This window comes from Chroicocephalus ridibundus, chromosome 2, assembly GCF_963924245.1.
Source record: "Chroicocephalus ridibundus chromosome 2, bChrRid1.1, whole genome shotgun sequence".
Taxonomy (NCBI): Eukaryota; Metazoa; Chordata; class Aves; order Charadriiformes; family Laridae; genus Chroicocephalus; species Chroicocephalus ridibundus.
The window spans coordinates 136,972,777-137,116,955 of record NC_086285.1 but is presented as its reverse complement, the minus strand read 5'-3'; the positions used below and the strand labels follow the sequence as shown (position 1 = coordinate 137,116,955).

Here is a 144,179-nt window from a genome sequence, read left to right as displayed (position 1 = left end):
TCCATTAAAATAGGTAATAACTCACGGAAAGATGTCTCAGGATCACAGGTAACAGTAAATCTCCACTGGATCTGGCAGTCATCCAGGTATTGTGGGAGAATATCTGGCTTGTCCTGGCTATGCAGGATATAAAATTATATTGGAGAACAGCCTTCATCTAACCATGATTCTCATACAATCTCTCACTGTAGTTTATAAAAATTATATATATAGGCAAACAACTATGCTACTGGCAGGTATCAACTTAAAAAAAAAAGGAGAGCAATTTTCTAGTAAAGTTCACAATAAATTGGCATTTTACTCTCCATTGTATTTGATTTTCTTGACCGGAGTATTGAAAACTCCACCACAGAGAAGGCATTTGTACTACTGGAACTGTTAAGAACCATCTCATACATATCCACGTTGTTCCCTTATTCTGGAAAAGTAAGATCTCATTGCTCCTCTCACTCCCCTGCTGAAGTAAAAAAAAAGCAAATTTGAGTGCAGTTAGAGTGCTATGACAGCTATTACAGCTGTTTCCCTCCATAACAGGACAAAGGGCTGTCAAAGACTCAAAGGCATACAAAACCTTCTCCAGTAGAACAGCTTGCCCATGTACCTTAGTTTATTTCCTAAGTTTACATACCTAAGTTTATTTCCCTCTGTGCAATGAAGAGCAAAGGAATTGAGGAAATGGATACTTCAGAGTTTCTCTGAAATAAACAGATCTTATAGGAAGCAGGTATTTAAATGTTTTGCTCAGTTCAGATTAGAGCTGATCAATCCTAGAGAAACAGAAGACTGTGGGTTTTATTACCGTCTCTTTAATGTAAGCTAAATCACTTGGGTTTGATGTTTTTAATCAGTGGTTTTACATGAAATCAATAGAAAAAATAGATTTGTGACCTAAACAAGGAAACACTAACACAACTATCACCTATGACCTCCTTTTTTATTGTCTCAGAAGATGAGCAAGAGCCATGCTATATAAAGCTATCTTTCTTTTTTACTACATGCTGTAGTGGCACAGCAACAGAAAGGTTACTAAGAAAGCGGTCCAAGTTTCTTAAGCCAAAAATATAACTGTATTTCAGCCTATCCTATGAATAGTGTTCTTTTAACTAAGGCAGTTTTTGAGGACTGTCAAATATTTGTATATGTAATTTTAAGAGTTTAAACCAATGTGATTTACAACAGTAAATCATGAAAAATATCTTGCAACTCCCTGTCCTTTCACAACATTTGAGATTAAGTTTCCAGCATCTCTGTCACAGTATTTTAATGGTCTGTTAGCACTGACCTTCCATTTTCAGAGCCAACGAGAGAAGTAAAAGTTAAGAACTGTAATATAAATAAATGCTAAAATGAGATTACCCAAGTCTTAAAAGCTGATGCAGTATGCTAAATTTTAAATGTCTCTCTCAAATCCACAGTGCAATGTAAATCCTACCTGCTTTTTATTGTATTGAATTCTTTGATCCTGAGAAAGTCTAGTTAGTGTTTTATATTCTTCAGTTAAGTGTGATGGAATACAAGGAAGAATACTTTCTTGAATGACAAAAATTAGAGTTACATAGTATCCAACTTTCTAAAAAAATGTGCAGCCATCATACTCTAGTAATCTTTCTGGTTTTGTCACTTGTATATATGGCAGATGGTAAGCATGGAGCCAGTCACTTGGCTCAGCAATTGAGTCAATTATACAAATTTTGACTTACAAGAGGTAGAATTCTCTTATGGGATTTCAGTCTTAAATGGCATCAGAGCATGGATGTTAGTCTTCACATCATTTATTTTCTAGACATTGAAAACTGAAATCTGTTACTGATTCAGGGAAGTGAGAGGAAGGAGTGGAGAACTGCATTTCAGGGTAATTTTTCTAAAATTGGTCCAAGACCTGGAAACTTTTGCAGTTCTGCAATCCGTCAGAAGACTTGATTTTCAGGACTAGGCATGTCCAGTATGAGCACAACAACTCATTTTGTCTGTGTGCCAGGAATGAATTGCTAGCAGCATCATTAGGATTTTAGTTACACAAACACCAATATGAACATATAAATGGAAATTTGGGTTTGAAACCCTCTGCGTCCCCTAAAATACCTCCAGCTACCACTAAGTATACCTATTTCTACCCAACAGGAATATCCAGGTAAATTGCTTAATTTTTATCTATATTCCTTCACAAAAGAAATAGTATTCTACTTTTTGAATCAGCTGTATTTTTCAGGTAGTCCTAGAAAGGGGAAGCACATGATTTTACAACTTCAGTAAAAATAGAAATATACATTTTGATTCATAAATTCATCGTGAAATTCACAGCTTTCCACTTATTCTGTAGTAGCCATGTGCTGGCTTACATTTCTTTCCTTTCAACAGCTGTAATGTGCTCCACCCAGTAACTCTCCTTCTTTGACCATGTGCGCAGGGGAGAAGAAACAGGAGCCCTTTGGATCTGTATAACTGAAGCCAAACAATTCATATTCCCCCATCAACTAGAAATCAAGAGGTTTTCATCTACACAGCCATGAGGAGATCATCCAGAGACACCCCTTCACAGAGCTGCCAGCCCCAAGAGCTGTAGGGCCTCTGCTTTGGGGAAGGAAGCCACAGAAAGTTCCCCCAGGGCATACCATAGCTTCAACAAAAATCTGCTCATTACAAGATATTTTCTCTGAATTATTCTCTGCTGAATGAATAAGCTTTCTCGAATTAATCATTTTTATCACTACTTGCACAACAACTGTAAGTGGAGTGCCCAGATCACTGTACTATGAAGAACCACACAATTAAGACCAGAAGGTTGAGGTATTCTAAACTTTTAATCCCAGGCTTTTGAAGCTGCATTTGAATTTATTTCTCTTGTGCTATCCCTACAGGGCAGAAGTTATCTAACAACGCACTTATACACTTCTAAATGTTTCATGCTGACAATTTACTCTGACTTGTAGAAGGGTACCAGCATTCTTAATACCACTTTAACCTTGAGCTGTCTAGGAATTTCTTTCTGTTTCTATTAAAATTTTGTAAAAATAATAAAATGATTAAGAAATCTAAGGACAATGTAGCCACATTATTTTTATTTTATTTTTGAATTGCACAATTCATCATAAATTAGGAGTAGTTAAATGCAACCAATTCAGGCTAGCAAGCAATACTAAGGTTCAACAAGCAGCTAGGTCATGCATCACTTTTATGTTCTGCAACAAGCATTGCCCTGAATACATTCCCTTTCCTTACCTTCCTGTTACACACTTACTATTGCCCACACGTATATTTGTTTAAACATGCGTGTAAATTATACCTGCACAACTGGAAAATAAATATCTAAGTGGAATAATCACTTTTGCTGCTGTTCTCAAAGCAACTACCTCACAGCAAAAGCTCACACCTCTTGAGGTGACGACCTGCCTAGTGAGAAGGTGCTGGATGGCAGCAGCGACCATCTTTGACAAAGGAAGCTTCTGGCTTCATTTGCATCAAGTGCAATGGGAGGTAGAAGCTGTTCTTATACAGGGACAGAGTCCTCTCAGAATTTTGTTGGACTTTGGCCAGGGATGGTGCTTGTTCTCCTGAAGAATATTCATTAGTGTCTTTCAGTTCTTTAAAATCCTTCCAAAGCAGCCTGCCCACAATGTGGAATCATAGAATCATGGAATTATTTTGGTTGGAAAAGACCTTTAAGATCGTCAACTCCAACCATTAACCTTACGCTTCCAAGTTACCACTAAACCATGTCCATAAGCACCACATCTACACATCTTTCAAATACCTCCCGGGATGGTGGCTCAACCACTTCCCTGGGCAGCCTGTTCCAATGCCTGATAACCCTCCCAGTGAAAAGATTTTTCCTAATATCCAATCTAAACCTTCCCTGGGACAAATGGAGGCCATTTCCTCTTGTCCTATCACCTCTTACTTGGGAGAAGAGACCAACACCCACCTCGCTACAACTTCCTCTCATGTAGTTTTAGACAGGTCTTCCCCCAGCCTCTTTTTCTCCAGACTAAACAACCCCAGTTCCTTCAGCTGCTCCTTATAAGACTTGTTCTCCAGACCCCTCACCAGCTTTGTTGCACTTTTCTGCCCACGGTCCAGCACCTCAATGTCTTTCTTTTAGTGAGGGGCCCAGAACTGAACACAGTATTTGTGTCCAGCCTCACCAGTGCCAAGTACAGAGGTACAATCACTCTCCTAGTCCTGCTGGCCACACTGTTTCTGATACAAGCCAAGATGCTGCTGGCCTTCTTGGCCACCTGGGCACACGGCTGGTTCATATTAAGTCAGATTTTGACCAACACACCCAGGTTCTTTTCTGCCAGGCACGTCTGCAGCCACTCTTCCCCAAGCCTGTAGCGTTGCATGGAATTATTGTGGTCCAAGTGCAGGACCCATCACTTGGACTTGTTGAATCTCATAGCATTGGCCTCAGCCCATTGATCCAGCCTGTCCAGATCCCTCTGTAGAACCTTCCTACCCTCATATTGACACTCCTGCCCAACTTGGTGTTGTCTGCAAACTTACTGAGGGTGCACTCGATCCCCTTGTCCAGATCATTGATAAAGATATTAAAGAGAATTGGCCCCAATATTGAGCCCTAGGAAACACCACTTGTGAATGGCCACCAACTGGATTCACCACAACTCTTTGGGCACAGCCATCCAGCCAGCTTTTTTACTCATCAAAGCGTACGTCCATCCAAGCCATGAGCAGACAGTTTCTCCAGGAGAATGCTGTGGGAAGTGGTGTCAAAAGCTTTTCTAAAGTTCAGGTAGGCAACATCCACAGCCTTTCCCTAATCCACTAAGCAGGACGAGATAAGGCAGCTACCCAGGTGCAAATCATGGTTTAATTGTACTGCCTGTAAACACGCAGTTGCATTGACTTCAGATGAGTCAGCTTGTATCAGAAAGAAGTGTAACCATCTTCGCAGGTCAGTACTCTCAGCTATTGAAGCTAACGTTGGCTTCCTTTTTTTGTTGGGTTTTTTTGTTTTTATTTTTTTTTCTTTTTTCTATGACAGCCTCATTGAGGGACTATATATCTTAGTTTAAATAGAGTCTGTGTTTATTCGTGCAATTCTTTTCACATGTTATTTCAACTAATTGACACTTGACTATATATGTGTTTCTGGAATATCTAAACACATTCTGTCACCCAGAGTTACATTTCTTGTGTGTTCAATTGTTAATTAAAGCTAGAAGCCAAGATTGCTGCTTTTTCCTTTTCTTTAAGCTTTAGGAATAAGAAGCAGAAACCAAGCGGGTTTTTTTAGGAAATGTTTCCTGGATAGGGACAGACTAGATAAACCAAAAATGTATTTGCTATAAATAATAGTTCACACTAACCAACACTAACCACAGGTTACCTATTCTTTTTTTCTTATATATTTCAGTGATAAATATTTATAGAACCATAGAATCATAGAATCTCCATGGTTAGAAAGGACCTTGGAGATCATTGAGTCCAACCATACATGCACGAAAAAAAACCCCTACAATCTCTGCCACTAGAGCATGCCCTGAAGTGCCAAATCTACACGTTTCTTAAACATCTCTAGGGATGGTGAGTCAACCACCTCCCTGGGCAGGCTGTTCCAGGGCCTGACCACTCTTTCATTAAAGTAATTCTTTTTAATATCTAATCTAAACCTCTCCTGCCGCAACTTCAGACCATTTCCTCTGGTCCTGTCATTATTCACCTGGGAAAAGAGGCCAACACCCATCCCTCTACAACCTCCTTTCAGGTAGTTGTAGAGGGCAATGAGGTCTCCCCTCAGCCTCCTCTTCTCCAAGCTAAACATGCCCAGCTCCCTCAGCCTCTCCTCATATCACTTGGTCTCCAGACCCCTCACCAGCCTGGTAGCTCTCCTCTGGACACGCTCCAGCGCTGCAATGTCCCTCTGGTACAGAGGGGCCCAGAACCGAACACAGTACTCGAGGTGAGGCCTCACCAGTGCCCAGTACAGAGGCACGATCACTTCCCTGCTCCTGCTGGCCACGCTATTCCTGATACGAGCCAGAATGCTGTTGGCCTTCTTGGCCACCTGGGCACACTGCTGGCTCATGTTAAGCTGGCCGTCCACCAGCACCCCCAGGTCCTTTTCCGCTGGGCAGCTTTCCAGCCACTCTTCCCCAAGCCTGTAGCGTTGTTTGGGGTTGTTGTGACCGAAATGCAGGACCTGGCACTTAGCCTTGTTAAACCTCATACAGTTGGCCTTGGCCCATCGATCCAGCCTGTCCAGGTCCCTCTGTAGAGCCTTCCTACCCTCAAGCAGATCAACACTCCCATCTAGCTTGGTGTCATCTGCAAACTTACTGAGGGTGCACTCAATCCCCTCATCCACATCATTGATAAAGGTATTAAACAAAACTGGCCCCAAAACTGAGCCCTGAGGGACACCACTGGTGACCGGCCGCCAAGAGGATTTCACCCCATTAATCACAACTCTCTGGGCACGGCCATCCAGCCAGTTTTTAACCCAGCAAAGAGTACACTTGCCTATGCCATGATTCGCCAGCTTCTCCAGGAGAATGCTGTGGGGGACGGTGTCAAAGGCCTTACCAAAGTCCAGATAGACAACGTCCACAGCCTTCCCCACATCCAGAAGGTGGGTCACATGGTCATAGAAAGAGATCAGGTTAGTTAAGCAGGACCATCCTTTCCTAAACCCATGCTGGCTGGCCCTGATCCCTTGGCTGCCCTGCGCTTGCCATGAGAGCTCACTCAAGATGATCCTCTCCATGATCTTTCCTGGTACCGAGGTCAGGCTGACAGGCCTGTAGTTCCCTGGATCCTCCTTCTGACCCTTCTTGTAGATGGGTGTCACATTAGCCACCCTCCAGTCATCTGGTGCCTCCCCTGTTGACCAAGATTGTTGATAAATGATGGAGAGAGGCTTGGTGAGCTCTCCCGCCAGCTCCTTGAGTACTCCTGGGTGATAGTCATGCCCCATTTTTATTCATATTAATGTTGAAGACAGCTTATAAATATCTTGATTTCTCAGGATTTTAACTGTACCAGCTAGACAAGCACTGTAAGTTTTGTTGGTAGTAACCACAAAAGGATTTTGGTGTTTTTACTCCTGTGGATTATGCTCTGATATATCTAGAAAGGAATCAGCCAGTCATATTCTAAATTAACTCTAAAATTTGGGATAGAATAGCAACAGCAAAGTAAATCATGCTGGTATAGCGACAGATTCCTGCCTTAAGATTTCCTCTTGATTCCTTCCTCATGCTTTTTATGAGTGCATTCAATTCACTTTATCTCTAGCTGTGGTCTAAATTCTGTTAGAGAGGATTTTTTTTTAAAATGTAGATAATTTGGTCTCAGAATGTGCCATGTCTCAAAAGATTGAGAACAGGATATTATCCCAAATGTGAAATCACCTGGCAGTACATTTCTCCCCTTTCACTTTAAATGGATAACTCTCAGGCTAATTTTCAAAGGACCTGAATGATGCAGCTCCTGAGAAAGTCAAGCCTATGTAAAAGCAGCTCCCAAGTTTTTTGTGAGATACATTTTATTCTTTGCTAAACAAATATAACTTTTAGTAAGTTTTAGTAATACTACTTTTATTGCCCATTCTACATTGGGAATGTTTATTGACAAATCCAATGTTTTCTCTGTGTTTCCCTGACATAACAACATCTGCTATGCTATTAGGTCACCTAGTCCTGCACCGACTTATTTAAAACAACATGCTTTTGGTTTATACAGTTGTCCTTTGTTGTAACTCTGTATTTAATAATAGTGCATATACTGAGTCTCTTCTGGCTACATCTTAGCTCTCAAAGCCATTCTAGTCATATTAACAATTTGCTTTGCTTGATAGTTCTGGTTGTTGTTTGAAATCGAGCCTAGCTGTGAATATATGCCCAATCTTTGGATGCTTTCAGAGTCAGAGTGTTTTCCATGGAAATATAAATCAAAGGTGTGTAGTTTTTCCAAATAACCATTCCCAGCTCCTATGTTTCAAAAAAATGACATCTGATGTGTCTTTCTCAGACTGAAATTCTCTTAATCTTTACAAATAACAAATGTTATCGTTATTCTTTCTCTCACTAGCACCCCAGTTCCCCTGCCACGCGTGCAGACTCTTGGATGAAAAATTCTGATACTTTTTTGTGTTGCACTTAGTCCACTGCCAGCAGAAGTTTTAGGGTGAGGGGAAGATATCAAGCTCTTTCAGGAAATCGGTACATTTCTGGTACTGCTTTTGTAGAAGCTTATGAATAAAAATTAGGAAAAGCACTTGACAATTCCATGCCATTTGTATTTCAGCCTGGACCCACAACAGACATTTTTCCATCCAAATCTGTATGGCAGAACTCCAGTTATAGTCTATCCTACAGAGCAAGTAGATGGAACTTCCTCCAGACAAGCTAGATGGAGAGATAATATTCAGCATTTTCAATTTCTCATATTAAAAAACTATATAAATATTCAAAAATGTTGTGATGAACATTAGTAATGGAGTAATACAAAGGGCAGAAACATTAGCCACCTGACTGTCTCTATTACGAGGAATAATGAGTGACTGCAAACAACAGAGGGCAAAGATTATAATCATAAATGAAGAATAGTTTTCTCAATATCACACTGTGATTGAAGGAAAGATTCTCCTGAGGACCTTGTTAGCTGCTGCTGCATCTTACTATTTTTTCAGGTTTTTTTCATTTATTTCTTTTTTAGAAAAGAAAACCCCAGGGAAGAAAAGAACACCAAATAGCAAGGCTGGCAAGAATGAGTTTTTTAATACAGATTTGACTGAATAACCCTCAGCTGCCATTCTGCTCTTGCTTTGGTTCTACTTTCAGGTTTTGATTTGCCTACATAAAATTTGAAAAAGTAAATAAATCTTGAAGAATGCATTCCCTTTGTATGCTCACTTACGCCTGTTTCTCAGAGTCAAGCCAGAATTTTATAGCCTGATCCAACTTTTTCTTTACTTCCACCCTTCCTGAATGGCAGCGGTATTTCTCTCTGGAGATTTTTGAATGTCCCATTGAAAAAAAGTGTATCAGAACAGTGTTCTTTGAACATATGTCTATCAGGTTACACAAATATCTGCTCTAAGCATAAGCAGTTGGACTGATGCTGACTGCTTATTAGGAGGGTTCCCTCAGCCCTTTTTGACAATGGGAGTGGAAATTGCCAGGACACTGCCCATCCTACATCTTCCAGAGTGCCAAGTTTCTGAACACAGGGTTGCCTTTTGTCCCCACGGACGGTAAATGCTCTTCACAACAGTCTGCTGCCCAGTTACTATGAAGCGTGGTTACAGTTTAGGCAGGAAAGGCTGTAGAATCACGTGTTCCTGCTATGCACAAATGGATTCATTCTGGATCCCACGCCAGAAGTCTGCCACAAATTTCACTTGGCAGAGCCTTCTGGCAAGCCATCCTAGTCTTTGGTATATTTGCAAAGAAGCCATCAAGATCAGACATGACAACAATAGTATGGAAGGTTGGTTTTGTAATGCTTTTCTGTCTTCATTTTGGAAATCAAGAAAAAACCCTGAAGGTTTTTCAGTTGGAAACTTTGTTTTTCACCTCACTGTTTAACCAGTTTAGTGTTTAACCAATTGCCACAATGATATATTACTCTATTGTAACCACGCTCCCACATTTTTAATAACAAGGGCAAACAACTGTTGTTTGTCTTGCTGCCTTCTCCTCCTTTTTTTTGCCAGTAATATGACTGGAGAGGAAATATAAAGAAAACAAATATAAAACACAGAATAAATAAAGGATAAAGATGTCATTACAGAAGGAAATGTTGATTTATGAATTACTCTGACAGTAACTATAAACATACAGCCTGGGTAGAACATTGTCCTGTTTTGGAAGGCTCAATTCAAGTCCTTACTAGTACAAAATATTGTTAGACTTACTAATGCATATATAATACATGTGGGAGCATTATACCTCTCACAAAGGACTAATGCCTTGTTTACATATTGTAGGTTATTTTCCCATGAAAAGACAACACAAATACGTATTCTGATAGTTTTAAAGAAGAGCACAAACAGTAGGAGAGAAGATCAAATGGTTTGGATTAGGGATTGCAAAATGGAATCTGTAAAAAAGCCCTTTTGTGTCCCTAATCCTCAGAGTTTATCCATGCAGCATCATTTGACATGTACAGGAAATACTGCAGATTGACAGTCAGAGCATCAGACGTTTAATGCAGCACCATTTCTTTACTGATAATTAAAAGACAAAACCAAAATAGTCATTTATCATATGGAAGTGTCACCCTACATACTTTTTACTACAGTCAGGTTCTAGTATAATTATGTCATACATGTCAGCATTTAGAACTTGAAAAGTAAAATGATGAAATAACTGAAAATTTAGTTTAGTCTATAAAACACATAACCCATAAAGAAAATAAAACTAAAACCAAAATAAAACAATTTCATTTACTTGCTCCGATTAGTAAGAATTGAAAAGACTGGGGCACCAAATAGGGATTGCTAAATCCCAGTGTTTAAATGTCAAGTTCCAAAATAAGTTAGAAAATATAACTGTTTAAAACATGAGTCATAAGATGTGCAACAGCATGCTTCCTTTTGCTCTAGTTAGATTCATTAAAGCTACATGGATCCTTCATCAAAAAGATACTACATAAGAGATGTAACTTCATTTAGGTTGTTCATAGTTCTATACAGATTAAATAGGAAATGTTTTTATTTGGGTTGAATAACATATTTTTTTTCTCCTATGTAAATTAGCATAATGCTATAGTACAAGACCTTAGACGGTAACCTATGTACTCAGAAAAGAAGTCACATGAGAGCCCTACTTACATGATCTATGTCACCTGAAGCTAATGGAATGCAGTAGAGATTTTGGGTTGCATGGAACTAAATGCAGAAGCAAGCTCTTCATATTGAATATTTTTGTACCACAACAGAAGATGTTCCAGGCTTGTTTACATATTCACTACAAAACGTGCTAAGCTAGACCATGTCACTGCTGCAAAAGTGAGTACAGCGGTAGAAATTCCCTGTCCCAGGATAGTTATTGGTACTGATGATTCTTGTTCTTCTTCCAGGAATCAACACAGATGTATGCTCAGCTTCACAACGCCAGCCCTGCCTTCATTCATGGCTTTCTCTGTGACAGAGGAAGATTAAGGTGCCCACGAGTCCTGTTCTTCATGGTAATTTTATTAGAGGCAAAACCCATCTGAGCGTTTCCCATTCTTTTAACCATTTACTCTTTCATACATAGAGCAACATAAGCATAACTGAAGAAAACTGAAATATGAATGAGTAAAGTGGAGAAGAATGACCAGCTGGAAGTAAGCAAAGATGAAATATCTTTTTAAATGGCATTACCACTCGTAAAATGTTAGCATTACACTGGAGCCTGAGCATGGTATCCACAAAGGTTAGCACACTGCATATGGATGCTCCTTGTAGGAGATGGGGGATTTGAAGAACCTTGCTTTCTCCAGGATTTGAATGCAAAGCTCTGTAAAGGAAGGAGACACCTTCTCCTGATGAGGATTTGAAGGCATGGACCTCCTCACTGAGGTAATCACTTCCTCCTTTTTGCCCAAAGCTCAAAAGATAAAAAGATGACAGTCTTTATACTAACAGTTCAACAACTCAAATGTTCGCTCACAAGCAGAGAAATTCAACTTTTCTCCTGCATTTCCTGAGAGAGCAGCAAACTAAGCCAAAATCTCCTATTTGTCAGAACAGGGCATTAAGCTCTGGGGTAAGGGGGTGTCCTATTCCAGATCACCCTCAGTTGCTCTTGTTAAAGCTCATCTATTTACTTCATATTTCCACTGGGACAAGGAATGGATCATGAGTCATATATACAACTGGCTAGCTACCAGGCTGCAAAAATTCTTGGCCCTCCATATTTTTGGCTCAATAGTTTTGACACATGATACTGCTGTAAAACATAAAAACTGAAGGACACGGCTTCCCACAGCTCCATAATACAGGATCCTATTACTTTCTACATTGCTTACCATTATTATTACAATTTTAGAGAAAAAAAAGAAGAACCAACAAAAGTACTATTTTTCCCTACAGTTTCCACCTGACGTAAGAAAAGCGATGCATCAGTCTTACAGAGCAGAGGCCTAAGAGGATTAAAAGGAATTTTATTTGTATCTGTAATTCAGAGTTTGACTCACAGTGCACCATTTTAAAGCCTTGTATGCTAGAGATCAGACTTTTCCTAGAAGATCCAGAGAAATGTCCAGTGGCTTCTCACATGCCTTCTGTTCTCAGGGTCCACTACGCAGGTGCTTGTGACAGTGAGTAACTGAACACAAAAATTCAGATGGCACCCTTGTGTTATACTCCTGAAGGCTTCACATTTTTTAAAAAGCATTTTATTGGAATATTTTCACAGCCTGTCGGAAAGTGAGAATCACTTTCGCTCAGAAAGGCAGAAAAAAAATGTCTGGCAGCATTGATGGATTTTATGCTGCTTGATCAAAAATTTATCTTGCTGTTTGCAGTTCTGGCTCTGCAAAGAGTTTGTATTAATTGCCTGAATTTCAGTGTCATTTACATTGTAAACAACAAATGAGATGCAGTTGCAAGATTATCCCTCAGAATATAATAATGCTCCCAAACGAGGAAAACAAAAAGGCACAGGCTTTATCATAGTATTTTCACTGAGGGTACCCTGTTGGGTTTAATGATCTTTATAACCTCTCAGCATTAAATAAAACATTGCCATAAGATCCATGGGTGGGTGAAAAATTAATCTCCAGTTATGACAACTATTGTGGTTAGACAACTTTTAGGGCTGTTTTCGTGACAATCAGCAATCTGCCAGGTTTTGATCGACTTCAGCTTCTGAATAGATTTAAGCTCCTCAATCTTTTATAATCTATATATCTTTCAGATCTTGTGGCAATTAAAATTCAAGGTGAGAGAGACATGAATAGCAGAAGCAATCTGAACAAATGGCTGCAGCCTTCTGATCAGTCAATGTTGAAATGTTACTTCCTGATGACTGTCCCTACCTGACTACCAAGTAAGTGGTGAACCAAAGCCACTTTTACCTGATTTCACCTAACAGAATGTAATTACAACTATAAGTTCCACAGGTTTAGACACAAAAAGGGATAAAAAACAAAGACACTGCATCCGCAGATAACCAGTTTCTAAAGTTCTAAGTACTGAGAACTCTTTATTGGCTGCCCTGAAATTAAAATATCATGCATCACAGGTGAGAGCCCATATGACTTATTTTTTAATTTTGTTCTAACTCTTCCTCTCAAAACTTCCTCTCAAACTTTTACTGTGAAGCTCTGAAGGAAAGATCCTCATCCTAAAATTTACTTTTCATCCACTTGAGAAGGTTTTTTCAACTTTTCTATCCATTTTATCAAGAGGCGCACTGTAGGATAATTTTAATCACGAATACTTCCTTCTCATCACTAGGAGGAGAAAAGCTTCACAGGGAAAAAGATGTGGAATAAAGACTGCCAGGGTTAGAAGCAAACCCTAAGAGCCCTACAAAGTTCGTCTTGCATTTTGTGGAGGTTTTTTTATTTTTTTCTTTCCTAAATCTGTCTATCAAGAAGGGAAAAGGAAACCGCAAAGTTGCCAAAGGAAACAAGAATCTCAACAAAGTAATGTTTGGTTTTTTTTATTATAACTCAAATTTTCACAGAAAGCAGAAAGTATTTAGGCAGATCAAGAAAAGTGCCACTTTCACAGTGGCTTAGTCTCAAAATTCTAGGGTCTTACATCACGTTTTCTAGTCCTATCTATTCATTGCCTTATACTTTAGTCTTTAATTATTATTGAGCACTGATGGAAGATTTTTATGTAAGTTTTGAGCTAATTATTACTTTTAGAAAAGGACTAGGTTTCACTTGGCTCAAAGGAGACAAAAGTTTATGCCAGATCTCATCTCACAGTGCTGGCATTTGCCTACCTGGAAAGGTAGTTAAAAGGAATGCATAAAGCAGATGCAGCACCAGAACTAAATGAAATACATACTGGGACCTTTTTTCTTAATATTAACAACAACGCAAATGTGCAGCCTTTGGCATCAATAGCTTTTTAATTGCTGTCAAGGACCAAGGAAATATCAAGGAAGCTGGAGAATTACTCAAAGGAAATAATGTACACTATTGCATATATATATATATATATTTATCATTCTGACTTTTGTGAAGGCAAAACAGGTGAATGTGTGTACAGGTAAAAGGAGCACACTCTTTAGAAATGTTCGGAATAACAGGCAAATATCAATTTCTGAAAAGCAAAGCAATGTATTGCCAGAGTTCTTTTTGCATTTATTGGAAATCAGGAGACAAAAGAGAGAACAAACCAAACATGTTTGAAGAAACACTCTGCCACGGAAAAAGATGGGTCTACTAAGGTGATAAGTAAGGTAGGAGAAGAGAGATACAGATATTATCTGGGAAACAGATTCCACAGGGAGAACAAAAAGCTGGATTAGGGGGTAGTGCTTCAGGGTTCGGGAAATCATTACCTTGTTATCGGGTACATAAGTGATACTTAAGAATCTATACTTTAGAAAAGTAAAATGCGCTGATGGTAACACACTGTAGCCAAGTATGAAGTAACATATTTATGAATCAAACGTGATAAAATCTTACATTTAAAAAAATGGCCATATACCAGCTCATAAAAGGTTGAACTAGTCTGAATTGTATTTCCCTGTAAAATTAGTTAGGAAGCTTTTTGACTTATTGAAGGATATTGCCTCTGAAAAAGTTGAAAATCAATGACCTGGCCGAGGGGATAGAGTGCACCCTCAGCAAGTTTGTCAATGACACAAAGCTGGGGAGGTTGGCTGACACACCGGAAGGCTATGCTGCCATACAGAGAGCCCTGGACAGGCTGGAGAGTTGGGCAAAGAGGAACCTTATGAAATTCAATAAGGGCTAGTGTAGGGTGCTGCACCTGGGGAGGAACAACCCCATGCACCAGTACAGGTTGGGGGCTGACCTGCTGGAGAGCAGCTTGGTGGAAAGAGACCTGGGAGTCCTGGTGGACAACAGGATGACCATGAGCCAGCAATGTGCCCTTGTGGCCAAGAAAGACAATGGCATCCTGGGGTGCATCAAGAAGAGTGTGGCCAGCAGGTTGAGGGAGGTCATCCTCCCCCTCTACTCTGCCTTGGCGAGGCCGCACCTGGAGTACTGTGTCCAGTTCTGGGCTCCCCGGTTCAAGAAGGACGGGGAACTGCTGGAGAGGGTGCAGCAAAGGGCTACCAAGATGATTAGGGGACTGGAACACCTCTCTTATGAAGAAAGACTGAGGGATTTGGGTCTCTTCAGTCTGGAAAAAAGACGACTGAGGGGGACCTTATCAACGCTTATAAATACTTAAAAGGTGGGTGTCAGGAGGATGAGGCCAGGCTCTTTTCAGTGGTGCCCAGCGACAGGACAAGAGGTAATGGGTACAAACTTGAGCATAGGAAGTTCCCCCTGAACATGAGGAGGAACTTCTTTACTTTGAGGGTGGCAGAGCACTGGAACAGGCTGCCCAGAGAGGTGGTGGAGTCTCCAACTCTGGAGACATTCCAAACCCGCCTGGAGGCATTCCTGTGCAACCTGCTGTAGGTGACCCTGCTCTGGCAGGGGGGTTGGACTAGATGATCTCCAGAGGTCCCTTCCAACCCTATGATTCTATGATTCTATGATTCTAAGTTAGAAAGCTTTCACCAAAAGAAAAATGCATGAACTAAACACCTACGGGTACATGGTTGTCACATATTGAAATAGACCAACATTATGCCAACACAGCAGAAATACTAACTGAATCGATAGCAATGGAAGTAATAGAATAAAATTAATGTATTATAATTTCCACTGCCACTAACATTCAGACGTCAAGTTTGAACAGTATCATAAATCATCTTCAGGTTAGAGAGCAAGATCGGACAGAAAAGGAATTTTTGACAGAGAGAACTCCAGATAAAACAATGACCAGGAGTTGAAGGCAGTGTAGGAAAATTTCTGAAAGTTTTATTCTTCATCTTTTCTGCTTCTTTTTAGGCAATGGTTTGTAATTACAGAGCAGAGATTCGTGCCTTAAGAATTTTTTTTCTTGTATTCGTAATAAAGCTATCCTTACAATCACTTAAGCTTTTATAGGCAAAACTGAAAGCTTTAAAACTACAGGGCACTGTAACCTCTTGTTCTTAAGGGCTAGTTTCAGTTTATCAGAAAATTAACAATGATAAACTGAGGTGGAGTAGATATGTGGAAAGGTCATGACATTTCGTCAGGAGGAAGATGTTGTTCTAAGGCAATGGGGCCTGTAAATACATGCCATTGTGGGAATTTCTGCTACTCCAGCTGCTGCCAGTTTGGGAAATGTTCTTAAATGCTGTTTATCCCTATTCTAGTAAACCTGTTTCTATAAAAAAAAAAAGATTCTAACCAAAATATAATTTCAAAGAAATTGATCAATTCAGATTAGCAACACTAGTCCAGAAATCTTGTGTTACTGTCAAAACTTTATTTATTTTGTTTATTCGGTTCCATGTTATTTCTGGAATGTCAGTTTACATTATTACAATTCATATGTATTTCAGCCCAGATAGGGCCTATAACAAATAGATAAACAACTTATGAGCCTGAGAAGCCACATACCTTGTAATCTAAGGAATATAATTTAGCAACAGCATATTTTAAGCTATTTTATTCTGATCCTCACAAGTTTTAATTTCTTCCTTTCATACTCTTCAGAAATATAGGAATGTGTAGAGAGGTAAGAAGGGAAAATTTAATAGCAATTAAGTGGGCTGCAGGCGGGCTAATCAATGGCATGAAATTTTGCAAGGCAATGAAGGCCACTTGTCATGAACACTGACACATGTTCGTGACGCGTCAAACCACGACAAGGTGTGTTGCACTGTGGGATACTCATGTTTCTTCCCATACAGGGGGAAAAAAAAAAGAAAAAACCCACGAAATCTCTGACTAAAAAACAATTCTTCATTCCTGCTGATGAATAGGATTCCATAAAGCTGCCCCTCTGTTTTTAATTTCTGTGCTTCCATGGATCAGTAAATGTAGCTATTTGGAGAAATCTATTCTTAGCTCTTCAAAGCAGAAGTCATGTTTCAGGGCTCAGGGAGAAATGCAGTCACCTTTAACAGAGGAAAAAAATGAACACATATACAAAAGGTACATTTGCTCCATTAATCATGCTCTTAGGGTGTCAGGAGTTCTCTGTTGTATCTAGTATTGGCAATGGGGAAGGAGAAGGAAAACGATATAGTATTGGCAGTGTGCAGTTCTAAACTCAGCTGGGCCTTGGGAGCCACTGCCTCACACCATGACAGGCTATCTTTGGTGGTCTTCTCTGGGCAGAGAAGTGGCTCTGGGCTCTGGTTTGAAGGTTACCATGGAGTACACATGGAGTGATGCCCTTGCCCGAGGTTCCGGCTCACACCAGTCTCCTCTGCGATGCCCATGGAAAGGAACTCAGCAGAGGTTGGAGTCCCTTTTCCCCTGGAGAGGCCATCTCTGACTCCATGAGCAGCAGCCATTCCCACTGACTTCCTACAGGCATGCAGAAAACAAACTATTGCCCCCCCAATCAAATGGCATTGTGGTAGTCTCCAAAATGAATCATAAGCTACCTCTAGAGTTATGAATCAGCATATGATATGATGGAGTTATGGGGGTAACAGGATATTTACCAATCTATCTGTCACAAAAATTCACCCATAGATTAAGCAGGCAGGAGAAAACAGTGATTATAAGTGATATTTTTTTTAGAGGAAAATATATCATGCCACATCCAACAGCTCAAGATAGGAGAGGGTACTGCAGCTCCATGTCCCCGGGTCCAACCAGTAGCGAGGCTGAAGATGTATTCCCAGATGGTGCATGCACACAGAGCACACTTATACGCCACATATATACATGGTTGGCCCCACAGATCACAGACAGACACTCAGAACACCCACACAAACACAGACAGCACCGACGGTGTCACCCTGCACCCCTCTCTGGCTCACCAGGGTGGAGGTCTACCAGTCAGAATATACATATACGCATATGTAAAAGGTGGATCCCTGCAGCAACTGGCCTCACTCAGTCTGCCCAGTAGCTGGGGGAAGCTACTCACACACACGCTCTCACTCCCTTACAGACTCACTCATCCCCTGATCTCCCAAGGCCACTTCACCCACTCACCAGTTCCATTTTCGCTGGTCACCACTCGCTCACCTCTACGCCCGCAAGCACCGCAGTCGCTGCCCCTCCAACTCACTGTCTGTTCCTGATGCTGCAGTCAGACCCTCATACACACACATGCACACAGAATAGAAACTCCCAGGAGAGTTAGAAAGGAATTTACTAAGACAGAACAGACTGCACTGATCAGGCACCGGGCAAAGGCAGACAAGCAACAATACTAACTGTGTAAGTGTAATAGCAAGAATTCAACCTACACACTTTGCAATTATTAGCAGTTCCAGTGATGGGCACAGTAACTCATAAATTTAATGTATCTTTCCTTAAATAATTGGCCTTCCATGACTGATTTATTGAGTGAGGCCAATACTATGGATTAACATAGCTGCCTACAGGCCAAGAATGGTATTCTCTGCCATATAAAACATCGCTTCCAAAAAAATGCCTACTGTTATCAGCTGAACTGGAGCACAGCTCTAATAGTGCAGAGTAGCTTTCCTAAAGGGAGAAAAACTAGTTCAGTAGCGGCAGGTGGAAATTTCAGAGAAAATAATCAGGTTCTGCCAGCTTCCTATCAACGGCACTGTGCTCTGTAATTACTTTCATTGATCTATGGGACTATTCATGCAGTAATGTTCTTTGTGTAATGGAACAAAACTGGTTCCATGTAAATTCAAACTCAACATGGTTAAGGTGTACAATCTGGCTCGTTTGTTTTGTAGCTACAACCCACTGGCTTTCCAAATTATTGTGGAAGTATCAACAGCTGTTCTCTCCACCCAGCAATTCAACACTGAGCTGGAATGCACGCTAATCCATCAGTAATGAGAATCAACCCCTTCACAGAATATCATTAAGCAAAGAAAATCTTACTGAAAAACTGGAAATGTAAAAAGACACTTATAGATAAAAATAAACTAACTGTGTTTTGGAGAAAATAATATATAGATGATTCACATGAACAAACACCCTTGTGAAATGGGGGAAAAAAAGAATGTTCTTTTCCTGCGCTCGGCGTTTGAAAATCTTTGTCAAATTTGTGAAGACAGATTCATCCATTCCCCTGGGTTAGAAAGGTATTAGCATTCACACACACAAAAAGACAGCTACTAATATCTGAAACTCATTATTTCCTTCTGATCCTTAGTTGTCAAGGGACTTACAGATAGTCCAAGACAGAAGGACATAACAAATGCAAGGAAAAATCCTGCACTGCAAAACATTTCACAGCAAAGACAGAATTCTCACAAAAATATTTTTACAGTATTTAAGGTGTGAAACACCACTGAAATACCTCAAAGGAATTTAGAGGTTTAGAGGTGTTCCTCTAAGAACGTGACAAGAGCAACAGCCCAGCTGAAGTGCCTTCACACCAATACGCGCAGCATGGGGAACAAACAGGGGGAGTTGGAAACGACCATGCTGCTAGAAAGTTATGACCTAGTCGCCATTACTGAAACTCGAAGAGACGAATTCCATCACTGGATTAGAGTTATTGATGGCTATAGACTCTTCAGAAGGAACAGGCAAGGAAGGAGGGGCGGAAACACTGCCCTCTACATCAAGAAACGGATAGATTGTGAAGCGCTGTCTCTGAAGAAATAGCCACGAGCGGATTGAAAGCTTATGGGTGAGAATTAGAAACTGAGGCAACAAAGGGAACCTTGTGGTTGGTGTCTACTACACGATGCCTGATCAAGGGGAGCCTACTGATGAAGCCTTCTTACTCCAGCTACAGGAGGCATTGCGCTCGCAGGCTCTCGTCCTGCTGAGGGACTTCAGCCACCCTGAATTCTGCTGGGAAAGCAGCACAGCGAGCTGTAGGCAATCCAAGAGGCTCATGGAGTGCATTGAGGATAACTTCTTAAGCCATGTAATAGACAGCCCTACCACAGGGGATGAGATACTGAACCTGTTGGTCACCAACACAAGTGAGCTAATTGGTGACATCAAGATTGGAGGCAGCCTGGACTCCAGTGATGACACACTGGTGGAGTCTGCAGTCCTGAGGGACATGGGTCAGGCAAAGAGTAAAGTCAGGACCCTGAATTTTAGGAAAGCTAAATTCCAGCTCTTCAAGCAGTTAGTCCATAGGAGACCCTGGGAAACTGCCCTCGGGGACAAGGGAGAAGACCAGAGCTGGCAGATCTTTAAGGACACTTTCCACAGAGTGCAAGAGCTCTTGATCCCCAGGTGTAAGAAATCAGGAAAGGAAGGCAAGAGACCAGCATGGCTGGGTCAAGACCTGCTGGTCAAACTAGAGGACAAAAAGGAAATGTACAGGCAGTGGAAGCAGGGACAGGCCTCCGGGGAAGAGTGTAGCGATGCTGCCCGGTTGTGTAGGGACGGGGTCAGGAAAGCCAAGGCGCAACTGGATCTGAACTTGGCAAGGGACTCAAAGAATAATAAGAAGGGCTTCTACAATTATGTCAGCCAGAAAAGGAAGGTCAAAGAAAGTGTACCCCCCTTGATGAGCAAGACCGGCAAACTAGTAACGACAGCCGAGGAGAAGGCTGAGGTACTCAACAATTTTTTTTTCCTTTGTCTTCACTGGCAACCTCTCCCCACACCTCTCAAGTGGACGGCAGGGCAGGCAAGGCAGGGAGTGGAGAAGCAAAGTCCCTCCCACTGTAAGAGAAAAGTGTCCAGGTTAACTCATATGTCTGATTTGTTTTGACTTTCTATGGAAAATATTGAATCATAGAATCATAGACTCATTTACATTGGAAAACATCTTTAAGATCATCAAGTCCAACTGTTAAAACTTGGCACGGCCTCTCTCGAGTCTTTGGTCGTGTTCAGTGAGAAAGCGAAATGACTAGTGCAGTTTATTTAAACAACAGATATACAGGTTCTTTAGGATTGCCAGTGATAAATACACTGTCTGCAAAGCACGTGCAAATAAAGATATTGTTAAGCATACAAAACGCGCGACAAAATTATAAACGATACAGCCTGGCTATAAATGTAGGGTAGAGATTCTCTAGAGAAATTTCTAAGTCCCTGAGAAAGCGCTCGGTGTAATTGAAGTCTTACCCAAAGGCGTCCCTATGTGGGGTAAGAAAGGCTCAGCCCGTCGACTGATCCCGGAAATCAGCGATGGAATTCTTCGCAATGGTGTCTTCCCTGGCATCCCGTCTCTCTTGGGCTATTTTTATACTATTTTTTTATCTTCAAAGTGGAGTTTGAGTGACTTTAGTCATACGTACTTTTATTATGATTAATGTACTCAAGGAGGAGTGTTCGCACCTCGGGGGGCGGATAGTCTCTGGGATGGAGGTGTGTTTTGGTACATTGTAGTGAGCAAAGTTCGCACAAAGGACAGCATTTCATCAACATTTGACAAAATGTTGGCTTGGGTAGCATGCAGGCCGCTTATCTGTTCCGTGGTACCATCTCGTCCCCATATCTGCTATTCGTCACAAGGGAAGGCCATGGAACAAGTGCGTTCCGTTCCATCCCTCATGTAGTTTCACAAACAACCTTGTACAGGGAATCGCAGATGTTGCATTCTTCGCATGCCAGCTGCGGCTGTATTCTACCTCAGAAGCCTCTTGATTTTATGACTTTCCTTAATGTGTGAACAATGCTGTATTTTTGTATTCTTGGCCAATTTAGTAATTATTCCACGATGACTCAACCATTTCCCTGGGAAGCCTGTTCCAATGCTTGATAACCCTCCCAGTGAAAAAAATCCTACTGGTCGCCTTGGCTGGCTCATATTCAGCTGCTGTCAAACAGCACTCCCAGGTCTTTTTCTGCCGGGCAGAAATTTTTATATTGAAAAGGATAATTTATAATAAACACAATCAAATCTAAAATTTAGTCATTAAGTTGCAAAATGTTGCATTAGTCTATGCCCAGAGTGATTTGCTGGCAGTAAAACAGGAGAGTCACAAGATACACAAGAGGATACCTGAGTGGACCTCCGGGGAAAAGGGTGGTAGCAACAGTCATTTTAAGAACAAGCTACAGCCAAGTTCGAACCAATTCCTCCTGAGACAACCCCAGAACTAGTGGTAGTGCAGAGGCACCCACGCCCAACACATGGAAATGCCCACAGACACGTGTTGTGAATGGCAGGACTAGTCAGCTCATGGGTACTGCAACGTCCGCGCAGCTACACTGGCTTGGATCTGAGCTGTTCACTCCACACAGTGCTACATTATCTGGACTCCAATGTTTGGGTGAGCTCCATATCCAAGCTTTTCACAGTAAGACAGCTTTGACTGAGATGTAGCTATTGTGATTTCTTAGAATTTTCGGAGAGTTATAGTTTTGCATTTACAAATAAATTATATTTAAAGAGAACCAGTTGTCAGAGAAAGATTGTTTAGATTTTGAATTAGTACACTGTTATGAGTTAACATAGACTTAGTGTAACAGCTATATTTTTCAGTGTTGTATTTAATGAAAAAACTTGTATTCTTAGTTGCTTTATATTTGTTATATTCTTGAAAAAAAATTCCTTTCCAATGAAAATGGGTCAAATTGTAACCAATTTTTGGCTAAAAATGCATTATTGCAATAAAACCTTCTATTTCAATTTGCTGTGGCTTCCAAAATGTTGCTGTTCATTATTCACAATTGATGTTTGTGCATTCTAATGAAAAAATATGCATACTAGCTACTCATTAACGCATCAGTAATCTCCTATAATACATATTGAGGCAAGGAACAGAAAAAGCATCACATGATTTATGGTTGTATTACTTACAAAAAGTTTTAGGTGTATATAAAATGCATCTGATAATTGTACTTAACACTTTTCTATACACTATCAGATGTTAACAGCCTTACGCTAACTTAACATTATCCTGCAGTAAATACCAGGATCACAGTTAATGCCCTTTTGCACTCTTTAAGCTTTAAGTTGCATTTCCAATCTGTTTGCAGGCCATAGAATAACAACTGAAGAGAATAGACTGCATATTGCCTGCCCGAATTAGGAGGATATCCTTGTACTGGATCAGGCATGACTACTTGATACTGGCAAGAGGCAAAGGTAGGAGGTAAACTAAAGATCTCTAGCAAGTACATCTAGGCTGTGATTTAAGCAATTGTCAACCTGTTCAAACATGTCTCTTGTTCTCCATCTTTACCTGATAATGGGAGATAACGAAGGAGAAAATGTGGATCCTTGCTACTCAATGCATACAGTTCAGGGGAATGAGAATGGCGTTACGCATCTCATCTGCCCTCGTTATGTTGTTGAGGATGGAGAGCCATTTGGTCATGTAAGCTTTTCCAGAATTGCCCAATCCTGCAAGCTGACAGAGTAATGGGATTTATGGCCAGTGCATGCTAAAGCTCTCTTTGAATAATATAAAGTCATAAGTGCTCAGCTACAGGCACCACAAAACTGTCAGTGCAAGTCCAAAGAGCTACATTAGCAAATAAACGGGCACTGTTTATCCAGTATAAAAAGATGGACATGCAGATGGGGTCCAAATGATAACTGCTTACTCTCCATCATTGCTACCAAAAGGAGGAGTGTCCCATATTCAGTAGTTAGAAGGGTAAAGAGCAGTGGATTACTAACTGTTCTTTGCTGCATCCAGCTGACACAGGGCAAGATGAAATTAATCCCTCAAGCTAAGCAAATTCATAAGAAAACTATTTCTGACTGCAAGCCATCTGTGGCTGTAACTGTTCTGTGAATAGCAGTTTTTACAAAACCTGTTTGAAATTACTGTGTAGGTTAGCAAGGCTATTTGGCCTAAGGTTTCAACAGAGGATTTTTAGCTGAACCGCTGAACTGGTCTGACAGTTCACTGACTCCATCCAGCATTTCAGTCCTCAATGCATTCATAGGTGATGAACACCAAATGCTCAGAGTGAGATCAGCAAAAACAACAGTAGGATGAAAACTGCAAAACACCAATCCCAATTAGAGAAGTAGTGACTATGTTCTATTCCTGGGAAAGGTAAGAGCTTCAAAAGTCCTAAGACACCCATCCTCATCACCTGAGCATTCCTGACGCTCTCAAAACTGTCTTTCTGTGGTCATCAGTGTGAAACTGAGGGAGATGCTCTGCTCATGCTGCCTCGTAGCTCCCTGCCTGCTCTGAATCTCATCCTGGAGTAGGATGAGTTAAGACGTCCCTTTTCCACACAAGGAAAAGTCCCATATTGCAAAACATGGTCTTGTGACGATGTGAAATGAAAAAAATTATCTTCAGCTTTCACTCATCCAAAAAATATTGGGGAAAAAGAGATTTTTTATAGAGCTCTGAACATTCATTTTGACTTTTCATATTATTTTTCCATTATTTGACAGCATGCCTCTCTTGTGCATATTAAGCACCTAATGCTATTGTAGCCTTTTTATTTAAGATAGTTAAAATGGTTATAACATTCTATGCTTTTGTTGTTTAAAAAAAATTAGAATCCTTAAGACAGCTTCTACCTAACAGTGATTGAAACATCTTCTTTTCTAGATCAAAGTGTCTTTGTGTCAATATTGAAATAATTTTCACAAGCAGGAAACACTTTAGTGGTAAAAAAACAATTACTAAAACCATTTTTAAGGGATAGATATTGCAACAACAACCAAAATGATGCATAAATTCTTTGAAGATCTGAGCCCAAATTCTTAGGTAATGAATAGCTCAACCAAAAGTAGTTTTTCTTAGCAGTCCAAGTGTTTCGTTTCATCTTCTGTTTACAAAAGAAAAACAAAGAAAAATATTTGGCTGTCAAAACTTCTCCTTCTATATGGCTAGATGCCAAATTAGCAGTTACATGATATATAGCTGTCCTGAGATAGATTAGGAATGTGGATTAAAGTGAAGTCTGTTGTTCGTCCCTTCATTCACTCTGATGTGTTGAATTGACTTGACTTACATTATAAAGTTCCACTTTATACGCTCAAAGTAATGACGGGCATTAGGAGAGATTCTGAAAGATATCCCACATTTCTGTACTTCATGGAAAGAGGGGCTGCTGTTAATACCACGCAATTAGATACGCTAAGACTGTTAGAAACCAAATGTCAGAGAAAAGGAGAAAACACATCAAAAATTAGTACATATTCATAAAATATTTGGTCCTTAATCCACTCACAACCTGTTTATTTAGTTCTTTGCGCAGTAGAAGATGTTGCAGGATTTACAACTTTCTCTCTCTCTGCATGCACACACGCACCCAACCACAGCCACACCCATGCACGGTTTATAAAACTCCTCTTATTGATCTTCAAATTAGTGCCCTTTAATTTAATATATTACTTTCACTAAAATATGGTACAATAAAAAGAAAAAAAAATATTTCTGAGCCCTTCATCATTTGCAGTGTCTCAGTCAAGTGCTCTCTAATTCTTCCGTGCTCCAGGCAGAATAATACTGGTGATCTATTTGCGGTTTCTCATTGTAATATGATGATATTTTCCCCTACAGAGACCTATAATTCTTCTATTGTTCATCTAGGCTATTATCCACAGGAGACTTCTTTTAAACCTGAGAAAGAGAAACTATTTTTGAGATAACTGATACTCAGCATTTGTGATTAGATGTAAACAAGATCAATGCAAAGACCATTAATGGTTACAAAGACACATTTTGAATCATAACAAAAGTTCACTAGAAATACATGGGAAAATTAATTAATTCCATATTTGTTTGCCTAACTTTGATAATAAGAAAAAAGTCACAGGAGCGCAGAGACTTGCGGATGAAATAAAGTCCAGATCTTTCCTCACTGCCTGTTTCGGTGATTTTTATGAAGGGATAATAGCATGATCTTGCATACAAATCCTCCAGACTTTCTGATCTAGATCCAATAGTACTACTTCCTTATGGCAGTCCTGTGAGTTTGGTTATTCATTATTTGTAAAGCCTTTTGTAGACATTTGCAATACCTAACCATGCTTGCTGTGTTTGGCTAACAGAAATGTCATGAGCAACACTGGGCAGCCAAATGAAGCACGACACCTCCACAAAGTGCGAATGCCTTTTTCCACCACACGCTGTGAGAAGAAGATGATAGATGCAAGCTTGTCTAATTTTCAAGCCTTATTGAGCTGAGAAGGAATCCTTCAGAAAATGTGGTCAAAACTGATATATCCAAGCCAACCAGAACAGGGGCTGGAGAGAGGTAACTCCATTTTTAAAGGTTTTTTCTGTCCTGAGAACTAGGGAAATGAACAATTTCTGTGTCAAAAGAACAAACCCTTCGTAGGGAGAGGTTGTGGAATAGATTAAAACACAGCTCATGAACGATATGTGTGGCTCATGGCTGTGATAAAATATTCTTTGATGTGAGTCATAACTGGCAACTCTGATGAATAACAAAGCAACAGCTAGAAAAGGTCATGAGAAAGGGAAAGAAATACATGCCCGGCTCTCGCAAAGTACTAATTCTGTCTCTCACTGCAACAGCCTCTACCTGCCTGTTCCTGGGGTTTTTCACCCCAGTGCAAACCTCTTTAAGGCAAGTAGACACTTACATCCTGAGTATTATTTTCTTCTAATAGCTCTGGTATATACTGAGAAGGTGGGGGGAACTGCTCATGACGCCCTGTCATGGTTTCAGCTGGGATAGAGTTGACTTTTTTACTAGCAGCTGGTATAGTGCTGTTTTGGATTTGGGATGAAAATAGTGTTGGTAACACACTGATGTTTTCAGTTGTTGCTAAGTTCTCAAGGTCTTTTCTGCTCCTCACACCGCCCCACCAGCGAGTAGTCTGGGAGTGCACAAAAAGTTGGGAGGAGACATGGCTGGGACAGCTGACCCCAACTGACCAAAGGGATATTCCATGCCATATGACATCATGCTCAGTATATAAAGCTGGGGGAAGAAGAAGGAAGGGGGGACGTTCAGAGTGATGGCATTTGTCTTCCCTAGTAACCATCACACATGATGGAGCCCTGCTTTCCTCGAGATGGCTGAACACCTGCCTACTGATGGGAAGCAGTGAATGAATTCCTTGTTTTGCTTTGCTTGCATGTGCAGCTTCTGCTCTACCTATTCGACTGTCTTGAGCAACCCATGAAGTTTTTTTCCTTTCCCCTCCTTTTCTCTCTCTTCTCCCTACCCTTTGGGGGAAGGAGGGTGCGAGCGAGAGGCTGCGTAGTCCTAGCTCTTGGCTGGGGTTAGACCACGACACAACCAAATGTCTACTTCTTGCAGTAAAGTCAAGCACTGTTATGGATGCTTTCCCTGGATATAAGCACTGATGAAGGGTAACTTGCAGCATGAGTTACAGAAATAACATCATGGACAAGACCCAGACTTGTCTGCTTGTTCTCTCCAGTGAACTTGTATAACAAAGGGGCATGAAGAGGAAAAGAAATATGAGAGGGAAAAAATGTTCTCATCTTATATAAATAAAAAAAGAAGTATGAGACTGTCCCTCAGTAAATCAAACAGAGGAAGCAAAGTGGTTGCTGCCAAAACACATGAAAGACAATCCTTGCAGAGCGTCAGGGCAATGATACCTTCATTCATCGTGTGTCTGGGGAGATCACAGCCAACAGCATATTCCAGATTGACGGATTGTCCAGATATAAGATAAGTGCTTCTGTTAACACAGGGCAACAGAAAAACTCGTGTATTATGTGTTCATCAAATTGTCACGTTTTTTTTTGTAAAAGAAAACCACAGAGGTTGAATGGTATATCACAGTTTACTTTTTAAAAAGCGCTATATAAAATATTAAAGTTTTTTTTTTAAAGATTATTTTCTTGCTCAGTTTCATAGTAATCTATCACATCTTTAAACCAAGGCCAAAACAGAGACTAATATATTCATGGATCAATAAAAATCACATGCCTTTATAAATCATTCCTCTTGCTGGAGAAAAATCACTGTCATAGGATTTTGAACATCTTTTCAGGCAATATTGTTTTTTTTCAAAAGCAGAATACAAATGCAGACACAGTTTTACATCTTACCAACTTCCCGAGGTCTACTTTCTTCTACCTACAGCTTATTTATAGAGAGGTCCAAGGGTGCAGATAGGGAATTTGTATGAAAACTGCAACATCTTAGTCCCAGATTATGATGCAGCTCAGAGATGATGGCCCTGAATCAATTTGTTCACAATATCCATTTTGCTTCTTTGAGAAAAATCCTTCGAGAAAATCACCAGTGGTGACTTACCGTCCCATCTTCTGGTTCAGCAACTCTCGCCAGTAACTTCTTGGGGATATTTATGAGGGATGAATATCTCCTCCATCAACTCCATAAAAGGAATGGAGGAATGGTGGGGTGGGGGAGATTGTTTTGCAAACCTGGACAAGCTTATGGAAGCTCACAGGGACTTTTGAAGCCATTCGTATTCCCACTGAAGCTGGCTGAAAGTCTATCCCAATGATTTCCAAGCACAGACACCAGCAGCCATGAAGATTTTCAGATGTTTTACAGAACCACTGAACAGGTTCTATTAAAATTTCTAGAGACAATTCACTGCAGTTTCTAGATTATGAACTTGAGTTTCTTGCCTGTAAGCAAGCAGAGCCTCTTAGCTTTGCCTATACCACTCATTCCTGCCCTCCTTGAACATTTTGGTGAAGCATTGTTCTGCCGTTACTTGCTTGTCAGTTCTCCTTATTGCCCTGTCATCTCCTTCTGTGGCTCAGTTAACCTTCCTAGTATTTCATCAAATGAAGCACAGTGTCTCAACAGAGCTGGCAGACTTAGGGCCACCTGCTACAATGACAGTTAATACTTTGTAGAACCTTTCATGCTTCACAAACCCAAATTAACATTTGAATTGTATATACGTGTGTATATATATATAAAAAAATGGGGATGTGTGTATTATCGCATAAATTACATATGACAACAATGCATGATATTTTGGGGCAGAACATGGGGAATGCGGTAGCTAATTGAGGCGTTACACAGAAATAAGGCAAGTTCAGGTTACTGCCTGATTTAGTGTTTGTCAATCACTAGTGCTCAGTATACCTGTCCAAATAAAACCTACTCTACAGCTACATCTGGCCCTAAAACATACTCTGCGCCTATGATAGTTTCCGCAAACTTGCTGGTCCTCAGACAACAAAAACAAGTAAGGCAGTACTTTGCTTTCCTTATAGGTCTGGGTAAGAAAATGCATCTGCAGAAAGCACAATACCACAGTTTCAGAAGCTGTAGGGCTCTCTGTTTTATAACACTGGCAATGAGCAGAAGTGGCTCTGCTTTACCTCTCCTTTAGTAAAGAATCTCTAGCAGCAACATTTCCCTTAGCATTGTGTTGAACTACAGGTCTACTCTAACCTTAGTTCTGATACTGAAATGACTTACATCAGTCAATGGGATTGCTTGTCAGCTGCTTACAATCACAAGTATCTGTGAGTCAGAGTAACAAGAATATGCAGGGATGACTACCGCTTTCCACTGCAGGAACTACTTAAGTAAGCTTTGAAGATGTTCTGTTCAGGACGCTGGTCCACTCCAAGCTCACTTCGTTTGGAAGATTTGACAAAAGTTGTTTCAAATCTCTATTGCTTCTATTTCTTTCAGGAGTTCTAATCCTATCAGAGCAAGACCATGCCCAACGTGACAAATCATGAGCCAGCACAGCAGATGTTCAGATGCTAAAGCCACTTTTGATCAAGCAGCGTGGGTATTGTCAGAGAGAGAGTAAGCCTTCCAAGAGGTCAAAGTTCATGTGTAACATCAGAGCTTCAGCCAAAAGAGCAATTTTGTTCTTGCCTCTACTTCTCAGCAAACTGATTTCCCTTAATAGTTATCACTGTTGTGCTGAACCTTAATTACAGGTCAAGTAGATTGCAACATCACTAAAAGAATACATATGGCTGATTAATTTCTCCATATAAAAGTTAATAGCTTACTCATTGCACAAGCTATTTTAGGATAGCTGAATGCATAGATTCAAACATTTTCAGGAACGAGGGCTTGGCTGCTACCCGTGGGATAATTTTTACTTGCAGTCATTGTGACAACAGCTCTTTGCAGGACAGTTTCTGAATCCTCAGCAGCTTCAGACAGCCTGTATAAATGCTCTTAAGTCTTAACTACAAACAAGTCTCTGTTACTGAGTTCTGCCCAAACCCCAAGAACCGCTAGTAGCAGAGTGTCATCAGCCTCGCCCTCCTTTGCTCCCAGCCGAGGAGCCAGGGCTGCCGCCTTGCCTCTTGCCAGCACTGCTGCGGCCCAGGGAGCGGAACGAGACCCAGGTTGCAATGCCAAATGGCAGAGTGAGAAAGGGACTGAGATACTCGTATGCACGTGTATCTATCGGTAGACACGCACATTGGATTTATTTGCCTCTAAAACAATCTTTAATGGTTTAGTACTTCCAAGTTACATACGCTTATCCTGGACTTGCGTCACTGAAAACAACTCCTGGAAGAGGGACAGAATTAGACCAGCATGAAAGCATATTCCTAGCACCGTTACGCTCATTGACACATGCAGTGTGTTCTCCACTTTCTACTATTGTTCCCACGACTTGTCAGGACCTGGTTTGCATTGAATGCAAGTTGCTCTGGGCAAAGTGTGTGTGTACGTGCCCATATCTGCAGCTCCCTGATCCTGGCTTGGGGCTTAATTATTTCTATTGTGAGTAATCCGTGATAAAATTACTCACATAACCCAAGAGAACAAATACCACTAGGCTGTTTCTAAACAACCTGCAGATGGGAATTATTCATACAAACGATTCTGCAAGCATTCAGGATGAAACATTTGACAAAAGTAAAAAGGCCTTATGTGTAGCTAACTATAGGCAAAACTGTCCATGGCAAACTTAAACAAAACTCTGGTTTGTGTGAAAAGGTTTTATTTCCAATTGCTTAGAATTTTTCTAAATGTTAACAATTTTAAATGAAAGTTTTCTATTATACCTGTTAATCAAATTGTATCTTTTTTCCCCCCTAACATTTCTGTCTGAATATTTCAACCATTTCTGAGAATGAGGGTGGGAGAAAAAAACAACCTGCTGTTTAGTCTTGTATGAGAATATTTTAAAACTATTCAGCATTTTTAAATTTGAAAGGGAACATCATGCTCTTTATCATGATCAAAAACACAAATCAAAAGCAGTTCTGTTAAGAAATATTTAGAAATATTTTTATGAAAACCATGTGCATTGTGAATAATTTTTTAATGTCTTTGTTCAATATATATTATTACTGTTAGAGAATATAACCAGCGAAAATAAGTTGTGTATCTTCTGGTTATTGACAAAAGGAGTACATATACCTTGCTAATTATCAAAAGTCAGGAGGATCCAAAGCATGTTGTTAGAGCTGGTATGTTAATGATTTGTATCTTAGTGACTACAGCGTATGTCAACAAGATCAAGCTAACCCACAGTCTTGTAATATAAAACAAATGATCTTTCTTTTTGCCTTTTCCACAGAAGCAATTCCATATTCACAAACTTATTGGAAATGAGGGCAAATCAATATGTCTAAAGAAAAAGGTAGTCAAGCTTTATACCGGTAGAGCTAGCATAGTCGCTTACCTAAAAGTATAGTACAATTATGAAAAAAAGATCAATATATTTGTCCTCTGGTCTCGTGTTCAAAATTGAAGGCATTTCCATTCCCCAGGAGGGCTCTGCTATGTATTTTCTTAATGCAACTAGCAGCAATTAATGGATTTTACAAGTTGCTATTTATGAACCTTGGTATCTCGTTTCTTGTATCTCCTTCCCAATCAAGTCTATGATTAAAAGCAATCATATCTGTCAACTCTTCATCATATCTGACTCCTCTTCTGTAGTACACAATACTCAGAGGGCTGAATGTAAAGTCTGGGGCTACACCTACACCAGTAAATACAATGAAGTGCAAGCAACACCGTGGTGTACATCCAAATGGCTGAAATCTTTTTTCCTTCCCATATCCTGTGTTATTCCTTTCCGTGCCTGAGCAGAGACCTTTTTGGCATGGATATGGGCTAACACTGTTCCTTGGAGCTTGTTAACAGTTTAAGACAATAAAAAATTCTGGGTAGCGCATAAGCCCAAGGGTGGGCCATGCTATGTGTCCTGATAGAGAGGTAGCCCTAGAGTCTAAATTCAGTTCCCTTTCCTGTCCAGACCGTGAGTGTACTCCAAACCACAGATCACCCTTGGGGAACAGTTTTTGACCTACACCACATTTCTCTGCAGGGATGCATGTAACATTTCCTCCACACAACATTTTTTTGTGTTGTGCTCAAGATTGTTGTTTATTTACAAGTCACAACCTTGCAAAGATGATTACTTGTATTAGAGTAAGATGTGTCTTCACTCCTAACGTTTGTAACAATTATGATAAAGTTGTCACAGAAACTGTCAATTCCTGGTGGCAGCTGAACCTGAAAGGAAGAAGCCTTCATGATTTAGACAGGACTGGCAAAAGAAAGGCACTAGGGCAGTATATATACACTAGGGCATTATATATACACCAGGGCATTATATATGTTTATATATCTTTTATTTTTATGTCTTTGTGTTATTTGCAACAAGATTTTACTTGCTTCTGGAAAAAAAAAAGCTCCTGATTCTGATCTTACTGAACATGCAGGTTCATGCATTCCAATGACATAAAATATTAAGATCATAATTTCTAAAGTTTATGTAAGATAATTTCTGAAAAGCTAAAGTAAATGGCAAGAGAATTGTAGAACTAAAATTAGCATCTCAAGAAGAACTATAGAATATACACAAGGAAATCTGAATTCTGTATTACATTCTTAATGATGAATGACAAAGATCAGCAGTGTTCCAGATAATAAGTTTCTAGACACAATTTACTTCATGTGAAGTATCACGAACAATCCAATTTATATCCTGTGTCATTTTGGAGAGGAGAGACAGTAGAGGTGGTTTGGTTTTATCTATGTTTGTTTGCTGTACAAATTACAGTTGAAAGTTTGAGAAAGACACAGTGAGTCTATGTTCAAGGCATGACAGAGCTGGATCAAGATCTAACAGTATCTTAAAGTCAAACTGGATTGTAGAAGGTCATCAAGGGTTGCATAGCCCTAAAAGGGACTTTAGGTGAAATCTCAGTGCCTCACCTCCTCTGTAAATCTAGCCCCAGGAACAATTTTATCAACCTTCTATAATCTGCATTTCTTTATGGGCATGAGACATTACTTCTCGGCATTTGGAGGACTCAGTAGAGGTATTATAATTGGATTAAATGTTAGTAAAACAGATCCAAAACACAAATGACACAGAACTGACAGAAAAGTAGTTCTTCAGAGGACACAGGCCACAGTAAAAGTAGAATATACTTTTTATTTCTTAACCTAGTCATTCCTGATCAACAGGTTGTATCACAGAAGACAACTACAAAGGCAGTGAGGCTTTACAGATTTTATTACATTTCCTTTAGTAAAGACAGATTCCTTCCTTTTCTAGTTGCCAAATCACTGTAGACTTTGAAATTCAAGTACTATCTGCCAAACATTCAGAATACACAGGGTCAGATACATATCTCAATAAAACTCACTTTCTATTTTATACTCTGATATTGATAGGGAACAAAATCATAACATTTTCAAGAACTTCTGTTTCTGCTATAGGGACCAACCACAGAAAAGATGAGAAACTCAACAACTATTCCCTTGGACATTGTCTGTTCTTTGCAAAGGTGAGCACTTAAAAAGATAGCTCATGAATGAGCCCAAATTTGTTATGTCTTCACAAGACTTTTTTTTTTGCTTTTTTGGCTGGATTTTCTTGTACTTCTAAGTCGTTTTGAAGATAAGAAAATATAATAATAATAACTCTGTGTGCCACTGATCGGTGTCTGGGTTTAAAAAAATACCAGGGAATTTAAAATGTTTTATGCTATTAATATTCACAGCATATTATATTAAATTATAATATTATTAACTTCCCACGCAATATTCAGTGCTGCAATAGAAAAGATACCGTGTCATTGGAGAGGTCTGTCATTACCATCAAAAAAGCACATGCAACGATATGCAGCAGTTCTGAACACCACAATTTATTGGCCTTGATTCAGGATAAGACTGAAGCATATACTTACTAGGACAAAGCTTGAATGCTTTGCTATTGGCACTTCATTAAATTTGAGGAAAAGTTTAGCCTGCCTTTTTTTTTTTTTAATTCAAGAACTGTGCTATGGAAATTATTATCTTTTCCTTTAGCTGAATGGAGGAAAAACCAGGTAGAAGCTAGGATTTTCCTGGTTCATGCATGAAAAAGTGAGATTAATTTACACTACATAATCTATTCTAAAAAATACAAAGAAGAACACCTATGAGTATTTTCTTCCCCCTTGCTTTCCCCTCCTTTTTGCTTCCAAATACGTTTCAGTTAGGAGTTCTTTAAAAACTACCAGAAGAAATCCTTTGGTATTGGTGATGATTTGGCAATGCCCTTAGTTCCCCATCTGGTTCAGCCTTTTTTTTCCTATCTCAGAGCAGAATCACTGAAGTAACTTTCAATGCTAGACTAATAATGCTCCCTGAGAGCACTCTGACAGTGCATATGTGAATAAATGACATATCTTACACTTTGCAAATTTCAAACTGTGAGAACTAAAGCAATTTAATACCTTTTATTGCCTATTTAGAATCCTCCTCTTCTGTTTGTTCCCTCTCTCTAACCTTCCTTTCAATCCATAAACCTATGCAGAATTGACGGATTGCACGATTTTGCTCAGGAGTATATCCATTGTTTTAGGAAAGGAAAAGTTATTTTTCAAAGCAGTCATTCAGAAACTTGGCTGCAAGGGGCCTGATCATAATGGTACTCTAGATCCCTTAGGATCCCTCCCTTTTGTTCTGGAAAAGAAAAGACATTAGAGAATATTTAATTACCAAAAAAAAATCAAACCAAAACACAAAAAACCCCTCAAACCCTACATACGGTAACGAAAAGCAAATAGACATTGGAATATTTTGCTTTTGTGAATAATTATGTTCCTGAATTGGGTACAACAAGTGTGCTGAAGAGAGCAATTGGATGCTTGACTAGGTCTGAGTGTCCTAAATTAATGCCTTTTTTCAGTTTGGGAGTGGGGTTCTGAGACAAATCTTCTGATTATCCCCACTTACCAGTTAGATTCACACAGGGAGCAGGCTCTGAGTGCTCAGCCTCGGTTCCTTTCAGACGAAACCAAGCCAGAACATGTGCTCTGAAAGCATGCTTCTCCAGACCCTAAAATATTTAGTCCACAGCCTGCTAAGTAAAGTAAACTTCCCTTAAAATGCATATAGTATGAATGTCAGACCCTTAGCACACGTTCATTTGCTCTCCAAATGCTTCTGTAGTGCTGTACTGATTGCCACTATGAACCCTGCCTCTAAGGCCACATTAGGATACAATTTGTGCATACGGTCATGAAACCCATTTGTGCAAATAAGAAAGAATTTTGCCTGCAGCCATTCTGGGAAATCAGGTTCAGTGAGCACTCTTTCTCTGAAACAGTTACTCTCCAAGTGCTGCAGGGCAGGATTTCAACACCTATGACAGAGAGACTATAGCCGAGACCAATAAAGGCAGAAACCTCGGGGGTTTTTTAATCTCTTAAAATGAAAATTTTAAGACATTTTTTTTTATTTGTATATCAGGATATGTCTAACAGAAATTACCGCGCTGAGATTTTCAAAAGATGTCATTTTTATCACAATTTTAGTTGTTGTTATATTTTCATGAGTAGCTGCATACTTATAACTACCTACAATTGCAAATTGATGAACTGACAACTCATTTGATTAAAAAGACTACTTGTAGATCCATGTTCACAGTGCTTCCATATGCCTATAAAGGGAAAATCACAGCAAATTACTGCAAAATCTGATCTAAATTTCCAGAAGCAGTAAAATTCTTGTTTGTTGCCAACCCTGACATAAGGTACCCCAAGAACAACATTTGGGACAAGTATATGTTTATGAACACATGAGAATGATCAGAGAAAGCTGGATGAATTACTCTATGAAAGCAGCAATGTCTTGTTATGTAAAGAAACCAGAGGCTGGCATAAACAAGCATTTCTGCATACCGAAGAAATGGAAGATGCATGTGTGAGTTGTTTCAAAAGCTGAGGTCACGATAGTTGTATGTTATATTCCAGACTTTTTTGTGAATATGAAAGTATAATTGCGCCAGTCTTTAAAAAAAAGAAGTAGGTAAAAAAAAAGAGTCCACATTTTCACTGTCTTTGGGAAGCACACGGGTAAGAGCTAAAAATAGTTACTAATGAGAAAAGTTTTGTAAAAAGACTATTGCTCCTTGTGAGAGGTGGAAGACAGAACGGTACGACAGCATATCAATGTGCACAGCTAATTAGGAAGAATTTTTAAGTCAGGAAATATCTTAAGAGTGGGAGGAAAAAGTGTTGCTCTGCTGTAGAGTTTTCTCAGAGACGTAAAGCCCTATATTTTTATGCAATACATTACAGAGCAAGCAGTTAGTGTACTGTAGAAATGAACTTGCATTTGTAGGACGTTGAACAGGAAAGAATGTAATAGGTCTTTTTCAATCCAAATATGGTGTACTTTCCCTTGCAGAAATTGATTTTGTTAAACAGGTCTATAAATAGTTCTCTACCATGCTAGTGTAGTGAAGTGTTGATCACAGTTCCAGAGCCAGAGCCGCAAAACTCAACAAAGATTATGCTGTTGAGTATAACCAGGGACCTAGGTTACAATAGAAGAAATACAGTTTAATGCAACTGGCTTCTCATCACTTTTTCAGAAGACATGGTAAAATTATTTCAGACAAACTATAAAATGCAAAGAAAGATCACAACACTCAAGTACACTTTTAAGGATTCTTTAATTATCTTGTTTCAGACATTTCAAACTCCTGATAAAGACTACTCCAAGATAGACGAGTCACATTAATATATTTTTCTTACAAGTACTGTAGTCTGAAGTGAGAGATTTAGTTAAACTAACCTATGTTAGTGTCTTTGGAATACTGTTGTCTTTTTCCTCAGTGATGCCATTGTACAGAAGCTGATCAAAGAATAAATACAGGGTGATTACTCAAACTGTTGTGGTTTCAATGTTAGACTGGAGCACAGTTTCAGTGGCAGATATTATATAAGAAACACTGTTGTATACAAACAGTGATTTTATCAAGATGGAGAAGACGACTCCAAAGGAGTCCCCAAAGGTCTTCAAAGAAGAAAAAATCTTCATATTTTCAAACATACCAGATTCATCTTTTTGATTACACTCTAAGGTTCATTTGATGTAGGCAGGTCCTACGTTTAGACCAGTAAATCAGTTATACAAGAGTCCAGTCAGACCCTTAAGCACCAGAAAGCAGATCAAGCCTGTTCCCTTAGCCTTTGCCCTCCACACCCTCAATTTATTTGTGCTTTGTTTACATGGAAATCTGTGATAGGGAGTGTGTTACTTTACTGAAGTGATATTTAATAGATTAAAATGATCAAACGGCATTTTGGTGAAGATGGCTTGGACTGGAATTCATATATTGGTGACTGATCAGGATCAGGGTTTGGGAACAGAACTGGTGAAATAACATGATTAAAAATGCTCCAACGTGACTGGAATTATTAATTAAGGACTCAATTAATTAAGCTTTCCCTAATGCTGAAAGGCATCAGTCTGGAGCTTTTTTGTTGGGCTTGCAGCTCATTTCTTGCAAGACTTTGTTGCTTTTAGGTTAAATACTTGCACTACAATCTCTTACATTTATAATGGCATTCTAGAAGGAGAGCTGTCAGAAAAGCTAGGACCACTTGCTAGTTCAATAACAAGAAGAGTTAGGGCAACTTGCTAGTTCAATATTTTGTTGAAAAGCCTTTTAAGGAGTCTGTGAAAAACAACATCACTTGTATCTGTTCTGCTAAGACCATCGTTGTCTTTGTCCCACAATATGGTACTTTGTCCTTCAATGCTCCAGCATGGTAAAACCTGGTGATACATTTCCCCTTAAAACACTGCAATAGTCCAACAGCGGAGAAAAAACCCCACTACTTTATGAAAAACATACTGAGAAACAAATATGACTTTTTGGAAATGCTGCAGAAGTTTTATGTGTAAAAATCAATTGAATCATAGTGATAAACCCCCATATTCTTTACATTACACATTAATGATGTGCCATTCAAAAAAAATTACCCTTGGTAATTCACCAGCTCTGATTCCATATTGGTGATTTATACTTTTATATAGGACTAACTGTTGCCATCTCACTTTTCATAAATATATGTAGAGTTAACCCTTCGTGACATAATTTTTCAAGTGATGCTTCAATTGGCCATGCAATGATATTATTACCCCTGGAGGTATTTAAAAGATGTGTAGATGTAGCACTTAGGGACATGGCTTAGTGGTGGACTGGCTGCGTTAGGTTAATAGTTGGGCTTGATGATCTTAAGGGTCTTTTCCAACCTAAATTATTTTATGATTCCATTGCCATAATGGCTTTGCAAAGGCAATTGTTCTGAATGCTCCTTTCTGGAATTTCACTCCGACCAGAGTCCACAGCTGGGATTATTTGGTTCAGGTAAAAAAAAAAAAAAGAAAAAAAAAAACCACACACACAAAAACCAACAAACATTTTTCTCTTTGGATTCGTACCATGTGGAACAATTTTTGCTCATGAGGTCAGAGCAGAAGGACAACTGCGGATCACAGGAGGATCACTTTGGGCACTGTGACACAGCAGTCCTGCTGATGGAGTGCAGAGGCAGGTTGGAGCTCCCTGATGAAATGGTGCACAGCTGAAGAAGCAGCATCAGAGACTTTGCGGATGGAGTATTAGAGATCACGGCATTAGCCACAGGAGTATTGCAGGAGCTGACTGCAATGCAGCTCCTCTACAGGCCATTTTACCCTACTTGCTGAAAATAACAAAAAAATCAGTCTTCATTCATATTGAATAAGATGGAGCCTTTTCATTTCTGATTCTCCAGATTTTCAATGTTCATTGTTTAAAATTGGTCACCTAGCACCAGCATATTTATAAAAACTGATTAATCACATCAACCTAGCAGTTGGCTTGTTTATGAGGTTTGTCTGTGATTTACAAAACAGGAAATTAAACTTGGCATAGGGAGTAAAATTTGATTGTTACTATTCCAATCATTAATTGTATTTCACTTGTAATTTTCATGCTGTCAAAAATATATTCCAGCTTGTAATTAGTTTAATAGCTTTTGTTTATTCCACCATATCAACTTTCCTCTTAAATTTAAAGAATGTTTACATTTCCTAATCTGAAGACTATAATTTCTGATAAAATTATGATTACAAGGCTGATAATCCTTTCCAAGGAAGTGTTTAATTATTTGGGATGGATTGAACTAAGTGTTCTGGAAGAAAAACTGAGGACAGAATACAGTATCATTTACTTGATATTTTGGCATCAATATGGACTTCAGTTACTTATTCTGACCTGGATTCTCAAACAGTCCTACAGATGCAAAACATGCCTGCTCACATACAGCCTGGATAGTCCATATGCAGAAAGAGAAATTTAAATGTATAACCAGTCCCACACACAAGTACACTTCTTATGTACATCTGTTGTTACTTATCTCTAATCATGTCAGTCTAAATCTACTTAGAAAATTACTTACCTTCTCGTGTTGTCTACGCAAGCATAGGAAAATGCAGCTATAAATGCAGACTCACCCCAGTAAGTAGAACTACTTACCCCAGTAGTTTGGACACATGATAGGCACTTCCCATCTATTTTCCCACATGTTTTTTTTCCATCTCAATATGAAGTACTCTGTTACTTTTAAGAGATAATATATTTTTCATACAAATATCATGCATTTTATGAAGATCAATCTTTAAAACATAAGTGAAATTGGTTAGATTACAAAAAAAGGTAAATAAAAATATTGACAAATATTTCAGTAAAAATTTATCCAGTGGAGCAGAGTAAATTAGGATAGGACCTTGATTAATATTGTCTGATAATTATTTATGAATGATACATAATCTGTTATGTATAGGTGCCCTTAATATTTTTTAAGTATTCCTCCAGCACTTAGAGCAGCTAGCATGTTTTATAAGGAAGGGCAATCCCAAAGATTAAGTATTTTTACAATGGTTTCATTCTGCTGAAAAAAATACAGTCTATGCTACTGTAAGTCAAGTGTTTGTACCCAGTTAGGGGCCTAGCACTGGGGACTTCTGAATTACCTGAGTCCTGGAAAGTTCATCCATTTCTTCCACTCCTGCTCTGTGAGCTGTTTCAATAAAAGATAGTGCTTCAACCTATAAACTCGCCTTCCCTTTTAGATAACATCTGGATGTTATTAATTTCCTTTTTATAACAGAAAAATATATAAGAAAAGCTTTGCAAATTTAGCTTTATCCTAGAATAAGCTGGTTAAAAACAATTTTCAAGTGGAAATTGGAAATTTCCATTGGAAATACGAAGCCTTATCACTTAGCTCACAAAGCAGCACAATCTTTCCTGAAAAAACATACAATCTTTTATATAAGAGTAGCATTCATATCACAGAACACAAATTATTTTAAATAAAGAGACAGACCAACATGTACAAAGGGACTCCTACCTTCTGCATATTTAACATATTTGTCATAAGCATCTCCTATGCAAAGTTAATGGGATCTCATGAGCTCACTTAAGCCCTGTTCTCTTGACGGTCCAGGAGCACAAATTCCACCAACTTTGAAGTCAAAGGATGTAAACCATCCAGCTTTTTGACATCCTACTTTGTGCCACACTCAGTCTTTAGGAACCTGCATACCTTTGAAATCAAGATTTTGAAAGTTATATTTTAGGATAGCTACACCCTCTCATAGTTACATTGGGAAAATAACAAGTGGATTTCTCTCACCTGATTTTAACTACTTCTAACTACCATTTAACTACCACTACTGCTACCAAACATGGAGTTAGCTCTCCAGTTGTGGAGTCAATGCAGAAGCCAAACACCTCCAAAGGAGTGATTTATCCCTGGCTGTTTCATACAGTTCTTCTGGGATGAGATGAATCAGCCTCTGGCGGTGGTGGATTTTAGACAACTGGTCTAAGTTAGATGCCTAAATTTCAGATATCTGAATTTAGGTAAATTGAGGAGAGTTTTAATTCTCTTTAACTTAATATTGCAAGATCTTCGTTGATAATCTCTAATGTAAGTCATCCCTTCCAGTTGTTGAGGTTTCTGAATGTAAACAGTCTGAATTTATTTTGACTTCAGCATCTTTCACTGTCACATATTATAGACCATTCAGATGAATGTGGTTCTGTTCTATTCTTAAAATATTTTTCAAAACCATTTCACCATAGGGATATATAAACAATGTGGAAATCATCTTGTTTCCCCTACTATTTCTCTTCCAGTACAAGCTAGCCCATTGTTTTCATTTAAACAAGGTTGATGATTGTTAACTGATGTGACTGTAATAACTCAATACTATATCACCACTTCATTTAGCACACTGTGCTTACATTAGCAACTACTGCTAAAAAGTATTCGTAACAACTATTTATACTGTTACCTACTCTGAAACACACCTTTCTTTAGATCATGTATCATATCTAAGCATTCGAAATCTCTGAAATAGTACTATGGAACTTGGAAAATGACCTAGCCATTATATCGTAAACACCTATACATTGATATTACATTTTAAAGTTTTTATCTCCATCACCTACAGTTCTGTGGAAGACATTCAGCGGGCACACTAACATTCATGCAGGTAGAATACGAATGTTTACTAGACAATTAGTGTAGTTTTCATTTTATACATAAGGTTAACCCCAACAGCATTTGCAAGGTGTAATGAATTACAGAGATTGAAATGGTTGCATAGTCGGGACAGTAAGAGCAGGAAACATTACAAAGAGAACAAAAGGTAACCATTACTGACATTTTAGCAGCTATTCCTTGTTTTGCTGTGACTGCACAAAGTGGCTAAGAACAGACAATTGCTGAAAGCATTATACTTTATAAATGTTACCCTATAGGCTTGTCCAAAGCCTCAATAAGAGCTAAGTGTTGTAACTGTATTGAGATAAGGCATCACAGGATGCACTTGTACAAGTAATTTAAAGCGACTGGGCATTTATGGACAGCGACCTGTCCAAGGCTGCAGCAGTAGCTACTGGAGAAACACTGGACAGACTCTCCGAAGCCTTTCAGTCTAACTTTTGTTACTGACTTCCCATACAACATTGGCCAAGTTACTTAATTTTTCTCTGTTTTGAGTCCTCCTCCTGCAAAGCAGAGCCAATTATACCTGTAACACGCTGTAAAGCATGCAAGCAAATGACATTCATCATGCCAGATGTGGACAAACTGGCTTTCCTGGGGAGAAAAATGTTACAGAGACACAACCTGGAATTCTTGGGGTAGGCACATTGTAAGTCACTTCCATGCTCTCAGCTTGCAAGAGAACACTTTGTTAAATCCAAATGGCATAATTTCCTTAAAGTTTCATGCAAATGTCTGGACTTCCTCTTTTTGTGTAATTTCTTAGTCAAAAAGCATCATGTTAAAGATGTTATTCACTTCTATGCTAGCCTTGGTGCATTGGAGTTCTGGTCTGGCTTTGCAATGAAGGCTTAAATCACATCTGTGTTCTTGGTGGTTGCAGGGGTTATTTGTGTATCTTTCTAGTTTAGGTTGGTACGTAGTTATAGGCTACCAAAGCAGAATGAATACAAGCACCTGAAGAGTTGGTTTCTTCTGGTCCCGCCAGAGCATGAAGAAAAGCATGTAATTCCTACATGAAAGGTAGAGCTGTCTTCCTAAAACTGAGAGACATGAAATTAAATGGAGATGTTTCTATAGATCTTAAGGCTGACTTGGAAACTTTAAGGCGTTTCAAAAGCCAATCAGAACATCAGAAATTGTTAAAATACTTCTAACATCCATAGAATTAATGTTACCATCAATTAACCTTTGCTGTATGCACTGATAAATTATTCAGTCACTTAATGGCATTTAAATTTAAGTACAATTGTATAGGTCCCTAGATTGTAGTTATAATTGGGTTTTAGATGCAGAGTCTGAAATGCACTTAAGTGGAGCACTGAAGGGCAGTGAAATTTGAAAGGCTAAAACCACGCAAGAGTGGCTACAGGTAGGATGGAGCAAGTGAGCAAAAGGGGTGCTCTCCTTTCATTCTTCTAGGCAAGAGATGAGCTCTTTACAGATTGGCTTCCCAGGCCCTTTCCACTCGAGGAAGGGTAATGAACACTTCTACAAGCAGAATTCTTCACCAAGAGTAGATACAGAGCTAAAGAAGGACTACTCTATTTTGTCTACCTCCAAAAGACATGAATGCCTCAACAGTGCAGAGAAAAGAAGTGGTGTGACCTGAAGATACAAACATACTATATAAGTACATTGTAAAAATGCGTTGAAATAATTTCATTCATCTGAATGAACCCAGTGCCTTGGAATTCAGTGTCCTGATCATTCTTTCCCTCCCACCTGGGAAGTGCTGGGGCACAACATAACAGAGTGGAACTCAATCAACCTTTTCCCTGTATATTTTCCTCCGATACAAACACTCTGCAAATTAAAGTCCCTATTTGCATTGCAGTTTAATGCTAGAATAGCAGATCCTGACTGAGACTCTGATGTTTATATACTATAATTATATCTCATTCAGCCACTTTTGCCTGTTTTACAAAGAATTTGTAAAATCTAATGTTAGTCACGCTACTAAAAATTGAATAGTTCAGAAGTATAATTTGGAAAACTAAGCTATGAGACTTCTGAATGGAGAGCTAGTCACTTAAGAATGTGTTTGTTTGTCGTTTGGCTAAATCAGACCCAGACAATGTAAGTATCACCAGCTGGAAAGTATTACTATAATAAAAATAAATTTAAAAAAAGAACTCCAGAGAGGTATACTTGAGTACGCACTGGCCTATATCGCTACTTAGATACTCACATGAAACTTGTGGAACTAAATATCCATGTAGGGTCATCCTGAAATTTGCAAGAGCATGGAGCAGCCTTCACTGAAGGAGTTCAATTTCTTTTGAAAGACAGTGTGGAAAACTCCAGCCAAGTTTTATAACGGCTGGGTGAAACAGTCACAGTAATTGAATCTTTCTCCAGCATAAAAACTAGATGGCTTGTAATCCAGTATTACTGCATCGGACCATATGTGCTGGATCATTAAAGGCAGTTAAATTAAACAGATAAGCAGGAAATCCAGGCTGGCTTTACAAATCTGAAGTGCAATCAGCTACTTCCACAAAGCTAGTATAAGTGTCCCAGAGCTCAGCAATCTGAACTATGAAAAACGTTCATGCATTTAACTCATAAATTGTCCTTCACAGAATGCTTGGGACATGGGAAAAAAATGTTAGGTTTGTGACCTTGAGAGAACAAGTATTCTTAGTCCATAATAAATATATATTTTCTAGTCCGCTCTTTAAAAAGCTAAATACATTAACAAGGAAATAGGGTCCGTTACTGAAACAAATAGGGCAGTATGGGCATGCAATACTGAAAACAATGGCAAAAGCGCTGACTGAGTGAGGTGAAAACTGAAGTCTCACTTGTTTGGATCTAAAATTCTTGTAAGGGGATCATGCAAAACCTGAGCTTGTCACTTCTGAAAATATAGTCATGCCTGTCCTACAAGAGAGTGGTCTGCAGCTTGAACTGCCAGAGCTGGGAACAGCCAGAATTTCCATGGCAGAGGAAGGAGATCCTCGCCACGTCCCAGTCCTCAGACAGTCAGGAGTTCTTTAAGGTTTCAACCGCTGATCCTGTATGGAAGGGCTTCTTAGGAGAGCTGAGGTACACAACAGCCTTTAGAGGCTGATGCTGGGAATCAGCCACAGAGCCACAGATAATCAACATGAAAAGCTGAAGTTAGAACTTCAGCGGTGAAAAAATGAAAAGTTTACAAAAAAAAATAAAATGTTTGCATCAACTTAAAATTCTGAAGCTGCCTCTTGGTGGAACAAACTCCCTCAATTTCATTTCAGGCCCCGTTCTCTTTCTCATTCGACTTTGGAAGAAATGTCTTGCTTTTTTTGCAGCCACCAAAAACATGCTCAGAACCTGGAATACTGTTCTTCCTATTTCATATCTGCCGTGACAGCCCATAAATATCTTTTACCAAATGGCTAAACAAAGGTTTATATTGCACTACAGCACAGGGTATTCATGGAAATCAAGAAATATGAGTATTCTATTTTTCAGTGATTTTTTTTAAGAATATTAATGAAAGAAAAATATTAATTAAGGGATTTTACCTAATGTAAGGTACATTCAGCCAGCTAGCATATCTAGGTGATAGTTATCCAGAACGCATGGCCTTCTTCAAATGGTCTGCTGAAAGTAGACCTCTGAAGATGAGCCAGAAATACACATTCTGAGGAAGAAACAGAAGAAACAGAAACCAGGCTGATTATTTAAAAGGCAGATGTTATATATTGGTATTTTTAACCCATCATTATTTATTTTGCCTGGAAGCCTGCCATTTTCATACCATTTGTTGGGGGTTTTTTAACAGTTTTATGCCACCGGGTAGTATCTACTGATGAAATGCGGTCAGAAGAGCTGTTTGTATAATTGCACTTTCAGTGAAACGGTTAAATCCTCTCCTTCATGACTCGCTTGCTCTCACACCCACATACTCTTATTCGTATGCAGTGTCTTATCTCTTGCTGTCTGGCCTGTGAATTATGTGTCTGCTTTTACGTTTTCTGCCACTGTTTGCTCATCACTGGTTGGTCATTTTTCACCTCCTGAGATACACAGTCATCACAGTTACCAGTTGTACTTCCATGATAGAAAATGACAAGTATGTCCCTTCACTTCAATATTTAACCCTGCTTGTGCTAAAAGCGGCTGAGGACTACTCGAGTAGTACATGCTTTTTTTTCTAATTGAGATCAATCTGAAGCTGAAAAATTAGGTAATAATTACTTAGTATTTTGCTACTAAAGTTACTAGTGTCAGCAGCAGCCTTGGTCTCTTGTTTATGAAATAGATAATAGATCACTGTGGGGTTAAGTCTGCTCTTCCATGTTACTGTACATAGCAGGCTGAGTGGGGGAGAAACAAATTAAATGGAGATGCACACCAAGTGTGTGCGAATCAGAGAGTGCTGCAGGGCAGCAAATGGTTTCCTAAAAGGAGCGAGAGGCACTTAATCAGAGGGACCATGTGAGCAGCAGGAATTACTTGCTCCCAAAGGCGGGAGATGCTAGAGCATCTGGCTCCAACACTGTCGTTAAGCCACCATAACTCCCCCCACATGCAGTGCAAAGAATCAGATACTGGTGGAGTGACTGTCTTCCTGCTACTGCTGCCAAAAATACTTCAAGGGCATGTGTGAATGGAGGAAAAAAAACCCAACAGGTGGCTTTTCAGCCTGAATTACTGGCACAAAAATGCATGCATTTTAATGAAAATTCTGTTCACGGAAGAGCGTTCAAGAAATTCGAATACCTATGGGATTTCCAATAGCATATCTTAAGGGGTTTCCTCTATTTACTGTGATTTTTATTAAGAAATTAATTGCAACAAATTTATCACACATTGCGTGCATAGATCTTCAGTCATCTTTAGCTGTGTGTTTCTTTACAGTGCTTTGTTCTTGACAACATCAGAAAAGTCTCTAGGGGTGCCAATAACAGCAATACTTATGCAAATTGCTTGGCCACAACTAGATGTCAACAGAAAAAAAGACAAGTTAACACTTTGCTAGTAAAACACCAGTATTGCTTACAAAGGAAAAAACAGCCTTAAATAATTATCCATTTATAAAAAGCTGAATCATGGACCCACATATGCCAGAAACCTTGCCAGGATATTTTTCCCATCCTGCCTGGGTTTTTTCAGTAGGCTTTAAGGGATTGATAGAAATGAATACTTTCTCCAAATCACCAAATCTTTGGAAGCAGCTATTAGGAAAACAAACCCATCTCCACCTAGGAAATTACAGTTTGCCAGCCCTCTCCCCGCTGCAAACCCCTCTCCCTCTGCAGTCTGACATGGGTTGGACTCCAACTTCAGAAGCGGGAGGCTGTCCAACCCCAAAATGTGTCCAGTCCAAAATGGGTTATCTGAGCAGAGAGGAGGTACTCACTGACCCCAACAGTACTGGTCATGGCTTCACCGCAATACCATTAATGCTTCAACCCAGTCAGACCCAAAAGTCAGCAACCCCACCAGGAGGTAGCTCTGGGGAAAAACCCCTCCTTGCCCACCCATGAGTCTAGCACCCTGCTAACACAGGCAAAGCTGAGCTGATCAGAAGCGTAATTAATGTGGTCAAACACCACAATGAAGCTGCCCATACCTTAGAGAGCTACAGGCTTTAGTAGCCGGAAATTGTTGCTCTTGGTTTCTTGCAGGCACCCAAGGAAGAACAGCACCTGTGGCGAGGTCAGGGGAATGCCAGACAGGACAACACTTCTGAAACACCTCCAGTTAAAGTTTACTTTTATGGCACAAAAGAAAAGAAGTAAAAAGTTGCTTTTCTGCAGACTTGAGCTAAATCACAAGGCACTCAGCGGTTTGCTCCCCAGGAGGGTTCCAGGAACAATCAGTACATTTGCTGCTGGAAAGCATAAAAGGCAACATATTCCCAACTATGGTTAGAATTCCTGAAATGGCTGTGCTGCCAGCAGTGGTCTATAAAGTCTGTATATTCAGTGTTCAAAGTGCTCTTTCTTTCACGAGAGCTAGAATTAGTGTGAGAACATTAAGGCAAAGGCTGTCTGGTATGAATTAAAGCCATATGCAAACAAGACTGGAGAAATGAATATGCAAAAATCCATGTTCGTGTCTTCCTCTGCAGTGTGCAGCAGCGTAAGTATACATCTCCGACCTTGTAAGCCTGAAAATGTACTGGAAGCTCAGTTGAGTAAAACAGCTGTTGTAGAGCATGGGACTTCTACTGCTTCAAAATATAGTTGTATAGCTAAATAGTGCTGCTGGTGGGAGCCTTCTTTATAAGACCAAAACAAAAGAATGGGAGCAACCTCTGGACAAGACACCTCGGGTTTTGCCTGACTGAACTCTGCTGCCAACACTCTTCTGACAGGAGACTCATTTTCAAGTGTACAGAGAGAAGAGCATGCTAAACGAGGCATGCTACTGGCAAGCAGACCTAGCTCAAAACCTAGGAATCTTGGGGTTTACAGAGCAAAAGTCTAGGCAAAGCTGGGAATTTTAATACGGTTTGAAAGTTTCGGAGGGGAAAAATATATGCTTTCTCTCAGAACCTAAGAGCATCTCCCACAGTCACAGTAAAAGGCCTTATTTTTTTCACCCGTCCTGGCTTGAGGTAAAATGGAATGAAGTTTCTGTTCAGTAATTTTACTTTTCAGTTAAGTCTAACTAACTGCACTCTCTGAAATTAATGGCATATTTTTCAGACACTATCCACTTCTAGCAGAGATAAGGCCTGATGTTTGTAGTTAATACCAAGGAATTGTGCTCAGAGAGGCTCTTGTTTATACTTATTGCTATAATAACCAAGGTCAACTAACAGGTGGCCCAAACTGACCAACACGAGTATTCCATCCCATCTGCCCAATGCTCAGTGTAAGAGCTGAGGGATCACAGGGTCAGCCTCTTTTCTTCAACGGCCGTTGTCCAAGGAGGGCAGTCTGTTCATCTGCCTTTGATCCTGATCCATGTCTTCCTGAATCCAGTTCCTGAATTCAGCTCTGCTCCATCGCTGGGACTTCCCAGTGCCTGCCAGTGATGTGATCATCATGTCATCCTGGGAGCTCGGTACTGGTTTCGCATATATTGTACATATTTTATTATTTTCTTTTTTGATGTTATTATCTTTCTTTTTATTATTAATATTTCATTGAAGTAGTTTCGTTTCTTTTAAACTCATAAGTCTCTTTCTCTCTTACCCTTCTCTACCTCAACGGAGAGGTTTGGGAAGAGCACCTTTCATTCATTTCAGTGGCCAGTCTTGCCCAAACCACAACATCACCTTCTAGGTTTTTGGAGTACAGATAGGCCACTTTTTAGAAAATTCATATTTACATTTTGTGACATTCTGATGAAACAAGGCATTGCATTCTGGTCAGCTTTGTCAAACAGTCAAGATCAACATCCTAATATTTGAAAAGTTCTCATATGACACATGAATTTTCCTGAGGGCTGAAAGATTTTTAGGACATGCCTTTTAAATGAGTAATCCGTTGAGAACTATCATCTTCTGCCATCTGCAATTTTGGAGTATGTGACTGAGTTCTAGTGCCCTTGAAGAGAAGAAAAAAAGCTGTTTTTCTCTTGCTCTGGAGACTGAAACCACTGAAAGTACATGGTTTTCTAATGCAAGAGCCAATTTCTATACTGAACATCTGGAAAACAAAAACAACCTAAACTTTTCATCACTTTGAATATATTCTAGAATAAGCAAACCTATTTTATTTCACGCTTGTTATTTTGACTTCACAAACATCATGGGTTCAAAAAGTGGAGCAGATGGGAAAAGAAAAAAATAAGAAATACCAAAAAGAGAAGGAAAAAAGAAACCACAGAAAACAAAGATGATGGAATGTTCATTTGCATAAAAATCTGGAGAAAAGGGGAAATAACCTCTTCCCTACCCCAAAGGGCTGATTCATAGAGTCATAGAGTCATAGAATCATAGGGTTGGAAGGGACCTCTGGAGATCATCTAGTCCAACCCCCCTGCCAGAGCAGGGTCACCTAGAGCAGGTTACACAGGAACACGTCCAGGTGGGTTTTGAATGTCTCCAGAGTTGGAGACTCCACCACCTCTCTGGGCAGCCTGTTCCAGTGCTCTGCCACCCTCAAAGTAAAGAAGTTCCTCCTCATGTTTAGGTGGAACTTCCTATGTTCCAGTTTGTGCCCATTGCCTCTTGTCCTGTCCCCGGGCACCACTGAAAAGAGCCTGGCCCCATCGTCCTGACACCCACCCTTTAAGTATTTATAAGCGTTGATAAGGTCACCCCTCAGTCGTCTTTTTTCCAGACTGAAGAGACCCAAATCCCTCAGCCTTTCCTCATAAGAGAGGTGTTCCAGTCCCCTAATCATCTTTGTAGCCCTCCGCTGCACCCTTTCCAGCAGTTCCCTGTCCCTCTTGAACCGGGGAGCCCAGAACTGGACACAGTACTCCAGGTGCGGCCTCACCAAGGCAGAGTAGAGGGGGAGGATGACCTCCCTTGACCTGCTGGCCACGCTCCTCTTGATGCACCCCAGGATGCCATTGGCCTTCTTGGCCACAAGGGCACATTGCTGGCTCATGGTCATCCTGTTGTCCACCAGGACTCCCAGGTCTCTTTCCACAGAGCTGCTCTCCAGCAGGTCAGCACCCAACCTGTACTGGTGCATGGGGTTGTTCCTCCCCAGGTGCAGCACCCTACACTTGCCCTTGTTGAACTTCATAAGGTTTCTCTCTGCCCAGATCTCCAACCTGTCCAGGTCTCTCTGTATGGCGGCACAGCCTTCCAGTGTGTCAGCCACCCCACCCAGCTTGGTGTCATCAGCAAACTTGCTGAGGGTGCACTCTATCCCCTCGTCCAGGTCATTGATGAATATGTTGAACAGGACTGGACCCAGTACTGACCCCTGGGGAACACCACTCGTCACTGGTCTCCAACTAGACTCTGTGCCCCTAATCACAACCCTCTGAGCTCTATCTTTCAACCAGTTTTCTATCCACCCCACTGTCCATTCATCTAACCCACGCTTCCTAAGCTTCCCTATGAGGATGCTGTGGGAGACCGTGTCAAACGCCTTGCTTAAGTCAAGGTAGACCACATCTACCGCCCTCCCCTCATCTATCCATCTAGTCATGCCATCGTAGAAGGCTATCAGGTTAGTCAGACATGATTTCCCCTTGGTGAATCCATGTTGAGTACTTCTGATAGCTTTCCTTTCCTCCACGTGCCTTGAGATGACACCCAGAACGAGCTGTTCCATCATCTTTCCAGGGATGGAGGTGAGGCTGACCGGCCTGTAGTTCCCCGGCTCCTCCTTCTTGCCTTTCTTGAAGACTGGAGTGACATTGGCTTTCCTCCAGTCCGCAGGCACCTCGCCTGTTCTCCAGGACCTTTCAAAGATGATGGAGAGCGGCCCAGCAATGACTTCTGCCAGCTCCCTCAGCACTCTCGGGTGCATCCCATCAGGGCCCATGGACTTGTGAATATCTAGATGATCTAATTGGTCCCTCACTCGCTCCTCCTCAACCCAAGGGAAGTCTTCTTCTTTCCCTGTTACTTTATTCAATGCCTGGGACTCCTGAGGGCTGGGCCGAGCAGAAAAGACCGAAGCAAAGAAGGCATTCAGTAACTCTGCCTTCTCCACATCCTCCGTCACCATGACTCCTGCCTCATTCAGCAGTGGGCCTACAACTTCTCTGGTCTTCCTTTTGCTTCCAATATACTTGTAGAAGCTCTTTTTGTTGTGCTTGATGTCCCTAGCCAGGTCTAATTCCAAGGCGGCCTTGGCTTTCCTTGTTTCATCCCTGCACGCTCTGGTGGCATTCTTGTAATCCTCCCAAGGGGTCAGTCCCTTCTTCCACTTATTATAAACTTCCTTCTTCCACTTGAGCTTTTTCTGAAGCTCCCTGCTCAACCATGCAGGTCTCCTGCGTCCCTTGGCCGATTTCTTTCTCTTAGGGATGCACCGATCCTGAGCTTGGAGGAAGTGGTCTTTGAATATCAACCAGCTTTCTTGAGCCCCTTTGCCTTCCAGAGCCCTAGCCCACGGGATCTCTCCAAGCAGTTTCTTGAAGAGGTCGAAGTTAGCCCTCCTGAAATCCAAGGTTGTAATTTTACTTCTTGTTGTTGTTTTGTGGATAGTACCCATGATCCTGAACTCAATCATTTCATGATCACTACAACCTAGGGTGCCCCCAACCTTAATGTCCTCCACCAATCCCTCTGTGTTTGTCAGTACCGGGTCTAGAAGTGCTCCTCTCCTTGTTGGCTCCTGTACCACCTGTGTCAAAAAGTTGTCATCAATGCACTGGAGGAGCCTCCTGGACTGTGCATGCCTGGCTGTGTGGTCTTCCCAGCAGATATCGGGGTGATTGAAGTCCCCCATGAGAACCAGGGCCTGCGCTTGCGAGGCTACCTTCAGTTGTCTGTAGAAAGCCTCATCAGTCTCCCCATCCTGATCAGGTGGCCTGTAATAAACACCCACAACAGTGTCCCTCATATTTGCCTGTCCCTTAATCCTCACCCATAAGCTCTCAACCTGCTCTTCATCCGCCCCTAGTGAGTGCTCGATGCATTCCAAATGCTCTCTCACATAGAGTGCAATTCCACCACCTCGCCTCACTGGTCTGTCTTTCCTGAAAAGGACATAGCCATCCATGACAGCATTCCAGTCATGCGAGTTGTCCCACCACGTCTCAGTAATTGCAATGAGATCATGGCCCCGCAACCGCACACAGACCTCCAGCTCTTCCTGCTTATTCCCCATGCTGCGTGCATTGGTGTATAAGCATTTCAGAGAGGGAGTTGTGTGTGTAGTTTTGACCCTTGAGATGTGGTGTGCCTTCTGGCTTTCAGAAATACTGGCACACTGGCCCACGAGCACGATTCCTAGTGCCTGGGTTTCTGTACCAATGGTGACCTTTCCAGTTTTGCAAGGGATGCTAATGCAGCAAGCCCTTGCCTTCCTCTCTACTCCACAGCAGGGGTGACAGTCATGCCGGGGAGACAATAACACAGGTCGGGAGGCGGCCAGGCTGCCTTAGCTTTGGAAAGCCCTCATCTCCTCCCCAGGGGTGCCTCTCCCAGCTGGCACCCCCTGAAGGGTCCCACCATGCCTTCACATCAGTTCCCACCGCTGCTGGACGACTCTCAAATGCTTTGCTAGGGGTAGCTAGTAGGGTATCATCTCCAGGATGTGAGCAAGGGTTGGGGGAAGATATTCCACGTGAATAAGGCATAATTTCAGGTAAAGGCCTCTATGTGCTGCTGAGTAAGCTGTGCAATTGCTTCCCATCTCCCTGTGTGATAAGGACTGCGACAGCCCGTTGTGGCAGTGACCCAAGGTATTTTCCAAAGCACAACGGGTAAGAAGAACAAGAAATGGAAAGAGATTACATTTCATTCCCTAGCTGCTGCCACAAATTGTGATCCAAGGTAAAAGACTATGTGCGTGTGGCATGTGCATTGATATACACATACATACCCTCCATGCTATAGGGAGCAGCCAGTATCTAGTGTTGCCAGTAATTGCCGTTTCTGTTGCCTTTCAGAACAAAAGCAACAGAAAGGAGAAGGCACTGAAGCATAATTTTGGTCTGAGAGATGTAATTATATGCTTCCACTTTTTTTTTTTTCAAGTCGGTAGCTTTCTAGCAAGTTTTGGAAGCACTACAAGTTATGCCAAATCAACAGCATACGGTTGCGGACACGCTCCTCTGAAAAGTGAAAGCAGCTCTTATTCCTGATCCACTTGATGTGACCAAAATTCAAAAAGCAATTGTGAAAAAGGAATTGTGCAAACTCTGCTAAACCAGACTCATTGCTGTTGAGAACTTTTAAATCCCCTATTACTTTTCATTACCCGGAATTATAAGGTTAAAATCACATATTTAATAGGTTATTTTTCAGTAATTAGGCAAATCCTTTCCCAGGCAATCACAGAAGTTTTTGAAGAAATTATTACTGCGAATGCTGTGTGTATACTGTTCTGCATTTCTACTTCAATCTTTTTCATATAAATTGACTTTTATCATTTCCTTTTTTAAACAAGTACATCAGGAGTCATGAATATTCTGAAATAACATGAAACTATCTTTCATGTTTCAACCTTCATCCTTCAGCTACTCCTAAAAAAAGTAGAAAAAATGTCTTGCATAACATTTAATTAAAACGTGACGTTAACATTTAGAGACACAAACAGGAAAATACCCATATCAGATGAAAATCCACCAGGCTACTAAAACATTCTCTGATTCAACAGATATAAAATAGTGTAGTATAAAATTAACTGCATGCTGCCAGATAAATCAGCATGTGGCATACTCACATGTTACTACGTATTCTGTTACTACAGTTAAGCAAATGTTCACTTGAACCAAACATTATGAAAAAAAAAAAAGTATGTACAAATGCATGTATATACATTATGGTGGCATTAGTCGTAGTTCTATAATTAAAACTGAGCTGAATTTTGCATGAAAAGGAGGAATTCACCTCACCTTCAATACTCCACAAAAGTAATTTCAGCCTGCAAACATCAGCCCCACATTCAAGAACTCACAGGAGAACTTTGTATCAGGGAGGGATTCGGCTGACTTTTGCCTATTAGTCCTCTTTTATTCCTGAATATATTAAAGCAATATATTATTGTTTATATATTCCAGAACAGCTTGTATTCCCTTATCTGCTTTTGGATAAAAGCTTTTTTTTCCTTACTCTTTTCATAGTCAATGGAGATTTCCTTTTATTTTTAGGTTTACCTCAATTGTTCACTTCAAGTTGTCAGATGACTTGTATTCAGTGTTATTACCTGTATTCAGTTCTTATATACTTTTATGCCACAGAGTCAAACCCCAATAATTTTTGAGTTTCTGATTGTATCAACACCACCAGCAGGTATTGAAGTCCTGTTTGTTATCACTATGATAATTATTATTTTGTACTACTCCTGGGAAAATTCCCAGAAGAAGCCCAGATTCTTTTGTTCCTATTCACAGATTAAAGAGAGCGGCTTTTCTGCTATAGATCAAGCGTACTTTTTGAAGAGTTCACCAGTCTCAGTGTACAAACAAGATATTTCCTTCAGCTCCTTTTCAGCCTTACTGTCTGTGGTTCTGTGAGTTGGCATCTGATTTTATGTAGGTTTGTATATACATGTTCATAAATAATATATACAGACATTTCTTGGTATTTCATTATTACTGTCATGTAAAGAAGATAGATTATTTTACTGCAAATCCTGAATTTCTCTTATTTCATATAACCATACATCTCTGTACCACAACACAACTGTTTGTTAGTAGGTTTGTTTCCCTGGAAGGTAAACTGAGATAAATATTTTGTAATGATTCATCTGTTTTTATACAGTAATGATGTTTTCGCTGACAAATAATTTACTTGTGGTAAGCTAACCATACAGGTTTTGAACAGTCAGTTCCTAAATTCTAATTTCTATAAGTCATTGAATTTACACCACCCCCAGGCACAACCATGAAATCTATTTGCAATAGTATATATTTATTTTCTTTCAGAAATACAGAGCTTCAGCTACATATGCTCTTTGCAAATCCGTATTGCCACAGGTTTATGTACAGAAACACATCTTACTCTAGCAATGGGATACACCGGTGGCAAGGGTGGTAGAGCCCTGGAACAGGCTGCCCAGAGAGGTGGTGGAGTCTCCAGCTCTGGAGACATTCAAAACCCACCTGGACGCGTTCCTGTGCAACCTGCTCTAGGTGACCCTGCTCTGGCAGGGGGGTTGGACTAGATGATGTCCAGAGGTCCCTTCCAACCCCTACCATTCTGTGATTCTGCGATGATGTAAGGCTCCATACAGTAACACCATGAAGAGTTGGCTCAAAATTTACATTGCAGTTACACTCGCCTTCCACTAGATGCCAATATATTATAGCATAAATCACAATGGAGGTCAAATCATACTAACTCAAGAATAAGGAGAATAATACACTTTTTTTCATATATGATCTTGGCCTGATCTGGATTAAAACTTCTACAGTTAACACTCCATCAGATTTGTATGCACCACCACTCCTTGTCACAGTCTTAATTGGAGTCCATTATGACCAAGTGTAATTTAAAGGTTCTCTAAATTAAATAAGTAAATTCATTAGACACCTAACCAGACAGTGTTCTGGAGCCTTCTGAACTACCATCAACCTGCTTAGCGAGCTTGGGCAGAACTGGGGTAGGCAATCATGTTTCCATTTCGCCCAAACTTTAGGTACCATTTGATCTGGCGTGATCGCCGGTGTGCCGTGCAAATCATGATAAGCTATATCCATCATACAGGTAAGCAGCAAATCAATGTCTGCCCAACACTATCTGCATGCAGCACCACTGAGGTGGGCTTAGCACCACTAAGACATTTTATACTCACCATGAAATATATCGTGGCACTGATTACAGGCTTTGGTTCCACAATATTTCATTGCATTGGAAACTCCTAATTTAAGTACAACCCATAGCCTATACTGAGGAGCCTACAGACATGAAAGAGAGACTTATAAAAAAAAAAAAAAAGCAACTTGAAGCCTCCCATTTGTCTTACAAAACCATGGAGCTGCCCCATTCTACAAACTGGATTTTAGATCTGCTACACAACTGCTGCTAAACAGGTTGGGAACTGTGCTACCATTACAGTCCAGCTTCTGAAAGCTATGATACAACCTTTACATTGGCTATGCCTGAAGACTTTAAAGAGCATAGTGCGTGGCAAAGGCTCCAAAGGACTTGCTTGGTGATTGCCACCACTTGGGGAAGTTATGTTGATACAGTCTAACCACTAAGGCATTATCACTTCACAACACTCTGCAATATACAGCTGCCACATTCTGAGCCTCTGACTCCTGTTTGATTTCTGCCTAATTTGTTTTCTCTGGCTGTGACACTGGCTGGTGGTGCCCAGGCTCCTGCAGCAGCAGCTCCCCAGTTGCTGGTGGGTGACCAGGGTGACCAGGTCACCAGGTGACCACGGGTGACCAAGAGCAGCGTGGGGTTGGTAAGGAGAAGCACGCACTGGGGTCTCGCTTCGGGGGAAGGGACAACGCATCCCACCCACCTCATCCCCAACCTGACGGCAATGGAGAAGGCACAACACGTGAACCAGAGTGAGCTCCCAGTTACCAGACACATGGGATGCTCTACAGACATCAGAATGATCTGTACCAAAACACTTTTAACTTAAAAATAACTCCAGTTAAGCAATTTAACTCTTACACTTTAGTTTCACAGAATAAAGCGCTGTTTAGTTAGATTTTGAAGTCAGCATGGGAGAGCTAGGCTACCTTCCCTCTTTGTATTCTGCTCACTACTCACCGTGCTGGGTGTTTAGGCACTGCAATTTCATTTTTATATTGATTCAGCTATTTTATTGGGAGCTCGTATCTTCTTATGTAGCAAGATTCTTCTTCCCCCTTCAGTTTTACAAGTTTCATTTGAATTCCTTTGAATGAGAGCACTGCATAATCCGAATGAAGCCACGGTCTCATTAATACTTTTTTAAATAATAACTTTTTGCAACCATGGTGTTTTGACTGACTTTATAAGAGAAGTTTTAATGAACAAAAGAGAAAATCTATAGTCATGCAATCTACTGAAAGGAAAACCAAGGAAGAAACACAAGCTGCTAAAGCTGCTTTGGAAGTTTTCTATCTCATCATATAAAGTCAGGATGCCTTTTTTATATAATACGTATTTTCTTTTTCTTTATATAAATATGTACCCCAGTTTGGGGTTCCTAAATTTCATAGGTTAATCAGCTATCATACAGTACAATAATTTGTATTTACATACTGAGTTGCTATAATAGTATTGTCTGGACTGTGATTACTCCTATATCCATCAGAGATTCCTAATTTTCACTCTTTGCTTTAGCAAATACTGATTATCTATATCTATTTTTTTATATCCAGATATGCATTGGGAACCAGAAAAAACTTTTTGCATAAGCAGATAAAAAGCTTGCTTAAGATTTTTGAAATGTAACACAGTGATTAACAATACAATGTCTGCAATACAGAGCAGACATGGAGATTTATGTAGTATAATAATGAGAACACAAAATTTGGAATTATGTGCACAGTAAGAAGAATAAATATTGGAAGAAAAACAATAAATATTTTACACTAAAAGATTACTTTGAAACCCTAACAGATAGCTAGCTTATTGGATTAAACTAATTGTGGTAGAGTATTTTATAGTTTCTGTAAATTAGATGTTCTGTGTAAGTACGCCTTTAGCCTTAGAGAAACAACAGCCCTAAGGTTGCATTTCACTCACTGGGATAACAGATGACTTTAACATCCTCCTTCACTGCCCTTAACTGTTGAGTAGGATAGCTTCCCGTCTGGCAGAAAAAAACTTCTCTCCCCATGGATCTGTTCTTCCATAAAGGTCAGCACAGCCTCTGGTCTGCCTTTGTCACATAAAACAAAAAAGAAGTCAGTACGTATATCAGTATATTCTCTAACCCTTGAGTTCCTAGGGGTATTTTTCCCTTTTTTTTAAAAAGACGTATGCTGAATATATTGCTTGGTTGGTTTGGGGGTTTTTTTAGGAAAAAATGAGAGAAAGATATTTCTCATTGAAAATGTTTGCTTTATGATCTCGTAATATTTGTATAAAAGCAATATTCTAAAAAAACCCATATTGGTATTTGGCAAGTGTTTCTCCCCTTGCCAGACAGAAAGTTATTTTTACTTAACAAATGAGGCACTTGCTAAGATGCTTCCTCAAAGATATTTCTTCCCACACAACTATTTTGTCATACGACTGCTAACATCAAAAAGAGAATATTTGTACTGCACTAACTTTTAAGAGATGTTTTCAATAAAACAAGCTGGCTGAAGAAAAATCTGAGTACAGTTTCAATTGTTGGGCGCTTGATATTTTAAATGCATTTTGGTGCTATACAATGTTACAGTTGTTTGCATTAGCTGGTAATATTAGCCTTGATTATAAGTTTTAGCCACACATGACTTTGTGTCTGAGCTCTCTAGTGATGCACTTTGTATTTTTAAGAATCAGTCATAATTCATACAGCATGCAAAGCTAAAAAAGAAGCCTGAATTATAACCCTGCTCAGTGTAATTTGAAGTGGCACTGTGAGCCACATGCAAATGTCAATATTATTCTCTATATGCAAATATTCCCTTTGTTTGCATAATCCTCAAGAGTATCATGTTTCAATATTTGGCTGCTTCTATCAGACCAAAGGGCAAAGTGGTGGAGACACCAGCAGTAATGTGTATTAGGAGAAGCTTTCGAACACAAAAAGCTTTTTGGCCTTCGGAAAACCAAAGTTACAAACTCAGTCTCTGGTTACAAGTAGGTCAGTTTTACACATGTCAAGTGAAGTTTTCAGGAGTCAAACAGATGAGATACTGCCCAGCGCTTCACCCTCCTCCCACAGCCCCCATTGCCCTCAGCACAAGTAAGAGGAAGACACACCAAGAATTCCACCCTGGGGCGTGATACAGCAAGTGTTTGTACATCCACACACATACATACACACACACACACAAATAAATAAAAATAACACTTTACAATCCAGAACGTATCCCCTGCCTTAAGTCTTTTTTTTTTTTTTTTCATTCTTTTAACCAGTCTTTGCTGCCCCTCAACACTGGCCCTCGGGTGCATCAGACACCAGGCTCAGGCCACCAAGACGGACTTCACACATAGGCAAACCCACCGCAGATCACAGTAGCAAGGCAGCTTGCTCTGCACACTAGTCTAAGTAGCCACCAACCAGTTATTGTGTGCAGTGATTGAGATGTTTTGCCTCTTGAGTGAACTGCAAGTGTTGTACTACCTCTTTCACATGCGCTTAGATGCCAAAGCCTGAAATCTTTCCACCTCGTGCCCAAAGAAGTGGGGTTTTTTGGTTTGTAACTTCCAATGATGCAATAAACAATACTTTTCTCTGCAAAAATGAGAATGTTCTTACTTAATATTGTTGACTTGAGAACAGAAGTATTTCTACAGTTTGCCTATTTAAAACTTTTCCATAATTTCTCATTTTTGTTATGTACCTACAGGTTTTCATACTCGCAGGTCTCTGTCTTTGGTGTTGGACACTTCCCTGACCCAGGAATCTCCCTGGAAAGGCTTCTTCGCAGGCCTCCCTCAGCATACACCCTTGCTCAGTTAGCTCCACATTTCCAGCATAGGATTCAGCTTAAGCTTCATGTGTTCAACCAGCAGTTCCAGCTGACCTTCTTAACGGACACTTACTTGCCAGAGGAAGGTTTTTTTTTTAGCTGTAGTACTCTTCCTTCAAACCAGTTATTTTTTATTGCAGTTAATTTCAAAACTCTGTGTCATTCCGAAAGTCATTATCATCCACGATCCGATTTTATAAGTCTGGGGTTTTTTTCCCATGTAGCACATGTATTCCTAGAAGAAGGTTCCAGTTAGTGGTTTTGTTTAAGTCAATATTAAGTACGGCTTTACACAGCCAACTCAATGATCCAAAAACTATTCTTTTTGTTGCATAGTGAGGCGCTGCATGTTTTATTTCCAGCTTCACCCCCCAGTTCACCCCCCGCATTTATTGCCTCAGATATGCAGCACAATAAACTAACCTTGCAGATAAGGAACTGTTTTTTTTTTTTTTTTTTTTTTGTGCTAATTATCCAAACAGGGCTAATAGCAGTGAGACACTTGCATCTTTGCACAGCCGTAGCACAATTTCTTCGCACTGCTCGTAATTCCTTGGCACAGTACACATCATGATATAGGGGGATATATACCCTCTGACCCGAGGGTGGGCAAAGCCCGTGGAGGAGCAGCTCGTTGCGTACAGCCTTTCAGCTCAAACACTGGCTTTGTCAGAAAATAACGTAAGCGCTTCAAGTCGAGTTTAGGCGGTGCTATTTGCCAGGCTTTCCTGCTAACGTTTTAAAGACAGTTCTAGCTCCCTCTGGTGGAGGATTAGCCACAGGCAACGTTTTCCTTACGAACAGGACATACTGGTTACACATTTGTATATTCCTGGCCCTAAAGTTTATATACTAATAAGATAAACTCTTTTATTAAACAGATTAAAATTACCTCACACTCTAATTTCTAAATAAAAAGTTATTTCATCTGCACTATCTTCCTACGCTAAACCACCCTGTTCATTTCTTCATCAAACTTCAGCAAAGCTTTGCAAGGCTCCTTTTCTCTTCTCAGGGCTTCCCCATCTCTGTCTGTGTGATATCCACCTTGCCGGCTGACCTCTAGCTCCTGCTCGCACCCTAGCTGAAGGTGGAAGATGCTCTTCTTGCCGGAGCTCTCCCTCGGCACTCAGCATCGCGCCATCTAGGATAAACCAAACCAACCGAGCTCTTTTTGAAGACTATATTTATACTTTGTTCTTGTGGTTGTTTTCTGAGCTGTTTCTGTTTTTTTTTTTTTTACCTTTTTTTTTTTACAGTATCTCTTTCATAGCTGTGATTGACAGAAAAAATGACACTGCGATCCGGTAAGAGAATAGCTGATGCCACATACAGAAGTAATACACATTTCCCTGTTCTTCCTTCATATTTCCATTCAGCTCTCCATGGATGCATAAAATACGAAGATGACATCATCTTCCTAAGTGCTCATGTTTATTTGATGGTCCTTCATGATCTGAAGCCCTTTCTTTCCTTCATTAAACAGAAGAAAAAGCAAAGTGAAACAAGAACCAGGGGGGAGAAGAATCATCTAGACTTAAATCCTTAAAAGTGGCTCCTACACTGTGTCTGACTGGTGAGAAACTACTTTGCTGTTTCATTTTCACATGAAGTCTTCTATTTATGTAAGGTATTGATATTAGATATCAAAAAAAGCAATATTTTGTTAAGGTCAGAATTCCACCGTGTGTCATGTTCATCACTGCACTTAAAGTACAGACCACATGCAAGAAGTCCATTTTTTGTATGAAAACTATTTTTTAAAAAAGAAGTTGTACAGCCTTATAGATACAAAAAGGAAAATGATTGCATAACAGCAGTGTTTGCTGTTCATTAACACATTAAAACAAGTAATTTTTATATGATGTGTTTTGTTGTTGTCTATAGAGTGGTAATATATATTGCAACTGATAAGTAAAAAAAAAAAAAGAAAAATCACCCACAAGACTGTTGTAAGAAAGGTGGATGATTTTACACAGAAGCATCCCTCAGAAACATTTTCCCAGCCTCCACTGAGGAAGTGAAACGGTTCCAGCACAGCGAAATGTTGAAATTCACCTCCGTGGCTGCAAAGTGAGCAAATACAACAGCAGCTTCCTAGGAAAGTGCAGCTAAAATGAGTAATATGGGTGCTCCTGAAGAAATAGTGGACACCTCCTACACCTCCCACATGTACTCTAGACTTGAAAATATCTGTAGTCCCAATCCAGTCCACTGCAAGCTACTTGATTATCCCAGGTTCAACTATTTGGACAGCCTAATCTTTGTTACTGTGTGAACACTCATGCCAGCGATAAAGTAAATAATAATAGTAATGGTGAGTACAATCTCCCCTGAGAGAATTTAATAATTTTGATTTGAAACTTCTGTACTAGTGAAATCTGACAGAAACAATAAAAATATTTTGAAAATTCATGCTCCTCATAAACTAAGGATTTAATATGGTAATATATCTTCTCTTACATTTGCTATGTGCCTTATTTTCACTTTAATTTTCAGAAAAACAATTGTCCCTTGTAAAGAATCTAATTTGCAATAACATAATTCTGTGAAAGCACAAGTGAAGCTTAGTAAATAAGAACAACATAGTTTCATTATGGTTCTTGTGACTGGTCTTTGCAATGTCTTATTTCAGTATTTTGAGGCAGCTCACAATCAGCGAATTCACATCCACCAGGAATTTACCCTCCTACTCAGATGAACTGGAAGAAATAAGTGGCAAATACTGATTCTGCCAGTGTCAGTGCTGCTCGGCCATCCAGAGCTCCCAGCAAAGAAGACTTGCACAGAATAATTTAAATTTTTTTCTGGCAAAAATATTTTTTTAGATGATATTACAGGATTAAAAACAAAACAAAACCCCAAGTGTGCCCCCTTATTCTACCCTTGAACATAAACACAAAGTACATCCTACAAATTGTTCCATACATTAACTGAAATTTGCAAGGGGCTTACAGAAATGCCAAAAATGATGTACATGTCTTGTTAAAACCTCCAAAACTCTGATAAAATCATAACCTTTGCCTTGTTACCATCATTACAGGCCAAGGCAATATTTTATTTGTACAGAAGTAATCAAATTATATCTTAATTGCTTGTCACTTGGCAACCATTGATTTTAAGATGAGTGTTCAATTCTTGGGGACAAAGAATATTCTAAATATAACCAGGAGTTACCAGTTAGCCCTTTAAATAATCATTAAAACCAAAGAATCACTCTTTTATCTCCCCAGAAAACAACTCTTTTTAACTCACAGCTTCAAAGAATCAGAGAAGTTACATTTGTGTGGTTTTGCTAAATCAATCCCTGCTTTTAATTATGTATGGGATATAAAAAAATTTGTAAATTTTTTTGTAAATTTGTAATTCTTTTCTAAAAAGCAAATGAAAGTGAGTATGAGAGAAACAGGCTTTAGTGTATTGTAAATCTTTTCTAAAGCTCAAGACTGGAAGGTATTATTGGGTCATTTTATTGTGTCTCCTACAACCTCCTAGCAAGAGTATTTTCATATTGCCCCTCCACTTTTTTTGGGTCTCTTTTTCCCGCTGCCACAACATAGCCTAAATGCTTCTTTTAGTGGAAACTCCTCCAGAAATGCGTTTTCTCCCTTGGTTAGCAGTCATCTTCCAGTGTCTAGCCTGAAGTTATTTGTAACCTATTTACAGGCATTTGTTCTGGCATCAATCACCCATTAGTTTACCTAGCTCTTCCACATTGTGCTCAGTCTCTAGATTTACCTATGAGTAACAATCCCATTCTCTGGCTTTGGTAAGCAAAGAGCTGATGCCTTTTAGCTTCATTTTGCACAAGAGGATCTCTGCCCTCGTAATCTCAAGTGTCTGCATCAGTTCTTGTCAACTTTCATTTTTCTGCAATACACTCCCGTTCCCTTCTTCCAGATCTGTATTTCAATAGTGCCTTACCACTAATATTTCCTCTCTTCATGGGAAATGTCTTTCATGATGACCTGACAGTTATATCTGACTAGAAGTGAGAAAGACATCTAGCATGATTATTCCTTAAAATAAGTGATACGAGGTGGCAAGGAAACAAAACCAAACGGTCCTTTGACAGAACGCTTCAGACATCTGTACCAATGAAAGAAATGTAGGAAACTGAATAGAAGACCCTGAACGTGTTAAATATTAAGTCTGATTACCTTTGCCAATTAGCATAACTGAGAATGGATGGGGTAATTCATGCAGGCTGGATGTACAGCAGAGTGAGCCTGTTCAGGAAGACAGCTGGGGTGAGGGAAGAGACATGCCAGGGGAGCAAGGGGACCTTGTGCCGGGGGAGCACCTTGGCAAGGGGGGAGCGGAAGATGTTATGCTGAAAATGAGCAGAGAAAGGTGAGGAGAACCAGGACCCGCTCAGAAGAGTGACCCATATAGCTGTCCGAAAATCTGTCTCCTCGTGTTGGGAAAGAAAAGCAAATTCTATTAATGATTTCGGAGGGAAACACACACACACACACAACACACAGTTTGACAGAGAAGGTGAAGACAGGAATGAGAGGAGGAGACTCCCAATGGTCAGCAGCACTTCTAGAAGAATCAGCTGTGCATACATAGGCAGCTCAAGTAGCTGAAACATTACATACTAGTTTAGCATTTCTAGGAAAAAAAGAGGAAGAAGAAGAACAGTGGGCACCAAGATAAAAGACGCCAATTTCGAGGAATTGATTACATTTCGCTGGCAGAAAAGTAGTACACTTCCTCAGAGAAAAATTAAAGCAATTGCACCACCTGAAAAAAAGAACGAGGAAACTTGACAAGAGATCATCTTGACAAAGTCGTGGGTCCTCAATAATCTGAACTCACGAAAAAAGTATACAACAGGAAATGAATGCAGAGAAAAAAAGTTTTTGAAGCATGACGGTCAGAATGAGACTGTCCAAGGCACAAAAGCAGATCCAACACGTGTGGCTCGACACAACTTGTTGAATATAATTCATCTCATTTTGATCTTTCAACTACTTACGCATATTTGGAATTTTTATTCAATAATTTATCTGGAAATTGAAGTTAGTTGACTGGTCTACAACTGCCCATCCACCCTTTCTCTTCCTCCTTTCCTTCCTCCGCTTCCCAACTAAAAGTCAGTACCACGTGCATTTCCTCAGTGCTTTCCCTGTCTTCCAAGTGTGTAGTCAGTGCAAACAGATCTGATTTTCAAACAATTTCAAAGAATTTTAATTTGGGGGTGCCCAAAATGTTGGCTGACACAACATCCTGCCTCTTCATTGCTGCTATGAATTGTATTACTGGAGAAAAGCAATAGCTCTTAATGGTATAAATTACTGACATGCCTCCCTACAAAGATTATTTCCAAATAGCTCAAACTCAGAGGCAGAATCAGAGGCAAACAAACAAACCTCTGTGGAAATTAAGACTAGGTGTAGAAATTCCAGAAGTTTGCACTTCACAAACAGTAAAAAATTAACAGGAATATGTGAAAATAATCAGTAAATATTCTGTTTATCTTTTATGTAAGGGTCTATCAGATACCCTAGTTTAAAAAAAATGAAAAGAAAGAAGAGTGGGAACAGAAAGTGAAAAAGATTAATATATTACAGTACTGTGTTTACAATCATGAAGGTCATAAAAAAGGACATGGATACTATATAATTTACTTCACAGTATATTTTTTTTTTCTCTCCTCATTTCTAAATGAAAGTACTTGTATAGGCAAATACTTCTAATCACTACATTACCAAAGGCAGACCAGAGAAGCCTGGGAAAGAAGAGTCTTGGGTGAAATTGAGGACAAGAAAGAAATCCACATCTTGTAACAGATGTCTAGTCTTTGACATTTTAAATATTCTTTATTCATGCTTGCTGACTCATTCCTTGACTCTCTTTTTCCTGGAAGTCTTAGCTACTCACTGTCACATCCTTCACTCATGTATCTTTTGAACAAGAACTTAATTTTTACCCCATGCTGACAGCTTGTCCTCTTCCTCCCAAGTATTCATACTGACAGACTCTGATCTTGCGGTATATCCAGGATTGAAAGAATCTGCTTTTGGTTTTTGCTTACTAAGCTAAAATCAATAAACAACTCTGATACACGAGGTTGCACTGAAGTACTGAAATCCATTTTTATTCATGCCTCTTTCTTCTCGGTGCAATTCTTTATTTTTTAATCTCTTTATGTAAGCATCCCTTCATGGAACCCTGTTTTGCAAAGCTGGTGGAATACACAGAACTCGAACAGAGTTATGCTACTTCTTCTAGTTACTTGTAACAGCTGTGTTTGACCTCCTCTCAGGAGAAAGTCCCCTGGAGTCATTTTGCTGTTCCTCCTTCCTCATTCTTTCTCCAGTGACAGGTTCAGAAATGAAGGGCTAGCCTGCAGAAACTCTGGACTTACATTGTCAGCAGTTTTCAAGCCTGAAGAGCTGTTAAAAAATTCCACATCATTCAGACATGGCTATACCCAAAGTCATGTCAATAGAGGCAAAGACTCAGTATCTTGGAGATTTGCTTGTATAAAATAATCCTCACTAATTAGACTGGGGAAACATCTATGTAAAATACATCTCATGCATTAGACCACCATGATGTCATGTCATACCTCTGAACAAGATGAAGTTTAACCAATAAAAAAAAATATATATACATATATATATATGGAGAGTAGAGTGGATATACAAAAGAGCAAGTAAAATCATATAAAATTAATGGTTTGCTCAAGTTTGTTTAGTTGCTTTTTATTAAGAAGGAAGCCTTGGGTGGCTGTAATTTTATTGCATGGAGTGTCACCCTTATTTAATGTTAGAATGGAAGTTCACAAATGCTTTTATCATGGGGCTGTATCTCAACGGATATACGGAGATCACTACTTCCTTTTGCAGTCACACAAGATCCGTATCTGCCCTGCAGAACCGCATGAGATACCATTCTGTAAGCACTTAGTGTCTGGAGCGGCGCCTACGCAACATGATCAGACAGCTGTGCTAAGGCCACCAACAAGTGTTCTGCAGACCAGTAATTCCAAAACCCTTCAATGAACAAATATTTAGAGCATACATGTCCGCAAAAATGTTTTCTTACTATGTTTTTCAAACCCACATAACAACCTTCAAAGAGACATAAAGGCGGCAAAAGGGCTCCAGAAAGCACTATTGCAACAGCAGTATTCCTTTTAAGCTCTGCAAAACTCATACATGGATGCTCATACAAACTCATACATGCACATAAATGCAATCTATCGTAATTCGCCAAGGCAACAAAAAACTTGGGGCCAAAACTATGAGCACGCTATAGTGTCATTCACTTTTGACCTTTCCTGTTCAGAAAGGGGCAAACAACTTCTGGTTCTGCTCCATTAGGAAAAACCATCATGAAGAATCCTACAGCTCTGTTAGGACACTTCAGACATAGCCCTAAGCCCTGCTCCGCCACAGAGTGATGGTAGTACAGTGCCATGTACAGAAAAAAAACACCCACAAATGCACAACCACGCCTGGTTTTCTCTAGCTTTGCCTATCATGTTGGCTGCAAACTGCGAGGTTTCATAATTCTCTCTCTCATGTTGATTCTCTGATGTACAACAAATTGCAAGTTTATATTGAAGCCACTTCTTCAGTCAAGGCATTGGGTTTCTTCCACCCAGCTGCCAATTTTCACAAAACTTCAAGGAACTGCGTATCTTCGTGATTGCCGACTTGCTGCTCACATCAACTGACGAAAACAGCATTTTGGGATAACAAGGTACAAATCCAGTGAGAGCACAGCTGAAAAGGTAGCATTAGGCTAAGAAGAGGAGGCTGCAGTGACGATGTAGTGGGTGGGGATGGGCTCCTTGCAAAATATATGTGTTTATAAGCCAAATACTAACTGGCTCTAAATAAGCTCTCTTTAGAAAAGTACTGACAGCAATTCAACATTTCCAAAATTGGTTTAAGTTGATTATAGTTCTAAAGTTTGGAAATCTTGGTTCTAACAAACTTATTTATTCTATTGAGCCTTTGAAATTTTTTCTCCTGACCACAAGAACTAATTTCTCATTTATTTTTGGCAGAGAAAAGAGCTGATAATGGGGTTTGTCTAATTCTTATATAATCCTTTTACTAAAAAGGAAGAGGCTCTAAGGGAAAAAGTAAATACTGTAAATGTTTTATAGTCTGAGACTACACACAAAATATTACTAGTACTCTGACAAGTTTTGGTTGCATATTGGTAATTGGTTTAAAACCAACTGTAGAATAACTTAAAAATACATTATATATATAAAATCCATAGCAGGATTCTATCAAAAAAGAAAGTTAAACCTGTGCTTTTTAAAAGACACTGAAGGACACCTTTGTGATATTCAGATGGTAGGTATTGTTTATGCTCTAACTCTGAAAGAAGCTTACCAGACCTATGTCCAACAACTACTGCATTATGGCATGACCTAGTGCTACAGGGAAGTCAATTATTTAATAAATGTTTGAATCACTGAAATTTATAAGAGAAGATTTTGCATCCTTCACTGTCAGCAGTTCACACCCTCACATATAAAAAAAAAATTTAAAAAATCATTAGGGCACCACTTCTAGGTGTAGTAGCCTGAAAAGATTTGTAGACCAAAACTTTAAGATAAATTAGGAAGACAATAGGTATTCCAGAAACTGACCCACTTCTGCACAGGTTATTTTGTTAATTTTTTCTACATGCATTCTTTCCAAGAATGTAATATCTAGATCCAGAAGGAGACATCTGTAAAATATGGCAGATTAGGAAAGTCTGGTGTATTTGGAAGGAGTTAGTAAAAGTTAAATTACTATGAAAAGTCATCTAATACCTTTATAAAGCACATCATACAATTTCAGATAGCTACATACAACAGGAGGTCAGAGTATTATAATCTCAACTAAAGCAGCAGCTATAGAAATATATATTAAAACTCCTAGAAGTCCACGGCATATCTGACCTTATTAAACTGGCATCCATTAAGGATATGGCCTATGCCAGCGATGAGCTATGGAGAAAGTTCCATACCCACTGCGGTGTACAAATTCGATGCATAAAACATCAGCCACATCCATTTCCAAATTGGTGAGACTACAGCTCCTGTTATCAGAGCACAGTATTTGATGTAATCTCCCAAACATGTTTTGTAGCTAACAAAAAGGTAAACATGTCTACGCAGAATTTAACTTCGCAGCCTACCTAGACTGCCAAATTTCAGCTGGTATGTGTTGACCAAAATCTGTTACACTAAACAAGCATTGTGTAACACGTCTCTCCCAACCTCTGCGCTGGGATCCTCTCACCTAAATTAGGAGATGAAAGACAAGGACTCAGAATGACTGTCAGGCATCTGTGGCTTTGGAGACGAGACTGAGGTTGTATTCTCATTTTCGCAAGTTGCTGAATTTAGGCAACTTTCTTTGTTAAAGGATTCGCAAATGTGATTTCAGGTAAGACCAAAACTGCATTCATCTCTACCATAGAAGGGGGGTAATCAAAAGCAGAAAGCATATTTATTGAATAAATCTTTTTTATTGTGAGCTTAAACAGTTTTTGTTCTACAAAAGCATCTGAAATAACATGGCATCCTGCGATGCACAATTATGCTCTTCAATTAAAAAATATCGGGTGCTTTATGACCACCAGTATTAGTCAATACCTAAGCGGCAGAGTTCAGAAGTTTTTGGCATACTGACCTGTTTGACTTGAAGCTCCACCAGAGATAATATATGCATAACATAAATAATTCTTCTGGTTTCTAACAGGTCTTCATATCCCATTATTAGCTTCTGCTTTGTGAAACTGTAGAGCATTTCTTCTACCTAATGGGTTATTTTCTTCAGGGCAAGAGGCAAATGACCTATTAAGTAAAAAATAATTGTATCTGCATGCTGCTTTTTCCACGTCAAAGGAACGATCAGGAGGGCACTTAGTAGTGGTAGATCTGAGTGTAGCAGCCACCGCATTAATTATTAATGACAGTACTGAGCGACAGTGGTACTTAGCTGAAGCAGTAACCGGATAATAATCCCTGTGGTGCATGCCATTGGATTCATTTAGCGTTACACTTACCAGTTTATCAGTTTATCACTCTACAAATCAAATAAACTATCTTTCAGCCTTGGCACTTCTACTGATACTACTTTTTTTGTGTATCTTATTTAGAAGTATGTATCTCTGAAATCAGTCTGCATTCATGCTCTTACGAGGGCAAAAAATCGATTGTCTCGCAGATGGCACAGAAAGGGGAAAGCAAACAAAATCTTCATTGGTTATTGAAAAGGAGGAAGGGAAATCAGACTGCTTTTTGATAAAGGACAAACCAAATAATAAAGTACATGAGAAACAGCATGCAAATGTTTCCATCATACGCAACACCTTTTATTTTGGCCCTACCTATGTGAAGCAATGAACATCTTTCCACAAGCCTTTGCCATGTGCTTTCCATGTGGCTCTGGAGCAGAGGTCCTTCTTTCCCATCCCACTGCAAGCATCCTCGAACAGCCACGGAAGGGCACCCTTTAACATTTGCACTCCCAGGCAGAGCCAGCAAACACTGACAGATAACCTGCAAAAGCCAGCACAAACATTTGCTACAGCTGACAGATCACATCACGTTTTAACTGGAACATTAAAACTGCTTTGTGTGAGCCGTGCCAAATCTTCTCCCGATGTGGGCAGCTAGACTGAACGAGTTACACGCGTCTTAACAAGTATTTTTCTTCAATATTTGTCCTCCTTTCTAAAGTTAACCAGCCTGTTTTTACTTAACTTTTCCTAAATTAATCTATCAATAATATCGTCAGGCTGGGAACAGACATGCCTTTCTTCAGTTTAAAAGTAAAGGGATGCAAGACTAAAGCAGCAGCCAAGTTGTTGGATCATCAATTTTACATATAATTAATACTAAGCATTACAATCATCGTAGGGGCTTTCTCTAGCTTAAAAACTCTACTCTAGCCTATTTCCTTCCCTCCCAATAGCCTTGGAAGGGAAACAAAGACCTTCAACCTTTTTTTTTTGTGAAGATATTTTTAGTGAAGGATGATTTGCGAGTTATCCTGGTAATAATAGGAGCTAGAGATGTCTTTCTTAGTGAAGCATGCTTTATTCACTTTTCCCATACCTGTATTGTGTAAATTTGTGTAGTCTTCCATCTCTTCAGCACTTCTTACGGATACATTGAAAAATAAAAGCTATATGTGAATCCCAGTCCTCACTTCCAGGAGTACTTCCAAATTGTAAGAAATGGAGAATTTAATTTTGAAAAGCATGAACACTGTGGGGAGCAGCAGCAGCCAGATCTCCCCTAGTGAGCAAGGCATCATACAAGCAATTTCATTCTCTTGGGGCCAAAGTATCCTGCATTCCTGGCTGCACTTTTAGCTTTCGCAGACTGTCTAGCTTATAGCCTTGACCCGGAAATCTCCACGTGGTCCATAATGCAGCAAAAGCTGCACCTTCTCATGTCATACATGCTAGCAACCCCTTTCCAGCCTGCCCGCTTCTTCAGGTACACCTCACACCTGTCTTACCATTTTGTTTTGCTGCTAACTCTGTTGGATTGACATGCAGCACGTGGCAGTCATTTCACATGTGACAGTCATTTCACATATGGCACAACCAAAACCTGTCTCACCTCCAGAGCAACATCCAGAGAGCTGCCTGGGTGAAAGATGAGGGTGATTCCCAGCCTACCCACTTCTTCCCCTCCTCCTCCTCCCTTTTGTCTGGTGCCTCTGTTCAAACAGGACTTGTCAAATGTGATGATGTAATTTAACAAGAAAAAACCGACACGGGAGCTGGCTGCGGCTGACACCCACGGTGCCAGCTAGCCCTGCACACGTATGCAGGGTTTTGCCATTTTATTCCTAAACAACTACATTCCTTGTTTGCTCCGAGCGCAGTGATGCCAATACACCATAAGAGTTAAAAGGCCCTGAGCAGCGGCTAAGCCCCTGACAGGCACACGTAGCCCAGGACATGAGCAGAGCTTCATCCTGGCTCTTACCCCTGGGGTTCTCAGCAAGGGCAAGTCATGAATGGACCCCCCACCTCTGTCCCACTCAGCCATCAGCCCATCTCCTGCCACGATAGACAGGTTCTCGCCTATGTCTCAGGCTACCTCTGCAGGAGTTTACACCAGGCAGGCTTCTTAGGGACAGCTAAGAGAGCTGGCTAGGGGAAAAGAAACAGGCTAGCCCTTGAGTTTATTCAGAGGATCTCCAACATTTTCACAATTAGTGTTGTGTGGGAAAAGTCATGCCTACTTCGCCTTCTTGTTATTTTTTTTAAACACTATTTAAAAAGAATTATCGATCTGCCATATTTATGATCTTCAATTCCTGCCTGTGGTGAGGCAAGATAACCTCAAAATATTCTCACAAAGTGTTTCTGGAGTGAAAAGCAAAATGCTGTAGCCGTCTACTCCCCTGTGCCCATAGATCATGCAGACAACCTGGGAAGGGAAGGTTGTCACACCCCAGCTCCCTGTGAACACCAACCACCTTATCATCCATGTGGAGCCGGTTACTTCTCAGCGCTCTCACGCTGGCGCACCAGGGCGTGAATCCCCAGTGCACACCCTGGGTGCAGGGCTGAAACAGGAGGGATGGAATCTCTGAGTAATTAATAAGTCTGTTTACCATCTGGGCTGTCCTTGTCCTGCCTTTGCGTACTCCCTCTGGTTCATCCTACGGCACTCATCCAAGGAATGCTCCAGGGCTTAGTAGCAGGGACTCTGACCTTGACAATCCTGAGAACTTCTTACTTTTCTGGAACTGGAAGCTTTTTGAAATGCTTCTAGAAAAGGGGGAAGAATAGATTTAATTGGCACCAGAAAGACCTGGGAGGCAGGGATCCCACTGAATTCAGAGAGCCAAGGGATGGAAGAAGGCATCCCATTTGATTCTCTGCAGATGTACCTCAGGGAAAAAGCCTTGATCACTTTCCAAAGCTCCTGTTGGAAACACCTCCTGGGCAGGGACCAGAAGGATGACCTCCTGTTCCCCCTCCCTAACGGGCCTGCCCTGTCTTGTTCTGACAACAGCAATTTCTTGACTGCCTGGGTAGCAGATCCCCATCTGGGATTTAGACAAGCTTGGTAGGTCACTGTAGGATGTGGGTTTCCTTGGAGGGCTCCCCGGTAATTTGCCTACCAAAAGTACTGACAACGGAGGGCTTCTTTGCAGGCCAATGACTAAGGAGATATCTTTTTACAGACTCAATGAGAGGCAGGTTTCCAGCAACTTAAGCCTGATTCCAGCACCTGGTTTCAGATTATTTCAAGATACTTCCTCAGGTGGCTTCTAGATGAATAGAGGACACTTGTTACACGAGGAACGCAGCCTTGTGCTATGCACACACTCCAGCCAGTGTGAACAGGAAGGACAGAAGAGGAAGAGGCTTATAATCTTTCAATGAGCAAAACGGAAAAAACTGGTAATTGCTAGCACTTCCCATACTTCCCAACTGTTGGTAACTTATATGAACACTAATATCCATGCTGAAGTGCATCTAGAACCTAGCCCAAGAAAGATCAGTCCTTGGGAAATAGAGTCTAACTGGTGGTGATGACAGTGGTGCTCACACACCATTATATCTTCACGTTGTTCTTCATGCAGACCAGTTTCAAAGAAAAATACTCCTGATATTTCACTCCAAACTCTTTATAATGTTAGCTTTGCAGTTACATATGCACCGCTGTATCAACTAAAATACTGCTCGTGAGACAGACTTGGCTTTTTAACAATTTTGCAACCTGCTCACATAGCACAGGTTTATTTCTGCTGTTTTGCTCAGCTTTGGTGAGGCAGCAGAAGAGGCCGTCATGGTCACTGCTGCCATGGAGCCAAAGGAGTTCTCCATACCACACTGAGACCTTGAGTCCTACTTTTTATGGGTGCATTCTCTGTTTACCATCTACAACTACTAAGAGCCAAGGTGTCCTGGTTTATACAACAGTAAATATGTTTTTTCTTTTAACATAATTAGAACATTTGGTACTTTATTTGTATCTTGCCTCCTAGAGACTCACTTCCCTAGAACCTCTTTTCCTAAAAACACATAAACCCATGTCTTCCACTTGTGAAACTGAGTAACGGTGAGCTCTGATTATAGCCTACAGGCTGTTTCCAGTGAAGAGGAGAGGTTTAAATGCCAGGGAAATGGACGAAACAGCAGTTTTAGCTTGTGCCCCAGGATCTGTGGGTAGTGGAAGCTGGTCATACGGCTCCTGAATATCCCACTCCAAACCCACGGAAGAAAATGTGTAAGCTTTTGACCTGCTAGTACATACACCAATAAGCATTTGGGAAGACTTTTTGCACAGGCTCACAAGCTGTGTTATGAGCACCACTGGGTAATGTTTACATTCAAACAAGATCCTTATGAGCAGAGGACTAGGAATATTGAGTTAGGGCAGGATAAGTGCAAGAAGGATGCCACGTGGATTTGAGACTCATGTTTTGTCCAGGAGTACTCTGTGTATGGGTGCACCAGCAGTACCAGAAGTGCCTTAAGGTATCTTAACAGAAATGTGAGAATGCTATGGCACAGGGATTCCTTTCTAGGGTGTTCCTCAGAAGCAAATGAAGACAGTGTATATGATGCCATGATGTCTGCAAGACTCTGCCTTCATGCAAGAAAACGTGGCAGTTCCACCACCTTATAAAACCACTCCTAATTCGGGAGACCAGGTTGCCAGTAATGGACTGGCACTCCCAAGGAGACCCATGGCTCCCTACTGCAACCCCCATTCATCTCCTTAAATGTCCCAGTCACACAGTCTTACCTAGACACATCTTTAGCTGCCTTGCTCACAGCCATGCCCTAATCTTAACCATACACAGAAAAAGGCACTACATTTTATCATCTGCGTCAGACAAGATAACAGACAACACTGGGTGTGACACACGGAAAATGCCACAGCTTCTCAGGACCCATATAAAAACACATCAAATAAAAGAGGTGGCAAAATGCAAGTCTGCCTGTGAAACGGCCTGTGAATTACTAGCAAGTTATTCTTCCTTCCAAAACTGTATGGCCCAGAAATCAAACAAATAAGCCAGGGAAAAGAAATGAGAGGTGTACAGTATATTTCTTCAACACCTCTAGAGAGAAAGGGGCTAAAAACTGCTGACTTGAGAAATCTTTACTATCGATTTACTAACATTCATTAGCTGCTTCTGCTATTGCTGTTGTTCCTTCAAACTGAAATGCTTTTTTATAGGCATCTACCTTGAAAGGGACTCAAATCTTCAATGCAATGTAGGGCATTCTAGAACACGTTTCTGAAATCACAACAGCTTATTAAAGACCAATTAATTTTAGATGGTAGTAATTGCGGTGTGGGGGAAAGAGAGTCTGGGCAACCATGTTTAGCTTTGTCTTTCACCATCATTTTAAAAATGTGACTTGAATATTTTGAGAACAATTTCTGGATGTCATTTAAAACAAAAAAAGCTACTATTGATAGCTCACTCATTTCTTCCTCATAGAGTTTACACCATTATTTGATACATTTTTGTATGTTAAAACCATTTATAGCTCTTCATACATTTTCATTTCAGGTCACTTGCCACTCTTGAGAGACAATGTTGTTACCTCTGCTGAAGGAGAGAACACAGATCAAAGAAAAGTTGAAGTCTCAAATGCCACGGAACAAGCACACATGTATCCATTCACTGCTTCAAAGTCAGGCCTTTAAAACAGAATACACAGTACCTGAGCACTGTGCTTATGAAATACATTTGCTAGATTTTTATGTAATATTTAAGTGCACTTGCTCTGTTAAAAAAAAAAAAATAATTCAAGTCTCAGCTTGCACCAGCTCTTCTGATTTGCCTAGTGACGTTTATTGAATAAATTGCATCGGCACACTATATTTTGATTGTAATTTTGCTTCCTTCATAACTGCCCCCTCCCACTCTAACCACACATGGATCTTACGCTCGCAGCAAACAAGAAGAGAAAGGCACATTTGTAATGGGGATCTTCAAAGACAGAGACGTGTCTGCAATTATTTTAAGGTAACTCCAGACCGCTGCAAAATAAATGTCAGAAAGACGTCAAAGCTTCGAAGTGGAGATGCTCTATTTTCAGCTGAGCTTCAAATCTTCAAACTAATCTTTTGCTTAAAAATTAGCATGTAATCTAGGCATGCAGAAACCAGGGCTATGCAGGCACATGCTTGCAAGATTAGCTCCACAAAGTTCATGTTTATATTAAGTGATCTCTGTTTTAACCAATTTCTTTGTATCAATTGATTTTTTTAAAAATTAGTTTTAAAAACAGACTTCCTCTTCAAGCTATTTTATTACCATGCAATAAAAGCAGCTCCTTGATAGTAAAGAGTGCGTTTCCTAAGATTTTTTAAGTGCTTGGATTTAAACATGTTGGTCGACTAAATAAGTCAAGTAAAAGTTGTCAAGACTGGGAAGGCATGGTTAGCAAAAGAAAAATCCCTGAAGTTCACATAAGTCTTCACATTAAAGTTTGTTTTCACACTTGGAGAAACTAGTCAGCTTTTTTTTATGTATTAAAGGCACAGAATATCCTTTCCTAAAATAACCATTTATTCAGAGAAGGGATTTTACAAAAAAAAATAAAAATCCCTATGATGGAAAAAAAAAAGTCTTTCAATTAATTTAGTAACACACCTAAATCCTTCGTCAGAATAGTTGTAATGGGATACATACATTATTAATATACATCCAAAGCAAAAAGAAAATAACCATTAGCACCCTGAAACATATTTCCAAGATTTAAGACCTGAAACGTATTCCTTGGGTAGACTCTGGTTGTACAAAATTGCAGATATTTAATTTTACTCCCTGGCACTGTGGCTCCACTGAAGTTGTTGTCACTTTCCAGGGTGACCCTCTGCCTGCTTCTGAAATTGAGAGGAAGACTCACAGTTCTCAAAAAAAAAAAAAAAAAAAAAAAAAAGAGGAAAAGAAAGAAAGTAATATTTTAGGGACAGTTTGCCATGGGTATTACTCACCAGCCACATTTTATCAAGATAAATAATGGACAATGAAGAGGAGGAGAGGAGAGGAGAGGAGAGGAGAGGAGAGGAGAGGAGAGGAGAGGAGAGGAGAGGAGAGGAGAGGAGAGGAGAGGAGAGGAGAGGAGAGGAGAGGAGAGGAGAGGAGAGGAGAGGAGAGGAGAGGAGAGGAGAGGAGAGGAGAGGAGAGGAGAGGAGAGGAGAGGAGAGGAGAGGAGAGGAGAGGAGAGGAGAGGAGAGAATAAAAAAGGAAAAGTTCAATAAATGCCCTTTTGTATTTGTATATGTAACATTGTAAAAAAGAGCCACCACTAAAAGACACGTAAGTTCACACAAATCATAAACTACAATTGATTATAATTTTGGAAAAAAACTTTTAAAAGCACAACACCAAAACCAAATGAACCTCCAAGACCTTGAAATGCAACGAAATTTTTCATAACTTTAACATGGGAGAATATCTGCAAAGACGAAACCTCTGCTGCTACGAAACCTCCCACCCCCCGGCCCCTGAAACTGCACTTTTTAAAGTGGGAAAAGCAAGAGAAAATCCATGAACAGAAACTTATCTCCCCCAGCCCCTTCTTCATTCTGTGTCTCACTGAAGCAGAAGCAGGATTTTCATAATTTGTCCTGGATGAAATATTAATTTCTGCCACATTCAAGAGCCTCGTCCGAGGCACCAAAACAGACAACAACCGGCTCAAAAACCTCCACCCGCTGAAGACGACAACCCCACCAGAGCCCCTCATTGCCATGGAGTTGACATCAGCGGCTGATGTGAGCCCCAGGCACTGTAAGGGCTGGATCGCGGGCACACCCTGGGCACCGACAAATGGTGAAACTACCTTGGTGAACCGCACTAGCACCCCACTTTCTACCTGCAATCAAACCTCAATTACAGTAATTCAACAGCAAGGAGGAGAGCTTTAACAGGAGGGGCGGTGAGAACCCAGAAGGTGGTGGCAAGGGCTGTTTCTTTCTGCTGACCCACAGGTTGGGAGCCCAGTGAGGTACCAGCCCTCAGGCCATCGTACCGGCATGGGCAAATCCTGACTTACGCACCGGGCTCTGGGATGGATTCACAGCTGGGAATGTGGGTAGTACCCCCGGCAGCCAGGAGTGAGAAGCCTGACTCCCACTACTACTGCCTTACACCACACCACCTCCTCAATGTGGGTAGTGCTGCTCTTAGGAAACTCTCCCTTCCCAGTGGTGGTTTATCAAAATCCTTTTATTTGGCATGTTGTTCTTGATAAAATCTTTATTAGCATCTTCCTGTAGTGCAAGACAGGAAGATAAAATAATTGCCACTTTCTATTAAAGGAATAAGCTTTCCAACAGCTTGATAATAAAAATTTCCTGTGAGCTTCCCACGCTTCCACAATTCGTATCTTAATAGTTTTCCAGAAATATTTTTTTTTCTTTCCTAACCTCCATTGGGAAAATTGCCTTGAATTCCCCCCCCCAAAAAAAAAACAGAGACGTAAACATTACATTTGAGTGAATGTAAGATATAATTGTGCACTAAAAAAAAGTGTATCAGTTAGTTCATGTTTTTTTCAGCACACAGGAGAAATGATTTGCACAGAAAAAGTAGCAACAGTAATTCAGCAAAATGGGCGTTCTGGTGCGATGACAAAATTAGGTCCTTCGGTTTTGCTTAAATACGAGAGAAGATTAGAACTTCCCAGACCTGAGTATCAATGGGAGCTTTGGGCGCACAATAAACTTAACTCTGAATCTCAGTGAAGTATTTTACTCCAAAATAAGATAAAATAAAATAAAATAAAATAAAATAAAATAAAATAAAATAAAATAAAATAAAATAAAATAAAATAAAATAAAATAAATAAAAGTATAACTTTTCAACTATTTTTATCCAATAACACAATCATTCACTAATGGTACTGTGAGTTTGCCCGCAGCCTAAAGTCAAACCTAAAGTCACCAGCAAAAGATCTTGTCAAGCTGACAAGCAACAGCTGCAGAAGGACAGCAACATTCTCAGAAGCACTTAGGCTTTCGAGAACTGAATCTTAACAAGAAATCATGTGCTTTGCAATCACGTCGCTACGCAGGAATACTGGTATTCCCGAGGAGGTTAATATGTAATGCCAAAATAGCTGCTTTTCTAATAATAAATTTGACCAGGTCAGGAGACAATTGGATCTTTAAATTGAAACTTGTTCAGAGAAACTATCCTCGGAAAATGGACAGAATCACGGAATATGCTCATCCATGAAGAAATAAAATTACTGGTGCCTTTCGGTTGTTAGCTACGCAATTTGCAGCACTCCTTTTACATTTTTAAAAGTTATTTTTGAAAGCTGGGTGAAAGAGAAAACTGCACACATTTGCACTGATGCCCTGCATTAGACTGCATCTTTTCAGAAGTAACTTATTTGTAATTTTACTTAAACAAATTATTTACATAGTAAAGCTAATGCATCTCTTATTAAAACAGGCAGCCCTATAAATTGTCAAGGTATTAAAAAGAAGTGGGACAGCTAACACATGAGAAATTCTACAGAAATATTTCAGTTTTATTCGTTCCCCAAAGGTTTTACCCACAGCCACAGTGAAGCCGTAGCTTAAACCAGCTCCAGAGAGAGAGCGCTCCATTTACAGCTCCGCAGCAACTGCGTTTCGCACCATGGGCAAACTGGTGTCCGTCATTTAGACTGGGTAAGTCTCAGATGGGATAAACTTTTATACCAGTCCTTCAAGACTCCTTTCATGAGTTCTTGACTGAAATGGGCTATTAAGATGATATTCGTATAATCAATCTTAATTTTTTTCTTTTACTGTTTCAACTGGATGGTGTCTGTTCTTTCTTTAAAAAATTGGCAATTGCGTCTGCTGAACAGACAATCTTCTGAAGACTTGGATTTGATCTTTCTGCAGTAATTTTTTCAAAAAAAAATCATTGCTAAATCACTAAAAATACTTTGAAAACGAAGTGCACATAACGATTTGAAATATTTTAAAAAGCATGTAAAAGTTACAGTCACCGCTTGAATATTTAAGCATCTTCCACACACAGATACATCAAATAACATCTATATCGTAAGTGTATGCCACAGTCCAGGGTTAGGTCACATAACCGGGATTGATTGTCATCTAAATACACGATTAGGGTCACAGTAGGGTCACACAATCTATTCGTCACTTTGACTAAAGAAAAAGTTCCGCGTACGTTCAACAGACAGACTCTTCATCTGCTTAAAAAACAGAAGAGAAGACCCTGCCACTGCCAAAGAAAAGAGCAAAACTCCTATTAACACTCCAGCGTCACCTTTCAGAGTTGTGTTCCCCTTAATGCGTAAAGCTTCTACGCTGACTTGTTCCATCAATCACACTATTTTTAAAAAAGTCAAGTTGAAGCATTTATCAGTCTCTCTGATGTTTCAGCCAGAAAACTAGCATAACCAGCAGTTAACCAGCAGCTAAGGAAGCTTTTCTTTATATTTTACACCCTGACAATTTACTAGCATCTACACAAAGTACCTCATTTTGTGAGCACACATGTACTATCATATGAAATTGGAAGAACTACTTGCCTAGAAGAAAAGTTGATCTTGTGGATAAGGTTTTGCATGACTGGAGCTTTATAGTACAGCTTTTTCAAAACATTTGAGTTTTGAAAGTGATGGTCTCTACGTGCCAGACCCCGGAAACAGACAGTCATAAATTTGCTTGCATTACACCAGGTACTATTCCCCCCCCAGTAAAAAGAGTTCTGTGGCATTTTCTGACCAGCCCACACCAGCAAATTCAAACATTCACTGAGGGATGTTTTCAGACAATATTTGGCAGAAGAGGGAAAAGAAGACAATAAATTAAAAAAAGGAGAACAACTTAAGACACATTTTAAGAACTAGATCGTGTAGCTATTAGTGAGGCAAAATCCATGTCCAAATTCAAGATCTGAGCCATCCATCGCACCCAGGCTGGCACACATTAATGGAACAAGCAAGGACCGGTGCTTGCTCTCTGTATGGAGCTGTGTTGATATCGATCACTGTGTCCCTTGCACAATGCACAAACAGTACGGTAGTGATGTGAAATTATTACTAAAGTCAACCCGCGGCGAGCTGAAGGGGTGGAAAGCACCCTCACTCCTGAATCTTGTGAGCATACTTCTGAAGAAGGATTGATTAAATTTTTCCCAGAGAAAAAGTCATGAGAAATGTACACACAATCCAAAGCAGAGCATAGCCCAGAGACAAGTAAAGAGGGCTAAGTACCTCCTCGTACGTGAATGAAATGGCACGATTCCAGTACAAGAGAACGGGAGGAAATCATCCTGAGCATCTACACCTTAGCCAGCTCCATGTATTTGCTCCTTGATATTCACACTCCACTATCTATTTCCCCCTTGGATAAGCACCCTTATGAGAAGGGAGAGGGGTTATAGAATCAGCTCTCTGTGCTCATGCAGAGCAGGAAAAGTGGTGTGGGACTCAAAAAGTGTGTCAGGCGGGAGATGTGAAGGGGATGCTGCAAAGACATTTCATACACTATTTCATTCCAAGCCTTTTCACCTGCACCAAAGCATCAGTTTTTGCATTCTGAATTTACCTAGAAAAAACACACCTGGCTATAGCTCCGTCTTTTAGAACTTGAGTTTCTTCTACGCTAAAACACCTTCATAAGCCATTCACCGTCTCTTCTTAATCCTCTCAGATTTCTCAAGATCTGAGGGGGGGATGGGGGGGAAGCCTACAGAAAATCATCCACCTTGCGCTGTTGTCCCGCTGCCGGCAGCCTGGGGTAACCCTCGACCTGAGACGGAGCCCTCGGGGCAGTCCCGCCTCCCGCGACCCAGCCAGGGTCACAGCTGAGCGAGGGACAGGGCACTGCGGGAGCAGCTCGGAAACCAAGTCTCCCTCCTCCAAAAGAGCGACTCCACAACACGGTTGTTGGGTTTTTTTCACCCTCTTTTTTTTTTTTTCTTTTTAAGGATTTCCTCCCCGCGGATGAGCGGCTCTTTCCACGCGCACTGCCAAGGTCCATCCTTCCCTCCCTGGCCGCGCACCCGGCACTGGGCGTGTAACCGGGGCTCTATGTAACCACCGCCGGCGCGGCGCGGCCCCGCCACAGCCGCTGCGGGACGCCCGCGGGGACCCATCCCGCCGCTCTCGCCCTCCTCCGGCCCCGGCCCCGGACCGACGCCGGTCCCCTTCTCTCCACCCGGCCCGGGACTCTTTGTCGACCTCCCCGGTGGCGGAGCGGGGGGATGCCACCTCCCCTGGCGCCCGGCCAGCCGCCCGCGCCGGCCTCGCCGCGCTGAGGCCGGGGAGCCCGGCGGGCAGCACCGCGGCTGCCGGCGGAGCAGAAAGTGAAAGTACCTGCCGCCGGCGGAAGCCCCATGGGAAAAGCAAAGCCCGGCCGCCCGGCAGCTGCCTCCGACCGCGCCGGGTCCCCCCAAGGCAGGCGGGCGGCGGGGGGCTGCTGAGCCCCGCCCGGCTCCTTTCGCCCCCGGCTTGCGCGGCGCTCCGCGGGCACCATGGGCGAGACGGCGCCGCCACCATGACCGCGGAGCCGCCGGCGCAGCTCCCTGCCACTCTCCCCGCGGACCATGTTCCATGGTAAGGAGCGCGCACCGCACCGCACCGCACCGCACCGTACCGCACCGCACCGCTCCGCGCCCCTCCGCAGGCGGCGGCGGGCAGAGGCGCGCGGGGCGCCCCCGCTCCACCTGCGCCCGGGCTGCGCTGGGGTGGGCTGGGCTCCGCCATTCGCTCCGCTCCGCGCCGCTCCGCACCCCCGGCCGCGCTGGTTCCTCACCGGCTCCGCTGTCTCCGCGCTCCCGGCCCCGCCGCCTCGCCTGCTGCGGCGGCGGCGCGATGCCGCCCGGTGCCCTTTTAAACCGGCGGTGACGGCCGGGGAAATTCCCGGTTTTACTTTTCGGTTTTGGTTTGGTTTGTGGTGGTTTTTTTTTCATTTTCCCCGTGGAATGAAAGCAAAAGCGCCCGGTTCCCATCCCGCCCGCTGCCGGGAAGCGGGGCCCGGGGAGCGGCGGAGGCGGCGGGACGGTGTGAGGGGCGGGGGAGCTGCGGGGGACCCTCGCTCCGCGCCGCTCCGCGGGCACCTGCCGCCCCGCCGTCCACGCCCGGCGCAGGTGCCGCTCAGCACCGGGGACGCCCCGTCTCCGCGCCCGCGGAGCCGCGGCGCAGCCCGTCCGCACCTTTGCCACGGGTTCAGCGAGGCAGAAGGAGAAAAAGCGGCTGTTCCCGGCTGGCCGCGGGGGTTGCGGGCCGCGGAGCGGGGCTGGGCGGCCGGGGCGGGGGGCTGAGGGTGTCGCCCGCCGAGGTGCGGATGGTTTGCGGGGACACCGGGCAGTTTTGGGGCGGGGCAGGAGCCCGGTGGGGACCGGGGGGGAGCGCACGCCTCAGGCGCCAGCGTGCTTGGGGTGCCGCTTCCAAGCTGCGTGCACAGAAGGGGGTTTTTAATTAAAAACAAAACAAAACAAATAAATAAATAAATAAAAAACCCCCAAAAAGCCAAGAGGGGCTTTTTTACGTTTGGAAATACTGGAATGCTAACTCTTCCCGGCTTTTCTCTGAGAATTTTTTGGGGCTTTCCAGATATGACTTAGGAGGTTTTGTGAGTTTACTGAAAAGATGGGCTACTACCGGTAATACATGCTCCCTTTCTTTTGGAGGGCTGGTCGTATGGAGCACTATCAGTTCCACTTCTTTTGAAAATACTTCATTTTAAGAAAAATCCTTTCAATTCTCAGGCCAAAGGTCCAGAAACTTTTTATGACATTCGTCTAACGTGTTCCGGAGAACTCATTTAGGAATGGCTGAGAAGGTTTCATTGCGATCCTGCGATGGGTCAAGGGACTTCATAAGTGTGCAGCATCCCTTTCAGAATTATCTGCTTTGATTCTGTAATTTACTCATTTGAAAAAGATTCACAGTCTGTACAATACAGAGAAAGTAAAAATAAAGAAATAGAATTGACTTTGCAGTTTTCATCTATTATCTCCACTTGTTGCTGGACAAAGCAACTTTTAAGTGATGGAATCAGTTGTATTGATTTTAATTTAGAAGAATCTTATTTGTATCTTTTGAAGCGTATTTTTGACGTAGCATATCCATGTTGCTTGTATCACTGTTATTTGGAAACAAGCATTGCAGTTCTCTTTTTTTGCACTGGAATCACAGATGTTAGGCGGCTCAGTAAAGATTATTTCATTCCTTTCTTCTTAGTTATTCAAGATTTCTCTCTGAGGCTGGGATTTACTAGTGACACCCAAGTCCAGAGACGCCCATCTATGAGAGCTGGACAGGCTGTACCCAATGCTCCCACCCTCGTTGGAGAGGAAGGAAAGTAGCAGCTGGGGTCAGGGCACCCCTTTTGCCTTTCCTGGCTGCAACTCCACAGTTACTTTGTATGCTGCTGTTGCTCTTACTTGAGTAGCAGAGATGGGTAGAAACAGCTCATACTGGTCCAGGAAAGATGCTGTGATCTTTGCTAATCCTCCAACCTAAATTTCTAGCTTTGTGTTTTTCCAAAACCTTCCATTTAAGCATCATCCTAGCCAGTCTGGCTGTAGGCCGGAGTCCAACTATGAATTTGCTAATCTTGATAACGTCCTGTACCCAGTCTCCCTCATTCCCAGCAACAGGCCAGTCACCTGCAGCCTCCAGTTACCTTGCTAGTCCCTTCAGGGTCTTTTTATATTCTGGTCTTTTCTCTCTGTCCAACCTCACAAAACTTCTTTTTTTCTGGATGTCATGCAAGGACAGAAGACCAAAGATCTGGACAAATCAAGATGTTCCACTGAAGGAAGAAACAAAGTGAGGGGCAATGAGATTTGCTCCAAAAGATTGCAAAAGTCTTGCAGAGAAGGGTGTATTTGCTGCCTTATCTCATGTTATGGCCGCTCGTATGGAATTGTACATTTGGTCAGTCCAAAAACATGTCTAAACACACTTTTGATGTAAAGGCATGTTCGTGGGCATTTGTAGAATTTATTATATGAAAATTTGATAATTACAATGGGATTCTTCTGCAGATTAAGACACTTGAATGTCTACACCTATCTGACTAAGACACTTACTTGTCTACATATGTACTAGGTGGCTATGGTCCAATTATGGCCAATGGAGAGACCCTGTCAATGCTCACAGTGAAGCCTGGAGATGAATTCAGCCCAAGTAGACACCAAGTGCCTGCTCAGCAAAATAGCTGTAGGCTTTTAACCACGCTGGCTAAACCATGAGTAAGAGGGAATTTAGACACCCAAATAGTGTCTTAATCTGGATCTGAATCCTTTCCTCAGGGTACAAGTCATTTGGTTATACAAAGGTCCCTTTTAAACTGTGTAAACGGATTACAGAATGTATTTGTTAACACAGCATACACTCTATGACATTTAATAAGTACTTAATTGCTCTTGTTATCCAGCCTTTTTTAGATCTATCTTTCGGGTTCTGCCACTGCTCCTTGTTCTGTCTCCAGTGAATTCTTCTAGTTGTGCGATGGGAAATAAAACAACTGAAATCCGTGTGAAGTATGAGAATATACTAAGCCACGACATCGATGAGCTGGTAAGTAATAGCTCTTCGGCTTTCAAGAAGTGTTGATTGTTTTTAGATGATGGCAAATAATAGTAACAAAAAGCTCTAATTTTGACATACTTGGTAAAAGACCAATTTAAAATCACACTGGAATGGTGGCTTTATTTGAGGGAGTGCAAAAATTCAGTCTTTTTAAAATCTCTGAAATCTGTGGATGCTGCCAATTTGCATGTACAAATACTGTGATGCAGGTATTTGTGCCTGTGCACCATGTAGTTCAACACATGTACCATTTGGCCCTAGATAGAATATTATATTAAAAAGTACTCTTTTCTGAAGTAATTTCATTACTACTTCCATTTATATCTTCTTATCAAGAGCAGAAAGCATTAGATAACCTGTAATTTATTCTGCAAATTGTAGACTTCTTGACTGAAGCTTTATGTTGTCCATTGAATACAAATGCACAGAGGCACAAAATCCATACAACAATAAAAGTGTCTTTGTATTTTACCTGCTAATATATCTTGTTTAGCCAACAAAGAGTCAGCTTTTCTAGATGGCACCACAGAAAAACTTAACTTTCACAGTTGTAAATCTCCTCCTTTATGGCTTTATCAGCCAGATTTATTACAGCTTTGCAAGAAAGTATCATAACAGTTTACCGATCCATGCCCAAAACCTACCTTCCAACTCTTCATCATGAATTGTTAACAATTAAATTCATCTGTCAAGAACACTTTCATGGGAGAAAGCACTTTCCACGGTTGGATTAGCAGAGGCATTTCCACGAAAATGGGATTTTTCTGACAGTTTGTCACTAAACAAGAACCCACCAATCTGTTGCAGTGTTAAATCAAAATCTATTTGCATTAAATACAAGCAATACACAGTGCTTTTCCAAAGTTGTCTGATGTGTCCATATGCATGCTTAAGTAAGGACATCTAACACGATCATGGAATCATAGAATAGTTTGGGTTGAAATAGATCTTCAAAGGTCATCTAGTCCAACATCCCCTCTGCAATGAGCAGGGACATCTTCAACTAGATCAGGTTGCTCAGAGCCCCCTCCAATGTGACCTTGAATGTTTCCAGGCATGGCGCAGCTATCACCTCTCCAGGCAGCATATGCCAGTGTTTCACCACCCTCATTGTAAATAATTTTTTCTGAATATCTAGTCTAAATCTACCCTCTTTTAGTTTAAAGCCATTACCCTTTGTCCTATTGCAACAGGCTCTGCTAAAAAGTTTGTCCCCGTCTTTCCTGTAGGCCCCCTTTTAAGTACTGAAAGGCCACAATTTGGTCTCCCCAGAGCTGAACAACTGCAACTCTCTCAGCCTGTCTTCACAGGAGAAGTGCTCCAGCCCTCTGATCATTTTTGTGGCCCTCGTCTGGACTTGCTCCAACAGGTCCATGTCTTTCCTACGCTGAGGGCTCCAGAGTTGGACGCAGTACTCCAGGTGGGGTCTCACCAGAGCAGAGCAGAGGGGCAGAATCCCCTCCCTTGACCTGCTGGCCACGCTTCTTTTGATGCAGCCCAGGATATGGTTGGCTTTCTGGCTGTGAGTGCACATTGTCAGCTCACGTCCAGATTTTCATCCACCAGTACTCCTAAGTCCTTCTTGGCAGGGCTGCTCTCAATCCCTTCATCCCCCAGCCTGTATTGATTCTGGGGGTTGCCCTGACCCAGGAGCAGGACCTTGCACTTGGCCTTGTTGAACCTCTTGAAGTTCACATGGGCCGACTTCTCGAGACTGTACAGGTCCTTCTGGCTGGCATCCTGTCCCTCAGGCCTGTCAACCACATCACTCATCTTGGTGTCATCCACAAACTTGTTGAGGGTGCACTTGATCCCACTGTCTATGTCACTGATGAGGAAATATACTGAACAGTACTGGTCCCAATACAGACTCCTGAGGGACACCACTCGTCACTGATCTCCATCTGGACATTGAGATGTTGATCACTATCCTCTGGATGTGACCATTCAACCAATTCCTCATCCACTGAATAGTCCACCCATCAAATCCATATCTCTCCAATTTAAAGAGAAGGATGTTGTGGGGGACCGTGTCAAAGGCCTTAGAGAAGTCCAGATAGACAACATCCCTAGCTCTTCCCTTGTCCACTGAAGTAGTTGCTCCATCATAGCAGGCCACTAGATTGGTCAGGCACAATTTCCCCTCGGTGAAGCGATGCTGGCTGTCTCGAATCACCTCCCTGTCCTGCATGTGCCTTAGCATAGCTTCTAGGAGGATTTGTTCCATGATCTTCCCAGGCACAGAGGTGAGGCTGACAGGCTGGTAGTTCTCAGAATCCCCCTTTCTACGCTTCTTAAAAATGGGTGCAATGTTTCCCTTTTTCCAGTCACTGGGGACTTCACTTGACTGCCACGACTTTTCAAATATCATGGATAGTGCCCTGGCAACTATGTCAGCCAGTTCCCTCAGGACTTTGGGATGCATCTTGTCAGCTCCCATGGACTTCTGTACGTTCAGATTCTTCAAGTGGTCACGAACCTGATCTTCTCTTACAGTGGGAGGGACTTTGCTCCCTAGTCCCTGTCTTGTGGTCCATCCACTTGAGAGGTGTGGGGAGAGGTTGCCAGTGAAGACAAAGGCAAAAAGAAGTTGTTGAGTACCTCAGCCTTCTCCTTGGCTGTTGTTACTAGTTTGCTAGACTTGCTCATCAGGGAGGGCACACTTTCTTTGACCTTCCTTTTCTGGCTGACATAACTGTAGAAGCCCTTCTTATTATTCTTTCAGTCCCTTGCCAAGTTCAGCTCCAGTTGCGCCTTGGCTTTCCTTACCCCGTCCCTACACAACCGGGCAGCATCGCTACACTCTTCCCCGGAGGCCTGTCCCTGCTTCCACTGCCTGTACATTTCCTTTTTGTCCTCTAGTTTGACCAGCAGGTCTTGACCCAGCCATGCTGGTCTCTTGCCTTCCTTTCCTGATTTCTTACACCTGGGGATCAAGAGCTCTTGCACTCTGTGGAAAGTGTCCTTAAAGATCTGCCAGCTCTGGTCTTTTCCCTTGTCCCCGAGGGCAGTTTCCCAGGGTCTCCTACGGACTAACTGCTTGAAGAACTGGAATTTAGCTTTCCTAAAATTCAGGGTCCTGACTTTACTCTTTGCCTGACCCATGTCCCTCAGGACTGCAGACTCCACCAGTGTGTCATCACTGGAGTCCGGGCTGCCTCCAATCTTGATGTCACCAATTAGCTCACTTGTGTTGGTGACTAACAGGTTCAGTATCTCATCCCCTGTGGTAGGGCTGTCTATTACATGGCTTAAGAAGTTATCCTCAATGCACTCCACAAGCCTCTTGGATTGCCTACAGCTCGCTGTGCTGCTTTCAGCAGAATTCAGGGTGGCTGAAGTCCCTCAGCAGGACGAGAGCCTGCGAGTGCAATGCCTTCTGTAGCTGGAGTAAGAAGGCTTCATCAGTAGGCTCCCCTTGATCAAGTGACCTGTAGTAGACACCAACCACAAGGTTCCCTTTGTTGCCTCAGTCTCTAATTCTTACCCATAGGCTTTCAACAATAATATTTTCATGAGCTGCCTTTTTTAAAGCCTTGCTGGTTGTACTAGGTTAGCTGGATATAGGCTGAAGACGAAAGCGAAGGAATTCTTTTCAGTTGGGTTCAGTTGTCATCTCAATGACAAGTATGAGAGTAGAAGAGAAAATAACCCGGAGAATGAACCGTTGGTAAAAGATTGTGGTCATGCAAAGTGAGCAAGTGGTATTGCTTAGGACGACTTCTGTTAGTGCCTGTGCAAAGTGAGTGCTCCAATCTGTTTAGATGCCTGGGGCATGTATTTATTGAGGCAAACATTGACAAATATTGTATTTGATGTCTGCGTAAGTTTTAAATATTCCTGTATGTTTTAAAATGCCAAAGAACCAAGTAATTCGATTGAATGTGAAAGTTTAAAATGAATATATCTGTGTCCAGTTCTGGGCTCGCCCATACGAGAGAAATACGGAGCTATTAGAGAGAGTCCAGCAAAGGGCCATGAAGATGCAAGATGCTGAAGGGGCTGGAGCACCTCTCCTGTGAGGGAAGGTTGAGAGAGCTGGGACTGTTCAGCCTGGAGAAGAGAAGGCTCAGGGAGAATCTTATCAATGTCCATAAATAACTGAAGGGAGGGTGCAAAGAGGATAGAGCCAGGCTCTTTTCAGTGGTGCCCAGTGACAGGACAAGGGGCAATGGGTGCACACTGAAACACAGGAGGTTCTCTCTGAACATCAGGAAAGCGTTTTCCACTGTGAGGGTGACCAAGCACTGGCACAGGTTGCCCAGGGAGAAGGTGGAGTCTCCATCCTTGGAGATATTCAAAAGCCACCTGGACATGGTCCTGGGCAACCAGTTCTAGGCGGCCCTGTTTGAGCAGGGGGTAGGACCAGATGACCTCCAGAGGCCCCTTCCCACCTCAACCATTCTGTGATTCTGTGTGATTTTGTGAATACCTTTAGAAATTGTAGCTGGATTGGCATTTTCTTTGCCTGCTTGCCAAGGAAAAGATCCGAATTGTACACTGACCCTGCTACACCCCAGGAGATGCTACAGAACAATTTAGTGTCGACATCTCCATCTGTTTGTGAGAAACTTCTCAATTGATTAAAAGTACTTCCATGTTTAAACATATATGATATTTTACAGGTAAATATGTCTGCAGAGTATCGTCACAGGTGCTGCAAGAATAAAAAACATGAAAATAACAAAGTGTTTTTCTGCAATGATACTCAGGTAAAATTTAACTTCTCAGAATTTACTTTAGAGAATAAAAACTCAAATGCGCTCTTTGTACAGTCCAGTCTCTGAATAACATACTGTGATAGAGAGGAATATTACCTTTTAATAGTCAAATCATGATATTCAGCATTGTTCCTTTTTTGAATTTGGAATCAAACAACTTGTCAAATAAATTGGTATTTTAAAAATTAAAATAGTAAGCAATCTCATACCCGAGAAATGCTTTTTTTTTCCTACTGTAACGATTCTTTTATGTTTTTATTCAAAAATATACAGAAAACTTACTTTATTTTGCTAGTGGGAGTAAACATAAACATTTCCCAACATCTGTTTTCATTTTTCTTCAGAAAATCTTACGAGCTAAGCATTTCACTTCAAATCTGAAAGCTTTGAGTGTAATAGTTTGGGCAGATCTCAAATGACAGAAAGCACAATTGTCAGCTGTTGCTCCACATTTTATCATGACTTGATAAAAGGACTGACGCCAAAAATCATTCACTGTTTTCCTAACTGCATCAGCTGGTTTCATTACAGCTGTGATTTCTCCCTAACATCCTTACGCTGTTATTATTACTACTATAAATTGGTACTTTAAATATTTTGAAGAGATGGCGGGTAGGTCAGATTAGTCATGTGTTTTATTGGAAAAGATTGGCACTATGAAAGCAAAAGAAACTAATGGTGGATGATGGAGCATTTTTTAAAAGACAAACCAACATTATAAAGAATTAACGGTGCACAGACTTCTCAGGACGTATTTTTCTTGCTGTCTTTACAGGAAGTAGAATCACTACAGAGTATGGCGTGCAACATGCTCAGATTCTTTCATAAGCAAAAAATCAGCAGAGACTTTAGATGGAAAGCAGCATTAGTCTCATGTGGGACATTACAGGTTCTACAGTGCAAATGTGAAAGACTTAAAAAAGAAAAGGTGAGTGGTAGTGGTGGTCTACAGCTTATTGGAAGTATGTGACTTATTCCTTAGAGCTCTTCAGTGCAGCCTATCGTATCAACCTCTCAAAGGTACAATTATCATGCACATGTTACACGCATGATGAATTTTGCTCTGTATAGCGTACGACTTGTAATAGACATCAAGCCCAGTGCAAAGACTAAGACAATGATGTGGAAGTCTGTAGTGAAGATATATACTCTGGTTCAGTGCTGAAATACCTGAGTTAATTCTCCAGTAAAAGACAAAGACCACACTTGTGTGAAGAAGGCCTTTAATTTCTCTAATGTATAAAATCATAGTTGCTACTTCTCATCGGGGTTCTACCCTAAGATTAATGTTTAATTTGGTTTGTTTCAACAAACAGTGGGAGTTTCTCTCCTTTCCATAATCCCTTTGATCTTTATTTTAACCACAATATCTCAAACTCAACAAGAATGGTTAGATAGGAAAATATTTGGATTTTTAGTCATTGGCAAGATCTGCTCTTTGATGTCACTCAAATCTAGCGCAATGATCTACTGACTACCATAGCAAAGGAAGACCGTTCTTCTAAGCGTGGTTCAAAGCTATTTTTTGAACACAAAACTATTGATCAACATCAAAAAGCCTTCCCATAGGCACCAAAGGATATAATTCTTTATGACTGGCTTAAATAGTTGGATGGAAGGCTGCATTTAACTCATTCTTTTTCTCCTTGAAATGGAGAAGCTCTTATAATCTAGGACCAAGTCTTCAAAGTAATGTTGACACCTATATTTTGCTTAGCAACCTGTGGTGAATCCAACATTTGCCTTACCATAAAAGGTATCCCAGTGTTGTGGTTTAACTGCAGCCAGCAACTAGGACCGCGCATCTGTTTGCTTGCCCCCTTCCTTTTTCCCCCTCCAAAAAGAATCGGAGTAGGGGGGAAGAGGGGAAAAAAGGAGGGGAAATGGAGGAATAAAGACACTTCTGTGGGTTGGGATAGTTTAATAGAAAAAAATAACAGAAAAGTAATAATAACAATAATAATAACAATAACAAGAATAATAATGACATGGGTCACTCTCATCATCCTGAGCAGTGATTGCAGATCCCGCCCCCCAGCCAGCCCCTGTTTATATACTGAGCGTGACATCCATGGCGTAGAATATTTCATTGGCCATTCTATCATTCTGTCTATACTTCTACGGGAAGCTGGAAAAAGTCCTGGAACATTGTTGTGTTGTGTCCTAACAACAATAGGTATTATTGGCATTCCTCTCACAGAAAGAAAATTAATTCTTTCCCAGCCAAAACCAGGACACCCAGTTACGTCATAGAAGCCAAAGAGTGTCACCCTTGGAACTCCTGCCTAACCTTGTGGATGCCTGGTTTTATTTAAAGACCAATTAAAGTAATTTGGTAAAAGTCATCAACAGTCATTGAATGTGGACAAGAACCACGGTCATCTTGTCTCTGGGTGAGATCCTGAACGCTAGGCCATAGCACCAGCCCCAGGGAACAGGTCTGTCTTGTCCCACCAGGCTCAAGGTACCACACACGTAGTCATACCTTTTGAAGTTTGGGTCACAATTTAATTGGCTTCATTTTACCAGTCCTTCCAACAACAGAGGATAAATTTTAAACCACTGACAGAGGATGTACACGTTCCCAGTTGCATGCACACCGGTTTCAGCTGTCCACGTTAAAAGCCGCACTGTCCCAGTCCAGTGGGCAGGGGTGGCCACAGGGCTGTGCTCAGAGTGAGAACATCAGAGTGAGAACATCAGAGTGATGCAGGCCATGTACCGCCACGGCATGTTTTGTGAGTAGCCCAGCTTTCTGGCTTAATGACCATGGAAGGTACCTCCATTATTTATTGAGATGTAAGACTCAGATTGTTTTAAAATAGGTCTATATGAAAAGAAGAAGCACGTCTCAATTAACAATACGAACTATTCCTTTTCAGGTTTGCACGCAGGTAAATACACATAATGAAGATACAGAAACAGGTGAACAGTCCAGAAAGAAATGCAACCAAGAATTTTGTGAACTGAAAGAAAATATATCTAGCCTTCGATCCTGCTGGAATAAATTTGAAAAAATAATTTCCAGGTGATTCCAGGTGCATCCTGCTCTTTTCTTTCGAAGTGGCATTACTTGGTATCTTTGCATTTTATATGCATTCTTCAAGTAACTTTGTTCGCTTATATGAACACTTTATGCCAGAATACTGATGGAAAGCTACTGTACCTTGTTCCTGGAGACGGAATAAACAGAAACAGCTAAACCAAGCTGCTGAAGTCCAAGAAGTGGAAATAAAAGACCAGCATTCAAAGCAAAGAGCTCTGCAGAAGACTGTGTCCCATCTTCATGCTCTGGAAACTACTTTGAATTTTCTGATCTTTCGAGTAACTTTATAATACCGTCATATGAAAGCAATCTACTTACATGTCTACTGCAATTTATAAAACCACCTTAGAAGCTGCAGGTGAAGAAAACAGCATGGAAAAGTAGCTGGTGTCTTTATATCCATGTAAAACACATCAAGGACCAAAAGGAACAATTCACCAAACAAGCAGCTGATCTTGGGTCTATTCTGCTGATGCAATAATGTTATAATGTTTTCAGCGTGGGTACCTAATGGATCTGCAAACTGACTTAGGTTTGGAAAAATAGGGAAAAGATTAACTTTTTGAAAACCTTAGGAAGGGCACTGATTTTTGAGGGATGTAGCACTGTCTGAAGTAGAGGCAAGACAGCGAGACCTATGGAAGGCCAAAAAGGAGACGCCTGAATGTAAGTTTGTTCAGCTGACTGGAAGCAGCACCAGCCTTACGTATTTGGTTATTCTAGAGTTAGCTGCAGGAGGAGCTAGAATTTCTTACCTTCAGATTGTGATTTCTTATATGCCATTATTTTATATAACGCGTTTAACATGTTAGACAAACATGACTTAAAATGTGTGAATATTTTCAGAGAATAATATATTGGCATTTAACTAATAAAGCGTTCATATTTAATTTTGGATAAATAGAAGTATTTTTATAGTTGTTTGTAACTCTTTTGCAGTTTCTTACTTTGATATTATAACTCTTTTGGTAATAAAATATTTGCCTTCTATGGAATTGGGTTGTTGACTTTTTGGGTGTTATTACTCCTTTTTTAGCATTGTTTCACAGCTAGTTATTAAAAGCTAACCTCCAGCTGCTTGGGACTTCCCATTATAAAATACTTACTTCTTGGTTGCTTATAACCTGGCCAGTTTAGGTAGACACTTCCATCCCAGGTATCTCCCTTGGATTAAATATTTTGGGAAATCTTTAGTTAAGTCAGCCTGTTGTTTCCTGTTTCAGAGTGAAGTAACAAATATTGTTTTAGCTGGGCTAAAATAAATTTTCTGTGGAACTGCTCTGAAAAATTTTTGATACTCAGAACAAAGACCTGAAAAATTGGTGGGACATGCTTCAAAGAACTGTATAGAACTCCCTTGACTATAACAAGATCTGAAACCCAGTGTGCCCTGCTGCTAATGGTGAAGGAAGAGGGTAAGTGCAAAGCAAACACATTGTTATGCTTTCCTGAAATACGCTCCCCGCCAGCCCCCCCATCATATATGGTGAAGAGGTAGGAGTAGTATCTATGTAAAACTGTGATTGAGACTTTCACATATTCTCTTTAGCTCTTGATGTAAGAGATTGCAACTTTAACTCCAAATGGTGGAAAAAAACCCCACCAACCAACCCAGCCTATAACTCTTTTATGTAATAGGAAAGGGAAACAGATTTCCTAATATCATACTGCAAATCAGAGAACATAACCACTATTGTAAGGACTTCTCTGGAAATTCCTTCTGCTGAAAGAAATCCCAGGAGACTGAGAATTAAATTTGTCTGAAAATGAAGAACAGTTGCTTTTTTTTTTTGGAAATTCAGGAACAGTTTGAATGCCAGGATTTATTTCCTAATAACCACTTGGCAAGGAAAGGTCAGTGGGAAGTAAAAGAAAAACACACAGCTGCAATATTAGCTACTACAAAACTGTAAGTTCCGTCAGCTTAAAAGACTAAAACAGCAGTCCACAACTTAAATCTTGAGGCAAATCAAGCAGTTTCAGGCCTGTCCTGGGGAAAAGACCAAGGTTAGATCCAGAGCAGTATTTTAAACTGAGTGATTATGAAATTGTGGGTTTTTTTATGATGGCTTCTCTTAATAAATATCCTGCCCGCCTGATTCTTATTGCCAAATTTCCTGAGTCAACACTTATATGCAAAGACTAACTGCTAAACGCAATGACTTGTGCCCTTTGATTTTTTTCCTTCCATTTGAGAACCTTCTCTGGTTTCTCCTGAAATTACAAATGTGACGATGATAAACTGCTCTGCAGGAACGGGCGAAGGGATGAAAACCTTGCAAGGTGTCACCACCACGCCTACCTCCCTGCCACTTTTATTTGTTTATTTGGCCACAGCAAAGAAGGAATATGAGTAGGTCAAAACCATGACTTAGAAATACACGGAATTTAGGGGAAGGTAGCAAGGGAAAACAACGTGGGTGTTTAAATTACTAAAAAGGATTTTAGCACTGTTGTTGCAAGGGATTATGAGAAAGCAGAAATGGGTGACTAACGCCTGTCAGCAAGATAATGTGGCACATTTCTAACAGCAAGAATGAGTTAGGTGCTCTGTGGTTTATAAATGGAGGAAGAATTTCTGGTGTTTAGGAAGCCAGATCAAGGAAGGCAACTGGAAGAGAATGTTCAAATCTCACTTTATACCACCAAATTTACAGCTGTAGTTCTTTAGTTAAAGATGCAGGAGTAAACCTCTCATGGCTGATTATGTTTCCTACCAGTTCATCTCTTCAGCTTTGTGCTAAGCAAAAGATAATTTGGCTTTATGATAGGTTGCATTCAGCAGCTACTTAGGGTTTTGTTGGGGTTTTTTTTTGTTGTTTTTTTTCCCTCTTGCTATCTGATTGGAATGGCTCCTGGTGAACTAGAATAAAAAGGAAAGGATCACGATGAATATCATAGAATCTCAGCGGTGACAAGAGATTTTGCAGACTCTTGGCACATAAATGAGTTTCATCTAGAACAAAAGGGAAAACGTATCTGCCTTCCTCTGAAGAGGGTGTGGTGAACAAGAGAGTCCAGTAGAAGGAACTCTCCCCTAAAAAGAGGAAAGAAAGGAGGAATTGTTCTCTATTCATCCATATTTAGCAAAAAAACAAAAAAAAATAATCAGGAACCCAAACCCTTATTACGATTTCTGCTCACGTAAGTGAACTTCACAGGAAACACATAACTTCTGCTTTTTTTTCCTGCTTAATCATTTCATCAAGAAAACAGTGTTCTAACCTCACGAGGGAGAAGAAACTCAGATCAAGCTTAGGTTATATATTATGCCTTACAGCCTTATTAAAAAGAGAAAAAAAGAATTATTTACTACAGGTATCACAGTGATAGGCTCTATATAAACTAAACTCTCCATGTAGTTGTGAAAAAGAAGAGATACAGAGTTAAATTTATATAAATGGATCATGTTGATTTAAATATCTGGTATACAGTATTTTTCAAGGTGACTGAGGAATCCAAATCTCATCTTGCAAGTCAATTAAAACCCCCTGTCCTTTGAAAAGAATAACTAAGCATTTCTCTCCCATCCTCAAGGACAAGGCAGTGGATGGTCCTCACATCAGGTCTGCTGTACTTGAGACCAAAGACATCACAATATTCTTAAGGTTGAAATGATGCTACCGATCCCTATACTATTTTATTTAAGACAATTTCATATTTGGCTACAAAAATATGCGCATCACAAAGTTTTATTGGCATATTCGCTTTATTGTTAACAAGTGGCAAATTACCATTAGGTGGTGATTTACATTTATTTATTAAAACAGAACTGACACTTTAAAATAAACATAATATACCAAATAAGATGCAAACAAACCCAGGAATTCTGCAAAAAAACCCCACTGGATGATCACAAACACAAATATTCAATGTACTGAGAAGCAAGGCAAACATCATAAATGCAATGCTGACAAAATTAATAACCTCAAAGACATGAATGAACACTTCATTTGAAAACATGGAACGTCAATAAATAAAAACTTATGAAGATACAAATACTAAGTATCATATGAAGGATGAACAACAAGAGTTTAAGCAATCATACAAGGTAGGTGTGGTAACAGTTGTAGAATACTCAGCACTTTACAGACCAGACCGAAATCCATTCACGCTTCTGCCAGAAATCCAAATACAAATATAGGGCTCTGGTAAACCATGCACTATTATTTAGAACTTAAATTTGATATTCAGCTATATTAAACTGAATATTTGATTTGCTGACTCAACAGCTAATGTTCACATTGGAGAAACACAATTTCCCTATTGATTATTTTTGTAAAGAAGAAACACTAATTAAGAGAAAATCTGAATAAGCTGTTTTCTGGCAAAATGAAATGGAATGAGGCTAAGTAGGATCATCCAGAAATGTGTATTCTGGAATGACATAACAAAAAAAGAAAACCCAAACCACCAAAACAGTATGCAAGAGTAATCTCTTATAGTGTGAATATTGTAAAGAAAATACCAACCAAGTAACCGCTGAACACAGCTAGAGAATCTTTTACCTAACATTTCTTCCAACCAATTAGGTAACTCAAACCTTACTCAGCGAGCTGAAAAACAAAAAAAACAACCCAGCAACAAAACCATCACAAGTTGGAATAAGCTCTACTTGAAAGGCAACGAAACTCTTTTCACCAGAATTGCCAAAACCAATTTCACCAAAGATGAAAATTCTACTGTGTCATACAACCCAATAATTACTGACAGTTTAGTCAAACTGAAAAGAATTAAAGTTGCGCAAAGTGCTCTTACAAAACACAAATTTGTCAGCCAAAGTTAAAAAAAACACATAACAAGTTTGTTCTTTGCACATATACAAAGTCTATGTGATGGAAACTAACACTTCTTGAGAACTTTGCAATACATAGACAATACCATTTCATTTTATACTCAGACTAATTACATAGCCTACTTCAGTGTGCGCTGCTACATGCCTTGTTTATTAGCATTTAAACTACTGCAGTTGTACCTCCTTCCACTGATTTGATAAGCGTGCATCATGAAACTGTTCTCTTTGCATGCCGCATTTCAGACACCAACTCTCAGTTGCAATGGTGCATTAGGAGCTTGTCCCTCTCTCGGATGACAGAGAGCTTCCACGACGCTTGGGTAAGGTTTTCAGATACGTTTTGGAGTTACCAGCCTGTGAACCTCGCTACCTGCCGCACGCCTGCAAGAGCCTGAGCAGCCGCTGCCCGCGGCGCCGGCGGAGCGGGTTCCGCGCCCGGAGCAGCACGGAGACCATGGAGCACCATGGAGAGCTCCCCAGCGGCCACCGCCTCCTGCCCGGCCCCCGAGCCCCGGCCCCGGCGCCCTTCGGGGGGAGCCCGGTCCGAACCCCCCCGGCGGAGTTTAACGGCTCTCCCAGACGAGCTGAAAGGGTGGTAAAGCACCTCCCCATGCCTGCTTCCCGGGAGTGGTGTGTAAGACCGAGGGCATAATTATCCATATAACCACACACTTAAGTTGCTGTATGTTTAGAGATTCCAGTTCTGGAACTACTTAGGGAACGAGTATCAGACATAAATATAAACCCGTGTAAGATACATCATATAAAGATTAAGCCTTATGCTGTGTTGGTTTTACTATTGAAGCTGGTATTTTTCATAACACCATTGCACTTTTTATCAGAATAGTTCCAATGACCCTGCACTCCTTTCTGGCACAGAGATGGCCCTTGTGCAACAGATACTCACAAAAGCAGAATGGGAATGCAAAATACCGTCAGGCCAGACCTCAAAACCAGCCTTTGCCTTGTTTCTTTAGATGGAATTTTACCTATAACTTTTTTCTTTTTTTTTTTTTTAATTTAATGGAAGAACCTTAGTAAGCACATTAGGAATATACAGTGCCACATGGCAAAAGAAAGTCTGTCACAGGGTCACACATTGGTATAGAAATCATTAAAACAATCATATCAATAAATTTCACTTTAAATAGACAGTAACTACATTAGTCTACTGTGTGGGGCTTCAAAATCCTCCAGTACCATTTAGTCCTGTTTTATATCAACTCTGCTTTAGCGAAACAGCTTTTTACATTTGTATAACTTACAAGTTCTCACAAAATACATGTGTGTGCTCACGTGCACACCCTACATATACACACACAGAGAACTGGAAAGACAGATGCAAAACAGAGTGATCATATCATCCTAATTTTACACATGAACTCTTAGGAATTTAGGCTTTTAAGTTAAATACCTGTCAACAAGGCATCCAGAGGATAACACTAGCCAAATTTAGACTCATCAGTGAAGTGCATCAGCAGTACATAGTTCATTTAGGGATTTTATCTTCACAATTACCATTTTGATTCTTGAGACATTCTGGAACACTCCGCTTTCAGGATATGCATCCATGGTTTTTCCTCCCCTGAAATCCAAGGCATAAAGGCAGGAGGGAGTGCTAGGGCAAGAGGGTTTGGACCTAGGTCATTAATAAATTAAAACTATGTGTAATATAGCTAAAGATTAAAAAAACCCAAACATCTCCTTTAACAGTTTATTTTTTCTTTAAACGTAACAGATTTGTCTCCCATATTCAGTTCTACTGGGGCACTATGAAAACAAACTGCTATTTCCTAACAAACATTCCACTGAAATGTAATTACAGCAATCTGTGCTGATAACCTGTGTAATATAGCCTATGGTCTGTAACATCAGAGACTTTAGAAACCTATGTCATTCAGTAACAAAACCAGTTGATAAAGTAGAACCATACCAGGCCTCTCTGATAGTCTCACTATACAGTAGTAAACTGCATAGTCAATTATATTTTCATTGTCTGCTTACATTTATTGTAGATTCAAACACACATTATCCAATGTTACTATCAACAGTCACTTATGTTACAACAGAACTTCTTGTAAGGCCAAATTAAAAGTTCAGAAAATCTTTTTAAAATTTTTCTTTCAGTTCAGGTTAATCTCTTGTCTAGTCCTCACTATAAATCACAGAAGTGTAAATAAGGTAAATGATGCGTCACAAGTAATTTACTAAATGCTGCATTGGAAGCAAGGAGTTACACAAACAGCTCAAAAAGCAGATATTATGGTAACTGTATGTGGATGATTTGAAACTAGGAAACCTGCCACCTACAATTCAAAGGAGAAACAGACAATATGTTTTTTCTACAGTTACAGCAATCCTGGACCATATTTATTTCCTTACTAAACTTTCCCATTGTAAAAAGCATTTTCAATAAACGGTAAAACACATTTTTCCAGTTGAAACAAGTACAGGAAATTCATCAAGTCAGACAAAGGAACTGACTCCTCTGTAGATTCACTAATTGATCAAACCTATTCTGGACTTGTACCTTTGCTGACAGGCACTCAGCTTGCAATAATTCAGCCTGTAGACCTCCACGGCCAAATCCAGAGCAAATTTTCTAAAGCAGGCTTATCTGTGCAAAGGATGTAGAGCTCTGACTTTTCAACTAGAGATATGAATGTGCTAAAATATGGATCCTAGAACCTAACCTACCTAGAACATAATTTGGCTAAGATTTGTCAGTTCTATCATTACCAGTCATCCATCCTACCAAGCTCAGTAGCCAGCTTAGGCAAATTATAATAAGACTACACTGAATGAAGGCTAATTTCTAAAAACAATTTTGTATAAAAAGTGTAAGACAATTCCACACCATTGAACTAATTCTAAAAACATCAATAGTTTGTGGCCCACAACATGACTACATCAAGTCTCTTAAATCTCTTATCCTCCAAGACTGGTATCTGCTTTGGAGATGCTTTTCTTCAATCATGCTTTCTTCAAAATTGGCCCCATTGACAGTAATCACAAGTTTTGAGAATGCAAACAATGATCATAATCCTATCATGGAACACTACATTATATTTTGCATAAGCTACAACGAAATTATATGAATTGATACTAAATGGTGTTTGTGAGCAGAAAGTAACCTTTTCTGACAAAAAGAGTCTATTTATTGTGGGAAAGGCACAATTAAGTTCTTTCAGATTGTTCTTTCACGCATAACTAAGATGGTGCCAGAATTTCAAAGCAAAACTTCACAAAACAAATTACTACATTCAGATACAAGTTAAGTGATTCGGCTTGTGAATGGTTTCAATATACTGTGCAATTTATAAAAAAAAAACCCAAAACAACAACAGCTTCCAGGGCCTGACCCTTCTTCACAACGAATTAACGTGAAGTCTGTTACTAGTTTCAAGAGGCTGCTCTTCAGAGCCCAATACTACAAAAAATTGCAAAAAAAAAAACGTGTAAGGTTTTAACATATAAAGCTGTGGAGCACATTACTCCAGTAAGCCCTCCTACGTAAGCTGTGCTATTTGCACAGGAATAAGAATAAAAACCAGTCACTACTTACATCAAGTTCAACTGCTCTAATAACATACATTTTTATGGAACTCTTTTTTTTTTTTTTTTTTTATTGGATACATCAAGAAGGCTGTTTTCAAAATAAGAGTTCAATATTTAGGTAGGATAAGCATAGACTTTGTCTCTCCTTCAGGAAGTGAGGGAAGAGTAAAAAGAAGTGGGAAACCTTTGGAAACCTTTAAAGACAAAAAGCACAAAACTTTTAAATATGTAAGTCACGGTGGAGCACAGGTGGAAGATGACAAGTACGTCTGAACAAACGGAACTTAATAAAATGATGATACCATATTTGTCCTTATAAATACATAAAAAGATTAACACATTCTTATTGGAAAACAGAACATGGAAAGCCACAAACAAAAATCTTGCTTTTCTTCTTACACGTGAACAGAGTTCTCAGGTAGTTTTTCAAACCAATTCTTTAAAAAACTCCTAGGAAGTAACTGGAAAGTCCAACTAGGATACTACTGTTGAAGAGTTTAAGGGATCCAGACTTTTTGCACTTTTAACTAGGAATTTATAAGGAGTTGCTCATGTTGTTTTCACTTAGAACACAGCATCTAAGTTACTGTCACATACGAAGGAAACGCCTCCACAGAGAAACTTTTGAAGCCCGAGTTCTCCATGGCTATTTCCTTATGGGCAAGTATTATCCTGCTAAGTGATTTAAATAATCGATTATCTAGTAGGATTTACAAGAAAAATAACATTGAACCACTTCTGCTACCTAAGTTACTTAACACATTTTTACCTTAATTTTAAATATTTCCAGCAGAGATTAAAGAGTATTTCATTGAATGGCACGGTTTTAGATACCTGCCATTTTTATATACAGTATATATATTTGTTTATAAATAACTGTGTAACCAGAAGATTGCACTCAAAATTACATGATGTTTCGACATATTTGCAGCATGAAGTCTAACTGGAAGGAGTGCTCTAGCTTTCCATGCAGCAATACATAGCAGATGCTTCTGATTTCTCATTTTCTTTTTGCTTTTAAGAATGTGTTCACACGACCATTCTTCGAATTCCACACTCGCAGCAAAACTTTGCCCATTCCACTGGATACCTTGTTCCACATTCATGGCAGAACTTTGATAACTGTACAGTTGAATTTCCTTCGCTGCTTTTTGAATTTCCTCCATTGACTGAGGATGGGTAGTCTCCACTGTCATAACCAATTTTACCGTCAGATCTGAAAATCCCCAGATAAAGAACATTCTCTGTAACTCAGTTCAGTATAACTTGATGCAAAGTTATTTTAATGTATTTAATCCAGGACAGCAGTGGATTACTGCTATTGTTACTGACATTTTAATGCTTACAATTCCCATTTATTTACAATGGTATACCTTATAACTCTACCTAGACTCCCCTATTTATCTCCAGACACCCACCTTCCCTTCCCCGCAAGAAAGCAAAAAAAGCCAAAATTTTATGAGCAGGATCAAATATTTGATTCACCATTTAGATTAACTAGAGTGTTTGAAAATTTAAAACTTGTCAAAACAAGAAAGGCTAAAACAGCAATACTTTTTTTTTTTATCTCCTACCCCTCAAAAAGGCCATTTCTTTGTGTGCTTATCGTGCAAATTTCCTTCAATTTCAACTGAACCCCTCACTTCCCATTTGAAAGGCCATTCATTATTTTTTTTCAACAGCTTCTAAGGTTTTTCACATTTCTAACACTGTCTTCTGTGCACATCTGAGACAGCTGATAACAAAGGTGTTCTGTTAGGTGACAAATATGCAAAACATATTGAGTATCTTAAACATGCCACATAACATTGACCATTAACAGCAGAGAACATATTTTCCCCAACTTCTTCTGCAATAAATACTCCCCTTTAATGAAGGTTCTATTGCTGACAAAATCCACAAAGTTAAAAGCTACCTTGAGTAACTGTCTGAATTGCTAGTTTTTCTTTTGTTTGTTAGAGCACCCGTGCTCATGGTTCTTGACACACTAGGAGGGGTTGATGTCCGTGTTTTTGTTGCGCCTCTAAAACAGAATAAATATCTGATGAATTACATACACACAAAAATATATACAAGAATACGCATTTACAAGTGATACAAAAATATGAGTTCAACAACCTACACGTCAGTTAATTGTATGAAAAAATATAAATCATTTCCTACCAAGAGCAGGCAGAAGAGCTTTGGCATGAACTTGCCTGCTTTGGACTGAATGTGACTTGAATCTTACAGCGACAAGCTGAACAGAACAGCAAGTCCCCTCCTGTTCATGTGTTTCACTTGCTACCACACCAAAATACAGGTAGATTCTGCACTACTGGTTGTTTAGTATGTTCTGATGTCTACCTTGACAGACTACGAGTTACTTTTTAGGACTGGCAGGGATTTCAGAGAAATAGAGAGCAGCTGACCACAGGTCTTAACAGTTCAAAAAAAACGCAGAAAGGGTAACATATTCTCAATACTTCATAACCAATATGAAGTGAGTCACAAGACTTTTTTCTTCATAGCCACAGACTTAATTTAGGATGCATACTTCTAAGATAATGCTATAGATACTCTTTCTTCAAAGCATAAATATTATATTTATAATTATAAATAGAAGGAGGAGAGGAAATACAGCCGGGCATTAGGGCCTAGTTTTTTTCTAGCCTGCCACAGTGTTGTTAAAGTTGGTATTGATAGTTTGACGACATAGCTGTGAAAGCTGCTTTCCTCAAGACTCATGGGTTTTACAAGAAGACAGTATGCAATAAATAGCACATCCTAAACATATAGAACATCTCCCTTCTTGCTTTGATGAGAGGAGAAACATCAGAATCCCCTAAAAAAAAACTGAGTAGCACTAAGAAAAAGAGATAGGAAGGGGCATCCTTTTATCATCAGTGACCAAAGACAGAATTTTCCATCGTTGCTCAAAAGCATTAATATTCACTGGGATTTCTTCTTCTTTGGCAAGAGTTCAGTGACTATGACATCTTACACATAATCCACCAAGTTTTTCTGTTCTCATTCTTGAACACTGATGCAAAAATTAAATTTAAGATGAGACTGGCTCATGGACAGTAAAAAAAAAATTAAAACAGGACTCCATTAAAAAATTAGTCACTAAGAGGCCAAGCAGCAACAAAAACCCAAAAGTGATTTTTTTTCTTCCCTTCAGATGAACTTAACTGTTCCTTTCAGAACTATAAACAACTTAGTCTTGGTTTTGTTTTCAAAGTATATACAAGGAAATGCATTCAACTTCAGTAACTTCAAACGCAACACTGACACAACTGAGGAACAATGTAATAACTCCTGAATTTTAGACATGTTGCATGTCTAAAGGACTTCTTCCTTCATGTTATGAGTGCAGCTAAAGATGGCTTTTCAGCTCTCTCCATCACCTAAAACGTTTCAGTGGAAGAGTGATCAAATGACTAAGCACTAAAGTGGAAGTGAGGAACTAAATTTAAGACTAAAATTGAGCGAAGTTATATCTAACTAAAGTATTCAAGTTTAGAGTGGAACCACCAAAGATTCTGGCTCACTGGGCTGAACATCAACCTCCTCTATTAGTTTCCCTGTCTGTCCTCTTTTTTAGCAAGGAGATTCTAAAGTCAGTTTTATTTAAAAAAAATCTAAATCTACTGTCCAGAATGAAAAGCACTACATAAGTCACATCAAAATTAAAACCTATTAAAAGTTATGTCAGTCTTTCAAAAGTTACAGAATTCTAGGATAAAAGTTTTAAGTGTAATCTAAATTACACTGTTACAAGTATGCACAACAGTACAGATGCTAAATACTCCATCTTGTGTTATCTCCCCCATGTCATTTCACACTGAAGAGAGACCTTTCCTTACAATTGAGTAAAATTCATTAGAGCTCAATAGCGGAAAAAATATACTGGACTGTTACGTTATTTGTTATGGAAGCTAGAAAAGCACATAAAGACACAGAAGTGGTATGGATCATCACGGATGATCAGGCAATGATGCAAAGAACTGAATCGTGTCTCAATCCTGTTTAGATAACTCCAATTTAAAACAAAGCTTTCAAAAGCATTACTGATTTGGTTTTCTCTGGATTTTTAAGTTGGGACCAACATATTACTTCCTCAAAACTAACAGCATTGATTTCTCTTCAGGTTGTACTTTGAAGCAATCATTTTTGATCCAATGCTAGAAGTCCTAGATATTTGAAAGCAATTAACATGAAAAACTGTCCACTATTCTTTCCTGTATTTCAACTGTTCAGTTCTCTAAAATTCCTATAATATACCCTCATTCCACTAGGTACTTTGAAAATTCAACTGATGTTATAATACTAGGTGTATACTAGAGAAATTTTACAGAAATCAGTGTCTTAAAAACATGATTTGCATGGTGCCTAGTAGACATACAGGCCACTGATTGAACCAGCAATAAAAAAAAAAAATTTAAAAAACCAAAACACTGAAAAGGCACATTGGAAGTGCACTGTCCACTCTGTCTATGAATGGAGGCAGATTCCCATGAACAAATAAAACATAATTCATTAAAGGTTTAACAGGACATCTTAATTCTGAAATATTTAAACATAACTTTCTGCATTATGTCTGTAGATTTTTTTCCCCAATTAGTTTTCTAAAAATACAGAGAAAAAGAATATGTTTTCAGTCTAGAAACTTATATTAAAGTCTTAGAGTCTTATAAATTAACTGCAATGATTTCTGCTATTTTGATGAGTAAATCAACAGAAGTAGCAGGCTATCACTATCTATAACTCCATTCATCCCAGATCTAGGCACATAATTAGCATCAGCTTTCATGTACATTTGATGACAAATCTTGAAACTGCATCCTTAAGTTGCAATATGATCTCTAGAGACATATGTCTTCCAAAAAGTCAGACATTCGTGATTATCTCAGCTTCTGTCACCACATCTTGGTCTCTTCTTGGTCTCTGTCCATTCTCTGCCACTTTTATCTATTTGTCCACTTCTGTTGTTTTTCCTGTTTGGTTGGATTTGTTTGTTTGTTTTGTTCTTGCAAAGCCATATAAATCCCTGTTCTAAGTTGTATCATGTGAAGGATGTATCATGAATGGAGGCTGATGAGGTGGTGTACCAATGCCACCTTGAACTCTTGAAATCTGCACATGCCTTTAAATCCATTCTCAGTTTCAAAAGAAATAAGATTGAAGGGGACGTCCCTTCCTAAAACAGCTCCATGTTGTACATCTAGATGAATTACCACTGCCTGCAAAATAAAAAACTGGAAGAAATTTGTAAAAGAAACTTGCCTTTTTCTATTTACACATTCGCAATTTGGTTGGATTTCACCATAAAATACTGAAATACCAAGCTTGCTTCCTAGACAGGGCGTTTTCAGATATTCTTGACAGCTATCGCTGTCACCCACAACAGCTCATAGTTCAGTGCAAAATCATAAATAAGTACCTTATGACTAATGGCATGCATGCCAAAGTCCAGAAACCTTTGCCATAAACTGTAACCATCCACATTGCTGTGCTGAATTTAACAATGTCTAGTGGTTATTCACATTCGTCCAGTGCTGCTGACACATAACACATTGAATAACCTCCTGCAAGGGAGGCAGACTTAATTCACAAACCCAGTGGACATCTGAATAACAGTGAAGTTATGAAGAGCAGAGTGCCTATACTCCTAAAGAAGCTCTCAAGAAGAAAAATCAAATCACTGCTCTATGGATAGGGACTATTGTAAGCTCACTTAGTAACTCACTAAGACAAATTTTCAACATTTTATTAGTGTATTATAAAATGAAAAACTGACTTAATTTTGATGGTTCATAGGATTTACAGATGTAACTGAACATGCAGAGGAAAACCAAAAAAATTTCTGTTTGTCTAAAAAGAGTTTCACTCCTCTTGATTCCTTCCGCTTCTTCAAATAGAAACACAAGTTCAAATATTCTGTCCCTGTCTCAAAGATACTTCAGCTTTGGTTACAACACTAAAACAGCATTAAGAGATTTAGACGCATTTCTACTATTTAAAGCATTACATTCCATGTATGTGACATAATTCACTACTATTTTCTCTTTTGCAATATGCTTTAAGGTATTGTTTACCGGAAGAATCAGCCCATTTGAATTTGGCATCTTCCAAATGACATCAAAGCAATATAGCATATGTTCTGTTTTTAAAAGATTGGAATACCCTATCTTCCAAACTTCAATCTGAAATCTGCTCAATATCCAGAAGTCTTTATATGAGGTAAGTTGGACTTAATAAAAGACTTTACAAAGCCTGACTTACGTTCCTGGACCACCACAGCTATCTTACAGAAGTAGGAGATAGATAAATATTTGACTTTAAGGGAATAAAATTACGTTGTCATAGAACACCTGCCTATGAGGCAGATATTCCTATAGTTATCAGGCTTAAATGCTTACTTCAGCTTTATATCATGCAAATTCAGTTTTATCTCAGTTTTACAAAGATAAAAGTTAAATTATTCTTAGCCTATAATCAGTCACTGACAGAAGAAAGCAAATCCAAGAAAAGTCTTCATCCTTCCTGTCCTAGTATGAAGCTGTTTATCTGTTTCATGCCAGCTACTTACGCTAATTATATTATATACTCTTCTCTCATAGCATTTATATTGAAGACATACTGGGCAGCAGACATCTGTCAAGGTCACACTTTTACTATTCCAATGCTTTGGAGGAACATTTGTGCAAAACAGGTAAACGACGCTGCTTTGTAATACTTACTTCTTTATAGGCAACAACTCATTTGGTCTTTTGATGGTACTGTCTGTTTTTGTATCAGTGTCATAAAACCTTTGCACATCTCTTCCAGTTCGCAGTGGTGGGCCTAACTTGTCCATCTTACTACTAAAATATATAAAGGGGTACTCATAAGGAGATTGCTAGATTGCTATTAAGTTATCACAAAAAAAAAAATATAAAGTACTCAAATTAAATACTTATATTCCCAAAGAATTCCCATTGACTAAAAAAATGTACAAATCACACTTTAATAATCCCGCAAACAAAAAGCTTCTTCTTACTTTAAGAGGAAAGGATTTCATTGACTTATATTTGGATTAGGTTTACAGTGCTTTTTTTAATATTCTTTTTTTTAAACAAAACAAAAAGCCTAATGCCAGTTATCCTCATAGGCGGCACAATGCAAAGGCATTTGGCCTTTTTTCTTTTAAGAGCAGCTTTCATAATGTCAAACTTATCCCATCTAGAAAAGGAGGCTCATAATTACAAGTCATAGTAACTTTATTAAGATGTTAGAAATTAACAGAGATGTAAATACAAGCCTCCTTAACTTCAGAATTAGCAAGAAGGAAAAAAGTCTTCCTTTTTCACTTTTTTTTTTTTGGTATATGCTTAACATTGTGCCCAGAGAGAATAACATGCTTTCCATTCTCTTTTCTTTTATGGAGATGAGAAAAGAACAGAGAAAAGCCTGAAAGAAAAACAATTTTGTTTTAATATCAAAACCCCATTCACGACAGACAGTACTATACACACAGGCAATACTTTAATACTTTTTTTACTATTACAGGTAACATTTCCAGACCAAAAAGAATAAGCCAAAAATCAAATTTTAAAAACATTAATTAAATAAAAAAACCAACAAAATAAAACACACCACCATCCCTCCCTCCCACAAATCATCATAAGCACAATTGTAGCTTTTGAGAAGTCACAACTTATATTACAAAAATTAGGTCTTCAAGTAAAGTTCTGCATTTTTATCATCTTAATCCATACAGTAAAACCTGCAAAAAAGCCCATTATATCACCACCCATACCTCAATAATGTAACAGAAGTTTCTTCTTATTCTCAAAAAAAGCCTAGTAACTTAAGCCTTAACTGGAAAATTATGACACTTAAGAGTACTTTTATTGATCTTTCTGAAATTAAAGAACTATAGAGAAACAAACCAAGCAAGACTGATGGAAATGTCTGGGTAGCTGACGCTTAGCTCCCTAAGTTTCCCACCCCTAAAAGGATGTCATAAGGGAAAAACAAACAAGCAAAACCAACAAAACACACCCTCACACAGAGAGAAATAATTTCTTAAAATTCCTGTGCAGTTTTCTGATTCTTATCATACACCCTTAATAAACTTCAATGCCTGGAAAATTATTAAACAGCTGATTGCTGTCAAGGAAGCATATTATTTTCAATATAGCTTTTGATACACCAGAGTCTTTTTTTTTTTTTTCTGATGTATCTCCAACACCCATATACTACTTTTCATACTCTTTTTACAACAACATCGTATTAAAAGGCACAGAACCTATAAAGTTTGCAACATAACTTGTTTTTTGGGAAGCTTCTGGTGTGAACCTCGAAATCCACATTACATCCATAAAGCATCAAGGGAAATCTCCCCATAAGGAACAAAAATTCAACAATGCTAAATGACATTCATTCATTATTAAGTCAGGAGGGAACACTGAGATTTTAGTCTTGACAATTTATCCCCAAAGAATGCAGGCTGTAATAAAAGTTCCCCTAGAGTTCCTCTTCCCACTCCTCCTCCCAAACAGATGTTCTAGTTCAAACTAATTAACTCGGGAAATGCTTAATCAATTCCTGTTTGACCACATACATACTCTTTATATATTTCCCAAGGACTGAGAAGCAAGACTGAGGTCTTTGACACTGCAAGACACATATTCCAACCTATCATGATTTTCTTAGCTCTCTTCTGACTGAACCTTTAACAATTTATGAACATTATCTGTGAACTCCAGAACTCTGTAGAATACTGAAGACAATAACTTAGAAGCAGACACAATACTGCCCAAATAAAGATCTACAGTATTCTTCCACTCTAAATAAAACTAAAAAACCCAAAGCTGAGAGACTTTTCCTGTACTAATGAAAAAAAAAAAAGCCAACCACAATCATAAGAATGTTCTGAAATGCAAAGACCACCAAGACCTTGATTTCATTGAACAAAGCTGTATAAGTTAGTCTTAATGAACGAGCTATTTAAAAAATATAATGCTTTTAAAGGCTACATAAACATGCTCTATGGCAAATATATAAGTGGAATTTAAAGTTTACTGATACTGGTTAGTTTGCCATTCATATCGTATTTTGGCTGTAAGACAGCACCGGATATGTCACTAACAGGCATGGTTCCCAGGAGGCCTAACTTTGATCAGCTTAACATTAAATAGTATGTTTTAACCCCAAAATAAAATAAAAGTGACAGAGTAATCTCTAAGGGTTCATTTGCCATACTGAAAAACATCACATTATTTTCCAAGTCCCAGTAAGAAAAATAAATAACTATTGTTCATAAATGAAACATGCGTAGACAATCTGTACATGCAAAAGATCTCTGGCTGGCCACAAGCACTGGTGTCAAGTTCTGCCAGGCAAAACAGTTTGCATGTGAGGGTGGAGTTAATCTGTTTGCTTAGCCTTAGGATAAAAAGAATCACCTGCCCATTTTTTTCTCCTGAAGATCTAATTACTTTTGACAGCTTACTAGAACTGCCCTACCCTTCAAGAAATACAAGATAGTGCTAAACTCTGTACTCTTACAAAAATATGTATCAAACTTAAAATCTTAACATGATTCTCTATCAAAATATAAGCCTAACTACAATTTCTGTAGAATTTTCCTTTTCCCAGTTCTTTAACATCAAAAAGATGAAATCCTATTTTCACTCAAGTGAATGAAGGTTTTCCTACTGACGACAATACAGAGTCACAGGCTACTCTTGCACTCATACTTGCTTCTGTAGGACTCAGAAATGATGTCCTTATGCTACACTTCCATTAATACTTATAACTGGCTGTCCTCTTACTCTGTCCAGGCAGAAAAAGAAAATTCTCATAGCAGAACTCAGCTGACACATCCTGGTCTACATGTACAAAGTAAGCCTCCCTGACACTAACCTATCTTATGTTGATGCTGTGGTGTGCTCTCTCAGTAGTCCTTTACTTGAGGAGCAGAAGAGGAGAATTAAAATTAATAAAAAAAAAATAGTAGGGAGTTCATAAAATTTGGTTGCATTTCTGCCTATACAAAATAAAAATTTATAGTGCAATATTGAAGTTGAACTTTATATGAAATGAAGTTCAAGAATCTTTCCTTTACAGAACTAAACACCTTAGAGACCCAGTTCGTTTTAGCCTTCCCCTTTTAACATAAATGCACGAATCAGCTTCATGTGCCTTGTACAATAGTTTCAGGCAGCAGTTCAAGAGTGCCACCTAAAGAGCAAGAGGGAAACTGCACGCCTGTATATGTTAATCTCTTCTGGTTGTTACATTAGGCAGCATATAGTTGTTTCTGCCCTTTTGCATACTCATTACAGAGAACAGGTACCACGATTCTACAGAAAGTAGTGGTGTCTGATTAAATTTCCCCCCCTCCAATACCCATATAATTCATCCTTGATATTGTACAATATAATTGTAATTCTACTATTAAGCCTCACTACCTCTTTGCCAAATCTGGAATTACAACAATCTAGGCAGAATTGGAAGGTTTCACTTAATTAAGATATAATAAAACCCACAAAATTACAGTTTGTGTTACGGAAAACTGCAGGAGCTTGTTTCTTACAGCAAAAACTGGAATTTAACCTAGTCAAAAAAAAAAAGTGTGTAGGCTCTTAAGTATTTGACAAGGAAAAAAAATAATCACGTAATCTCTTAAAATTCCATTTGAAAGACTGCCCTTAAAACAATACATGTGCAACAATGTGCTTGGTAAATCAGTTCACTAATAACTCAGAAAGAAGAGCACAACATCTTACAGCATAAGCTCTGCCTGACTTATGTACAACGGAATCCCAAATCTCATGCTATGCCTTGTCATTTTACTGTTCAAATCATAAAAGTAGCAAAAGAAATACATCTTGTTTCATCCTAATGAAGGTTATTTTTATAAAATTTTAAAAGCCCTTTTATTTTATAAAATAATTCTAGCTGCAATTAACCACAGCCTAAATTATAAGATATTTTAATGTTTAAAATCTTTGTCACTACAGTATTAACTATTTTCACTCTCTGACTTAGGATGTTGACCATTAGTGTCTCGGTCCCTGCTCTGATGTAATTTTGTAGGTATTTCAACAAAACCCTACATATTTCCCCCTCACACCCCAATACTAAGGCTAAAATTGTCACTAGCGAGCAATTTGAGGTACCTAACTCTTCCATGCTGTAACTGCTCCTACACCTCTTTCTTCAACACAACTCCTGTCAAACTTGTTCTCTGAAGTGAACACAAAGTAGCCGAAAGAAAAAGAAAGAATTGCTAGGTCTCAGGTATAACACTTAGAACACATTTAACAGGCATCTGTGAGAAGACTGATTAGTATGACCAGCAACAAATCATAAGGACCGGCGGACAAAGGCAAGAAGAGAACAGAAGGTTTTCAGAACAGAGAAGTGGGAAGGACTGCAGGAAGAAACACACTCATCACATCCACACTGTTAAAAGTTGTGCAGGCAATCAAGTGAGGTTATAAGCCAAGCTAACATTCACTGCCTCTCACGCAGAGATCATTATCTGAGAGCTATGCCAACCAGAAGTCATCTATTTGCAGTTAAGGAGCATGTGTGAACAGAGAGAACCTGTGCAAACACCTCTCACTATATTAACTGCTCTTTGCTTTGGTCACATCACAGTTCTTCCTCCAAGCTTCAGAAGGCAAAATGGAAGACTACAGAATACAAAGTGGTAAGTTCAGTGAGCAGCTGACTGGTAAAATTAAATAGAACTTCCTTGTTCAGATGTAAAGACCAAAACCTGTGCTCCCTCACAAACCAATACAGACTACAATTCGAAACTCTATCAACAGGAAAAAGCCTTTTTCAGACAGCTGGGATTCACCACTGTGGTCAGAAACATGCCTTCAAATTATCTCAGCTGACTTTTTTTACTGTGGTTTGCAGACCTACTTGTTTGCCACTCATCAGCAGGTGTTAACTCAACTTCTGAAAATGAAGAAATGTGATATAAAAAACAGTCAGTGAATAACAGAGCCTGGGATTTTCTGACATAGTCATAGATGCCTACAAACAGAAGTGAAGCTCACCCATACACCAAAGACTACTAGGACACTGGAGGGGAGTCGGGGGATGATGGTGCAGGGAATAAAATTTCTGGCAGCCTCACAGACGCTGCCTCCAGTCTGTGTCTGAAAGATTTAGTGTGAGTGGGTAGAGCAAGGAGGGACAAAACTGCATCCTCATGCTACATGATGTTAAGAGGGAGGTGTCACAGAGCTGCAATTTCTACTTGGATGTAACTTGTAATACTTAAGAGTGATAAACTAAAAATCATTAGTTTTGTGTAACTAATAAAGCTCTCCATCCCCATGAGTTCTTTCAGAATGTCCTTTTTCTTCCTCACAAGCTCAAGCCATTGTTTTTCTCCATCTTATACAGCCTTCATCAATCTGATAGGCATCTTTATAGGAATAAGTCTTCTTCGATCACCAGTGTTGTAACTGCAATCACTTTGTTCTATGTTTTCACTCAATGATCCTTAAACTTCTGTATAATTGCACTACTTTTCTTCAATCCCTTCCACACATTTCTTTGAGATAGTGTGCACTGACTACCCCCCGGCAAAATATCAGTAACAGTGTTGATCACACCAGCACTTTCACTGAACTCTAGTGATCTACATTTACCACTTTTGTTGCTGTTGTAGAGCACTGGTTTCCATTGCTTTATTTGTGCTCATTCATTTGTTGTCTCTTGCATATTTTAAGACAGGAAAGGGAAGAGGGAAAGCATCCACCCTTGTGTGCGAAGAGGGAAGATCCTGTCACAATAGGCTTGTGGTCTGTGACAGAGGCCTCTTTCTTTTATTCCTACAAATTGCAGGAAATTATGCCTAATGTTTTCTCATTTTTGAATGAATTTGAATGAAAAGTCTCTTCACTATTACAAAGAAAAAAAAATTATAACTCCAACCACTTCTGCATATCCTATAACTTTTTAATCGACTTTTTATATTTTTATCTCTTGACCCCCTTTGCTGTTATTTTAACAGTAGAAAATGTATCTTTGCTTACTCCAATGTTCCTTAAACATTAATTGTGTTTAAAGGATAAATTCAAAACACTGCACTTAGGCTCACAGGAAAAGAAAAATGCAAGTGAAACGCACCACAGACACTTCTAGAACAAGCACAACATAAATACAAAATAAAGCATAAATGACAACATTAAATGGAAGCTTACCCTGCTTGTGGGTTCACCATTCCCAATGAATTTTTATGAGCTGGTGATAATGTCTGAATTTTGCTCCCACTGGATCCAGACGAAGAGAGTGCTTTACTGGAAGAGGCACCTTGCATTTGAAAGCGAGCATATATATAAATATAAGAAAATGTAAGATTTTACTGCTGGAATGATACAATTCATTATGCATTTTTAATTGTAAAATTCAAAACAAGAGTTTTAGAAATATGAAGATACGAACAAGTGTCAAGATAATAGGAAAAAGCAAGTATGTTTCCAGACATTTACAGAAAATATGCAATTGAGACATACTGTTGTATTCTAATAAAAAATGTTGTATCTCAATTACTTTCTTCAGAAAGAAAAAGGAAAGAAGCCTAGAACGTCAAAGTATGTAGAAATAGAACATGTATGATATCTGATGACATCTGAAATCAGATTAACACCAGTGTTTGCATAATTATAATATACATAGCTTGACTATGTATTTTCATCAATTTATGATCATATTCAGCATACAAATTAGTTAAAGAATTAAGTAACAGAAAAATCTCTGGTGAGAAATCAGTATTAAATACAATTATGCATTACTAGACAGAATGATTTTGCAGATTCAATTCAGAAAAAAAAACAAAACTAATTTGACCCGATATATAAACCAGCAGAGAATCCTACGTGCTCAAGAGTCTTGCTGGATAGGTGCTAATCAATTCCCTTTCCAACTTTACTTTAAATGAGTTTTTACAAACCACTATATCAATTTCAACAATAAAGTATACAGCCATCATATAGGTAAGTAAAAAAAAAAAAATCAGGTCACAAAAACATTGACTAAAAAAAATTGTATTATGAAAAATCAGACACCACCTTATCCACTCATGTAACACTGAACTCCTATGAATCTTTTTACTTTGTCAGTTTAAATCACTGGTCAATGCTGTAGAAATTCTTTCAGCTATTAAAATTATACTAGTTTGAGAACTAATATTTAGAGCAGAAATGGAAAATTCATAACATTCATTTCATACCTACAACAGTTTTGCTAACACCACTTGGCTGTGGTAAGCGTGATGATGATGATGGTGGTGTTGATCCTACAGAAGGCATCTTCTTAACTGGAGCAGGTTTGTACTGTAACAAAATACAACCTAGAAATTTAAGCAATTAAATCAAACTATCTATATAACACAATAGGTAGTTAACTCAGGTACTGTTAGAAAACAGAATATGATTACCTAGTAGGTAAACTGTTTCTGGTACGTGATCATGCAAATGCTTCCTCTAGTCTGCTTTCTTTTACATACAGATGATACTAGTAAGAAAGATTACCTAATTTCACTCAGTGGATTTGGTTTTTTGTTTAACTGTATGTCTCTGTGTATTTTACGCTTTTCTACAGCTTTTCTCATCTTTTTCAATAGCCGTCTCATAAGATTAACATTATCACCTCATTACCAGTTAATTTGTAAAAAAGAATACTCAAGGACAGCATCATTTTTCTCATTCAAATCTTACTTTCACCTGTGCGCTCCGGACCAGTCCCAGCACTGATCTGGAATACAGTGCAAGAATCACTAAGTATCTGCTTTTGTCTGTTTAATTCTTCACAGCTTCCAGAAAAAAAGAGCATTACCACCAAATGAAAACACACATACACTTTAATCGGTCGTTTGTTTCCATCATAAGTTAACTACTGCAGCTCTTACCTTAACATGCCTGTACTCCTCTAAGCCTCTAATTAGCCAAAATATTGATGTCAGTTGTCCTGTGGTCATCTACCTCTATTTGTCCACTTAAGCAACAGTCTTGAATTGGATTCAGAAGACTTGCACAACAGAAATTCAACTTTCTTTACAAACAGTGCTGCTACCCTTACTTGTAATTTTCACAAATCTCTGAATTACATTTATGGTTGTTTTTGGCTTTGCTACTGCTGCCATCTGATTTATAGACCTCTGCAACTCTTGTAAGAAAGGAAAAACTTCTCCCATGCTTAGTGTCTAACTTCAGTCTAGCACAAATAATAAAATTACAGAATAAAATAGTTAAATCCATTTAAGAGCAACATACTATTTAACAAGCTTGACTTGATGTCGAATGCAAGTTACAAGTTAAGAAAAACGTAGTTCACCTGTGTTCGAGTAGGAAGTTTCCCTTTGGTATCAGCTGCCAATTTCCCCTTATTAGTAATACGTGCTGCTTGCTCCTTACAGAAATTGATGTGTCTGTCAGCTGCATTTTCATTAAATCTTCTCTGACAATATGGACACTGAATGTAATCTTAAAAACATAAAAAACTAACATTAATAATGTGTTTTAAAAATAAAGTGTTTTAAAGTCTTTCAAAGACCAGCCCCACCCATAGAGAAAATTAAGACCTCTTGAATCTGAAAATGAAATACAGATTGCTGGGGAAAAGAATATTGTCCACATGTAACACAAAAGATGTTTCTTGTTTGATGGATAAGAATGAGAAGGGTGGTTGAAGATCAGAAATAACCGAAGTGAAATCAAAAACACTTTGAGAAGTAATATTCATTGCAGAAGGTGGCCAAAGAGGTACATGGACACGGCAGGGATATTAGCTGGAAGGAAGTGGAGAAGAGAAGAAGCTAAACAAAACTTACACACACAGTTCAGTTTGTTCAAGATATGAAATGGCATTAAAACCTTTCCCCATACAAATAGCAAAAGACAACAAAAATCCTCCTCTTGCAATTTGGAAAAGTCTGGGAAATAGTAACCACAATTGATCATTTAAAAAAAAAAAAAAAGTAATATTGGAAATGTCACAAAAAATATCAAGAGGAAATCCAGCCAAAATTAGGAGATATCTATAGAGACATGCACAACAGGGTAAGTGGTGGCTGTATTATTTTTCAAGATGAATTCAGTCACATTACAAACAGTACCACTTGCAGGAAATATTATTACTAACATTTGGAAAAACCCAGAAAGACTATGTAGGTATAAATACTAAAAGATCCCTTATCTGTATGCTGGAAATATACTCCGTAAAATACACTGGGGAAGTAAAATGTTTGGACTGCAGTTTCAGATAGACATTTTAGTGCCTAGAGATATGGATGTTGTATTCCCCAAATTACAGTGTTCAAAACCATGTAAGCATCAACTTCAGAAGAGCTGGACACCGGCAAAGCAGGTTAAATCAGTACGTTCCTAGGTGATTTTAGAAATGCATTGAAGAAAATGAGGAGAGCTTCAACGGTCGCTGCCTCCAAGATGACTGTTAGATATTATACAATCCACAATAAGATTTGGATTACATGTTACTATTCCAAATGCAGCAGATCTGGTTTAAATAGTTACCCCTTTAAATTAACAAACAATTTTGAGTAAGTCAAATGATGTAGTGGCCACCAAACCATGAACCGTGACCCAAGAAGTGTGAAGAACACAGGAGGAACACAGGAATCCTTCAGAGAAGTGACAGCATGGGAATCTCATGTGATAACAACAATGAATTTTTATTTATTTATTTTACATAAACTGCACTGCTGTCAGAATACTCAAACATAAACTATACCTTAACAGATATAAATTCAGAAGAAAAAACACCTACAACACCTATACGGTCAAACCAAGATAGGCCCAAACAAAGTTTAAAAAAAAAAAAGATAAAAAGTTAAACAGATTAATAAAGCAGCTACGGAAGCCTCTAGATAATAATACAAGACATTTATAGCTGGGGCACAGCTCAGTTCCCAGCTGACTTTCAAAGCCCACTAGAGTAAAAGGATCAGACTGTAGAGGATTAATGTACACTCTTTTAAGAATGAGGGATTGTATCTTCATCCTTCTGTAAAATGCTTAGCACCAGTCAGCCACCTGGCTATCTGGAATTACTGCTCATACTGTCCAGAGAACTGTTAGGATTCAATGTAAACTTTATAAAATACAAACTAATGAACAAAAGTGGGCAGTACACATATGCAGTCAAGTTCAATGCAAATGGGCTGACTTAAGGTCCTTCTTAATAGCATGAGGCTATTCTGCACTTCTAAGGAAAAAGTGGAAGAGAAGTTTGAAGAATGAGCTATACTGCTTGTTTGCAAACTCAAAGCATGCAATTAAGTAGGAAATATTAATACAGAACTCTTTTCCTTTAAAGGAAAAAGAATAGCAGCTAGTTAGAAACAGGCATGCCAAAGACAGAGCCGAGTAGCATAAGATGGATATACTCCATGATACCACGAATAATTCTCGCCCTCTCCTACATGTAAAGTGGACAAGGAGCAACAGTAGTTGCCCCTGCTTTATTTTTGTTCTGCTCTATTTGTGGGAAGAGAATCCACTGATCAATTTGTGCATCTTCTCTTCATTCCTGGTTCCCTCCTCCTAAGTCATACACAGTGCAGAAGGATGAAGCCAGGAGACTACAGACAGTACAATTCAGCATGGAAAAAGTAAAAAACAGATGGAAGAGAAACAGAGGTGTAATAGCTTTCTTTTCCTTTTATCTCCTATCTGCTTCCTAGTGGGCTGAATAGCTACCTCCTTCGCTTGAAATTCATTTGTGGTCTCTGGAACCACAGGAGCACCATTTTAGTAGCTTTTCCAAGCTAGATTTAGTTCTGGGCTCTTCTGCTCATAATTCAGAATCTATACAACTAGATTATTAACGACCCTTTCCCTAATAGAGTTTATGTTTCTTATCCACAGTGTTAGCTACGGAGTTTACTTTACTTTAAAATGCACATGGCATTTCAAGACAGTGTGTACTGAATGCTGAATGAAACGACTTCACTTCTTACAAGAATTCAATTCTTTCAGGACTAACATGTTTCCTGCACAGAAACAAGGTAGGGAACGCTCACATCCTCACTCGACCACAGACAGGCAGAAGCAAACAGATGATTTTTTTCTGTTTTTCGCAATCTTTCTGGAAGTAGCCATTGAGGTGGATCAAATGGTTTAGCTTTTAGGACAAGATGAAAAATATATTCTCCAACCTGTTATCACATCACAGAAGTTACCGAAAAGCATATTTTCTGCTCACTCGCATCAAACTGCTTCAACACTTTGCCCAGCCTCAGTTCTGAAGGCACCCAAGTACCATCACTCCCCTGTTAATACAAACCCCACACATCTCACATACCCAAAACACAAGTATCAAATGAGGAAGGATCACATGCACACTACAGCATACACTGCATACATGAAACTAAAAGAGAATTCAGCAACAAATGGGAGAGACTACATGTGAAGAACATAGTTGATGTGCATTCCTACAATGTAAATAGGTTGTGAGTGTCCAGCATCAGCAGCTAATTGGACAGAAACAAGGTGTTGAAGCAGTTTGTCCAGCCTATTGTTGCAGCTTGCAACTTGGCCACAACGACCTTTCAATGCATTAAAAACAGAGTCACGGGCTTCGAAAGCTACAGAGGATGCTAGCCAGCCAGACCCACAGTCACAAACCAGCATTTGCATAGGGATGATCAGATAGGTGTCTTCAAGAACTTGTGAATATTCTATTTCAACAAATTCCTTTCCAATTGAAATTTTTACAAATTAAGCTAAAAAAAAAAATTCTCTAAAGAAGGTTTGTTTTACATACCAGGGTCATATGATGGCGGAGGTGGTGGAGGGAGTTTTCCACCATCTTTAAGATTAAGTCCTTTGGCTGCTCGTATAGTTGCTATAAACTCCTCGTGCTTTCGTCTCCAGTTGGACGGCTTTTTGGGTGGTTCTGGCTAAGAAGCCAAATGAGAAAAAGCTTTATACGTTTGACGCTTTTACTTCAAGCTAAGTACATGCCTTATTTTAGTACAGAACATTATAGTTAGATTTCTTCCAGATCCTAGTTGATCTAATTATCACAAATTGCCAGCAGAAATAAGCCTTATTATAATGCATACCTAGTTTGCCTAAAATGTTCATATGCAGAGTAAATAATAACATACCCGTGGCTTAAGAGGTTTTACTGTGGGAATGTCAGTTCCTTCTGCTCTTTGTCGGCTAGAATCGAATGTCTTCCTTTTCTTGGCAGAAGTTTTTTGGCAAATGGGTCCATGCTTTTTCTACAAGCAGAAGAAAGACAAAAGGAGAATACAGAACTTATGTTTTGAAAACTTAATTATTAACATGTTATTTCCCTCTTTCTCAAGATGCCAATCAGCAAACAAGGTATGACTCTTGATGAATAAGATCAGACTGCTTTCACTCAAACATTTATGCCAGCCATTACTTTTAAAATGGAACTACAGGAATTCACAAATGCATATACATGGTCACAAAAATTTGGGAGATGAAGAAGAAAAATAGGAGGCATCTGTATTTGCTCCTTGCAAATAAAAAATTGATGGAAGGTAGGCAGCATTTGCATTGAGTGGCGAGACAAATCAGAGGTGTCTGAAATCCACATTCATATTTAAGGACAGACCAACTTCTATTAAGACTGGAGAACACAGTATTTGAAGATGGCTAGCAAAACATTTACTAGCTGAGACTACCTAATACTAGGGCTTACGTTTGCAGAGACAAAAAATGATTCTGTGACCCTAGAGAAGACGCTTTTAGAAGTATATATTTTCAGAAAGTGACGGGATGCTGAAATAAAATTAAGCTCCTCCTTCTAAGGAGCTTCAAAACTGAGACAACTGGAAACATTAACTATTTAGGACAAAAACCCACCAAAACCAAGCATCTAGATGTACTTTATTTAGCTATAGTGACCATCGCTTAACTCTCATATCAACTTATCAGAGCTAAAAGCTAACAGTGCTCATACCACTTACCAGTGCTGCTGGAAAGAAAGTCCTTCCACAAATCCTACATGGCAACAGGTCTCCAGTTTGCACTGTAACCTCACCTTAAAAAAAATAATATTTCTATAAGAAAGTTTGTTTAAATTTGCGATAAAAGTTTCTTCCTAGATTGCTAACCTCATACACTTAGCAATAATAACAGTTGTTACTGTACAAGTATACATTCTTTGAATTGGGCAGACACTATGCAGATCAGAAAGGAAAAGATGATACTCAAGTCCTTACATACTTTTGGGAGCAGTCAGGCCCAGTAACATGTCACCATCAATTCTAATAATTTACAATGCAAAACTCTGCACCTTTAAAAGGATGGCTGTATGTCAACATATAAATGACAGAATCACTGTAAGTCACAATGACAGCCCAAACACACACACCAAGAATAATGATATTTAGTGGATATTTCTGTGTCTTTGGAAGAGAATCACCTATTAAAGTATGAAATATAAGTCATATCCCATCACTTATTTTTCTCTACTAAGTTAAACTATTCCACTTTCTCTTGTAGTAAAAAAAAAAAAAATCTTTAATGCTATTTTTACTATATTTTTTATTCAGATCACTGACAGTTTACAAAAGCATACTTGATGTTGCTATTCAAGCATTAGTAACAAAAATGGAAATGGTATACCTGACACATAACAGATTCACAGAACCAGATAAAAGACCAACAAATCAAAGTACCCAAGCCTATGCAAGCAAATATATTCATATAGAATACATTATGCAATGGAGTCATGGCAGAGATGCAAAACTCCTTAGGGATTCTCAATAACAGGCACCTATTATATTTAGTACTGTACCAGTGGGATACAGGGATATTTTTATACCACATATACATCAATAACGAGGCAGTAAGTTTGGATTAGAGTTTGAGACTTACTAGTTGCTTTCTCTGTTCTCAGTCTGACCACTGCAGACAATACAGCTCCCTCTATTTATACAAAGTTAAAACAAAACCACTTTGAATTGACTTGTATTTTAGGCAAACTAGTGGCTTAAATTAACAAAGTTATGAACATAGCAACATTCAATGATTTGATCAGCTTTTGTTCCCAGTTCCCCAGTGGAAAACAATTTTCTATCTAAACATAGATACCTGTCAAATAACTGTAGGACAAGTCCTAAAGAGCACAGGTAACTTAACAAAATGTTTCACAGCAAACAAATGTAGATTCAGGCAGCCCTGGTTCCCACTGAAAACCACTTTTTCCAAATGTAAAGATTAAAACTGAGCAAAATTTCTAGTACCAATATGTAACTATTAGGTCTATTTTTGCCTTTTTCAATTACTTCTATAAAATGCATCATCAGTATGTACCTACGTATAATGCATTAATTGTATGAATAAACTACATTCTATACATACTATATTCAATTTAAGAATCACAAATCATATGAAAAGTGTTCTGCAGTTTAAAACATTTATGTTCATACCTTTAATTTATATACTGTTTCCATACAGACATGAATACGCCCTCGTCACACATAGCAGGACTGTACTGAGAGTAAATGAGTTTTACAACTGAAGTCATAATCAAGCTTCCTTCTCTGTCATCTAAATACACGTGTTTAGATGTACACAGGTAGGGCGAAATAGGAAAGATGGAAAACATGCAAATAAATCTTGTTTTTCTTCTATTCTTGCACATGAATTATACTTGTATGTTATCAACATTTATTAAGAACTTTTGGTTTACTGTTAACTGTATTTTTTCAATTTCTATTTTAAACAATCACGTCTGAAAATTTTTCCAGAGGCCTGTTTTCTTAAATCCACAAGCCGGAGCATAACATTAAACACAAGTAATAACGTGCACACTGGTCATACATAGCTTAGATGGCTGGAGCCCGCCTTTACCATTTTCCTCAAGGGTAAGCAGCAATGGTTGTAAGGTTTTTCCCAATTGTCCCACTCAAATATGCGAGGTCTGCACAGATTGTTTGTTTTTTCCATTACTTCATTCTTCAGTGTTCTCAGCACTCTTAATAATGCTAACAGACATCACTGCAAACCCACTTCTGCTAAAGAATTAAACTTCCTTTTATCACATTATTCCAATAAAACCTTCAGCTTTGCAGAAACAAGCGAGAGGGCCATTTCATGGAAATACAAAGTGACACTGTTTGTGACTTTAAGAAATTAGATGAAATAAATCAAAATTAGTGATCTTGAAATCTGGTGTATAGTATAAGATTAAGGCTTTGACTGAGATAAGAATTCTTTCAAATATCTGCCTTAGTAAAAGAAGAAAAGCTACATTTTCCACCTTTTTATTTTGTTCGCTGAACTCTGGAATTCGAGCTTGTGTTTAAATTCACCATTAAAAGAAGTAGACTTGATAGATGTTCACCTGATCGAGCAGTATTTACATATGACATACCAATGCCTAACAAATGCCAATTAGCACTCACTGCAGCTACAGTTACAGAGCTGGATTTCCTTACAGCATTCCTACCCTCCTTTGCTGCTGGCAGGTACTCAGTCACATTTGCCAAGAGCCATTTCTACTGCCAACACCTCCTCCCCTAGAAAACAAACCACTGACCCAAAACACAAAAGGAAGTTATTTTAAAACATGAGAGTTCCTTAAGTTTTGTTGAAAATGGGAAGCTACAGTCCTTTAGATTTGCACACTTATTCCTTCAATTTCTTAATCATTCCTCACCTTTAAAGTTAATAAAAACAAACAAACAAAAATACAACAAAAAAACCCATCAAAACAAAATGACAAAACCTTAGCATTTCTCCCTAGGAGCCCATGTGCCTTCCCTTACAGAAGGGTTAACAATGCCATCAACATGACATCTGATAATTTAAAAATAAAACATGAGAACAAAATTGTGAAAGTTGAAAAAGAGGGGGGTTTTTTTGTTGTTGTTTTTTGAGGCATTCATGCATGATGTCTACCCCACCTAGAGTACTGGATCCAGTTTTGGAGTTCTCAGCACAAGAAGGATATGGACCTGTTGAGGAAAGTCCAGAAGAGGGCCACAAAGATGATCAGAGTGATGGAGCACCTCTCCTATGAAGACAGGCTGAGAGAGTTGAGATTGTTCAGCCTGGAGAAGAGAAAGCTCCGGGGAGACCTTATAGCAGCCTTCCAGTACCTAAAGGGGGCCTACAGGAAAGCTGGAGAGGGACATGTAGTATAGGACAAGGGGTAATGGCTTCAAACCGGAAGAGGGTAGATTTAGATTAGATATCAGGAAGAAATTTTTCACTATGAGGGTGGTGAGGCACTGGAACAGGTTGCCCAGAGAAGCTGTGGATGCCCCATCCCTGGAAGTGTTCAAGGCCAGGCTGGATGGGGCTTTGAGCAGCCTGGTCTAGTGGGAGGTGTCCCTGCCCACGGCAGGGGCGTTGGAACTACATGATCTTTAAGGTCCCTTCCAACCTAAACCACTCTATGATTCTATGATCTAATTGCAGTCATGGACTGACTGAACTTTTTTCCTGAACAAAAGTTAACAGAAATGGTTGCTAAATTGGGATGCAGCGGAGGCCAGGGGAAAGAGGTTGGAAAAAAAAAAGGGGGGGGGAGTGGGGAAACACGCAAATCAAGAAATAGAAGGATTTGCTTGGCGAATGAGTCTGAGAATAGAAATTGGTTGTAAGCGCCATGGCAATTTCTTCAGTCTTCTTTAAGTCTAGCAACAATGCAGGGTTTACCACCATTTTGGTTATACAACCACAGAAAACCCAAGACCCAGCAGCTACACTTCTTTTTCCTTTTACTATCTTTAATAACACTAATCACCAGCAGTTTACATCCTTGGATTAAACATGAATGAATATAGTTAACTTGGAAAAGGACAGACATAATTATTACTGTTTATCTAATCTAAACACACTTAGGGAAAAGAGAAATATGTTCAAAATGGTATTGTGAATACCAAAGCAAAAGGAGTATTTCAGCTGAAGTGACGCCAGAACAATGATATACAGCTTTACACCCTGTTCTCCTACTGTCTGCCTGAGACCAGGTCTCAAATAAAAACACGGAGTTCAACCTAGTAAGACACTGGGTATCTGAATTAAACAACCAGATTGGAAGTTTTATTAGCAGCACTACAATAATCTCATCAATTCTGTTTCTAAACTATCCCTGTCAGAGTTCCTCTCGCTCAGTACAACCACCTTCCAAATTATTTTTTTTTCTACCTGCATGGAAGTTATTGCACACATTCCTTTTGAATATGGTCACAGTCTAGTTACCCATACTTTCTGATCTTGAAGTGGGAGTTTAGCTGTAAAGCTTGAGTGGACCTCAAAGTCTGACAGCATAGCTGTACGGTCAGTCTCTCAGATGTAGCACAGTGTTTTCCATACTCTCATATATGAGAGTTTAGACTTCCTAGAAACCTAGATTTCGAGGGAACAACTTTTTTTCTTTCTCTCCTCTCAGGTTCAAATACAGCAAGGAATTGACAGCAGAAAGTGCAAGCCGCCAGTTCTCAGATTTATCTTTCTTAGTACAACGTGTGGATCCATCAATACACACAGGTTTCCTCTGACACAGTCACAGACATAATGCTAGCTCTTCCTGTCCTGTTTACAAATTAAGCAGTTGTGTAAATAGACTCCACACTTAGAGGCAGAAGTCTTCAGTATTGCTGAACAGCTATTAATTGAAGTTTTATTACAGTTTTCTCTTTTGGAGAGCTTTGTATACCCACGTATGTGTCTCCACTTAGATATACAAGTGCAGAATGCTTCAAAGAAACAAGACTGCACTTAGTCTCAGTAACAGTATGTTGTCATGACGTAAAATCTGTCTGACTGCCCTTCAAACCCTTTTATTCATCTGCAGCAGTGACAGTGCTAAATGACTTGGGCCAGACAACTGTGATAATCAGAATTATCAAGCCTCAATGAATTCAAACTTGCAGAAACACTTGGTATGATTTCCAGCCTTGAGACTAGGTACCTATTTGAAAACAGCAAGAAATTACAACTGTTGAAAATTATTACATGAAGAGTGCTTGCCAAATTCTCCTGCAAAGTTGTATTTATTGCTTTTAGCATAACTCCCCTCTCATCTCCAAAAGTATATTTTTTTTCCATATTTATTTTCCATATACTTCAGGTACGAAAAAAATGCAGTGCATTCCCCTGATGAATTGGAATCTATATCAAGCCACAGCATCTAGTTCTTTGGGGACTGTCAGTCTCCCAACATATGTCCACTAATCAGTACTGACCGGGCTATATTTTTTTAATCAACACACTAACAAACAATAGTCTGAAAAGACGAACGACATATACTATAAACAAGAATCACCTAAATGCAACAACATTGGTAGTGAACACTTCTTTGGACAGCCAAATACAATTTAGAGCATTAAATAAAATAATGAAAAGATGAATGTATAGAAGTGCAAAAAAAGTATACCAATAATGGTGTAAGCTTTGCAAGTTTTCATTACTTTGCCAAAAGGAATCCTGAAATGCAAATGCAAGTCAGACAAATACACCATGCTGCTTAACAGGCAGTACTTGCCATACTTCAGTAAAGTCTGCTTGATCACTGACGACGTGCATGATTCACCCCACCAAGCAAATCCCTTCTTGCCTATGCTGCTCAGCAGTTCGCAGGAAGAGTTAGAGAAAGGAAGAGGAAATCATAGTAAGTTCTGTCTCTTAGCATTCAACCTTTCACGTACTTTGGAATTTTTATGCAATTAGGTTATTCACAGCTGTATAACAAATAGCAAACCAATCTACTTTTATCTAACTACCCCTAATTTTAGAGGAAAGCCTCACGAATTCTTTCCTACTTCTGTATTGACAATGCAGTCTAATCTCGTATAAACCTGTCACTTCTGCTTCCAAAAGATAACAAAAAGCGGTATACCTTCCATTCCTTCAAGCTGAAAAGCTTGATTAAGACTTTCACAGCACCTCTGCATGTTTTTATATCAGCTCTTCAGCCTGACAATGCAAGTGCATTATATTTGTCAAAATTACTGTTATTGCATTGAACATGACTCTGACGATGGTGAGTTTGGTATTACTTCCTTGAAGTATGAAAATAACATATCAAGGAGAGTCCCGTTGCCTCAAAGTGACAACCTGGAGGAGGATTCTGTGAAGTGGGGTTTTTTTCTGACTGAGAAATCAACTGCACGCAGTCAAGAATGGTTGTAACAGCAGCACACACACAGCACACTTGATGGTGTACTCCCCTTTTCTATAACTGTCTGTTCTTCTTTTCTCTCTTCCTCATATGAAGCACAACTTTTAATGTGAAAACATGCCAGTGTTACACTAAACATCCTTAAAAAGAAACAGCTCTCCTGGACTCTTCCCCCAGGCCATATCTCATAGGATTCCTCCAAGCAGACCCCAAACCAAGTCAAAGTCCAGCCTGAAGCCTCAACTTCAGGAGAAGTCCAGGGTTGAGATCGTGCTATTTGCCCAGCTCCCTCCTCTCAGTATCCCAGATTCAATCATCCCATGGTCACTGCAGGTAAGGCTGCCCCTGACCTTCATATCCCACTGTTTGTAGGTATGAAGTCCAGCAGGAGTGCCTCCCCTTGCCAGCTCCTCGATCACCTGGGCCAGGAATTTGTTATCAATGCATACCAGAATTCTCCTGGATTGCTTGTGCCTTGCTGATTTGTCCCTCCAGCAGCTGGTTAAAGTCTCTCACGAGGTCCAGGGCCTGTGAATATGAGGCTCCTTCCAATTATCTGAAGGAGGCTTCACCTTCTTCCTGATCAGGTGGCTTGTAGCAGGCACTCACAACAACATTTCCCACATTGGTCTGCCTGCTAACCATGATCCATAAGCTCCCAGATGGTTCCACAGCAAAGCTCCATGCATTCCCGCTGCTCTCCCACATAAAGGGCAACTTCCCCCCTTGCTGTCCAGCTGGTTCTTCCTGAAGAGCCTGCATTCACCCACCGCAACACCGCAGTCCTGTGCGCTGTCCTACCACCTACGCATGATCCCAACAAGATCTTAGCCCTGAAACTGCACGCAAGCCTCTGATTTCTCCCATTTGTTCACATATTGTGTGTGTTAATGTACAGGCACTTAGAGAGGCATTCAGTCATGATGATTATCCAGAAAAATCTATGAGAGTGTCCCCTGCAATGCATATGGAAACACAACAAAACCAAAGGCAAATAAGCAGCACTATTTGATCGGTCTGACTTCCAGATACACTATCTCATCTGCCATTAATGAGCTTTAAGATCAACTAAAGCCACTAAAAAGCATGTGACCTGCAAAATCTACATACATGTTATACCTTTCTGCTTTGTCATCATAAATTCACTATTCTCCTGTATTAGGTTACAAGCACCACAATGACTGTGAGCCGTCAGTCAAGCAAAGACTAGTCTTCTCACACTAGTCTTAAACCAAGACTGCGTTGCACTGGTGAGCCCCAAAGCAATTCTGGACTTACCTACTCTACTACCCAAATGTCATTGGACAGAGCAATCCCAATCTAAATCTGCTTATCAGAATATTACTTGGCTAACAATAATATGTTAAAAATATTTTTGATAATAAACTTCATTTATAATATATTGATTCCTAGCTCGCTCACTCCCTGGAATTTCTTTAAGAAGTAAGCCTACCCCTCACCCCCTCCAGTCAGCTGTTTAACATACTACTGGAACTAGATTTTACTGAAATGCAACAACTGCTTTTGATAATAACCACATCATGTGCATGTGTGCAGGTAAAGAACATGCATCTTCCCACTATATTCAACCAACTAATTCAATTACTAGATCAATCTAGTTTCTGCAATTTAAGTTAAAAATGTAAGAATTGTACAAAAACTACAGAAAAGGGTATAAAATCTATTAGTTTTAAAATGCTGAAGAAACTAATCTGAAACCCTCAAATTCCTGTTTGCACACATTACCTCCTTTCCTTTAAAGGTGAAACACTCTGGTAGCGCACTTCCCCTGTCCTATGGGCCTAAACTTAGCTTTCAGAATATTTCTTTAAGTATAATATTTATTTCCAATTTCTTCCCCAAAACATAAATATTAACCAAAAAATAAACACATAAGTGCCTTAGAAAAAAGTAAATACATTGACCACAATTATAGCGTATTAAATGTCAAAATTAGATCACTTAACATAGGTGCAAATATGCCTAGTGAAACCTAGCAGTTCGATGCAAAGTCATACTTATCATTGTGTTTTAATGCCTACCGGAGACAAACAACTTCTTAAAAACAATATGCATTAATATTAGTTTTGCATTTAAATCTTTAATAGTTTCCAACGTGCTGATTTAAGAATAGTACTGTAAAATTAATTCTTCCTTTTGTTGGACTGATAAGATACCTGAAAAAAAAACAATTTAAAAAAGCTGAAGTATCCTAAGAAGGCAGGAGCCTCTCTCAAATGGAGCTTAAGAAAATGGCTGCCAAAGTAAGGAAGCTGCTGCATGCAGCCAGTGAGGCAAGACAAAGATGAACACTAAAGGGAAAAGACGACTCACATTAATACTATTTTTTGTTTTCAAAACAGAAATAATTCTCTACATTACTAGGGGAAAAAAAAAAAAAAGACTTGGCATTAGCTTATTCAGAAATTCTGTCAAAGCAAGCATAAGCACTTGCCTTCAACAGTCATGTTACTAATATAAACCACCCCAAACAGTGCAGGCATTCTAGTTTGGGGGAGCAGTGTGATTCTGACATTTTCAGTGCCAGTGAAGGTTCTAGGGACAAATGCTGTTACAGCACAGCTCTCAGCAGAAGATGCTATACAGTGAGCCTTATTCTTATGAGACCTCGCAGACACACCCAGACTGCTGAGAGTCTAAATGCTTAATCACAGTAGTCCCTACTTGGCATCTGCAAGGGAAAGCTCTGGGTTTGAGACTGCAGGCTATTTCCTGAGCAAGCAGCCACCCATCCCCTCCCAACCGCAGCCAGCCTTCCCCGGCTGCTAGAGCGCAGGCTGAAGGAGAATGCTGGGGCTGGGTAAGCGCTGCCATTACCCACCACAGAGAGCTGGACTTCTGCCCTCGGGCACAGCTGCCCCTCTGCCCATTATTCCTTAGGCAGCAGCAGTCCTGACCCGCTGGGATGGGCTGTGAACAAGTGTGGGAAGTGGCATTTAGTCGGCTCAAGCAGCTGTTGCCGGCATCCTCCCAGAAAAAACAGCAGGCTGGAGAGAAGCCGATCAAACGCCACCATTGGACTGCTCCAGCTTAAATGAAGTCAGGAATTCAGTGCTTGGATCCCCTCCTCCATCTCCTTCAAGCAAAACAGAGAGCAACAAATACGCCGATGTGACAGCTTGCTTTCTTGCCATCCAGCAGTGAAAGCAACAAGCACACATTAACCCATCAAAAATGGTCCTGAGATTCAGCACATGGTGAATTCAGCACTCAGGAAAGGACTTTTAAAGTCACCTTAGAGATCACTACATTGTGCTCAGTATTTTCAACAGTAAGTTAAATGAGAATTGAGAAACAGCCAAACAGCTGTAGCCCCACACGGGCTACAAAGTAACAGCGCTGAGCTACCAACTTCAGATTTAACATAAAATTTGTCACTTGTAATGACAAGCGTGCACTGATTCCTTTTACAAAACGTGAAAGTTATAAATTTGACTTTCAGTATCAATCTAGTACTATAACAATACTGATATACAAATAAAATAATAAAGCTACAGACTTAAAGCAACAAAAGTAAATTTTAGAAGAAACATTTAAGTCATACAGAAACCTACTTTGCCATTTCACTGAACATTTAATCTTGCACATAGTGAGAAAATGCAACTGCAACATTGGAAATATTATTTAGATTTTTAAATGTCACCAATGCCACCTAATACACATTCAGCTCTCTGCGTTATGGAAGGAATCATTATAAACTGGGTAGAGTTCTTTCTTATTAATAGCATGCTTAAATAACAGATATAGAACAGATCTTTCATCTATACTTCTGAGCTTCAGAAAAGCAAAGCACCAGCTTCTGAGGGCAGAAAGTCCAGGCCGAGCATCATGAGCATGAGGGGGTCTTCCACAGTCATAAAAGCACACCATAGACTGCTGCCAAAAGACAAAGTCCTGACCTCCAGCATAACCATGTCCCTCACACGCACACAACTGCCAGGAGCTGCTGTACAAATCAGCTCTGGGAATTGATTTTGCTAAGCTCCAACAGAGAGAGGGAGCAGGCCGAGCCAGATTTCAAAAGTAGCCCATACGTTGACGTCGGATGGACATGATTGTGCAACTGTGCTTCTAAAGACAACCTTAATCTAAAATGGCAACTAGAAACATTCTTCTGAGTTGCCAGTAGATCAATGACTGGAAAAAAGCATTAATAACCAATTAAATACTTTTTTTTACTGGTTTTGCCTACATTTTTCCTGTCTTAGGGACACCTTTCTACAGAAACTTCATCCGAGCCTAACTTACTGTGCATCTAGAGAAAATGCTTGAACTGGAAAACTGTAAATAAAAGCAAAAGCACTTGCTTCAAATGTTTTGAAGCAAAAAAGGAAATTATTTTATTTTGAGACAGTTTGTTTAAAGAAAGAAAAGCATAGCACAAAGTGACCCACAAAAATGTAAAATACTATATCCTTCAGTTTCAAGAACTTCAGCATTCAAGGATGCTGGGTAACAGTGTGGGGATATGAGTGTTCACAATGAAAGGGCATCTAAGTTTTAGAAATAGCTTATTGCCTTTGCTGTTCTTAATCTCGTGAAGGAATACCTCACATCATGGAAAAACACTTTGATAAGCTGTAGCTTTTCAAAGTACTTTCAAGAAAAGGTTCACAGAGTAAACATGAGATCTAGCAGTTCTTACTCCCACCACTCCCAGTACCTACTGAAACATGAACAAAATGTAAACCATTCCCAGCAAAGTCAGAAGTTGGACAAATTCTGCTGCAAGAATGACATGTTTTTTCAGGGTTCTGCTTTTATCTGTAGATCTGCTTTCTTCCCACCGTCTGTAATGAAGGTGCTAGAGCTTATGCAGCACAGCTGGCATAGCTGGCCTTGCTAAGTTAGCTCACAGCCAAATCAATTGATGGATGGGCTGCAGATGATATGCAGTCCCAACTGCAGTCAAACACATAGCTGACTCAAAATTAAAGCAAGCTTTCACCTTCTGGACAGGCAACATATGATTGTCACAGGATTGCCAGAGAGTTGGAGCACCTGATAAAGCACTATTGGATAAGTCACTGGACACCACTTTTCAAATTTAAAAGGCTAGTCGCTAAGCATAAAGAATAAATCAAATAAAACAGAACCTCTTGAGATTTTAATGCTGAATCATGTTGTCCAAATTTATAGTCTTGATGAAGTCACTAGGCATAAGAATAGAGTCTGATGATGGTAAAATCCACTAAAGATGGAAGACAGGTATTCAGTAAGAATTACTTCACTTCTCCAATTTTGCTAGAAGGGATAAAGAACAAAGGCTATTTTGTGGTCACCCCTATTTAAGTGCTTAGTTACCTCTAGTGAAGCAGAGCATGGAAGACTTAATGTCTGTGTTGTGATAGTTACTCAGAATAGGTCTGTATTTTTTGAAGTAATAAGGTTAAAACAGCTTGCAAAACACAGTAAGGACAGGCCTACCGAAATGCTCAGATAGCAAGCTCTTAACTTCATCAATTCCAAGCTGTTATCTATGGATACTCTGGAGGGCGATGATATCTTTATCAACCCAACTGGCACAGGACAAAGTTGCAAATACTCTGTCAGCAAATACATACCTGCTCTTCACTGCACTGAACACTTCCCCAGCATTATCGGCGTATCCTAACAGCCCCCCTTAGCTATCTGCTTGCAAAAAAAGGATGCCTGGCAAAGACGCCCGCGCGGCTCGATACCGTACACCGCCTCCCCCCGCCCCTACCCCGCAGGGCACCCGCTGCTTGCGGCGGATCACGGAGCAGGCTCACCCCGCTCCGAGTTCCGTGGCAGGATGGGACCGGCGAGGAACGGCCGCAACCCCGCGGCTCGGCAGCGCCCGAGACAAAGCCCAGCCCGGCCGTCCCTGCCCGCCGCCCCTGCCTCCCACAGCCCGCCGGGCTCTGCGCAGGGGCCCCGCTGCCCCTGTTCACCGACCCTGCTCCCCCTCAGCGGCGCTCCCCCACCTCAGCCCCTCAACACTCCCGGCCGCGGAGCCAAACGAGGCCGCCGCGCCGCCTCAGGGGGCTCCGAGAACGGGGAAGGCGGCGCCCGGGCCGCAGCTCCCGCCGCCGCCCAAGCACACCCCGCCGCAGCACAAAAGCGCGACACGACACGGCCCGGCCCGGCCCGGCCTGGCTCGCCCCAGGCGCCTGCCGGCTGCCCCCGGCGAAGGGGAGGGTCCCCGTCCCCCTCCCCCCGCCGCTGCCCCTCACCTTCCAGCCCCTCCATGGCGCACCCCGACCACCGGCTCCGGCCCCGCCGCTGCTGTAGCAACGCCGCCACCTCCCGGCCCGCTAACAACCGCCGCTCCCATTGGCCGGGCGGTGCGGGCGGTCGGGCGAGCCCGGGCGGATCCTCACGGCCACAGCCCCGGGGCGGGCGGACGGGCGGAGCGGTCTCCCCAGCGGGGACCGCCTGCTGCTGCCACCGCCCGGCTCCGCTCCGACCCTTCCTCCTGGCCGGCTGGGCCCCAGCGCCCCGGCCCGCCCCACTCTCACCGGCCCGGAGCACGGCTGTCCCCGCCGGGAGCTCCCAGCCCGCCTCCGCCCCGACAGGCCCGGGTTGTGCCACCCGCCTTCTTGTCGGTTTCCCAAGGGAGCAGGGGACCAAGTCTGAGCATCTTCCTGGAAAAACCAGGCTTAGCCCAACTCTGGTACCATCTGGCATGTCATCTAGTCCATACGTTGAGGTTAAGCTATGATCAGGATCTTTTTCTTGGTCAGGGTTGGAAGGGACCTCTGGAGATCATCTAGCCCAACCCCCCTGCCAGAGCAGGGTCACCTAGAGCAGGTTGCACAGGAACGTGTCCAGGTGGGTCTCGAATATCTCCAGAGACGGAGACTCCACCACCTCTCTGGGCAGCCTGTTCCAGTGCTCTGCCACACTCAAAATAAAGAAGTTTTTCCTCGTGTTCAGACGGAATTTCCTGTGTTCCAGCTTGTGCCCGTTGCCGCTTGTCCTGTTACTGGGCACCACTGAGAAGAGTGGCCCATCTTCTTGACACCTGCCCTTTAGATATTTATAAGCATTGATGGGATCCCCTCTCAGTCTTCCCCAGGCTAAACAGCCCCAGGTCTCTCAGCCTTTCCTCATAAGAGAGGTGCTCCAGTCCCTTGATCATCTTTATAGCCCTTCCCCTGGACTCTCTCCAGTAGTTCCCTGTCTTTCTTGAACCGGGGAGCCCAGAACTGGACACAGTACTCCAGATGTGGCCTCACCAGGTAGAGTAGAGGGGGAGGATGACCCCCCTCAACCTGCTGGCCACGCTCTTTCTAATGCGCCCCAGGAGACCATTGGCCGCCTTGGCCACTAGGGTACATTGCTGGCTCATGGTCAACTTGTCCACCGTGGCTCCCAGGTCCCTCTCTTCACTTGTATATGAAGACAAAGTAAAGTAAGAAGAAATAACTGTGCTGTTGAAAAAGCAACAGAGCCATCAGTCCCCAGGTGAACACGGGGAGCAACTGAGGTGGTGCCAGGGGCCCATCACACTCAGCACCAGTGAGCTGAACCGAGGGGCGCTGGGGTGCAGCACAGCGTGAGGCTGGAATGGGTGCCCCCTTGCTTGTGGGAGAGCAGTGGACAACCACAGGAAAAACATGAAAAATGGTTTTCAGGTTCATGTCCTGAAAATAATTGCAGGCAGTGGATTCCACCCCCTTTTTCCCTCCTGTTATTTTCTTAAATCAAAGAGATGCTAATATAAAATTAATATCTGAGGGTATCTCCTGCTACAGGATAACGTTTGAGGAATGGATGTTTTTGGAAAATAGTACTACTAAATTGCTGTTGACTAATGAATGTGAATGATGCTTGATACATATTGAAATTCTGTTCCTCTTACAAAAGCTCGCCACATTTTTAGCAACAAAAACATTTCAAGATTTTTTTTTCTTCAAGACATTATTTTAGAATTAATTCTTAAGATTGTTATTTATCTTTCTTGTGGCAATATGCTATGAGCAACTAATACAGTTTTTCTATGTAAACTACAGTCTTACAGAAATTACTACTGTCTTTACAGGCATATGTAAATTCTTATTCTAGACAAGTTGGTTGATATAGATTTGCCTGTCCATAGAATCACAGTTACTGTCCCAATCATGGTACATCTGGAACGCAACTCAAAGAAAGCAAAGCAAATACATAAAACCTAAATTAAATCAGAGATTATGATCACATTGTCTTCTCTGCGTCCCCTTGGCACGGGACAAATAGATCCAGATGCTGCACGCCAAACAGCCAGCATGTAAACCCTGATTAATATATGATTAAAATCATCCTTTGAGACCACAAGCTTGAATATATATGGCAATTCTAGCTGCAATTTTTCTAGGTAGTTTAGAACCATACTAAAAATACGTTTCAGATTTGCCTTTGATCTATAGAGCTTATGCTTATAAAATTACAGGCCACGCCAGAAGGAACTAGTTTGCCACCATGTTGCAGAGTCCCAAACTTTGCAAATTATCCATTAAATCTTTGATGTAAAACTTAAATGAGCCCGTAGCTAGCAAGCATTTGCTGTTTAACTAGCCATTAGGGCAGCATATTAGAAGTGCTCTTCCTTGCATGGTATTTCTGTACTTGGACTGCAAACTCAAAAACAGAGGCCTAGGATCATTTCGTCTCTCAGCTGGCAAATCCTTTATAATGAAAACATAAACATAAACATATTTTTTATCTTGTATTCTCAATTTAGTGAAGGGTTTCATATTAGAGGAGCATTTTTTTTCGTTTGGTTCATTGTTTTTCTTTGAAATTCGTGGTTATTTTTGTTAAAAACTAGGGCAGGAGATAACTTCAGCTCACCCATCTTAGAGTGTCTACAACGTGTTGCTCACATCTGAGCTCCCCATCAAGTTCCCCCCTATAGTCTACAGAGATTTGTCGCTAATATAGTCTACGGGATTGAGGGTGCAATCTGCCTGGCCAAATGTAACAGCTGTTTCAGGATGTGAGACAAGTAAATAGTCAATACGCGCATTAGAGTAGTCAAATGTTACTCTATATTTCTTCAGGCTTAGTCTTTTACTGAAAACAGATTTAATGCTTAGTTTTGCTCTGCAAAAGTGCCGCTGATTGACTTTGTCATCCCATTACTCATCTAAGAAGTGGAAGAAATAAGAGCTGGCTTATAGAACGAATGGGCAAGTGATCGTTCTGCTGCAAAGATAAAAGATTCTCCTGGCTCTTGTGGATGGTGTATGAACATTTGTTGTAACTAAGCATACGGACAGCATACTTTAAAAGACTCCCAATGCTGAAAAGTAGCTGTCTTTTAATTGTGGTGTTCATGTGGGGAACAGGGCACTACTCCTCATCGTGACCGTGCCACATGAACCTTTTCATAAATTTACCTTAGCTCCATACTGACCCCCACCCCTCAAGCCTGTGTTATTCTGCTGTAGACCTACTACTCCAAACGCAAGTCGGTTCTGCAATGACATTCCTGTAACATTTAGGATTTTTTTTCCCCAAATTCTATGCTAAATCTATTAATTGCTAGTTTGCACCATGTATGCTTGTGCCAACATTGATTTCTGGCTTAAATATTGTCCTTATTGTTTATATCTCTGATGTATTTTAGGCAATTAGCATGCATTCTGTTTCAGTATTTGACTTGTTAGCCTAAACAAAGTAGGGCTTTTCTAAACTATCCTCAGAAACTATGCTTGCCATTTCCATAGTCATCATGGTACCCTTTGCACCTATTCCACATTAGCTCATGTTTCATACATGATCAGAATCCTAAACTGTCCCTCAGATGTGATCCTACTGCATTGCTTAGAGTTCTTTGCCTCTGCAGGGACTATTTCTACTAAAGCATCTTAGGTTACATTTGCTATGTTATGGTAAGCTTGCAGGCACCATGTATATATTTAGCTCCTTTTCCATATCAGTTGTTTTGCAGAGGCAGCAATGACGATAGGAATTTTTGCCTCTAAAGAGTAATACAATCTGAACACCTTCTGTTCAGAATCTTCAGTATCTCTGAGAAGGACCAAGTAAACATGGCCCTAAATGCAAAACTCACATTTTCCTTATTCACACTTATTTTTAAGAACTGAAATACAAGACTAACATAGACCTGACTACCTGTCACCAAATTCCAGAATGAATTCCGAAGAAGAGAGGCAAAAGTGGTGGTAAACTCAGACATCAAGCAGGAGTATAGGGATGCCACCTTAGATCTGGACAGTTTCCAAAAAGACTCATGTCTCTTTCTGCTGGCCAGTAAAGAGATAAAGAGATGGTTTTTCAGTTTTAGTTGGTAAAAAAGAGGAGTCTGCCCCCAGGGAGAAGTTGTGAGTGGTAAGTTATGAGTCTGTGATAAATTATGAAGACCCATTTTCCCTACTCTTTGTGGCATAGATAAAAGTTACAGCTTAGCCTGGATCTTTGGTTGCATAAGGCAACATCTTCAAAAGTGAAGTGCCTGGAGATGTGGAATCGTGGTCTAACGTTTGAAAAGGTCCTGAATTTCAAAAGGCAGGGAAGCAGTGATGACAGATCTTTCTGCCAGAATCTGTCAAGATCTCTTGTAAAAGAACTGGAGGACTGTACTCACAGGTCCCAGGTGTATTACTGGTGCATGAAGTTGTCTCTTTCCCTGGATGTGATGCTCGTGACCAGCGGAGCCTGGCTGGTCACACAATAAACTCGAGCCATCTCCCATGTGTAAGCCCTGTTTGTCACTCAGCTCCTCATGTGATAGTAATACCTGGATTTTGATCATCTGAGAGGCACGTATAGATCACAGGAGATATTTTGTAAAATGCAAAGGGGAGAGGATTGTGGCATTTAGAAATATTCATATGGCCATAACAGTCACCCCAGGTAAGGACGGCTGCTGCAGAATATGTGCTGTGAGTCTTATAAACAGTTTAGGCAGGCCAATAGGAGCTGTGGAATACATATGGCTTACTCTATATATCAGTATAGAAAAATCTCTAAACTGAAGCGCTCCAAATCTTTAGTCACTTTAGAAAGTGATTCTGCGATCCAGACTTTGACAATGCATTGCCCTGGATCTTTGCAAAGCTGTGCAAGTCCTTCATTTGGGGCAGAAGTGTCATAAAAGGCCTAAGTCCTGTAAAATGATCAGAATTTCATTAACATTTCAAATGCTTTTCACCATTTGAATCCCTGTCACAATGACTAAAATCTTTATAGAAAATCAAAACCTGTTCACTATCTTTCATGTTAATAATGAACATTGGATAAAGCAGGATTTCCCAAAGTGGCATTTTAATTAATACACTTTGCACTGTAGCTACCTTCTGGGAATTCAGATATGCTTGCACAGGGAGACTTTAAAATTTAAATATTCCTAATAAGCTTTTTCTTACAATTAACACTAATTGAGGACTACAGACAAGAATGATTAATCTCCTACTAAAATAATTCCTCAGTTGAATTACTACAAGAGTGCCTTTTGTTCTTTTGTGGGTTATAGTCCCAATTTATATTCAGGATTGGGCTATTGTGATTTTGCTATCAATCTTTTTAGCAACCCAGGTTTTTTTCAGTACACTTTTATACTTTTGTTTGCTGTGGACTCCCAAATTAGGCAGAACAAGACCAGAGGCCACAATGAAAATTGGTGAGCAGTGCTGGAGTGAGCAGCTTTTGTTCTGTCCAAACATGAATTGCTAAATTTATAAACTTGAGTACAAACTGGTATTAGAGCAAATGTGATGTAATAATGCCCAAAACACAGATAAAAGAATAGTTTAAATTCTAGGATGCCACACTGTTAGATATATTTTCTCAAGCCAAGTAATAGGAGGAGGCCGGGGACTGTGACTTCATCCAAGGCTGTAGTTCTTCAGTTGGATAGCAAACAACAAAAGAAAGACTATTTTTTCCATTGGACACTCTACAGCTGGAGTAATTCTGTATCTTCTTGATCAGTAAACCATTATTGCCACCAAAACCAGTTATCCTTCTCTGATGACCATGGTTTCTCAGCTCTTCACTCTGACCTCCTTCTCCTCCTTGTTGTGCTGGCCCAGAAGATGTTCATGTGCTCAGGTGGTTTGGGGACTTACCCAGCTCCAGCATCCTCCTGTCTGATCTGTGCATCTTTCTGGCTATGTGAACAGCTGTGCCAGCGCAGGGGAGGGTGTCTGCATCGAAACCAGAATGGGTAGCCAGTCTTTGGGGAAGACAGAACAGACACTTTCGGTGGGAGTTTGTGTGGGCTAAAAGAGCAGGTAAAGTCAAGAGTTACTTTGGCTCAGCCTGGCGGACGCAATGAAAAAATATGAAGTTTTTTCTCCAGCAATAAGCCTGAAGATTTGCAAAAAGACTGCAAGTTTCTAATCTCCCATCTCAGATGTTAAATATCTTTCCTGATCTCTGATTTTGTTTTTTGTTTGTTTTCTTTGTTTTTGTTTTAAATATCCCATGCCCATTAAAATGTTGTTTTCTGATCTAGGAGCACAAAACCCTGAGCACTTAAAATACAGCCCTGTGTGTAGGACTGGGCTGTGCTGTCTCTAAGGTGCTATATGAAACCCTAATGGATCCATTACAAAAGTCTCACCGGAGCGATTTTTTTTATTATTTAAATGAGCTCAAATCCTGTCATGGGTTTGTAGCAGCCATTTCAAAAACAGAAGGGACAAAATGAGGAAAGCAGGCCTTCCTGTTTGTTGCTGAAATGTGAACTGTTGCATGTTTCTTCTTCCTGGTGTTTTCAAGAATTTCTGACATTTTGCTCCCTGAAATAAATGTCTATTTAGAGACTGAACCAAAATAGCAACTGTGGAAAATGCTAAACTGTTAGAACATTAGGAACTTCTGGAGAAGTCAGTTTCCCAAATTGTGCTTCTGCCAGGCATGTTCTCCCATCAGCCTTTTTCCACTCCTCAAAGTACCCCATAGTGTCCCCGGCAGCGGGGAGAAACCAGAGCTCCAGAAGAGAGTGAGAGCAAATCCTTCTTGTTCAGGGTATGGTGACAGTCTCCTCTAATTAGGATAACAGCTTGCTTCTGCTACCTAAGGTATGCTTGTGGTATCTGTAAAGCTGGTACTGAGAAGCTGAAGGAACAGGAGGATTATTAAGTTCTTTGCTTACGTGTTCCTTACATTTTACGTATTTGCTTACATTTTCTCTTTTAAAGCAGGTTTGCCTATGTACCACCCCCTCACGGCCCCAGCTGCACCTTTCTGTCTCAAGAAGCTTCATTTACTTTGCAAGACCAATTAGGTAATTCCAAACTTATGCTTTGAGCATAAAATTCTGGCATTTACGACTCAAATAACACAATACACACAGTTTTTCTATGCAATGTGCTTCCAAGTCCCGATTAGAGAAATAGTTAAAGTTTCATGGCAGGTAGTACCTCTGCTATTTTTCTTATTTCCGTATATTGGCATTTGCAACCTATATAACAGTCCTCAAATGTTGGAGTGTCAGTTTTCACAGTTCTACTAGTAAGATAGCTCTTAAAAAATGAGTGGGAAAATCAAAGTACAGAATAAGTAAGCTAAACAGATTGACTTTTAGTAAATCCCCTATACTATTTGTATTTCATCTCCAACACACTTCCACTCTTCAGCTTGTTGGTTTAGGACACAATCTTGTTTTTTAAGGCATGGCACAAAGCAGAGCTCAGAGATTACTGCGAAACAAAGCAATGCTACAAAGCTGATTTTGCAAAGCCGTTTTATATGAGGGAGTTCCACAAAGCACTTCATGTGTTTCTGTTGCCTAAGTCCTTGCTTAGAAGATGGGCTTTGCTGGGTAGGCATGTAAAAATCCGTTGCGTCTATGTATTGTACAAACAAATAGACCACAAAGCTGATGAAATATTCCACTCCTATTGAATTCTCCAAATGCCTTGTATGGCAATTAAAATTATACATATGTACCACGGTCCTGTGGATGGGATGAGGTGGTAAAAATCCCTTTTAAGAGATTTTTTCTTTAATTGAGAAATTAAAATGGGTCTACAATTTAACCTATATTTATAATAACTTGTAATGTTATAGTGTTTTTCTTCACTATTCAGAGGAAATGGTCATATTACATTGCAGTAGGAGTAGAATTTATTGACTGAACTTAAATTTTGTTTCAGAATAAAGTATGTTGACATATTGGTTCCTTTTTTTTATTTACCACTTAAGATACTCAGCTTCTTGCCATTTTCTGTCCCACAATGTGATCTGATGATTCTTCTATTCTTAGACAGAAACCAAGACAAATTATGCAGTGCATATCATCCCTTATCACCTTGCTATATGTGACTAAATTTGCACATTTGCAGTTCTCTTTGGGAATATGTAGTCACAGACGTGGTAAAAATCCTTCTTAAAGCATTTTTACATAGTACAGTGCATATTTTACATAGCAAAGAAGGAAAACATTAAAGTTTCATCTAGTTTTAGATGAACTTTTGGTTTCATCTAATCCATGTGTCATTAATTTGGATGCGTTTTCCTTAAGTTAAACAAAAAGAGCCCAATCAATGAATTCTCCAGGCCTGTTTTAGCTGCAGCTGTTCTCCCAGTGATTGCCTCATAGTATTTTTCCTTTCAAAGCTACAACCTCACTCCATATGTGTCTTTGCCTTTACTCCCTCTGTCTCCTCTTACTAGTAGCATTTGGTACACAGCCATGGTGAGAATTCCCTCTGTTTAATAATGATTTGTGATTTTTTTTTTCCCAATTGCCAGCTATCTGCATGCCCCATGTTGTTTTCCAGTATTAAGAAATACCAGTGATTACATCTACTTACGGTGCAGGGTGAAAATTGGCTCTTCGGCCTCTCTAACGCCCAATTCAACAGAGTATTGCAATAAATGGCTTTTTAGGTATAGATCAATATACTGAAAGTTATCAACAAACTGAAAGTTATTAGGGTAAATGTCATGGCTCAAAAAATAATTTCAACTCCACTGGTACTTCCAGATTCATGTGAATACTTACTGAAAAGTTTTGACACTTTTGGCATAGACTAGATTGTAAAACATTAATCGTGATGATGAATAGTTGCTCATGTGTGACTTCAATAATTACTGCATGTTCTAATACAAAGAACTCGTACAATGTTCCACTTTAATGTGGATTTACCATCTGGCATGAAGTTTTCTTTTCCACATCTTTATAAAAAATCACCAAATATACATCGGATCCAACAAGAAACACAGAAATATTAGTCAATGCTTTCATTTTGGGCAATGAACCCATCATACTGATGGCATCATACTGAACTAATTCAACAACTGGGCTGTGGTGTACTTCCATTTTTAATCACAGAAATCAGAGATATAGGGGATACATGCTAGCACAGAATTATTTTCATAATATATTCTTAAGTACTTTGTGTTATTTGATCAAACTGTTGAATTTAGAAGTGCAAAAATCTTTGATTATTTGATTCAGTGGAGAGTATTTGATTAGACATAGCTTAATGTTTCCATCTCTTCTTTGGTTAACTGAAATTTCATATTGATTTAAAAGATTTGCATACATTGGTCTCAAAATCGAAATTGAGTGAAGGTTTCCATTTTTATCCAATACTTCGAGATACATTTTGAACTCAAAACCTGAATTAAGCTTATCTTTGCTCTAAGATACTCAGTCTAAAAAAACCTATTTGGATATAGAAGCTATTACTTATGAAGATAATGGCTGGCAACTAAGGAAATCTTTCGGTCTCAAACTGTTACTGACGCTGGCAGTGTAAGACATGGAAAGAGGAAGTGAAATCACACAAAAAATCACAAGTAGAATGAAGAGTTGAAATTATGTCCCCTGACTCGTACTCACAATCATCTTTCTTTTGCATGAAGAAAGCTAAATACTTGCACAATAAAAAAAATAAATATGTGGGTTTAGCTTTCATTCAATGCTAGGTGCCAAAGGAGGTTTTAAGAAGACGATATTCCACATTGATTACAACACTGTTTAAGACTGCAGTATGGTGGGCTTTTTTTTTCCTTACACCACTTTCATGTTATTCTTGAGAAGTTTTTTTATTTTAAACAGGATTCAATTTTATTTTCTCAACAGACAACTTATAAATAAAGTAAATAAATACTAAAATAAGTTTAAGACAAAATGGGCAGAACAAAATTCCTCAAATTACATTTTTTTTATTTTGAGTATATGTACATCCACATTTCTTATGACCCTCTTCTTAGTCTTTAACCCATTAACAAGTTTTCAGGGCTCTGTCTAGTAGATTTTTATGTCCATTTAGGAAGGCCATTTAGATCTTAAATGTATCAGATGGTGCCAAATATTGTCAATTAAAATGCAAAGGAGTTACTCAGAGGTCAACCAGAGGCAGTAATGAGAGAAAAAAATGGGTGTTTTGCTGGCAGGCACTGCTGGTTTCCCCCTTCCTTATTGATTCATTCCTTTAATTTTTCTTTAAATACTTTTGGAGAACCGATTCTTTGAATGGTCTGGTTAAATCTGAAAAGGAGAAACAAGGAAATAAAACTGAGCTTCAAGCCCAAATTTGCATTTTTTTGTATAT

At 39.9% G+C, this 144,179-nt stretch overlaps 2 protein-coding genes and 2 long non-coding RNA genes across 6 annotated transcripts; 2 read left to right on the top strand and 2 right to left on the bottom strand.

Moving 5' to 3' along the window:
* Nucleotides 1–11,230: 11,230 nt before the first annotated feature.
* LOC134512071 (uncharacterized) lies at nucleotides 11,231–23,155 on the top strand. The gene is made up of 3 exons (XR_010070035.1): nucleotides 11,231–11,527; nucleotides 12,867–12,998; nucleotides 23,053–23,155. It is a non-coding gene; the product is annotated as an uncharacterized LOC134512071 (long non-coding RNA).
* A 36,821-nt stretch (nucleotides 23,156–59,976) lies between these two features.
* On the bottom strand, nucleotides 59,977–82,740 carry LOC134512070 (uncharacterized). 2 transcript variants are annotated; one of them, XR_010070033.1, is made up of 4 exons: nucleotides 82,639–82,740; nucleotides 70,236–70,407; nucleotides 69,536–69,699; nucleotides 59,977–60,111 (listed from the first exon to the last, which is right to left on the bottom strand). It is a non-coding gene; the product is annotated as an uncharacterized LOC134512070 (long non-coding RNA). The 2 variants fall into 2 exon arrangements; XR_010070034.1 differs by lacking the exon at nucleotides 82,639–82,740 and adding an exon at nucleotides 72,485–72,615.
* IL7 (interleukin 7) lies at nucleotides 82,320–94,081 on the top strand. The gene is made up of 5 exons (XM_063327093.1): nucleotides 82,320–82,439; nucleotides 85,270–85,412; nucleotides 90,050–90,136; nucleotides 90,921–91,073; nucleotides 93,028–94,081. The coding sequence occupies exons 1-5, from the start codon at nucleotides 82,430–82,432 to the stop codon at nucleotides 93,175–93,177; spliced, it is 543 nt and encodes a 180-aa protein (XP_063183163.1). The 5' UTR covers nucleotides 82,320–82,429; the 3' UTR covers nucleotides 93,178–94,081.
* Nucleotides 94,082–96,895: 2,814 nt separating this feature from the next.
* On the bottom strand, nucleotides 96,896–134,102 carry ZC2HC1A (zinc finger C2HC-type containing 1A). Of its 2 annotated transcripts, XM_063327091.1 has the most exons (10): nucleotides 133,896–134,102; nucleotides 121,508–121,581; nucleotides 120,674–120,790; nucleotides 120,328–120,463; nucleotides 116,878–117,026; nucleotides 115,775–115,877; nucleotides 114,747–114,855; nucleotides 108,270–108,392; nucleotides 103,460–103,567; nucleotides 96,896–102,760 (listed from the first exon to the last, which is right to left on the bottom strand). In XM_063327091.1, the coding sequence occupies exons 1-10, from the start codon at nucleotides 133,909–133,911 to the stop codon at nucleotides 102,574–102,576; spliced, it is 1,122 nt and encodes a 373-aa protein (XP_063183161.1). In that variant the 5' UTR covers nucleotides 133,912–134,102; the 3' UTR covers nucleotides 96,896–102,573. The 2 variants fall into 2 exon arrangements, with proteins under 2 accessions (XP_063183161.1, XP_063183162.1); XM_063327092.1 differs by lacking the exon at nucleotides 108,270–108,392.
* Nucleotides 134,103–144,179: the final 10,077 nt, after the last annotated feature.

Bases quoted from the DNA above. Each gene is read 5' to 3' on its own strand.
- IL7 (XM_063327093.1), top strand. The intron at 90,137-90,920 runs GTAAAATTTAAC...CTGTCTTTACAG, and splicing joins TTTTCTGCAATGATACTCAG to GAAGTAGAATCACTACAGAG. The intron at 91,074-93,027 runs GTGAGTGGTAGT...ATTCCTTTTCAG, and splicing joins AAAGACTTAAAAAAGAAAAG to GTTTGCACGCAGGTAAATAC.
- ZC2HC1A (XM_063327091.1), bottom strand. The intron at 120,791-121,507 runs GTAAGTGGTATG...TTCTGCTTGTAG, and splicing joins CTTTCTTTCCAGCAGCACTG to AAAAAGCATGGACCCATTTG. The intron at 102,761-103,459 runs GTAGCTTTTAAC...GGGGATTTTCAG, and splicing joins AATTCAGACAGTTACTCAAG to ATCTGACGGTAAAATTGGTT.